A 111,537-nucleotide genomic window follows, 5' to 3' on the forward strand; every position below is an offset into this window, starting at 1 on the left:
TCACAATATAAGAAATATTTCAAACAAAATGTAGTTCACAAACAATTTTTTTTTTTTTTTTTTTTACCTTAACAGTGCAATAAAAATGACACTAAAATAATATGTTGCAGCTTCAGCTTCACACACTAACTCAAATTGTATACTCAACTAACTGCCCGAACGAAACCGTTGGGTAACCGGGCTGCTGGCGTTGTTGCCTAGGTGATCTTGAAGCACCACGATCCGGGTCACGGCACCAAAGATGTAACCCTTTAAGTGTGGGATGAGACCTCGCTGTTCCTTAGACTCTGCGTTGTGTTTTTCTTTAATTGTTGTTGTCGGAAGGAAACTTGAGGCAGGAATCGGACACACACGGGTTGCGATCGTGGTTCAGATCGTTTATTCGGCCACCCGACAGCGCAGCGGCTTCGCCTTCAGAATTCACAGCAAATACTTCAGAATTCACAGCAAATACTGCCGTGTCAACATAAAAAGAAGAAAAAGACAAAACGATACAAAACTAACTATTTGGACATTAAAAGTAACATTTGGCTACATTGAGGAGCTGGCGGTCAGTATTGCTTACCTTCAGAATTCACAGCAAATACTGACCGTTGTACTGCCAGCGCACCGTAACAGACGCCAAGTACGGCGTTCTTTAACGGACACACTTTACCAATTTCCATAACTCAAAGAACAAATCTAACATTTTGGTGACATCCACTGATATATTTAAGCTACTGCCCTACATACGTAATTATGAGATTAAATTAAGCACCTCCAGTTTTCATTGACTGATTATGAAATAAGGATTTACACAACATGCTTTATTCTCCTGCTCAATCAAAACATCGCGAAATTTACAGTAGATTTCCCTAGTCCAAGATTTAACTTAACTTCTATTCAGTCAGTTATTATTTAACAGTGTAAGAAAGCCCCACTTTCGCAGGGCGCTCAAAAATTGAGACAAACTCTTATTGTTCCTCTCCACGGAAATCTTTAGTAAAAGGCGAAAGATTTATACGATCTGAAGAGAAACAAGAGTGTACTGACTTAGAAAAGGCTGGTAAGCCCTTATATTCACGGGTATGTAGCTTTCAGTGACGGTCTCAGATTGTAAAAAAGAGAAGATGCATAAAGCAACGTAAATTATCTGTAAAAAGTGTAAACACATTATAGAATATGTTTCCATCTCAGTTTAATGAAGAAATTATTTTACTCTATTTGTCTTTGAAAGCCTTTTTAAAGATTTTCACGCAATGCATGATGGGATTTAACTGCTTTCCCCGCCCACCCTCGTTTTAGTTGAGCGGTAAGGCATAACAGACAAACACAAAGCTGTGTTTATTGACCCAAATTTAGAATATAATACAAAATGAGTGCCCATAATCGAAATATGAATATTTGTTCTTGATTTTGTAATTAATATTCCAGATTTTCAGTGGGTTTTGGAAAGATATATGGCAAGAACTGCCTGCTCATTAACCAGATAGTGCTATTTCTTCTAATCGCATTTCTCTTGCCATTCAGTCCACAATTGTAATCAATTTATCGTCTGGAAGAATTTGAAAAAATGATAAATAAATTTTCAAATGAAAGAAAAAAGTAAATGAGAACAATCTCTGTCTCAAATGATTTTTTCTCTTCTTATTATGATCACAAACAACCTTATAAATTATGATACTCAAAAAATACCTCACCACAAAGTGATTGTCTGTGAGCCTCTATATGCAATAAAATTTGTAAAAAACAAAAAAACAAAACAAAAAACAACCTTGTTTCTCGCTCTCTGTATTGACCAAGCAGACCCGTTGCCATAGCAACTGACAACAACGCCACTGTAAGTTTCAGGATTCGATAAAAAAAAAACAAAAAAAAAAACACTCAAATATTTCCCACACAACGAACAAACCCCCGGTTTGTTGCAGTAGTGTGTTTTTAGCCTTAATGTTTATTTTGCGATTATTAATAAGTGATCGCTGTGGAAGAAACAAACCTTTCAGCTCCGGTGTCGGTCTTCCGTTAGTTAAAAAATGTAGCCATCCATGTTGACGTCGGAAGAGGGGGAAATTAACAAATATATCGCTGCATTTATTGAGTTATAGTCGTGGAGTCATAAAACCAATGCTTGGGATCACGAGCGCCCCCTGCCATGAGGCAAGAAAATTGCCTGCTTCATCTCGAATCTGTTCTCTGGCGTTTACGATCGCTCCTCCGCACACGAAACTCGTTACACACAACACAGCTGGTGACAAAAAAACACTGTACATTGTATACATAAGCTCAATTATGGAAAATCAGTTCATATATTAAAGTTTTCAACCATTTTATTGTACAGACAGGAGGAACATCATGCTCTCATCGAATGGCACCCAGAAAGTTAGTCGCACGTCACTGATCTATGGACTGAACGTTTTGCACGTTCTTCTTTGCTAAATACCTCAAATTCAGTCAAAGTGGATAAAAATTCTCAATTAGATTAATTCCTGGCCTTTGAATAGTTCATTTCAAACATAAATATGGTTTAATCTAGACCATCCCTTTGCACCTGTGCCTGCATTTTACATAATCTCTGAACATTTTATGTAACACTGCTCAGAGCATGATGCTACTACCGTAATGTGTCATCATTCAAAATTCAAAATTTAAATGACTTGTTTAGTTAAAATGTAACTTTAAGCACGTAACTGTAGTTACTCCAAAAATACAACAGGTGGTGCTGTCAGTTTGGTCTTTCTGCAGAGAAACAGCGTTATGTCAGATGGTTGCTACTAACCTTTACTGGCTTCAAGAGTGGCAATTAACAATGGTGATAAGGCAAGTAAATAAATAAGGAAGGAAGTAATTAGTTATGAATAAATATAATTCTAATCAGATTGTTTTTCAAATAAAAGTTACACATCTACACAACAGAACATGAAGCGGTAATTTAAAACACTAAGCAGCCATTCTTTAGTTACAATACAAAAACAGAACCTTACAAGGAAGAATTCAAAGACACTTCTGATATATAAACGGTTTTGTTTTCTCTAAAATAAGATCAAGAAAGCCCCAATTCAAACAATTTTTATTCTGGTTCAACGTATCACCATGCGAACATGTCAAACATGAAGGAATTGACACAAAAATCCCTAGATGTTTCCTCTGTTAATCTTTTGGGAAAAGTTGCATATTAAACTTGTTATTTTGCCTTTGCCATCTAAAGGGAAATTTACACATTTTATGGGGTAGAGACAACAATAGAAAACCTCTCTGGGCTGCAAATGGCAGTTAATCTTTTACTTGCCCCACCCAAAAATAACAGTGGTAAAGTTATTGTTTGACATGGAAGAGGATTGTTGCACGTTATGTACCAAAGGAGCAGAAACAGGATAATTAGTGAGCGACAACCGGACACAGTCAGATCTGCAGCTGTTTCTGTAATATCACATGCATCCCAGTCGCTTTTTTTATTTTATTTTTTTTTTGTTTTTTCAGCTCAAACCCCCTACGATCTTAATAATATATTAATAATTAATAATATTTAAAGACATAAACGACAATGATTTCAGCTCTACTCCAATCAAACGCAGCTCACACAGTTTTAACCAATCAGTTGTCATTCTGTACCACCCTAAAGGTTGCTGCTGATGTTCAGTTCCCAACATCTTCCTCATAGCCCGCTATCACGGCGCTGTTCACCCTGTTACACAAACAACAAAACATTTACTTCTTACATTTTTTACTGAGATATTTATAATTATAAACATGTCTTATTTGGTTTGAGGCACAGTGGAGGGATCAAAAAGTGACATGGGAGTTTGGAGACATCTGGTTTAGTCTGAATAAAGAAATAAATCTAAAAGAAAATTTGACAGGAGTGACAAAAGACGTCCTTAACATCTGAGGCGCTTTGAAAAATTTTGCCAGGGAGGCTGGGATATTCCCAAGACAAGATGTGGCATGTTGACAAAAGACAGAATGTTGCAATTTATCTAAAAGGCATCCCACAAGGTATTAGCTTAGGGATGTGCACACTTATTAAAACAAATCATTGCAGCCAGATTATGTTTTAAATCCCTTGTAGTTTGTGTTGATTTCTTCCAGGACACATGCCTCATTGAAATGTCTTCATAGGATTTATGTTTGTCTTATTTTTTGTATCAGTGATTTCAATATTTTTTATATCTGTAGCACCATGTTACACTCAACCTGTCCTATCAAGGTAGCAAACCCTGCCACATGTTAAGAACCATTGAGCTAAGTCAACCTCCAACTTGCATTCTCCTGCACTATTTTTTAGACTTTATCACATTAAGCAAGTACATCTATACATTTATATTGCAGTTTGCACTTACAAGTCTGTCAGAAAGTGAAGTAAACTGAAAATATTTACATAAAAACAAAGGTTAAGAGCAAAGAAATCAATAAAAGAAGATTAAAACTATATCAGACTAAAAGGTTGTTTAAAAAGAAATGTCTCCAACTGAGTCTTGCCATGATGTAAAGCTGTGAATGTGTAAATCAGGATCTTAAAACTGATGCTTGGCTTCACAGATAACCAAACAGGCATCATCAGGTTTTTGAGCTCCAGTTAAATCCTTACAGTGGCGTTTTGAGCCACTAGGAGGCAGTCAAGCTCCTTCCTATTAAAACAATTAACCGACTGCAGCAATAATCAAGTCCCGAGGACATGAAATTATGACGGCTAATCTTAAAATTACAACTTGAAACGAGGATTTTTCAGGTTTGAAACGCTTCAGGTATAAAGTATAACAATCAGGGTTTATGTTTGATCTGAATACAATTGTAAATAGTTATTTAATGAATGGTTGACTGCAGATGAGAAGCTGGTTAAAGGAGAAAATTTTGACATTAAAGCTGATGATATTATAATAATATATAATTTAAATTCTTGTTTCAAATTGCATGACCAAATTTTCTCATCGGAAAATAAATTTTATTAAACATCAATGAATTTTGCTCAAACACATTTAGTGTGAACAGAACATTAAAATAAACATTTACCTTAATAATGCAGTCAGATCAACGTAACGCATTTTCATCTCAGGATACAAAAACATGCCGCTAAGCATTCTGGGAAATAGTTTCCTCTCCTATCTTTTCTTTGTCCAGTTTTTATTTCAATGTGAACCTAAAAGCTCTAGTTTATTCAACTCTTTTAGGTTTGACAAAATTAATGAAAAGTTAACACAACTTACTGCTGCAAGTTTATCTTTCACAAACTCACACGTTTAGGTTCAAAATCTAAATCTTGATAAATGTATTTGACTTAAAGAATAGAAGACAGTAGACAACTAAACGTGGCTTGTAGCTCGCTTGTGTTTTATTAAAGTAAATGTTTATTCATACTAAATAAGTAGTTATTTTAATTTGATATTGAGATTAAAAATAAAAGACAAATGTGTGCTCTTTAACTTGGTGAGGAAATTTTTTTTCTATTAATTCTATTAAATAATTTAAGATTATTGAACTTACAAAACAATCCTTATGCAACTTGGCTCTTATTAAATCAACTTTATGAACTTTAATTTCTGAGTTAAAACCAAAACAAAATTGTTTTGGTTAAAAGTCAACAATTTTCTTGTTGACTATAACCTGCTGCCTTGACGATGCACTTTCAAGGCAGCAGATGGACTTTTATTTTCAAGTTAAACGTCCTTCAAATGTTTTACATCTAAAGGATCTGCAAGTGGATCTGTACAAAAAGCTCTCAAGAAAAGAAAATCTGAGCATCAAGGGTTCCCAGTACATAAGCGGTCTCACCTCTTAAAAATTACAAACCTTAAAAAGCCGATGATTAGATGATGTACTTGCAGGCAGAATGTTTTGAAATTCTATTGTCCGACCAACGCAGCAAGCAAAACAGGATTGGCCTCTTTGTTTTTTTGTCTTACCTTCAGACCACCTAAGGTTATTTACACACTGAATTCTTCATCATCTTCACGTTAGAAGACGAACCAACATGTTAGTGTGAAGTTCAGAGACCTCTGGAGCAAGTTTTCTTATTAAATCTGCCTGCAGTTTGGTTTCCTAATTCCTGCTGCAGAAAAACATCCCACTAGCACGTTGCTGCCGCCGCCACCATCCTTTACATTAGAGATGGTGTTAGTAAGGCCTCCGTTTTTCTCCAGACTTGGTAAAAACGAAGGTTTAGAGCTAAAGGTTCAGGGCACGAAGCTCTATTTTGGTTTCATCAGCTCATTTAATTTTGCTTCTCCTGATCTGTAAAGTTTGAACAGGACAGGACAAGTTTATGTGAGTATTCTACCACAGTCATGAGCATCAATCTCTGCTAACTGACTGGTCGTTTCTATCCAAGCTCTAGCTTTATTGTTTTAGTTATGTGGTGTTTGCATTTTTCACTTCCTTGTTTATTCAGCAACTGCCTTAGTTTTTGACTTCATGTTTGTTCTGTCTGTTCTTAGTTTCTGTTTATTTAATAGTCAACAGAGGAATTTTCTCAAAGTGACCCAAAGGGCTTGCGAAAGAACACACGGTTTACTATGAAACCAACTGTTGCATGACTCATAGCCGAGTCATGCAACAGTTAGATCTGTTGTTGCTTATTATTAGACCAGTTGTTCATTTTTCATGGTTAGATTTAGCGTTTACTCCTTCTCTGCTCCTCCTGGGCCGTTGCTCTCCCTCAGTCTGCCTACACGGTCCTCTCTCTCAGCTGCATCCTGCAACTATTTGCTCCTCTGTATTTAAGATTCTGTAAAGGAGATTTTCCATTAAAGAGAAAAATGTTTTATTTGCATGACACATTGTTCCTTTTATGTACTTACAGCATTAGTTAATGTATCACAGTCAAGAGGAGTCAGGATGTTTTTCTGTTAGAACAGTTTTCAGTTTTCAGAACAATTTTTTGATCCCATCTTGTGATCAAGTTCTTTGGTAAAGCTTTATTATCTTTTTGTCGTGGAGCCTCTTCCATAAATTCTTCTCCATGATGTAGTCGTGGTTGCTGTAGAAAATCACATTGGTTTTCAGGTGTCTCTCAGCGTAGTAGCAGGAGTATTTCTTGTAGTCTTCTGTGATGAATCCGTAGGCACTCACCTGAAAAAGAATGTGGAGGAAAATGGGAAGCGTAACAAATTAAATAAAAGCAACAAAATGGCATTAAGTAAATGCTGCATTCATAAATAAAGTGCAGTTTGATGTACTTACAGTGTCACAAGCGTGCAGAGCTGTAAAGACAGTGAATGCCCCGTTGGTTGGACGAACGATTGCCCAGTATCCTCGATTAAGATTGTTTGATTTTAAAAACCTGTGAGTTAAAGAAAAAGTTGTTTTTAAGGGTATGTTTTAAAATATTTTATTAATATATATGCATCAATCGGAACATTATGACTGATTTCTAATCTCCATTTTTGTGAAAGTTCGACCTTATTATACCAATGTTTGACTCATTACTGGTAAACTTATACCATAAGAAATTATAGGTGAAACAGGGTTTTATTTTAACAATATTATTGATGTGAGGTTTGATAAAACTGGATTATTTATTCATCAGATTTATTTTATTTAGTCAAAAAGTTATTTCTCCTGACAGATGGATATGTAAGTTATGTTATTTAAGATATTTTATGCATTTACTAAAAGTAAAACTGATTATTTTTAATCTTACATATAATTTTGTAATTTTGTTTTAGATGTTAACTTTTATTACGATGAACAAGTTGTGTGTTCACTTCTCTGCACATTCAGGAAACTATTTTACATATTGATTTCTATTAAAGTTAAACAAACAACAAAAGAGACAAAAAAAACCCCCTAAAAAATGACATTTGAAATAGTTGTCACTTTGCATAAACCAGCTGCAGCCTAAACTGTAGACATTTGAATATGATTACGATCAAAGACTGGCCTGTTTCGTACGTATCGCAGGAAATCCTGGTGCAGAACATAAAACCGGCTCTCATTGTACTGGCCTGAATAGTAAGTTCTGGGGCTGCAGAGTAAAAACACAAAGAAAACATCATGAAAAAATGAAACGGTGAATAGAAAGCTGCTTACACTTTCTTTTGACAATGTGAGAAACTGTTTTAGTAAATCAAGTTGAAAGTAGAAAACCTTGTTCTGTGACTTTGGTGCCTTTGTGTGTATTTGGCAAATGAACTGGTCTGATTTAAACTTAGTAGAAAATTTCTGGAGTTTTTTTTTCAACAGGAAGACAAAAAGACACCAGAACTAGCAACAGAGACAAGGTGACAATTTGAACAGATTGCCTCAATGAAACAAAAACCTTTCTGCATCAATTCAAGCTAACGAAGCCTCGACTAAATGTTGAGTAAATATACCGTACAGATTTTCTGTAATAATCAGATTTAGCAGATAATTTGAAGCTTTTTCATCTGTTATCACTTGTTTAGTGCGGAGTATTTTGAGGTTCATCTGCATCCTTTACAGATAGAGAATAAATAAACGAAACGAGATGATAGTCACTTCATTTTAGACTCCTTATCTTCTCTTATCAGAGCCTTGAGCCACTTGTAATCCCTCATCCCCTCAGGAATCATGACGTACTTTATACCCTGTAAAAAAGAGCAGAATATCAGCTGGGATCTTAATGTTTCATGAACACAATAACGAACGCTTTGTGTTGATGTTGTAGCTTCTGTACCTCATCATGTGGAGCCGATTTGTATCCATACTTTTTGAATAAGTAAAGGGACGAAGAGATGGAGAAAGATGTGTGAACATACACTGATGTTCTGTTCCCCACGTCTTCCTCGTAGCCTTCGATCACCGCGCCGTTCATCCTGTCACAAAAACACCTCACAGCTTTCAGGTGTTTGTTGTTACACCAAAAGAGCCATAGTTTTATTTTAAAGTATATTGTTTAGTCAAAATGTGAAGTTGGCAGAGCTAAATCAACTCTTAAAGAAGTATTTCAACAAAAGATTGAGGAATTCAAATGTTACAATTACTAAATAACTGAATGAGTTAAATTAACACCAATTCTGAAAAGGAAAATGCCATTAAAATAAGATGCATTTTACCAAAGTCAGAACTAATGTGTTGTTCTGTGGTATTCAACTCTGTAAATTAATGCCAACTAACGCAACATTACATAATAGAAAAATTTCTAAGGGCAGATAAAATAACATTTTAGTACAATGCAAGTAATGTAAGCCCAGAGTTAATTATGTATTTAACCTAAAATGACTTGCATTCTGCCATATCTTTCTTTTTTGTTTTTATTTAATTTCTAAACCTTGTTTATTGGTGTAATGAAGTGACATGTGGACCAACGTACGAATAGCAGCTGTTGCACTGCTGCAGCTAAATGTGGTTTCTAAACAAACTAAATCCTCTAAGGCTGATGTCTTTGTAGAGGAATCAATAGCCACGTATTCAGAAACACTCATCTGCCTCGGTTGAGTCCAAATGAAAAGGCCTCCATTGTCATTGAAGAAGAGACATTGCATATACTTGTTTAAATAAGCCAGGGGTGTCAAACTCCAGTCCTCGAGGGCTGCAGTCCTGCAACTTTTAGATGTGCCTCTGCTGCAGCACACCTGAATAGAATAATTAAGGCTCTGGAGAACTGATCTACACAAGGTGGAGGTAATTAAGCCGTTTCATTCCAGCGTTTTTTTGTACCTGTGGCACATCTAAAAACTGCAGGACTGCGGCCCTCGAGGACTGGAGTTTGACAACCCTGAAATAAGCAAACCACAATGCTGCTGCATTCCTTTTTGTCAAGAGGTATGAAATACCTCTTGACAAAATAAAGCTGCTTTTTATAGAACGACTGGTTCTTTTTACAGTTTTTATTTACTTTTTTGGGACACACATTTAGTGGAACGAATACTCTGCACTTTAGATTTTACCTAAAGTAAGTTGAGATGTTAGGTTACATAAAAATTAAAAAAACAAAACAAAACAGTAACACTTAATTAAGGCACAAACGTCACATTCTTGTGTTGTTTAAGTTTTGGTTTTCATTTGTGTTTGTTCTTCAATCATTTCCTTCTTCTTTATATTTGTGTTCCTCATCTGTAGCTTTGTTTACAAGCACACATCTGAAATGCATTCAAATAAAAATAATCCAAATTTATTCAGAATAGAAGCACCGACACAGTTTTTATGTTCAGCGCAGATGAAAGCTGTGTTTTTATGTTAAGTCTGCGCTGAACATAAAACAACTGCAGCAGTCTGTTTTGAGATGTTACTGAACTCTACCATTAAGCTACAGGCAAACCAGTAAGCGGCTGATTTTCCTGAATGAGAAATTAACAGATCTCTCTTGATTCCCTGCCATATTTTCTTGCCACTGAAGTCGTTAATATGTCATTCTGACAAAAGACACACATTCCTGGTCAGGCCAGTTTGCCAGAGACACAATGGTACAACCACATGATCAGAACAAGTATTTACATGAGAACTGTCAGGATTATTAATCGGCATAAACCATCCCTCTCATTACGACTGCAAATTTACTCCAGTTGAGGTGTTTAAATTACACATTTCTATTCTGATCGTCCATTTAGTATTTATTCCAATTACATTTGTCCATATAAACGCGGCTATTGCTCAACAGGCCTTGCCATATTTAGTTTCAGTATCATTTATGCTGCACCTTGAATTGATAAAAACCATTTAACCTTTTTTTTTTTTTTTCCAAACTCTGGGTATTACTGGGTTAAGATCAACTTTATTGTCCTCAGCAGTCATTTTGATCTGCAGCCAGCAAAGAAGAATTGCAAATAAAGGTACAAACACAATGGAATAATGACAATAATAACCACATCACTGATGCATTGCACACAATACAAACATAGATTACCACAATTTCTATTTGGGCTTATTATCGTCTAAAATTATTGATGAGAAAGACACTTTTAAGGATAAATTAGCATTTTCAACTTTTAGAGTTGCATTTTATCACCATCAATTGCAATGGCAATAATAAAGGGGATTTGGGTCCACAAGAATAACTTTAGCTGTTCTGATTCTGCAGAACTGGGGAAGCTCTGCCAAGCTATTGCTGCACATCCTTTCAATGATGAGCTTATTTTTCAGGGCGAGCGACTCCAATAAATATCTCAAAATCAGTAGATAAAATGTTTAAAATACCTAGTGCACAATTACCTAAAGCAGCCTGTTTGGTCTGCCCTCTTCTTACCTAAAGACGTAGTCGTGAGCATCGATCTCAGCGCCCATTTTGGAGCCGTTCAGGATGCCGGCTGTTCCCACCACGGCACAGTGAATGCAGCCGTCCCCGCCTGGTTTTGGGCGGAGCAGCGGCTCTTTGGGCTTTGAGATCAGCTTCAACACTGGCATTACATCTGCAGACAAAAGCGAACATAACTCAGTTTGTTTGGTGGTGATTTTTAAAGATACACTCAGTGGCAGCATGTGGGGGTGACGTGCCAATAGATTTCCTTTACTATTCCAGTAAAAAAAACGTCAAATGAAAGATAAGAAAATGAATGAAATTCTGCAATAGTAGAACATACTTCACACAGCAAAATGAAGGTTTAGATTAGCTAAAAGTAAAAGGTTTGTTCAAACTCATTCCAATAGTCTTTGCAAAATTACTTACCTATTTTATACAATTCAAACTATCTGACAAACTCACAAAGTTTATCGTCTTTCATCTTCTTGAAAAATCAGTTTTAAATGATTGTAATAAGTTGACTAGCCACGTAAAAAGTCACTGCCGAGGAAATAATCAACTTGTCGATTAGTTGGTGCAACCCCTTTAACTAATACCTTGAAATCAAGAGGAAGTGTGAAGAAAATGTTTCTCTTACAATCTAAGCAAACCTTTACCTTCATACGCCATATCCATGAAGCCAAAGGGATTGTTGAAATGTGAGAGCCGGTTCCACTCTCTCATGTTGATGTTATCTTTATGCAGAAACATGCGAATGTTGGGAAGGAAAGCTTTCTGAAAGTCCTCGTCCTTGGAGTTGCGCAGAGAATGGGCACATTTCTGGAGGTGAGACAGTAGTCCTATTTTTATTTATCGATGAGAAAATGCTAAAAAAAATGTTTTATTTTATTTTTTTGTAATTTTAGGGAGCATTCATACCAATTCTGTTTAGTCAACTTGAATAAAACTCTAGTTCATTTGCCTACAAAGTCTGGTTTGTTTGGGGAGGTGTGATTGTGAAATCGAATCTCATGTGGACCAAAAAACAAAGTCTGGTCCGCCCAGAAACCCAGTTATCAGTTCAGGTGAACTCTAGTGCGGTTTAACTGGATATGTGAATGCGGTTCCTGTTTTTGGAGAGACTTCTCCAAAAACAGGTAGCAAACTAAAGTGCAGGGCATTCTGGGTAAATAAAACACAAGAAAAACACAAGACTCTAAACGTTAGAGGGAGAAATAGCTTGTGGTCTGTTGCCAAATACAAAAGACAAATTCTACAACCTGAAAACCATTTTCGTTTACATTTTGTGAAGAGGGAAGTTGAGTTCATGTCTTCTTCTGAGGTTTTTCTGCCATTCCCTTCAGTAGTTCTTGGAGCAGTCAACAGGGCCACACCAAAAGCTAATAAGTAAACAAAAGACTTACCAGCCCTGTAAGTGTAAGTCTATAATTCTGCACTTTAATTTTTTTCCTCCTTTTGTGTCTCTCCAGACTCACCGTAGATCTTGGAGGAGCATCCAAGTTATAAATATCCTCAAAAGTCCACTGAGGAAGCTGCTTGAAGTATCTTTTGTGCATCATTGGAATGGGATATTCTTTATTAATTTGATCCATCTCTAACATTGTCAGTGAATCCCTCGTACCATTCAATAAGGTCACATTTCCTTCATTTTGCCACAATCTTTCATTTTTATAAAAGCTGTCCAGTCCTTTGAAATGTTTTACTGCCGACATGGCTATCCATCTATATCTGGGTTTGGATAAAATAACAAAAACATAAATAATGATGATCACACAGCACAACACAAAACATATTAATATATATACATTAAGTAAGAAATCACAAAAGCACTTACCTGATGTTGCTTGGTAAATTTCTCTGAGACATTATGAAAAGAAAAATACTGAATAAAATCACTAACACAAAAGAAAACAGCTTGACTGCTTGACCTGCCATTCCCGAGAAATATAGGCGTGAAAAAGGTGGACAAGGATGTGCCTGAAGAGCAAATGTTTTATCAAGGAGGTCTCACACGTCTTTAAACAGGTCAGGAATGAAAACACGCCTTGTAGATACATCAGACGAGAACTGCCTGTAAGGTCAGGTGAGGAGTTTGCTCAAAGATGGTGAATCCACACGCAAAAGTAACTGGGTAGGGCTGAAATACTTGAACTTGAGTTTACTGCACAGCAGCAGTAAGACAAAACTGAAACATCTGCTTTTTATTAGCATTTGGTATTTTAAGTCTCAACAGAAACAATCGTAATCTGATGCATTACGGCCGTCTTTTATTATTTTAATGGTGCAGAATAACCAGATTCCTTCAGGTATGTGCTTGGATGAAACATGAATGTTGGATTTAAAGGAATAGGAACCTGTTGCTGTGAGGGCGAGGATGGTCAAACGTAGTTTTGCCACAATATTTGTAATGGGGGAACTTAGTACAATTCAGTTTTACTTAGATGGCTCTTTTAATGTAACCCAAAGTGCTCAGCAAAAAATAAAAAAGATCAGATGGTAAACCTGATTGTAAATCTGGTAAAAGAGATTTGCTTTTGGATAAGTCAAGTTTAGTTGTACTGCACATTTCAGCAACAAGGAAACGTTGTAAACAAACCATATTTATTTAAATATCGAAGTATAAAAAGATCACAACAGAACATTTAGTCATTCTGTCCTGTTTCAACAAACATTTCCAGTTTGAATTTCTAATAAAACTTTTGTTCTAGCTGGCAGGTTTGCAAACACTCCATTTTATTTTTATTTGTTCTTCTCACAAACTATTTGGTTGAATAGAGAGAAAGAAGGAGAGGCTTTTTAATTTTATGATCAGGTTGTTCATCTGTTGTTAAACTATCCAATAAAACACTTAATCATCTCTTATTTAAACACAAAACACTAAATGACTCTGGATTATAAAATTACAACTCCCACAAAGCTAGACTACTGAAGTGCATTAAAAGTTGTTTTACAAGCTACTGTAGTGCTTGTTATATAAACCTGAAAGTCCATAGAAAATAAACTTCATAACCATGGTTAAATAAAAATGAAACAATAGTAATAAATGCTTAAACACATTAAAGTAATTGTACCAAACACGTAAATACAGAGATATAGCTAACAGAGGAAAAGATATTGCTTTAAAAGTTTCAAACTAGAAAAAGGAGAAACAATTCAGAACAATCGGATGGATGGATGGATGGATGGATGGATGGATGGATGGATGGATGGATGGAAGTTGTCTTTGTTTTTTCAACTGAATTAGGACTATTTTTATGCCAGTGAATTGAAAAATGACATCCATTTTTGTCAATCAGGTTGGCTTTTTATTCCAATTTGATTCAGAGAAATTCAATCTTCTGATTAAATTGATACAATTTTTGAGGCATTATCAGTTCATTTCCATGAATATTTCTCATCCCAAAATGTTTTAGGAAAAGAAAAGTCATTTTCTAACAGAGCGTATTAATTAAATGTTACAAACTGATTTTTGTAAATTGAATAATAAACACTGATGCTCGTGTTGCACCTTTAGTTCAGAAAGTTGGCCTGATTGAGCAAAACCAATGTGAGTTTTGGATTCAGCACATCAAAATTACCCTAAAACTGTTGAAAAACTGCAGACAATTCTTTGGCTGTTGACCAGTTTTATTGAAGGAATAAAAGACATCAAAGCTAAAAAAGAAATATTTCAATAAATGGCTACATTTAGCCGGATGCATACAAAAACACATCCTTCATCTAATTACACAGTGTGTGTTCCTTTATAGCAAGTCTGCTCTGTCTTCAGATTTATTTTAAATATTACATTATGACTGCTCAAGTGCAGCAGTATAAGTAACTAAATGTTGCAAAAATTATTATCCAAGTTCATTTAAATTATGAGTTTATATGTTTTCAAATTATTACTCTTTTGTGTCTTTTCTTTTATGGTACATTACTAACATATCGATGAAGCAATGTCTGCCTTGAAAAACCTGCAACAGGCCACGTTAAAGGACTCAGTTCCCTCACTAGAAGACTTTCTTTCTTGGATTATATCTGGACCATGGTGGCATCTTCTGTTGAAAATAATGATGCCTCTTATTGTTATTCTTTTATTGTTTGGTATTTTTACTGCCTGCATAATCCCATGTTTAAAATCAATGATAGCTAGAATTGTTGGAAACGTTATGCATCAGTACCAACTTGTTGCCTCCGTCTCCAAAGGAGATTCCAATGTCTAACGTTGTGAAGGATGCATTGAAAATGCGACAGCAAGAAATGTATTCCTGATGTTTGTGTTAGACTCTGTAAATAATAATACGAAAAACAGGAGGGAGAATGTTGGAAAAAGTATTATCCAAGTTCATTTAAATTATGAGTTTATATGTTTTAAAATTATTATTCTTTTGTGTTTTTTTTTTTCTTTAGCCCCTTTTCTTTTACGGTACATTATTAACTGTTCTTTGGATGTTTGCTTGAAGATTAGAAACGCTACACACTCTTCTTCTTCTATCAATATTTGCTTGGAGATTAGAAATGCTTATTTACTCTTCTGGTTTTATCAAACTGAGCATCCTAGAACATCCTGTGGCAGATTTCTCAGGAGAAACTTTCTGTGTGACTATGTGAACAAACCCAACCCTCTGTTCCTTGTTATGAAAATAAAAAGCAACTGTCTGGGATCAACTGTGAGTTGATCCCAGACAGTTGTTTGACTGCGGTTCTCCGTGTCTGGCTCCTCTCCCCTCTTCTGCAGAAGAGCAACTCGTGTCTCTAGTTGACACAAGTTGTCAACCAGACAGCTTGTGTTGTTGACAACACAAGTTGTCAACAACACAAGTTGTTGTTGTAGTCAACCAACAACTCAAAGTTTGACAGATTCCTCAGAAATGATCATGAATGATGTGCATTACACTCTACGCTCCACAACAACAAGAGTTCCCAAGGAGTTGGGAACTCCTTGCAGGTTGGGAACTAAAACAGACCCAACACTAAGACGTCCTTAAAGTGCTCATCCTGCAGCAGAGTTAACCTGTTTTTAATATTGCTGATCAGGACAGTAAATGGTTTGACTCGTTTTCAGGGTGTCAGGGCGGTGGAGGCTTTTCTGTCTTTTCCTGTGGTTTAGTTTTTTGAAACAGCTTAATTATTTTTCTTTCATGGAGGCTCTTCCACAAATTCTTCTCCATAATGTAGTCATGGTTGGCGAAGAAAATGACGTTGGTTTTCAGGTACTTTTGAAAGTAGTAGTTGGAGTATTTACTGTAGTCATCAGTCATGAATCCGTACGCACTCACCTGGGGATGACAGAACAGGGAGAAAACAAATAAAAAATAAACTACTTCCTGTATCAATACTGCAAAATAACCTTAGCAAAATTATTTAATGTGATGATAAAAAGGGTGCAAATTTGGTTGTTTTGCAAAATGTAAAAACAAAATCACTACTTTATTAAATATTTAGGGAGGTATATGGAACTCAAAGATGCAGGTTCACCCTGACAAGGTCAAAGTGAACCAGTGAGAGCAACAGTTTCTCAGAAGTACACATCTATAATGACTGCACTTCTTTTCCAAATACGGGTACAATGTGTATTATGATAAAAATAAACCTACTATGTCACAAACATGTAGAGCCGTGAAAATAGCAAATGCCCCATTAGTTGGTCGGACAATGGCCCAGTAACCTTGATTCAAATTGCCTGATTTTAAAAACCTGTGGGCAAAGAAAAAAGGTTGAGAAACAACACTATAAACTACATCCTAGGAATGATGACATCAAATTGGATACATTTTGATTTAACGCAGCTAACACTCAAAAAAATCTTTATATGTTGTTTGTTATGTTGAATATTGACTCCATATCCAACAAAACAGTTCTAGTTCATCTTAATGAATCTTCATGTTTACTGTAGAAAAGAGAAGTTAATTTACAGGATGTTTGTTTGGAAACACTGACCTGTTTCGTACATATCGCAGAAAGTCCTGGTGCAGGACATAAAATTGGCTCTCATTGTACTGGCCTGAATAGTAGGTCCTGGCGCTGAAGAGCAAAACAATAAAAGACAACATAAAACAAAGATAAATATTTTCTTTTCAAACTTCTCTGGGTTGAAATGGTTTCTAAAGTGACACGATTATGAAAGAACTCCTTTTTTGCTGCCTTCAATCCCCAGTATGGCATCACATTCCTGCCAAATACCCTGAGTAGTGTACAAAAAACATTCACAACAGTACCTTTCTTTTTTCCACAGAGTTACACAACATGGCATTAAGACACTACCTCCACCCATCTACTCACTCCTGCCAGAAACTGGAGCTCGCTCTGTTTTGTGGGTGTGTTTATCAATGGGGGAGACACATATTTCATCCTTTGTGTCATATAAAGTGATTATCAGTCAATGTCACACTACGTCGGCACCCGCTGGAGTGCAGATGTCGCCTGCAGAAGGCAAGCAAGAATACGTTCTTATAACTATTTAAGCCTTTTACAGTTAGGCTGATGAAGTCATTTATGACTCGCAGCCAGTGCAGATCACCTTTCTTCACCCGAGGACGCAGCTCTGCATTAGAGGTTTTATTTGTAGTACAGCATCTCTGTATCTCACTCTGCCTCCCGTTCAAACCTGTTGCACTTTGAATTTCTGATGGCTTAGTTTACCAACTGCCTTAGTGGCTACAGCTACATGTGAATTTTTACGTTAAATTTGACCAAAATAGGAAGAAATTATCATATTTCACTTGTCCTTTGTGCGATAAATATGAATTTGGGGTTTTTTTTAACAAAAATTTTAAGTTTTAGAAAAAATTATTTCTCACCATGGATCGAGCTTATGTTTGTACCGTGAATAAAATTGCTTTAATTTTCCAAGCAAGTGATACCTGGCGGCCATTGAGGTTTTGGTCATTTTTTCTCCACTCAGATGCTTATGACTCGTTTGGGTCATTAAAACATATCCCATTCACTAAAGTCAATTTTGTCGCACAACTTAGTTTATTATGCTGTGATAAACAGTTGTAGGAGCCGACAACATGCAGGGTAATGTTAAAACAGGAAGACAAATGTGAGTAACCATGGCAACTGGTAACAACCGGCTCTTTTTGCAGTCAACTTGCACGCATCCGTTGTGTTTACAATCAAATAATACTTTTTGAGGTAATTTATGGTAAAGTATATCGCTGAATTATAAAGAAAAAAAAAGTCAAAATGATAATATATTATGAACATTATAAATTAATTGTGTATTTTCCATTAAAACTATGATCCATCCATGATTGGGTCAATTGACCTATGACCCCTGATCAAACCACGGTTCTTGAAGCAAGAATACACACTACAGCCTGAAATGACCCAATTCCAATTCCCAATTTTTTGTCAAATCTGATTTTTTTGTCAAATCTGATTTTTTCCGTCGTTGCCGTTCACACTTCCAAAACATATGCGACCTGTATGTGTTCTGCAGTGTGAACGGGAAACGACCTGAAAGTGTCTCGCATGCGCAGTAGAGGGCGCAATAACGTCAGCGTGCTCAGTGTTTTGCTAATCACCATAAAGAAGAAGAAGTGCTCAGTGTTTGCGGAAGTAAACATGGATGCTAACGGTACACATTTGAAGTTGTTATCCGACCGGAGCAGTACTTTAACAACTTAATCCTCATTGTAGTTCGCCATGGTTGTTGTTTTTCTTCCCGCTTTAGCGTATCAGGACGCAGAATAGTGACGTTTGTCGAGTATCAGTGACGTTCAGGTCAGATGAACGCCACCTGGACGTTCGGTCACATCTGAATCGGATACGTATCGGATACCCAAGTTTTTTACTCCTAGATATTGGTCCTTTGACCTCTGGAGACATTCAGAAAATTTCACTAATAATAATAATAATAATGTGTAGAATCTGACGCTTACTTCCTGTTACGATACTCCCCTTCAGAGACTCTTTCTCCTTTGATGACGGCGTTGAGCCACTGGAAGTCCCTCAAGCCCTCAGGAATCAGGACGTATTTTATACCCTGTCAGAAGAAAAGTCATTTTTACTTTTTTATAGAATATAAACAAGATATTACATAAATTGTTGGTTTAATACCTCATCATGCGGAGCAGCCTTGTATCCAAACTTGCGGTAAAAACTAGGGGACGCTGTAATGGAGTGAGCAGTGTGAATATAAACGGATGTTCTGTTTCCGACGTCTTCCTCATAACCTTCAACCACCGCGGCGTTCATCCTGTCACATAAATTATAATTTGAAATTAAATCTGGCTAAGAAATTAAATCTACAGCTTTCCACTGGAATACTGTCAGGGTGTCCAAGTCTGACAAATTTCCAGGTGTTACTGAAAACAGCTTATGGATTGGTTTAAACCAGTAATTTTATTTGTTCATTTTGGTAAGTTGCATTTGAAAAATGTGAGATTTGTTCCTGTTCTATTTTGTGAACAGGAACAAAATAGTCTTGTTTCTTGTACGAGAAACAAGACTAAAGTATGTAATGGAAACCATTCTTTCTTAGATAAATTTAAATAAAAAAGTCTGCTACTGCAGTGTTTTTTTAATATAATGCAAGACAGAAAAATAAAAAGATACTGCTTCTGGTTTGAGAAAATAAAATGTGTGCAAGTATTAATGGCTTGATATAAATGTGCCACCTTGCTGAAGGATAACTACCAGAGCAGCTGAGGAGGCGGCTGCTGGTTACATGCTTCAGTTTCAGATTTATTTCACAATCCTGATGTAAGAGTTCATGCTGAAATTTAATGACGGAACTTGACTTAATGTTGTGTTTTGATTGTTGATTCTATGTTGCATTGTGTTTTTGTGTCTTATATGATGTAAAGCACTTTGAAATGCCTTGTTGCTGAAATGTGCTACACAAATAAAATTTGATTGATCAATTGCAAAAGTGACTTTGTGTTACCGGCTGCTATGCAGTTATATAACTGTAATAGATTCAGTAATTCTGACTGCTTCAACAAATGTTAAATCTTTTTATGTTTTTCCATGTTTTTTTGTAAGTTTTCAACTGTTGTCAAAGATTTTACTAAGTGCTTTGTTAAAGTATTCATAGCCTCTTAAATATTTAAGCTTTTTGTAGCTTTAAAGGATTAAGTGGCATAAATACTTTTGCATATATTTGTTATACAGTCTATGTTTTCTTTGCTTATGTTTGATGAAAAAAAATACACTGACATCCACAGAGTGCTGCATAGTTAATAATGGATTTAAATAATCTTTGTAAAACTAAACTTTTACAAAGACTTTAGGACTGATACTAGGATGGGACAGTTTCAGTCCCATCCTAAGACTGAAACTGTGTTTTCATTTTGCAGATAAAAGGTGTTTGAGTTCCCACGGTAAGATGAGTGCAGAACAGCTTCCTTCTTAAAACTAACAGTGAAAAGTAAATACTTTGCTAAATTATTATTTAACATGTGGTCTGCTGTCTACCCTGCCGTGTCCACCCAGTTTAACCAGCCTGTAATTTGCTTAGTCACTGAGCTGCTCCGCTGAATCAAACAACAGGTTTGTTTTCTTTTGTTTTCCTACCGAAACACGTAGTCGTGAGCATCAATCTCGGCGCCCATCTTTGAGCCGTTCAGGATGCCGCCCGTTCCCACCACGGCGCAGCGGATGCAGCCGTCCCCGCCTGGTTTAGGGAGGAGCAGCGGCTCTTTGGGCTTTGCGATCAGCTTCACAACAGGCATTACATCTGCAAGCAAAAAAATGTAACCAATTTCAGTTACAACTTGAACAGTTACCAGCATACTTTTTTTGTTGTAAATATTAAAATATTTTAATAGATTGTAACTTAAGACTTTGAGATTCTGGATATTTACACTTATTTTCAGTTTTCTTTTACACAAATATTGGTTTCTACATTGTAAAGATACAATAATCCATTTGAAAGATGAAACATCTATTTTGATTAGTCTTTTCTGAGAAACCAAATTTTGAGTTTTCTTTATCTGAAAGCCTTTATCATTAAAATCGCAAAACATAAAAGCTTGAAATATACTCATTATTTGACGAATCTCCAGAAAATGACAATATATTGAACCTTTACGCAACATTCCCTTTTTTTGAGATATACTAATATCCTAGTAGAAAGATTATAAATAGCTTTCAGTTGTAATTTGTGAGAAAATACGTACCATCATGCTTCATTTGCATAAAGCCAAACGGATTATTAAAATGTGAGAGCCGGTTCCACTCTCTCATGTTGAAGTTGTCTTTGTGCAGAAACATGCGAATGTTGGGAAGGAAAGCTTTCCGGAAGTCCTCGTCCTGGGAGTTACGCAGAGACTGCGGACAAGTCTGAGCAGAGAAAAAGTCGAGATAAAGCAAAACTAAAACTGGAAATTCACACAGGTGTGATGATGTGATATTCTGGCACAAGATTTAACAACACTGCAATTGCATGTTTTGTGCCAAAGTGAAGTGTGACCCGGTTGCCACAAAAATAATCTTTACAAGATCTGGATGCGAAAGCTTCCGACAATTATTTTGATGTAAGACAGGTAGTAGATGTTTTAAGTGATAGTCACCAAATGTTTTAAGGGCTGGAAGTTGAAAATGGGAGAGACAAAAATTCAAAAGAGCTTGGAAACTTTCCACTTGGAAACTTTCCATTGGAAAGTTTCCAATTCAGGTGTAACAATAGCAAAGTGACAGGGAAGTCAAAGGATGTAGATTTACACAAAACAGAACCAACAATAACAAACTGTACAATAGGGTCAAATCAACAGCACAATAAAATACTGTGTTATTAAAAACAGCATCATTTGAGTCAAAGAAATATTCAAATTAGTAGGTGAAATAACTTTAGAGTTCTAGAAGGTTGATACAACAGCAGCAAATCTTTAATGTACTGTGGTGCTAAACCATTCAGTGATTTATAAACTAACAACAGTATTTTAAAGTTAATTCTTTGAGCTACAGGGACTACATTTACTACATTTTCAGAGACTCATGTCTTATTTAAAGTCAGAAGTAATTTAATAAAATTTTATAAAACGTCCTTGAAATCTAAATCTGCCAGGGATATAAATAATTTTGGGTTAAATCGTACATGTGATATTTGGACACTAAGTATTACTTTTTCATGAATATATTCACCCAATGATCTATTGCAAAATTCCTTTGCCTTCTGTTTTCCTTGGAAAACAATAAAACGCAATAAATCCAGTTCCTAGAAATCTTCTACTCAGGTGATGGTGAAGATTCCCAACCTTTTTACGACTGCATTCAATCCTCTCTGGCGCAAAATAAAATAATCTTACACTGATCAGATCTGAGGTAAATAATCTGTCATTAACCTGAGATTTTCTAAAATAAGTTTGAGATTTACAACATTTTTGGTATATTATAATAAATTCAAAAGGGGAAAGTGTTAAATGCACTAAAATAAGTCAAACCCCAAAAAAGTATAGTTTGCTTGAATCAATGAAAAGATACTTCAAAAAAGCATTTGTAAAACCTTGAATCTGTTTGTTACTAGATGCAAGGATTCTTAATTTTCATTTTAAAAAATTTGCTAGCAAAGCAATAATAAATCTATCTAAAAGATTTATGACAAGACTGCAGGATTCTGCAGATGACAGCTAAGCACACAAAGAACATATCAGACTAAGTGATAAATCCACACCAAAGGCAAACAAGTAAAAACAAGCCCAAGCTGTTCTGTTGGCAACCACAAATGAACACTTATTAGTGATTTTACCGTAAAATGCTTACCATAGGTCTAGGCAGAGCATCCAAGTTGTAAATATCCTCAAAGCTCCACTGAGGAAGCTTCTTGAAAAACTTTTTCAAAATCATAGGAATAGGAGTTTCAGAAGAAGAGGTAATAACTGGATCAGATGTCAGCGCTGTTGTATTTGTTTCAGTCAATTCTCCCTTCTTTTGTAATAATTCACCAGTGTGCTGCAGCTTGTCTTCTCCGCTCGCTTTGTAAGTTCTTGACATGGCCATCAAGCTGTAATTTAAACTTCATGAAATTGAAAAAGATATTAATTATCAAAACGGTGAGCTAATTAAACATAAAACAGTTTTAATCTCCCGTTGTAGAAACTTCAAAAACACTTACGTTTTTTCTCTTGCTGAGTTTTCCAAGAACAGAATAAAAAAGATAATATTGGCCGATATCACCAGCACCAAAGACCAAAATTTAAATGATTGACCATTCATCATCGCTGAAAAGTGGAGGATTTCTTTCTTTGTTTATTTTTGCTGCTCAGCTAAACACCAAAGTCGACTGCTGGGAGGCGCTGTGCAGAGTCCTTGTTGAAGCTGACATGATACGCTGCAGCTTATTGCTGGAAAAAAAACACAATCATGACTTTTAGCTACGCCTGAACAGTGCAAGAAAAGTCACTCGGACTTGCTTAGGCACCCAGTGACTAGTGTGTATATTACACAGAGAGAGAGAGAGAGAGAGAGAGAGAGAGAGAGAGAGAGAGAGAGAGAGAGAGAGAGACAGGCCTGGGCAGGGCAGGGCTATAGCAGGGTGTAGTGACTAAAGGCCATTTGCAATAAAATCACTGCCAGTAAAATGTTATAATTTCACAAAGACGAACCTCAAGGAAAAGAGCAAGAAATAAAAAAAATCCTTCTTTCATGTCAGTTTTGAAAAGCCACCTTGCAAAAAGTTCTTTGTGCAGGTGTGAAATACAAAATTCAAATAGGGTTCTTGAGAGAGCAGGAATGTGAATGTAAACTAAGGCAAATAGGCAAAAGTACCAATGGATTGGTCCTGTAGTCAATTATTAATCTCTCTCCATTTGATCATCTACTTCTGATCCTGCAGCCATGCGGTTCGTGTTTATGATACGGCAACACTTAGAATTTTGCATTTTAATGTTTGCATTTGCAGGACTGCTGATTTATTTTTCCTTTTAAACAACACGTGGCATTATTTCCAAAGCAGCCATACTAAAAGCTACTAATTACGGTTTAATGGGTGGCATACGGACAAATGAGGAATTAAACTAGCAACCCATCCCACCGTTGGCAGCAAATGAAGCCATTAAACAAGAAGCAGAGTTGTGCATGTAATATATATATATATATAAGAATAACTGTATAGTAAGTAGCTACAAATAAAATTTAATTTAAATAGAAACCTGAAGATCTGGGAGATTTTACATACATGACTACAGAACATGTTCGTTTGTGTGTTCATGCACAGCTTCACAAAGGCACGAACAAACAGTTTGTTTGGATTTCTAACTGGCGGAGTGGCCACCTGGAGGCTGCTGTGGTCATTGAGACTTAATCATCAACCTTTAGACTTTTGCTGCATGAGCTTCATTCTTTCTGTCTGTTTCCTGTCTTTCAGCTGTGAGAGACAAATAAAACAAATCTCCAAATGAAAAGTAAAGTCATGGATTTGGTGGAAAAGTTAATCCTGAGTGACAATGAATACCTGCAGACTCCTACTTTCTGAATTTCTTCCCAAATCTTTACAGACGTTATCTCCATGATATTTGAATCTCATCGATGCATATTATTGCGACTATGCGTTGAAAAGGCTTTCATTTTCTGTCGTGTAGAGTTCTTCAACGTGGGATAGGTGGCGTGAGATTTCTGATAAATTGGACATTTTTTGTATATTATTTAAAAATTCAAAGTTATGTCTTGAATCCAGCAAGTAACAACATCAAAGAAGGCATAAAATAATGAAATTCAGTCAGAAATAATAATACCATTTTATTTATATTGCACTTTACATGCAAACGTCACAGTGTAATAAGATAAAAATAAAACTCATTTAAAATACTAATCATAAATAAACACATTATTATGAGCAGAAATCTGCTCATAATAATGTGTCTATAAATAAATGTAAAAATATTCTTCATTTTAACACCTCAGAGGCCTTAATACAGTCCATTTGTAGGACATTATTTTATTATTATCTTACAATAAATATTTGTACAATTCTTTCTGTGTACATAAAACTAATTTAAATAAGCTTAAGGTTAAAGTACAGTCATAAAAATAATAAACACCACCATATTTTTTCAGGTCTTCTTGACTCCTGACGCTGAATCAGGGACCGGTTTGCTTTTCTGACCCAGTTCTTTGATACAGCTTCAGTATTTTTTTGTCGTGAAGGCTTTTCCACAGATTTTTCTCCAGAATGAGATCATGGTTGATGTAGAAAACTATTTCGGTCAAATGCTTGTCCACATAATAGTTTGGGTATTTACTGTAGTCTTCTGTCATGAATCCATATGCACTCACCTGTGGAGACCAAAAATAGTATATAATATGAGTTTTAAGTAAAAACAAAAAACCTGCTGAATATTAATTTTAATGCACTTTTAGAGCTTAAGAAAGAGATCAGCTTAATGTAGAGTCAAATAAATTATAATTAAGTTTGTTGATTTAGAAATACTATTATTGTTATGGATGCTCATGATTCAGTACATTTGACTATATAAAAAGTGAATTTATTTCAGTAACTCATTTAATTTGTAGTGAATGATTTCAACGCTGAAGACAAAATTATTTCAACATAATTTACAAATACAAATCTGAAAAGTGTGGCATGAGTTTCTTATTCCGCACAAACGAGCCACCAGTTCGTAGAACCACGTTTTGCTGCTTCAATGATAATGAGATTGAGTCAAGATAATATAAGATTAGATTTTTTCCCAGACATTGTTGGCCAAATACTAATTGTTGGTTCTAAATCATTAAAAGTATTTAAAAAAACTTTTATTGTGTAAAGCAGCTTGAACAGCATTGCTGTTGAAATGTTCAGGGAAACCTGATTGATTGATTGATTGGTAAAGCCCATAGAACATGAACAGGAAACTGTAACCACTTGTTATGGCAAGAGATTCATTATCTTGAAGCACTCTTAGAAAATTAAAACACACGTGCAAACCCCTGAATTTAACTAAGCAATCTTTATTAAGAAATAATGCAAATCCTAAACTGAAGATTCAAAATCACTTGTTAGTGTTTTCTTTTCTTCTTTTCAATAAAACATGACACACACGGTCAAAAGCTGCGTTGATCCATGTTTCTGCGGTGTTTCCAAAGTTTTCTACTGCGGCTCAAACAGGAAGTGAGCTTTTCAAAATAAAAACTGAATTTCAAGATAAAGTTAACCTAAACTAATATCACTTCTTCATACGGAGAATGACAAAAACATAAAGACAAAAAGCATTGCACAAAATACACAGTCTAAATATTCCTTACTTATGACTAACTTACCATGTCGCACGTGTGCAGAGCCATAAAGAGAGTAAACGCCCCGTTGGTTGGTCGGACAACCGCCCAGTACTCTCCACTGAGGTCACTTGAACTCAAAAACCTGTTGGCAGTGAAAATGTTAGCCTGATGTGCTACACAATCTATGCAATTAATTACTATATGGAACCAATTCACAATACAAGTGTCACTTTACAAAACAGAATGACTAAAGTTGATTGAACAGATTCAAAGTCAGTTATATATTATTCAGATTTAATTTATCTAATTACAGCTACTTAATGTTCTTCATTGAAATGCATCCTCGTTTGAAACGGGGAAAGTTGTTTTTTTTCTTTTTGACCCCTAAAGTTATAATTCAAAAATACTTACTGATTTAATTTGACTGAAAGTGGACTCGCTATTTTAGAGGTAAAAAGAACCAGTAGCATTCAACCAGCTTTTAACACAGATTTTTAGCAGGATAGTATCAGACCTTGGTTCAAACACTGACCTGTTTCGAACGTATCTCAGGAAATCCTGGTGCAGAACGTAGAACCGATCCTCACTGAACTGTCCTGAGTAATAAGATCTGGGACTGGAGGAAGAAAGACAGACTTTGGTTATTTTGGAAGAAGATGATGAACTCTCTCAAAATGTTTGCTCACAAAGACAACAAAACCATAAACTACTCCACATGTTTCTTCAAATGTTTTGTTTGTCGTTTAAACAGTTTAGACTTTTAGCATAAATGCACCAGCTCAGTGTTAACTTTAACCTTTCCAGAATCATTTCTGATGTTTGTTTGGGATCATAATCCTCCTGGAACTATCAATCCAGTTCAAGTTTTAATCACATATGATTTTAGTAGTACTTTTGCAGATAATTGTCGTCACAGAAATGCAAAATTTAAAGCCTGTAGCCAAAAAATACAGCTGTGGAACAAATTAAGAGCCCACTGCAATGAACCCCATTTAAAACCCCCTGGTTATTGCACCAAATATTGATTTCTGAAATCTTCCTGAGTAAAAACATTAGTTTTAGTTTAGTTTAAATGAATATTAACTTGCTTTCTTTGCATTATTTGAGGTCTGAAAGCATTTCTTTTTTGTTATTCTGACCGGTTCTCATTTTCTGCTTATAAGTACAAAATTTTTGCTTGGATTCAGATATGTTGTCAGTAGTACATAGAATAAAAAACAATGTTCAATTTACTCAAATACAAAAAAGGAAAATCAGAGAAACTGATAATTGAAAGTGGTCGTTTTAAGTGGTCTCTTCATTTTTTACAGCGCTGTATATGTTGTTGAAGAAAAGACGTGATCATAAAAATCCCTTGTTCCATTTCGACTAGAATTAGATTGCAATTAGTACAGAAATAATAAACTTCAACATTAAACACACAAACTGTACTCACTCTTCACCTGTGTATTCACCAGAGGGAACCTTTTCTCCTTTGAGAAGACTCTGGAGCCACTGGAAATCCCTCAAACCCTCAGGAATCAAGACATACTTTATTCCCTGTAGGGAAGAAACACCCTGTGAGAAAAGTGTTCCTAATCTACATCTTATATTATTGTGGTTTCTGTGTCATTTTAATACTTGGTCATGCGGGGCAGATTTGTATCCGTACTCCTGGAATATTTTTCGGGATGTTGTGATTGAATGAGCGGTGTGAACATAAACCGACGTTTTTTTCCCAACGTCTTCCTCGTAGCCGTTGATCACTGCACCATTCATCCTGTCACGCAAAGGAAACACAGAAACAGCTTCAACATTTACTATGCAAACAGGAACAATCAAGGTTGCCATAATTGGTAACTGAATCCTTCTAAAAAATTGTTCAAATGAAAACAAAAATGACAAAACACTTCTAGATGTATTTATTTTTACCACATCTCCTATTTTTAGTCTACACTGCTAATCAAATTAAATAAACCTTTTAGTGTTTCTGTTTGAATATTTAATTAACATAATGCAGAACTTTTATACAACATGTTATGCAGAGGCTTTAGCTCCAGATAAATTTCTTTAGTAGTATGATAAAGTACAGCTTACTGTATGGAAGCCCTGAATGGCAAATTGCTCCACAAAGAAAAACAAACAAAACCAAACTTTCAAATATTTTAATATAGGTTGTTTCTTACTCGCACATTTCTTTTAAAGTCAAGAGAAAAATAAAATGTAGTCAACTTTAAAAAACGGATCTTAAAAAAGTTTCTTTCAAAATAATTTAATTTATTTCTTGCCTTTCAGGGCTTCCATATAAAGAAGCATTCAGTTAAAGGTCCTATAAACAAGACACAACATTGTTTTATGTCTTGTTGCTGATTAAATAACATAAAAGAGTCAGTATTATATTACTTGTAAATGTTCTTTCATACTGAGATGTTGTCAGCACAGTTAATGTTGACTAAATTAGAGAGATGTAATGATTTTAACAGAGTAAAATCTATTTTTATTGGTCACACATTTAAAATTGTAGACAGTGTAAATCACACAGTCCACCCTTAAAGAAAATCCCATGAAAATCCCATGTGACCACATAAAAACCAAACATGTGGTTCACACAACTTTGTACATATGAATGTTGTGTGAAAGATGTGACAAAGATGTGACATATACATGTGAAAACACATGTATATGTGTTATTTTGGAACGTTTCGTGGTAAAATCACACGTGATTCACATGTGATTCTCATGAGATACACACATTTCCACATGTGTGTATATATATATATATATATATATATATATATATATATATATATATATATATATATATATATATATATATATATATATATATATATATATATATATATATATATATATATATATATATAATTATCTCACATGTGGAAAATCACATGTGAATTTCATGGGAGTTTTTATTTGTAAGGGCAACACTGTCTTTTAACTATAATCCATCTAATCCTTTGGTATTTTGTGGTTGCTTTTTAAAAATGACTCTAAAGAAAACTCCATCAACAGGTTTGTTTTCTTTTGTTCTCCTACCGAAACACGTAGTCGTGAGCATCAATCTCGGCGCCCATCTTTGAGCCGTTCAGGATGCCGGCCGTTCCCACCACGGCGCAGCGGACGCAGCCGTCCCCGCCTGGTTTAGGGAGGAGCAGCGGCTCTTTGGGCTTTGGGATCAGCTTCATGACAGGCATTACATCTGCAAGCAAATATTTACCATGGATGGTTAGAGCTGGTTGATTTGCTCCAGTTGAGTCTAACTTTGTAGAGTTATGTCAGTGAATATCCTTGCTGCTAAATTTCCTCAGTGTTCCAACTATTTGGTTATGAGTACCCTGTCTACAAAAAACAGAAGTGAGAACAAAAGTCTGTCTTTTTTTATTTTCTACCTTTTGAAATGGAATAATATGCAAAAACAATCCCCGGAAAACCCACCTATTTTAAATTCTGGCTTGCAATGAATCAAGATACATTTACAGAAGAGGAAAAAAATTAATTAATCCTCTCAGGAGTAGATGTATAGATAAACTCAGCCGAAGTTCAGATTGAGCAAGATAATAAAAGATTGTGGCAGAATGGCAGGTTTGACTACAGCCTTGTAGTTTGCAATATCTGAATGATCTTTTACTTGTGACCCAAAAAGCCACCTACCACCGTATTTCATTCCCATAAAACCAAAAGGATTGTTGAAGTGCGAGAGCCGGTTCCACTCTCTGATGCTGAAGTTGTCTTTGTGCAGAAACCTTCGAATGTTGGGAAGGAAAGCTTTCTGGAAGTCCTCGTCCTTGGAGTAACGCAGAGACTGCGGACAAGTCTGAGTATGAAAAGCAAAGAGTTACATTTAAAGATGACTCCAAAATTGCTGTTTTTGTCTAGACCGCTGGAAAGGATTTGATTTTAGGTACTGACTCAGGAGTTAGCAACTTAGTCAGCTAGTGGCAACGCATTCAAAGAGAAAAGCAGAGAACGGATTTACCCGAAAAATAAACATGTAGAGACACAGCCAGCAGCAGTGTTAACTCATTAGGTTCCTGTTCAGTCTCACAAAAATACTCACTGTCGGTCTCGGTGGAGCATCCAGATTGTATACATCCTCAAAACTCCACTGAGGAAGTTTTTTGAAGGAGTTTAAATTTATGATGGGCCCAGGAGTCTCAGGGGTTCTGCTTTGAGTTTTAACGTTTCCCAGGGAGCAAATGTTGGTGTTATTCATTTTCCTTCCAGATAATCGACTCAGGTTTCTTATCCTTTGCACAACATTAATCCATGTATCTTCACCTGTAGGAAGTTTATTTCTTGAGAAGACTTTCCAACTTTAAGTGAAAAAGAAAAAGGGAATAGTGAGAGAAAGTAATTAGAATAAATAAATAGTTAAAAGGCATCAGAGGAATCTAGTGAAAGAACTTACCTTGATTCTCCTTCATAATTTTCCCAAGAAAGAATAAAAAGAAAAATGCTCACTCCCATCACCAGTGCAAAAGAGAAAAAAGCTATTTTTTTCATCCTGAACTGGCTCTGCGCTTCAGAAAATATGTTTCCCATGAAAAGTCGCCCGCTTTTAAGGAGAGAACTCAGTCTGTCCTTTGCAGGTGAACCAGAAAAGTAACGTCAGTCACTGGGCAGGTAATTTACTGAAACCTACAGAGGTGAGCTAGACCGTGAGCTGTAGCACATGATACAGGGAAACAGAAGTGACAGAACAGGACTGCACCTGTTTTCTGAGAAAAGGAGAGGAAATCCAAAAACAAACCCTGAGCTCACACTCAGCATTGGAGTTCTCCAACTGAAAGCAGGAAAAGGAAGCGTATCTGTTCATTGATAGGTCAGCTTTACACGTTCACCTGCTCTGCGTAGATAGGTGGGATGTGTTCATGTAAATAAGACAGTAGAATGTGAGAACTCAAGTGACACTGCCTGCATTTAACAGGCATGTGACACGATTTGAATGTGTTGTCCAGGAGAAACAAACAAAACATTGCACCATGTAAATCCAATGGTTTGAACTATGGAGAGAATTATTCTAATGCCAATTATACATTAAGTCTTTTTGCATTTTGCTATGTTACAAACAACAAATTTCATTGTATTTAATGGGGGTTTTAAATGAGCATACTGTGAATATGCATCTGGAACCTTGGAATCAATATTTTATAAAACTACCAGTTATTTCGGGTGTATATCTACAATTTGCACATGTACAGACTGATTTTACTTTGCGAAATAGTTCAATAGTTCAGTCATATAATCAATATAGAGGTGTATTGATCAATCAAAGTCTTACCTCTTTTCTGAATTATTGCATCTGAGGGAGGACTAAACTGTGTTGCCTCATCTGAAGGTTTATAAATCATGTGGTTATCAGGCAGAGCATGTCTGTTTACTGCATAATAAACTTTTCTGGGTTTCAGGTTTGGAAAATCAGAGTTACTATATGAATCATGCTTCTATCATGAGACTATGAAATATAATGAAGGCTTAGAGACAATGCAATGTTGCTACATAATGTGGTGGAATCAAGTCGTAATAATGACGTTAAGCACTATAATCATCCAACAGAGACCATTGTTACCAAAGAGGCAGGAAGGGAATTTCCCAAAGACTAAGTTCAACTACTCTAAACAGAAATTTAATGATAAAGAATAAATGTGACTTTTATCTACTGAGAACAATAACCTCTCCAAATTACCATAACATAATACGTAATCATCATACAAGTTCAGAAGTTGGTGTTAGGTTCACATGGAGGAAAGGAATTGTGGATGTTGTTTTTAGTGGATTTCTTTTCATTTTTTATTACAGAATAAAGTTTAAATGTTGAGAATAAAGTGACAATTTGATTTTAAAAATTACGTTGAAAAGGGAAAAAATATTGAGGAAAAAATGAAACTATGTTGAAGACTGGAGGCTGAAACTGTTGTGGTTTTTTAGGCAGGCGTGGGCTCACCTGTATGTGCTGACTAAGAGAATACGTCCAGACAATGTTTATAGGCTAAATCCTATTCTAAAGCATAACATTACTATCTTTTTTAGAGAAGACTTGGTTATGACAGATAATTTTGTCTAATGTCAGCATTTCAACTGTATTTGTTGATGTTTTTCTGATCTTATAAGGGGTTCGTTAGTACGGCTATCTGCTCTGGTAGCCAGCCTGCAGTCTGCTGCTTTACAGATATGATCCTAACAAAGTAGCCTACAAGCTAGTTTATTAGCAGTAGTTCTTGGCGCTCATGTTTTGACTCCAGAAAACTTCCAGAACGTCGTCTATACCCGCTTCTTCTCACAGACTTGGGGTTAGGCTTGTGTAAGTTTCCACCATCAATCTTTGAAGATGGAAGCAATTCCGTTCTAAATAAGTGTTGAAGTGACCTTTCAGCCAGCTGACAGGCATTGCTGGGTAACTAACAACTGGAGACACTAGTCTCCATTCAGACTGTTCACTTCAGCTCTCCCTGTGGGATCTAATTAATTTTTCTATGGTCTTAAAACCTTTTGAACATTCAGGATACTGTGATACCAATAACAAGTCCAAGAATGGAAAGTTATTTATTTTAGTTGCATGCCCTGTAAGTAGTTGAACAAAACTGTTTTATAATTTCTTTCTGACATATTTGTTCACAAGTTTATTACAGTTTATTTTAAGGGCTGTGCTCTGTAAGCAGAAATTATTAAGGGGTTGGTTTTGAGAAGTCACGCCACACTGTAGAAGGAAACTAAGCTGCTAAATATTCTGACCAGACTGTTCTGTGTCAAAGAAATAGATAAAATCTTTTACTTAGAGCAGAAGCCAGTTTAAAAATTTTTTTTTTTCTCCCCCCCACCAGGGGGTCCTTTTTTTGTGGGCTCTAGTGACCCTTTTATCATAGTAGGCTGACAGGAAAGGGAGAAGGAGAGGGGGGAAGACATGCAGCAAATGTCGTCGGGTCCGGGAATCGAACCCGCGACGGCTGCGTCGAGGGCTGAGGGCCTCCAAACGTGGGGCGTGCTAACCTCTACGTCACCGGAGCACGCCCCAGTTTAAAATATTTTTAACCTGCCCAGCAAGTCTGACAGAAGCAACAAAAACAAAGAATTTGGTCAAATGAAAAGAAAGTCAACTGTAGCAGTTTTCCGAGAAATGGGTTGGACTGACACTGAATACACACACGCACACACAAATGTACACAACATTCTGGTTTATTATGCAACACTTTGAAAGTTATATTCATAGACCTAATAGAAACAATGCTCCATTGTGATTTTCAGAATTATTTTATCAGTGCAGGTGTGTGAGTGTGTTTAATACAGGTTAAAAACAAAAACAATAAGCCGTTGTTGGAATGGACAGCCATGTTGAATACTGCAAGGAAATTAAATGAAATATTTGAAGTCCTGAATAAGTCTTTGGAGCAGATCAGGTTGTAGAAGAGTCTCAGATGGAGTAGAGTCTGAGCTGCTCCTCCAGGTCTCCTTCAGACATGTCCCCGAACGTCTCCTTGTTGTCCTTCAGCAGCTGGAAAATGGCGGCCAGCTGCTCCCGCTGCACCCTGGGGGAACAGACAGAATAAAATGTTAGAGTTAAAGTTTTCTCCAGGCACATAGTAAATGCTCTTTCTTATTAACAGGAGACTCTGCACAAGGATTTCTTTGTATCTGGTCTGGAAAATTTGGGCCTAGAGCTCCAATGCAGAAAAAAATATCAGAATCCATATTTGAAGAAAACATGTGCTACTGCGATGTACAGTGTCTTGCAAAAGCACATTCACATTTTGTTGCATTATAGTCGCAAATCTCCATTTATTTTATTGAGGTTTTTTGTGATACACCAACACATAGATGCACGTAATGTTGATTTAGAAGAAAAGTGATAAATGGTTTTAAGATGCTATTACAAATTAATAACCTAAATTACAATCTTGATAAATAAAATAAAATAAAGCAGCTATTTTCAGAGCCTTTGCTACAATGAAAGGCTGATCAGGCAGAGCATTAATCAGAGAGGAATCATTTTAGCTCTGGAGGAGTCATGAAATAAAATAATTGCAACAAACAATGATGTTGTTATTTTGATTTTCAAGTAATATCATATATTGGCATAGTCATATAAGTACATCCTCTCAATAAACTTTAAATTTTAATGAACATTAACACCAGAACTGGAAGACATTTTAAATATCCGAAATAAATAAACAAAACACCTAAAGCAACAAATAAAATGGACACTTTAGTCTCTGTAAACAAAACTGTCCTTCAAAAAAGAGACTATTGAGTGCAACGAGCCAGACTTTTGTCATCTAGTCTAAAGAGACAGAGATGGAAGAAAACCAAATCAACATGCAAATGGAAATTATCAGACTCATTTTAATTTATGTGATTCATTGATATATTGCTTATTGCGATACTGATTGGGTTAGAAAACATGTTCATTGGACAGAAAGCTCCAGCTTTGGAGCTGGTACAGAGAGAACCCAACAGGCTTGCAGCTGTAATTGCAGTAAATTATGTCCTCCAAAGTCTTAACTCAAGAGTTGCTGAATAAAAAAAGCACTCCACACTTTTCTGATTTTTTATTCCAATAGGATTTTGATGTAGGATTTGGTCCCGTGTAACACTGGGAATATTTCGGCTGTTCTAAATGTGTGTGAATGTTATCTTTACCTGCTGAAGTGAAGTTTGATACTGCTCTGGGTGAATGTTGATTTTGGAGTATCACTCTGTTCATATTGACATACTGGCTTCTCAGAGGTGAATTTAAGTTTACAACTGACTATGAGAGATGAGTGATAAGCCTTTACGCAGATTTAGTTGCAGACAAGCTTGATTTCAAATGTATACCATTAAAATTCTATACTCAAGTAAAAGTAAATGTTCAGGTTTCACTAACTACTTAAAAAAGTACAAAGTACAGACACATCAAACTCAATTATAGTAACACAAGTAAATGTCTCAAGTTACTTTCTGGTTTTATATATGAACAGTCTTTAAAAGAAAACACTGAATTTTTAAAGGAAATGTACAGAAATAACTCCTTGTTTGGAAATTTTGTGATTGCCCATTGAGAATTGATGTAATTAAACTAAATCCTATCAACATTTTAAATGGGTGGTGCAAACTGTGCACCACCCATTACATTTACTGGCATATTTCAACATATTTTCAGAGCAGTGTTACTGGATCAAACTCCTCCCAATTCAAGCAGATGGGAAATGGGCTGGGTGGAAAACGGTTGTATGGGATTTGAGGAAAAGCAGCCTGACTAAATGAAGCCGACTCGTCTAGCTGCTTGGCCAATCAGTGAAAATTAGTCAACTGAAATGAGTGGTAATTCATATTAATTATTCACTAGTACATTCTGCTTTCAGCTGGTCAGGGCAAGATGCAAGAAGATCAGTAAAAAGCTAATTCATTAGAAAAAAATCAACTCAGAAAGTAAAACTCGGATTGCAGACATGTAATGTATTGTATTGTACACTTCACTGTATACAAAGTGATTTTATTCAGGGGTTTATTTCTGTTAAATTTATAGCTTATGACTAGTAAAAACCCAAAACTCAGTTTCTCAAAAAAAATAAAACTAAAAATAATAATAATAATTACGCAATTAAGAAATGTTATGGCCTACACTTTTGGTGAACAAGCAGACTGCCATTGACAAGCTTCACAAGAAGTTTATGCCAAAAAAGGTTGTTAAAGAAGCTGGCTGCTCAGAGAGTGCTGAATATTAACCAGTGACGTGCGGTGAGGTTCATAGCTGGTGAGGCACTGACGTCATCAGAATCAGATTTGCAAATAGATGCATAGATTGACAGCAGTTTACAGGTTATGTTTCACTTCTGCATCCTTACACATACAAACTGTAGCTCACAAAACACACATATTATCTCCTGCTTCGATTGAAAGTCCACTTGAGAAAACTTTTTTAGTGTTGTAATGTAGTCATCCATGTCGAAAGTCGGGATAAGCGAGAGGAAAAAAATCACTATCTCTATTATAATCTATCGCTGCACTTGACTTGCTTCCCGAATCGTTTAGCCTAGCTCGCTGTCACTTACTCGGCAGTTGAGGAGTGAACAAGACGAACGTCTGGGATCTTGAGCGCCCCCTGCCATGAGGCAAGAGAACTGCCTGCCTCACCTCGAACCTGTTCTCTGCCGTTTATAATCGCTCATTACACGAAACACGTTACACAAACACAGTTGGTGACAAAAAGCACTGTACATTATATACATAAGCTAAATTATTGGAAATAAGTTCGCATATTAAATTTGTTTAAACCATTTTATTGACGCCGTACAGCAACATGCTCTCTCCGCTTAGCAGCCAGCGCAGAGCCAGGGGTTGCGCAATCCAAGGTGAGGCAGAGCTCGCTGCTGCCTCACCGGCATCGCTTCCAAGCATTTGAATGGGAAAATAAGAAAATTCAGCGATTTTGAACAAATAAAAATCGAAATTGGTGAAGCTACATGAAAAATAAATATTTTTTAGTACAATCCACCGGATGAATATAACAATTTAAATTACTTTATGATTATATATTTTCTTTCTTTCCATGATGGCTGGTGAGGCACTGCCTCACCTGCCTCCCCTGACCGCACGTCACTGATATTAACAGAAAGTTGAGTAGAAGGTAGAACTGTGGTGGAAAGAAGTTTATATGCAATAGAAATGACTTTTATTTTAAGAGTTTGAATAATGTCTCTAATATAACTCCTTCCAAAGGGGCTTAATGTGAGGAATCTAACAGATTCAGCTAAAGTTCTAGATATGTCTGTAAGTTATAACTCTTAAAGCACAGACTCCAGCTCTTTCCTAAACTCTTCGACATTTTTTTACTGCAGTTCTTCCTTCCACTAACCTCTCCAATATAAATATTTATTTACAAATTAATTTTCTGGGGAAAATTCACTTTAGGTTCATTATAAAAAATTATCATCAAAATTAAGAGATACATGCGTGCAATGTGTATAACACTATTTGGAATTAATTTTTATTTACTTTATGAATTACTGAAATAAAAAGGAACTTTCCAATGATATTCTATTTTTTAAAACGCTTCTGCATTTGACTGGGCGGCTCCAAAAAGCCAAAGTGTTGTGACACTCTAGCCCCCTCTGGTGGCAGAACAAAGAAAAACGCCAACAAGGGATACAATCAACACCAGCTGAGGCACACTTGTGGACCGCACTTCTAATGGAGGAAAACAGGAGGAAGAAGTGGGATCAGATAAGCAACACTGCACTGTCACATCAGTCGCTTCATGGCCACAGGAGGATAAAGAGCCGTTGAGGTAAACATCACTGCTGAGGTCAAGATTGGCTAATTGCTAATTGGCTGGGAATAGTTTTCACCCACTGGCCAGAAAGGGACTCTTTTAGGACAATTAGGTAAGGATAACTCATACTTTACCCCAAATCTGCTCCTTTTTCAGCTTAACAGACACTTAATGTCTGCGTTGCATTTACTCCTGCAATGATAAGAGCAGGATATGCAGAAATGCTTCAGAAAAAGAAAAAATCCCAACAACTTTGGCGTTTTTTTTTTTTTTCAGGCAGCGCTTTGGATTTGTTTCTTTTAATCTCCTCTTATTCGTCCGTCAGACAGCTAATGGTGCTTAGCAGAGGCTCAGTCTCACCTTTACTCTCGCCGCTCTAAAGCTGAGCCCTGGTACAGCAGACAAACGTGCACCGTCCAGAGTCACACGTGAAGCAGCGAAATGGAAGATGGCTGCAGTATTGATGTTAGCGATAATAATAGATCTGAATATATGGACTTTTAATGAAAAGTTTTATTGCACATTTTTTAAAACTTTCTGTTTGTTTCAGTGTATTTGAGTAGGCTGGGATTATTATTTCTTAACTCTTTTTACAGATCAGTTATCGGAACTAGTGATGGCCTGTCGAGTCGTACACACATTAATACAAAACTCAGCAGAAAGAAAACATCTTACAGATCAAATATTTACAACTTTTGGTCTCTTTATCCACCTTGATCTTCTCAAATGTTGCTATGGGACTGATTGTAGGGGAAACTTTTGGTGAGAGAGCACAAGTTGCAATGAAGCAATTTAGCTTTATATAAGAACAAAGCTGATCATATTTTTCTCCCTCCCCCCAACTTTTCAGTTTTGTACAGGGCTAACTTACAGGTTAACTTGTGGCCACAGCAGATGTGTGTTGAATCAGAATCAACTTTATTTTTAGCAATTTGACTTTGTTCACAGTTTCTATCCATCCATTATCTTGTTTTTCTTAGGTATCCCAAGGCGTTCCCAGGCCAGATGGGGAATTATACAAACAAGGATAGAAAATATTAAGTTGGTAGTTACTATTAAAACTTGCATGTTTGCCTCCATCACTTTGTCAACAAATGGTGCAGGGAGGATTATTTTTTTTGGTTGGTACAAGAAGAATTGCCTTCTGAAAAAGAATGTGAGCTATGATGTTAAGTATCAGAAATAAAGAGTAAAGCAGTGTTTTTCTTTTATGATACACAACTTTTATAAATGCATCACATCCAACAGTTGTTCACTAAACCTATAAGACAATGGTTCTCAATCCTCAGGGTCCACTGGCCTCAACTGCATGACTGAAAAGACCAACCTGGTCTTACAAAGAGCCAGAGTATGTGTCTCTCCAGACAATAACACCAGAACACAACACCGGTGTGAGGCGAATGGAAATATGCGCAACCTACGGTGGCCGACGGGTGCAAATGCGCAGCAAAAGAGAAAACATGCAAACAAAAAAAAAAGACATGCGCACAAATTAAATGCGGCAAACAAAAAGCAAATAAAATGCAGCAAACAAAAAAGACGACACCCCCGAATGAAATGCAGCAAACAAAAACGAAAACACCATCGAATGAAATGCAGCAAACAAAAACGAAAACACCCTCGAATGAAATGCAGCAAACAAAAACGAAAACACCCCCGAATGAAATGCAGCAAACAAAAACGAAAACACCCCCGAATGAAATGCAGCAAACAAAAACGAAAACACTTCGAATGAAATGCAGCAAAGTAAAAGATTACTATATTTCTTTTCAGATACGGCGTCTTTTATAATATTTATAATAATAAAATATGTCTTCTTTTATAATATTTATATTATTATAATAATATAATATGTTTTTTATAATATTTATAATATTAATAAATAAACTAAAAATAATATAATAATATATATATAATATTTATATAAATATTATAAAAGACGGCGTATCTGAAAAGAAATATAGTAATACGTACCTTTACTTTCTTTCAAATTTCTTTCTCTGAATCTTGCATCTGGTCCCATAGAAATGAATACTATTTTCTTTGACTCCCCCTAGTGGTCTGGAGCACTTCCGTTTTCAACACTTTTTGTTTGCTGCATTTCATTCGGGGGTGTCTTCTTTTTTGTTTGCCGCATTTAATTTGTGCGCGTGTCTTTTTTTTGTTTGCATGTTTTCTCTTTTGCTGCGCATTTGCACCTGTTGGCCACCGTACCAACCTCTCTAAAGAAAACATGACAAACTATATAACCGTATCAGAAAAAGTTCTGCTGCGCCGCAGGAGTTTTAAGTATCTTCATAGCTGATTGATATTGACAGAGTTGGAGAAGTTGCTAAAAATGAGAGTATGCTTAGATGCTAATATTCATAATAAAACACCCTTTCTTCAGCTTAACCTTCCAATCTTTCAAATATAAAAGGTACAGCTGTGATCATTTATCCTGTTTAAGTTGTAGAAGTTCAGATTCCCACGTGTCTTATCTGTATTTGATCTGTTTACTTAAATCAAGAGCAAACAACGCCAGTCCTCGACTGCCGCTGTCCTGCTACTTTTGGTAGCATCCCAGGTCCAACATAACGCAATGAAAAGCCTAAAATACATCTTTAACATGTCGGCCAGCTTTGCAAAGACCTGCTCATTAACTATTTATTTGATTCAGATGTTTTGGAGCAAGAATGAATCCAAAAGTTGCAGGACAATAGTACTTGAGAAGTGGAGTTGCAGACCTCTGGTTTACATGTAATTAGGCGGTTTATCCACAAAGCATCATGGGTCATATAAGAAAAGTGAACAAACGGTGTAAATTCTTCTAAAAGTTTTTCCGGTTTGTGTTTTTCACTGACCTCTGCTCCTCTGCCAACTCTTCTTTGGACATCATCACCTCTAAATGGTGCGATCGTGCCTTTCCAGGAACATATTTCAAGGAATTATTTGCATCCGATTCCACTTTTGCTGTTCAAACAGAAAACAAGAGTACATGCTGATGAAACAGAAATTAAACCTGCCTGCCTGTTTGGTAACATTAAAATGAGAATGGAGATGCTTACTGTTGTCCCCTGGGCTCTCTGTGGCTCCTTCAGTCTGGGGATAAGAGAAAGCACACTTTAGGAGCTCCGTATCAGAGAGCCCAATGAAAGACCTGCGGCCCATTGCTGACGAGACCTCGGACGACGAGTCTACCTCTAAACTGGGAACAGAAAGGCTCGATGTGGAGGAAGAGGACTCGACTGCTGCACCGCCTTCTGCGTGAAAGTGAGGGTGTCCCTGTTCCTGTCAGAGAATTATTAAGTCAGAAATGACCTACCTCTTAAATTCATCAGCTAGTGACGTTTGCTTGTTTTTTTTACATCTGATCCAAGTGACTAAGTTTGCAAAGGCTCTTAAAGTATGCAAGTTGTTTCACTGAGAGCTTCAAGTGACATTTTGTGACTATTTATTTATTGTCTCTGTGGAAATTAAGTTATCTCCACAGGTGTTACCTTACTAAACAAAGACAAAACTAAACAATTAAAAAAACATCAGACTATAAATCTGACAGATATGTTAATACTGTAATGTTGAACAGTTCTTTCCACAACTTGCAGGTTCAATACCGTCTGTTCTCTACATCCATATTAATCATTTGTTTTTACCAAGTGAAACTAACAGTTTTTAATTGAGATGCTTGGAACTGTAGCTTTTTTCTGCAAAAATGATATAAAATTAAAATGTTTTCCATGTAGTTCCTGTGGATGCTGTAGATGACAGAAAATAACACTTAAACTGATATTATTACTTCAGCCTGATAGAAATAATCAGGAGGGTGGTTTGTTCAAATCCAGCTTCCTTCCTTGTTGCACATGAGTTTATGACTGGGACTGACTGAATACAGTTTTAGTGTAGAGCACTTTGGCCAGCACAACTAGAAAACATGAATTCAGTTCACATATTTATCAATGTTAAGTCTTCTGTGAATATTTGTACATTAATAAAAACATGTCACCCTTCTGGAAAGTGTGTCCATACTGTATATCCACTCAGTACTTGGTCAGGGCTCCTTTTGGATGAATGAATGCATCTTTGCAGTGAAGCAGCATGGAGGTTATAAGAGTCTTCTGATGTGCTAAAGAGCCAGGTTGCTTTTATAGCAATCTTCGGCTTGTCTGCATTGGTGGCTCTGGTGCCCATCATCCCTCTCAACAGATTATCTGAGGAGTTTAGGTCAGGGAGTTTGTTGACCCATCAACCACGGTTATAACATGGTCATTGTGGTACTTTTTTCACTGTGGGCAGGTGCCAAGCTCTGCTGGAAAACAAAATCAGCGTCTTCATAAAGCTTGCCAGCAGAGGGAACGACAGTAGCACTGACTTTGGTCTTGATAAAGCACAGTGGACCAACACCAACAGATGAAATGGTTCTGCAAATCATCACAGACTGTGGAAGCTTCACACTGGACCTCAAGCAACTAGGATGCTAACTCTCCACTCTTCCTCCAGTCTCTGAAGTCTTGATGTCCAAATGATGCGCTGAACAGAGGACTTTAGTCCACTTAGCAACATTTAGAACAGCTAAGATCCTTCTGACGACTTCCCTGGTCCGCTTGACACAAAAACTCTGGCAACTGCAGAACATAACCTGGATACGTCTGTGTGTGGTGGCTCTTGACGCCCCGACTCCAGCTGCAGTTCACACCTAGTAAATCTCCTCAATACTCTTGAATAGGCTTGGCTTCATATTCCTCTCACGCAACTTTTTTCTTCCACACAATGTCCCATGAAATCTAAAAAATTACTTCTTTATAATTTTGCTTTAGCTTAGTCTCCGACCATAGTGTTATATCACCTGTCTTCATTCATGATTGTGTATGCCACTGACTTATTAGATGCTAGATTTCATTATGAAAATAAGCAGAAATTAAGGCACGGATTTACAAAAATGTGGACTGCTGGAGCCAGTTTGGGTGTCCTTTCCATTACAAAACAATTATTCAAATCCAAATTACAATAAATTAACAGATAAATGACAACAACTTACTATGCACCAACACCTATTGGTGCATGGTAAGTTGTTCGCCAAAAATTACTATAACTTCTTAATTTTCAAAAATGTCAATATTGCTTATATTCATAAAAAATGTTCTACACACATTCATAAAAAGAAAAAAGTCCTTGGGGCTCTAGCTTAATTACTCTGTAAGCCTTTTCTAAAGTCTGGCCCTATACTACACTGTGTGTGTGTGTGTGTGTGTGTGTGTGTGTGTGTGTGTGTGTGTGTGTGTGTGTGTGTGTGTGTGTGTAAAATAAATATCCCACATTTAGTCACAAAAAATCCTCTTTCAATAATATTCTAATGTACTAATTTGCATATATACATGGTACTTTGGTTAACCTTTATTTGTGGCTCTTTTAAAGCATCCCAGAGTTCCTCCGGGCTGTTGTGCATCCAGACACTATCTGATTACTTAAAACAGATTAAGGGGGAATTACACAAAAACACCAAAGCAAACAAAACACTTTCAGCATGCCAGACCTACTCACAGATTTCACTACATCCCAGTGGTCGTGTGAGCTCCCACTGATCTCACTCCAGTTGTCGGCTTCCTTCTTCCTCCCCTGCCCGGCTACATGGCCGTTCAGCTTCGCCTCGGACTTCGCTGATCCTCCGTCTCCTCTCTGGCCGAAGTAACTGCGCGCATTCGCGAAGTCCGCCGCGGGTGATGAGCCTTTGAGCAGCGACGTCGCGACCACCATGGCGAGCAGCGTGAAAATGACAGCGGCCAACACGAGAGTCGCTTCCATTCTTGTGATTCTTGTAGCGTCCCCGCCCCGGCGTCCACTCAGTCGGCCATCCCGCTTGCTTGCGATAATCCCCCACCGTCAAACATCAACGCCAACTGCCGCAGTTTATCGGATACGGGACAATCTCCCAATCTTCTCTCGACCAGAACGTCACATCCTCTGGTTACAGCCCCCACTCCTAACCCCGCCCTCTCCGTCGGCGGACTACCGGCGGTTGGACCGGGCCGTTGGGCTGGCACGAAGCACTGCAACGTGCTCGGCTCTGCGTCTGCAGATAATCCCATCAGCAGGACAAACTGGCGGACCCAAATGGTTTCTGACAGAACTCGTGTACTGGAGGCGTAGGCTGATAAAGTAAAGCTGTCAGCTGAAGGGAAAACACTCTTACCTTCTAGTCAACACCTGAAGTTAAAGGAGAATACCGGGAAATACACTATCAGGGTTGATATCATGACTAGGCTACGAGCCTAAATGTGCTGCTGAAACAGCTTTTACCCATTGACATTTTGAGGTGTGCTGCAACTTTTAAATCTTGTGAGTTGTATTCTTGCAGCTCGATGGAACGGATTTGATTGCCCAGTACATCCCACAGAGGCTTTGATTGGATTGAGATGTGGGAGGAGTTGGAGGTCAAGTCAACACCTTGTACCTGTTGTGCTTCCTCACAAAAAAGAAAACCAATGCAAAAAAAAACCTTACAACCTTACTTCATTGTGGAGTACACTGTCTGGATGCAAGAGGCAACAGTCCTTAGGCCTAATCCACAGGTAGACGGAAATCTGAGAAAACAAATACATTTTGTCCATTGTTTTCACGACAACGCATCTTTTTAAGTAGGTAAATTTATCTTTTTATAAGCTTTGGAGACTTTTTTTAAGCAAGCAACCCAAAAGTTCACATCAACAGGTGTATAAAGAGAGGTGCTGTGTCACCTTGCTCTCCAGGAAAAGAAAACACCTCTTATTGTTTAAATAGACTTTAAACATCAGGAACAATATAATGGAACATTTTAGTTGATTTTAAAAAACCCTAACTTTTATTAGGGGAAGTCTTAGTCCTGCATTTACCTTTCTGTTTATCTGGATTTTATTTTTTTTTGTCTCACAAACCAGAGAGTTGAAGATTACAGGAGTGTTTTATGTTTGTTTTTAAATCCTGGCTGTTCTCTTCAGAAAATACTTTTTATTGCTTTTAAATTGTAGCTAAATTTACAAGCTACAATTGCACCAAATCTAACCTAAATTTCACTAGGCTAGATTTGATGCAGCTTTTGTTAAAATTATCAAACCTGAAAGCATTAAGCCAAAAATGAAGCAATTTTTGGCAGTAATGCCTCACCACTTGAATTGGCGAGGCATTACTGGTGTCCACAATTTTCATTGTCAATTAAAAAATACTAAAGTTACAACAAAAATTTAATTTTATAGAAAACAAATCACAAAAAATATGTTGCGGTGTGTAGACACATTCAATAAATCAATTAAAACCATAAGTGGGTGCTCCAAAGTCTACTCTTGAGTAAAAGTCAATAGATATGTAGATGTAGTCTTGCTACAATAACATTATGGACAATGTGAATACTCTGGTTTTTAAATGCAAGTTCTTTGTGTTGCAACATTTTCCACTGTAAGAAAATGTTAATTTGTCTGCAATCATTTTTCAAAAATGCAAGAGCCTAGATGTAGAAATTGATATATATGGTCTCGGTGTGTAGCATTGTAAAATATGACTGTCCTGGATGTAAACTGTGTTCAACGAGGTTGAAATCATAATGTCATTGAGCTGTAATTGCATTAAAGTAGAATTAATTGGCCTAAACTGGAGTACATGTAAATCTGATTTTATTGGAATCAACTGTAGTTGGCTTAAACTTGAAACAATTCAGCATTTTCCAACCTGAATACAATTTTTAAAGATTGAGTATGAATTTGCCTGAACCAGAATGCAGACTTTATTTGAATCCGATGGTGTTGGCCCAAACTAGGTACAGGGTGGTTATTAGAAGTTTTAAAAGTTAGACTTTCTTAGCACCTCAGCAGAAACAGACTGGAGGTCTCGGTGCTTCTGTGTTGCAGCAATTCAGGATTTCTAAACAAATTGTCAATGCATACTGAATACATAAAAAAAAAAAAAGTTTTAAGTGATATCCTAACTTGTTGAGAAATGCACTTGTATTTCAGAGCTGGAATTTAAAGTCAGGGAAAGTACATCCAACTGGTAAACATCATCACTGACGTCCTCAGGAAAACTACACACTTGAACACTTTCTGCATGTTCAACTGTCAATCAGTAATGAACACCACTGTTGCCAACTGTTTGTTCATGAAAGGAAGCTGAGTATCACTGCCTTACTGTTAAGAGTTCACTGAGCTGCTGTAAAATATTTCTTTATTGCAGCCTATCATGGACAATAAACAGCACCCGCTCCACCACATAGTGGACAGACAGCGGAGCACCTTCTCACATAGACTGCTCCAGCTCTGCTGTCGTAGGGACAGATACAGGAAATCCTTCCTGCCACATGTCATCTCACTGTACAATAAATGCTAAATCATTGTTCTGCACTAATCAGCCCAATTATGCACAACTGCACTGTGGCACACTTGCTGTACGTATATTTACATATACATATCTGCATTTTTTTAATCTCTGCAAGGACTGCTTTTAAGTTGCATTTTATATTTTACAGCGCTTTACAATTTTAAAATTTATAGCATTTTATATTTTAACTACAACTACTACTCTGTGGTTGTTGTTACCGTGTCGTGTCTCTATGCTGCAACTGCGAAGTAATTTTCCTGCTGGGATGAATAAAGTACTTCTATTCTATTCTATTAAGCAGAGTTGGGTTTGGTGTCTCATTTTTTTGTGACGGTGAGTTTGGATGTGGTGTTAAAATCCGGCGTTTACATAAAACTCGTCAGCAGAGGACAGCATGTAGTGTTTCAAAACTTTCAGATGGATGTAGACTCAAAAGTAATAAAGTTTTGTAGATCTGCACTGATTTTGGGCTTCAGAAAACACAAATGAGCAACACAGACATTCAACCATCTTGGATCCAAAGCCTCCCCCACTCTTCCTCAAGACTCTAGGAAACTAATTTCAAAATGAAATGTTGGGGGGTGGGGGGGGGAAATTACTGTTCAATTGCAGTCTTATGGACATTCCAGATCACATGTAAATAGTACTTTGTACAAGCTAAAAGATGCTCAGAATCATTCATATTTAACATGCTACGCTTACAAAGACATTGAACAGTCAAGACATATTCAATTCCAACAAAAACCTTTATTAGCAGTCATTTGATGCAGTTACAAGACATTTGAGGTACACAGAAGAATGCGATTCAAAAGATTTCTTAAGAAGCCATTAACTGCCCCTTACCCTTCTCTTATTGTCCCACTGGGCTAGTTTTTCAAAGCAAGCAAGACCAATTCAGTGGATAAACCACAGAAGGAAGGTTGATGCTGGGACACAGAAGAGAAGGAAGGGTAAAGAGGATAGAAGACAATATGTACAGCACATGTAGGGAAGTAGAGGTCACAGACAGGAGAGGATGGATGATCTGCCACACCTGTGAGCTTACAAACCGGCAAACGGCAGCGAAGGGTCGAGCCCCGGAACTGCACCGGGCACTCTGCACCGCAACACGCCACACCATGTCACCACCGCACTGCATCGCATCTTAACAGCTAACCAGCATTACTCAACTGCTACACAACTGCGCCTAGTGCACAAAAGATACACAAGAAAGAGGGTTAGAGTCATAGGAAAGCAACTTGAACTAGACAGAAAAAAGCAGAAACAAAATTTTGCTGGATTAAGCAAATCACAAATTTAAATGGCTTTTATGTCACTGTACACTAAGCCATTTCCCTCCCCCAGTATGAGTGGCAATACAGCTGTAAATACTGCAAACAAAGAGACATCATTTCCTACATCAACTTTCAAATAAGTTTCATATTCAAAAAATGAACAGAGCCTGCTGAAAATTATATTTTGTTTCAGAGGAATTTATTACTTACAAATTCAATGAAAAAGCCCACCCAAAAACGGTAAATTAAGAAATACCCCATAAATCCCTTTCAATATACTCGGCTTTACAAATGATGTCAAAGTTACAGAATTTGTCTCAACAGATTACAAAGGAACTTAAACATTTAAAACATTTTAGACCAATATCCAATTAACCTTTCAGTCTGCATTCGGTGGCAATAGTGGAGTATTCTTGCCAAAAAGTGAGGCTGTTCCGGATGTCCTCAAAGGCTCAATGCAAGATCTGGAAGGAAAAACAGAACTTAAGTCACCAAGAGCAAAAACAGACGCTGGTATCAATTCCTACAGCTGATCTGAATATTTATTGCATGATCTCTGTCCTGACAGTTAAGAAATCTGAGGTAAACATGTTACTCAATAACTCACTTCCTTATTTTACATGTTTCCTGGCCCCAATTCTTCCCACACTAGCTTTAACAAGGGTCTGGCACCCGGGCATATTGGGAAAAACAAACCTCGGGGTCGGCTCCCTTTATGTGAGGCGGCGGAAACCACAGGCACAGGTGGGTAAACTGCTCAGTGCATCTGCCTGTGTGCCCCGCGAGAACGTACCTCACCACACCACCTCATACACCAATTGACAGCCCGAACCACCGCCATGACGACCTGCTTCATAGCAACCACCGTTGCCTCGGTGACCTGCTCCTTAGCAACTGCAATGGCTCTCAGCAACAGGCAGGTCACATGGGCGGGTCACACACTAACTGCTCTCACACTGCAACACCCCCATCTCCTCCTCCTCTCTTTGCAAACAGGACTCAGCAGCTTGGAGGAAAGAATTCCACATTTAGGTGAACGGTTTGAGTTAGCATCCCACATCCCAACCACCCGCCTCCCACCCCAAACACATCAATACAAATGTGAGCACCCCATTTTTATCATGATGCTTTTTAAACTAAATCTCCTACTGCCTGTGTGCGCTTTAAATTGGCTGGAAAAAAGTTTCAAAATAAAGCACACACAAAGCTAATACTAGACATTTAACAAAGTTCTAACAGCATTCTGCAGACTTTGTCACTTGCATGAAGTGTAAAGACTGCAGAACACAAAGAAATAAACAACATTTCAATAGATAAAAATAAAATAAATCAACCCTTCCCCTGAATACCGTCATATTGCGTCCACATTTGGGTTAAGGCTCTGCTTCGTTGTTTCCTGGTGATTTAGGTCCACTCTTGGACTTAGACCTGGATCGGGACTTTGACCCCCTGTTGGAACCCGGGGTTCGACTCCTCGACTTGGACTTGGACTTGGACCTGGAACGGGATTTGGATCTGGAGCGAGATCGCGATCTGGAAGGAGACTTCGACTTGCTCCGCCTCGGCGTTCTGGACTTGGATTTGGACTTTGACTTGGACCTGGATCTTGATCTGGACCTGGAGTAGGAACGAGACCTGGAGCGGCTGTAACGGTTACGGCTCCTGGATCGGGAATGGCTTCTGCTCCTGGAGCGGCTGCGTCTGCGACGGCGGGGACTGGTTGAGCGACTGTAGACACACACAAAACCACAAGGCATAAAAAAGTGAAACCAAACAGCAACAGAAAAGCAGCAATGTTTTGTTTTATATTACAATTATACATCTCCTAGCTTTGGGTGTACATTTTTATTCTGTGTCCTGAGAGGAATGACTTAAGCATTGTTTATTTATTAAGATTTCAACATTCTCAACTAGAGACTTGATCAGACTTTAATATGTCTTAAAAATATAAAATTAATTAAATTAATTTGATCTGGAAACCATGCCTTTATATATAAGCATATCAATGTATTTGTTGAATTATATATATTTAAATTAAAGCCTAGAACTTCAATATAATGTACATTAATTTAAAATGCTTTGAAGCATATTATATTCATTTTATATGCTCTTGATATAATTGTTTTTATGAACCTACTGAAAAAACAAAAACTTGGAACCACGCTGCTTTGGGCTCTGTGACCACGTGCCCATTCGAGCACATGTTCAAAAACATCATACTACACCTATATTCAACTTTACCTCCTGCTTCTTCGTCCATAACCTCCGTATCTGCGCGGTGGAGCCCCTCTCCGGCTATACATCGAGTCCGGTGGCCGTCCGTATCGGGCCATCTGAACCCGCAGCTCGCGCCCGTCGAGCAGCGCGCCATCCATGGCGTCCATTGCGTCTTCAGCGTCGCGCTTGTCGAGGAAACGCACGAAGGCGAAACCGCGGCTCTCTTTGGTGTACCGGTCCCGGGGAATGTACACGTCCCCCACCCGACCATACTTCTCAAAAACTCGTCGGAGAGTCTCGGGAGAAGTTCTGTAAGTCAAGTTGTCCACTTTGAGGGAGGTCATCCCTTCGACGTCTGGCGGCGGCCTACCGTAACTCATTTTTTCTTGGTCGTTTCCAAGCAACGGAGCGAGGCTGCTAGGACTGAAACTGTGAGGCCTCTATAGCCTAATAAAAATATCTGACTTCAAAATGGCAAAAAAGGTCAACCTCCGCCAATTCAATCTAAGTTATGAAAATACAACCACTCCGCGTTAATCTAACCGCGCTGCTTTTCACGTGAAATGGCGGCAGCACAGCTTCCTTTTCCTTTTTTCTTTGCGCTCGTGTTGGCCTCCTCTGATTGGCTATTTAGCTATCCGCCTCTTTATGTGTAATTATTGCACTGCCCTCTGTTGACTAGGAGTGCAATAACATCAACCGTAGAAGTGTACCACTTTTTAGCCCTTTTTCTATTTTCTTGTGTATCCTTTCTTATCCTGTTACTTTACTATTTTTTAGTTTTAATGACTACACAACTACAGTGATATTTCCTTCCCTATGCTTCCCATTTTACATTTAAAAAAAAATAACTCAAGCTTTTTACTAACACCTGCCATTTGTTTTAAAGTAGGTTTAAATGGGGTGAATGCTGAATGATGTTTCAATGAATGTTTATAAGTTTAGATGTCCTCCATCCATCCATTTTCTAACACTCTTGTCCCTAGTGGGATTGGGAGGGGTGCTGATGCCTGTCTCCAGCTAACGTTTCGGGCGAGAGGCGGGGTGTTTAGATGTCCTACTTACATATAATTAATTACTTTTAGGATTACATTTGTCTGATCTTACCAGGTTTACCTAAAAGGTTCCCGTATAGAAGAAATGACCAAATGAGTTTTGGTTTTTATTGATTTTTGTGAACTTACACTAATAGACCACTAGGTGACAGTGTAGTAATTAGTATGCTAGATTCCAATGAAGTGCTTTACATGCAAAGAAATTATCTACCAACTCAGATCCAAGATAACGGTTATCTGTCCACTGTAGCGACCTCTAGTCATTAAGGAGTTAATTATCGAGTACTTCTGAATAACTCAATATGATTTTGTTAAAGTGTTATAAAATCACAGTATAAAATCCTTTTAAACTTTGCCTATGTGATATAGGAAGCTGTATCCAGGTCTTTGGGGTGTTACTGTTGCACCCATATCATTAAGCCAAAATGGCCATCAGCTTCTTTTCTTTTGATTGACACCCATTTCAATCAATTGTGCTGGCCTATGCTCTTTCCATATCCAATTAAATTCACCTCCATATCCAAATAAATTCACCTTGTACCACTTAAAATGTTAAATATTCAGTGTGTTACCTTCACACAGAGAGATCAAGCTTCTGCATATGCTCCAAAGAATTGAGAAACTGCATCTAATTTAATTTGGGTATGCATTTTACAGGGGTCGGCGGGGGGATGTCAGGAGGTTGGCCACTCCAGAATTAGAGCTCTCAGAAGCATTCTCAGAAGCTCCTTTTTTTGCTTGTTTGTTTTGTTTTTTTAGCTCATGTAAAATGCTGTCAGAAGCTGGACAGTTACTCAGTGGTCCTAGGCCTGAATAGAACCCCAAAGTGTACTGTGTAAAGGAAGTTGACACCAGACCCAACAATGCTGACAAGCTGAAGGTCACTGCGAAAGCACCCAGGGATAATCACCTCCATGCAATGCCCTATAGATGCTGCAGTTCTAGCATTGTGTATTACATGGAAATGTCCATGTTTCATTCATCTATAATGATAACACTATGTTATATTTAACATTTTCAGTAAACACCTTCATATCTTTAACAGTGTTCAGATCATAAACTACATGTAATGTCCTAAAATAAAAGTAATGCCTAACTCTAGAGAGCTATGATCTAACACCAGTTTTAAAGTCTCTCCACTGCTGTTATTCTGCTTTTATATCTGCTGTTATTGTATCAACCTTCCAGACTTCTCAGGTCTTCTGGTTCTGGTCTGCTCTGCATCCCCAGAACCAGAACCAAACGAGGAGAAGCGGCATTTAGCATCTATGCACCAAAAATCTGGAACAAACTCCCAGAAAACTGTAAAACGGCTGAAACACTGACTTCCTTTAAATCTCAACTAAAAACCCACTTGTTTAGAGTTGTATTCAAAACGTAATCAATTGCAAATTTATTGACGGAATCTGACTATGTTGTGTTTTTATTGTTGATTCTATGTTGCATTGTATTTTTGTGTTTGATTTTATGTAAAGCACTTTGAAATGCCTTGCTGCTGAAATGTGCTATACAAATAAAGTTTGATTGAGTTTGATTGATGATCCTGCAACCTTAAGATGCATCCCTTATTATCCCTTACACAGCTAATTCAAATAAATTGTTCATTACTTAGTCTCAGTGGAGCTTACTGGAGCTTGGAGCTTTTGGATTGACTTAAAAGTTTCAACAACCAGTCAGTAATTAATTTGAATTAATTTTAATCTTTGGTATTTTTTTCAATTGAGAATTATTTTCTTTTTTGCTATCTCTGAAAGCGAAGTTGCCACTCACAACATGGTGGACGCGCTGACGTATCTTTACTAACCAGCAACGACGCTCCTCCCTCCCGTGTTAGCCTCTTCTGATTGGCTATTCAGCTAACCCGCTCCGCTTCCCTCTGGTGTTTTACTGCTTGTAGCCGTTACATTGCCCTCTGTTGAACAGGAGTCCATCATAAACCACAGCCGTAGATCTCTATTTCTGTCTTTGTTTTACTTAGCCAGATAAAAGCGATCGAGTCCATCGTCCACCTGCAGCTCAGGAGTTTTTCTTTTTTATAAACTACATCTATTTTAGCGACTTTTATTTCATTGTTTGACAAAACTAAGCGCTTTGAATTATCTGATTGTCCTCGTTTTAAGATCAGATGGCTTAAATTAGAGAGCTTTAAATGTCTCTCATCTGGTTTTAGGCACGGAGCCACCTACTGCAGTGCAGCAGCCGTTAGCCGCTAGCTGCTGCTAGAGCGAAAGGGGGGGACTGCGCAAAAAAAAAAAAAAAAAAAAAACACGGTCAGGATTTGTGCCTGCGTGACGTCATGGGGATCCACAAGGCTCTCTGACAGGATCTAGCAACGCCAAGCACCGATGAAAGAAGTGTGTGTTGGGGGGGAAGATACATGATCATCATCGTTCAGCCGGGCCGGAGGTGTCGAAGAGCGACTCTTTGCCACACACTGTCCGGTGAAGAAGCGATCTAGGCTCGGAGATTTTGGCTTTGGTCCACCACGAGAGCGCTTCCCATCTGTTAAAGCGACTGCTACCTCTATTTTTTATTTTTTTTTGGTTAGAGAGAGAGGAAAAAAATCACTCATACACTGGGAGCGAGAGAGAAAGAGAGAGAGAGAGGACGGATAAGCCAGACAACAACTATACTAATCCCCGGGACGGTCACATTCACGGCGGAGGCTCGGAGCCGACAGAAATGTACAGGGGCCGCACGAACTGGATTAAATGATAGCGAATAAAGAGCCGCAGCGCACAAAGCGACCCTGAAGTGTTATGCCCGTTCGGCCGTGTGGTCTTTATTTGACTGGAAATGGGAGCTTTAACAAGCAGACAGAACATAGGCGTGGAAGAAGTGGACATTCCGTCCAATTCGGTGTATCGTTATCCGCCGAAATCTGGTAAGTCAACAACAGGTCGGCCTGGGGTGGGTTGCTGCTCCAAAGATCACTGCAGACGCTTTATTCTGAGCTCCATCAATAAACCTGGTTAACTAACGGGCCTGCAGAACACCTCCTAAACCATCTCCTCTCACCATTAATGCTGAAGTTTTAGTTAAAATTATTTGTAGGACTTAAATAGATTATTCTAGTTTATTTCTTGAAGATTAAGATTAAGATATCGGCTAGACAAAAAAAAAAAAAAAAACTATCCTTTTCCACTTTTTTTCTAGCAGTGGCGTCACCATGGGGTGGGCAAATGGGGGTAATGGCTGCTCATATAAATTGGATTCCACCCTTGTCACATAACGGCACACGCATAAATGTTATTTATACATTTATGAGAATCTTTGATAAGTTGCAACATTAATTATTTCACTTATTCATTCTATTTGTGTCTTTTTTGAATCACTCCTTCCTGGCTCTGCTCTTTAATTACACCATAATTGCTTATTTTGAATAAATAAAATAAATAAAAAGAGAACATTTACTGTCTTTTAAAATATGGGACATCACATTTTGTGAAGGCTGACAAGAAGAAAAAACACAAAAAACACAAACATAATATTTAGACACTTGAAGCCTGAACCTACTGGGAGGTTCTTTAACTTCTAAAGAGGATCAATAATTTTTAATGAGACCTAAATTTCTACCAAAGCGGCATACCTTACTAAAAATTGTGAAATTTATACAATACTTTCTGATGGCACTTTTCAGGTCACTGGTGAATGACAAGCTCTACTAAATATGGAATAACAGACTTAAAATGCATGATTTTGCTGGTATTTTTTTAATAGTAATTTTGTTCAATCTTTTGATTTATGATTGCTGGTGTAAAGCACTTTGATCAAGTGTTGTTTTTAAATGTACTGTGTAAATAAATATGATATTGACATTACACAAGTTCTCCCAAATCAACCCCCCTGTGACTGTGAAAACAGCATGGGGAGCATCATGCTTCCAGTTCACAATTCTGGACTTCTTTGCGCTTGTCCATCAGAACAAATATCAATGGTTAAAATAATGCAAATATCAATGAATTGATGACATTGAACTTTGTGTTTCTAATGTGAACAATAAAGTTTAATGAATACTTTTGAAAGGAATTATGTGATTAAAAAAAAAACAAAACAGCATAGCAGTTTAAATGCCATGTGGCTTTTTTTTTCTTTGCCACATCATGCTTAGCTTCTCCATCCTGATTTAGGTTTAATCCTATTTTAGCCTCAAAAACAAGATTGTGTCTGAACACGTCAAGATATTATTACTCTTTGAAGCTAAAGCTACATCAGGCATGAAGTAACGTGACATTTTTCCCAAATAGAGTTCTGAAACCTCAAGAGATAAATGTTGAGTGCTATTTGTTTGTAAACCTGATTGCATAATTGTGTTCTCAAAAAAAAAAAAAAAAAAAAAAAAAAAAAGGAGAGAGAAATGTTGATTTGTGGATGCCACTGTTGCCACGGCAGCTGTGTGAATTGGTAGCCTGAAGCAGAAGGTGATGGTGGCTGCAGCCAGTGAAACCGATCTGTCAGCCCCAGTTCCTGTCTGTGGGATCTGGTGACAAGGCCACTTTTCCCACCTGGTGCAAATAAAAATGTGACGAAGAGCAGAGACAGGCAGCTTCGTCAATGAGCCTTTTTTCCCCTCCACTGTGGAAATGGCTGTCATTGTGTGGCAAAAATATCATTGAGAGAAGCTATGACTTCGTTCCCATGTGGAAACATGGCTGCTTGTCATGAGTTGAGACGATGAACCACCATTACAGTCTTATGGTATTAACCTGGCCTGTCATTAGAAAGCAACATGTCCATTAAAGTTTCTTGTTGTCCACCTTGAGTTTCTAAGCATCTGAAAGGCTGCTTACTGACTGTTTTCTAAATTTTCTACATCAAAGACTTATTTGATTTCCCCAGCAATTCATTTTCTTTTTTTTTTAATCAATTTTATAATTTAATTAATGGACTAAAATATGAATTTGTATTTTAGGCCTTTTAGACTCATTGGATCGGCTTTTTCAACTGAACCATGTCTTTCATTTCTTTTAAAATTTTTCTCGCACATCAAATAAATTTTTCATTAGAAGGGGACCAACTCTATAAAACAAAGGTACACCTCCCTTTAGATGTGAAGGTTTTATTGTTTTAACAAACTCTGTCATTTTGCCTTCATCTTGTGGTTGGTAAACTATAGCAGTATGGGATTTCTGATCATGGTGCCAGTTCAACAAAAGAGAAAACAAAATTAGTTGCCAAAGATTAATGAATGAAAAGTAATACATGCAAAGTCTACAGTCTTAATTTGGATTAATTAAGAAAAAACAATCCTGCTGCACCTAGTTATCATTAAAAGGAAGGATTTCCTGAATAATAAAATTTTTACACTCAAAAAGCCTTTATAGTTTCCTCGGTGGTCTGGCTGTTGACTCTGCTTTAGCTGTTGGTCACAGATAATACAACTGTGTTGTAGCCTCATGCTGCAGCTTTGTGCTTTTCCTCTTAGTAAATTCAGGATTTCAGTTCATAATCACGTGGACAGAAATAATTTCTTCCAGTTAAAGATAACCTATGTTTTCTGAGGAAGTCGCCTGCATTTCCTGTATAGACTATCTTTAAAGCAAATGTTACCACCCCCTCCTATTTTCTATGTTTAATATTCACTTGACACATTCACTTTCAAAAGATTATTTAAAAAAAAAAATGTTAAAGAAAAAAACTGTCTGTTTTGGGATTTCTGTTACTTTCTTGTGTTAGTAGGTATGACTAAACAGGCTCTATTGATGTCAGAAAGAAATTTTGTGACAGAAATATCACCTGTTTTGTAGGCAAATATAACATTATATACCTGCTTTGAAAACCAAATGAAAGGTGTGTTTCTTGTGATTGTCATACTTTAAAATTTTTTGGCTTTTCTGTCTCTAGGATATGATAATCTATTCACAAAATACTTTCAATATGGTGCCAAATAGAGCAGGATTCAGAAATAATCCCTCCAACAGAGTTATTTGTACAGTCAATACAAAGTTATACAGCAATTTGTTATTATATATCTGAACACTGCAGTTTTAGCTTTAGTGACTAAAAGATTCTTGCTAAAAGCAAAAGCATCTTACTTTTAGGAACTTTAAGTAATATGTGCTGTTGTAGTTATTTCAAACACTTCAGCTGTTTTTGTACACTTTAAATTCTAAGTTACTGTAGGTCCTGGTGAAGACTTATGCAGAGTCATTTCAGCCAAAATTAAATAAATAAATTCATAGATCTAGAATTGAATAAATATAAATAGTAGTAAAGAAGCCAATTACTTATTTTTTTATTTCCCTATTTATTTAATTTTAGCAGAAATGGCTCCCCAATACTGACCAACTGAGATCATTTTTTTATTTTTAGTTTTTACCATGGCTATAGTTTCTCCTTGAATTTAAGTTCAGAGTTATTCCTTAAGGTATATGGGTTTGAATTTTATGGTTTCTTAAAGAACTGCAACTCCACATCCTATTTAAACAAGGTTAAAGTACCACAAAAACTAACATTAACCAAACAATAGGGACATTCTCACCCTCTCTAACTGAGGCACTTATGTTCTTATCATGTTTTTTTTTAACTTGTATTGTTTCAGATTGGTCTAAAAGTGATTCTCTCATTCTCTTTTTGCAGGGAGTTACTTCGCCAACCACTTCATCATGGGAGGGGAGAAGTTTGATTCCACGCATCCGGAGGGGTACCTGTTCGGGGAAAACACAGATCTCAACTTCCTGGGGAGCAGACCAGTAGCAGTAAGTTTCTTCACACTGCCGATTAATTTTAAAGTCTACTTTGAGTGAGATCTTCCAGTGGAAAATAGTTTAACTTTGTCTTGATTTGTGGTTTGTTAGTACCACCTCCCCACGTTTACTATTAATGACCATTTTTGCTCCATTTAAGCACATTTGTTTCTAATAATATCAAGCGATGCTGTTTCTTAAGATGTTCCTTGAAAGCTTGGGAACCACTATGTTAGCCCTGTTAGCTAATGTACTCAGATATAGTTGAATACATTATCATGTATATACATCTATTTTTACCCTCTGTCTGAAATTAAATCCAACCAAACTTCTTTTGATTTCAGGTCAATTAGAATCACCACATTTATTCCTATTGGTTAAATTCCACATTAATGAGAGAATATGTCAGGATTATGTATTAATATCTACAAAATCATTGTACTGACTAGCATATTGACTTTTTTCCTGCTGTGATGTGAAAGGGAGTTGCTGACTTTTTGGCTTCTTCAAAGTCAATTAGCAGCCTGTCAAACCATCACTGATTGAAATTTATTTCATCTCAATAAACTAATTAGACAGGATAATCATTATCTGCCGACTCCACATGCAGCGAGACTGACAAGCGACACATTCTCTGGAGAGCTTGTTCAAACTCAATCAAGAGCCTGAAGGTCAAACTGAAGAGAGCTGCACTGTCAAAGTGCTGCTGCCTGCAGAGGAGAAGCAGAATTTGACACAGACGAGCGGAAGCTGATATAAAAATGCTTTCCTCCGTCTCTCCCTGCACCAATTTCTCAGCTTCTGCTGTTTCTCACTGCGGGGGCTAAAATTAGGCGAACAGTCTTCCCTTGATTTTCTGAGTGTATAATCCTCCTGTGGGCACAGGATTCAGTGTTGTTTTTTTTTTTTTTTTAATAAAATTTTATTTTTTGCCTATGTGTTTTTTGTTGTTGTTGTTTTTTTTTTTAATGCTTTACCAGCATTGTATAACAGTGTTTGGTTTCACAGACTTTAGCCGCTGTTTTGCTTTCTGTCTGCCGCACCACACTGGCGCCACAAGTATGACAATGGCTCAGGCTGTATTTATGGGTTTCTCAGAAAGTAATTCTTACACCACGCAAAAAGAAGATGGATTTTACGCCACAACAAATGAAATTGCAGGGTGGTTGATAAAAAGTAAACTCCTAGACATTTCAAGAAGGAATGGCAATAATTTTAGGGAAGAAATTGTCAAGGTATATTCTACAGTGAGAAAGATGTTTCATAACATTCACAACAATTTTACAAACTGCTGCCATTGACATCCTCTGCATACCAACATATTCTGTACACCAGGAAATCTACTGCAGAAGATCTGAAAATATCAATAAATGAAGTTTTTTTTTTCTTTTTATGTCCTTGTCAGTGTGAATGGGTTTACTTCCTCAATGTTGACTAAAAAACATTAGAACAATTGCAAAAACTGCCAATAATTTCTCAATGGACTCATTGTACTCACAGAATGGATTTTACCATCCACTGCTGATATTTTTGGCTTTATATGCCAGGTCAGCAAGGTCAGCCTGTTTGGAAAATGGTCAGTGTCAAATGACCTGAGAGTAAATGTTCAAGTGAGCATTACATGAAGACTTGTCCAAAAGCTGCCTGTTACCAGTTATTTAAAATGTATCCCGTTTAGTGACTGTTTTCACAATGAGAACATGTACAGAAACTCATGATGCATTACATAATCTGTAACTGCAGGGCAAAAGGAGATGTGGAAAAACCCAAATCAAAAGGGTTCCTGCTAAAAAATAAAAATGATTTAAGACGTGTTTGTGTTGCCATATAAAACTAACAAGACAAGTCTGTAAATTTTATCTTAGTGTGAAAAAGTACTTAACATCTCACAAGACCAGATGACTATTTTAGTTTAGATCTCACAAGAAAAAAACTAATGCATTTTTATAACATTTTGCCCAAGTTCCAACAACGTAATCTTAGTTTCACAAATCAAGTTTAATTAGAAAAACAAGAGGTGTAACTATTCACAAATCATGTTTGTATTGTTCTAATTCAAAGGTATTTGTAATTCTTGTGTTTTCACAAGTAAGTTTGTCTAAACATTTAGATTAGCACCAATAGCTGAAGATCTCTAACAGAGAACTTGTGCCATAAGATCCTGTTATTCTAAAAAAAAAATTTAACCTGTTCAACTGTGGTAACTTATGGTTAGGATAAGTTATTTTTTATTCGCTTGTAATGTTGGGAGCTTTATTTTCTTTTTACCATCAAAACTACTGCAGACATTCTTGTTCTCCCCACCAGTATGTTTGGATGTTTACTTCAAATGCCACAATGTTAGTTATTGCAATAATTTGGTCAAATTGAGTTAAAAACAAAAACACAGCTGTAGGTTGTTGTACCGTGAGTTTTGTGACGTACACGGTTGCTAGTGAGGTTTCAGTGAATGCCCCGTTTCAGCACCAGCTCCTGTGTGTGTGTATGCGTGTGTGTGTGTGTGTTTGTTTGTGTGGTTTGCAGGCGTGACTCCCGCTGAGCCCAGATGTGTAATAGTGCTGAATATGGTGTTATTCTCAGCCACACAAACACCGTTAAACACACGGGAGCTCAGATGAGGGGTTGTACTGTCGAGGTATCGCGACCACATCCTGCACGTTTCTTCTCCAGAGATCCTCAAACGACCCCAGCTTCCCCCTTGCGCTTATTCAGCAGCTTTTGGCTTCAAACACACAGAGAAAGAGTTGCTGGGAAATAAACCAGAGACCAGAATTCAAAATAAACGACGTGTGGAGTTTTACGGCAAGCCGTTTGAGTTAATATTTTATATCTTTGAAGTTTTGCCTGCTGTTTCTTAACTTCTTAGCCCTACGGCAGTTTGAAATTTGTTCACACTTATTCCAATACTTTGTTGCAAAAGTTAAAGAAAGCTATTACTAGTAACTTAACATCACATCCCTGGGCAAATATTGAATTCTGAAATATAAACTGTATAGGAACTTTGACCAGCGCAGCTAAAAAGTGTCAATAATTTAATTAGCGCATATTATGGGATTTTCTAGTTATGCAACAGGCCAAAATTAGCTTTTAGTGAACTAGCAGGCTGTTCTAGCCATTGGGGATGGGCAAGTATCATATTATTCATCATTTATTGTGGTGAATTTCTTATCATAAGAATTTTGATTCATAGTTGTCAGGATAAATACCAATTAATAATGTTTTAAGAAAAACAAAACTGTCCGTATTGTCAGAATTGCTATTTTTACTGTTTTCTCCAGTTTTTTCAATGAGAAAATCAATAAATATCAATAAATGTAAAAATATAACTTAATGCATTTCAGTGCTTCTTCATGTGACTTGTGTCCTAAAGAAGAATATTACAACTGGACTTGTGCAATATTTGTGATTGCTATATTATGCTGACATAGCAATACAGCAGGCTAAAAAAGAAATGAAACAGTTCTTTTTGTCAATTTTATTGTTATCACAATAGTAGAACAAAATATTGATAAATTTTATTGTGATAAAAAATATCACACATCGCCCACCCCTATTAGTAACTTGGTATTCTTCAGGTTTACCAATAACTAGTAAGAGTATAAAACTAGTTGACTAGTTTACATTTTGTTGAAACAATTGTAATTACTTAGTAAGTTTTGCCATTGTGGTTTGGGGTAAATTTTCTGGTTGATATCAAGACTATCAAGACTATGTATGCAAATGACTTGCCATAGTATTTAGACTAGTTTTACGTTTTGTTAGTAGCTAAAGTCAATAAGTGGAGCCAATTGGAAAAGGAGTTTTTACATTCTTATCAAAGACCAATTTAGTGCTGTAAGAAACTCTGTTTGACCCTGGAAGGTTTTTCTGTACTTTGTTTAGTACAGAAATAAAAGGGAGAAAAAAAGGAAAAGCTGATTTGAAGTGTCAGCTTTGTCCCTGAAAAGACTCAATCTGAGCTTTTTTTTTAGCCCAGACTCAGCACTTGTCAGCACCAACTGCATCTTTGCTGACCACCCAAAGCCCTTTGGCGTTAAGGTTAAGTCGGATAGAGGTCATTGTGCAACCCTGAATTTGCTGCGGTCAAGAGGAAGAATTCTGGTCTGGCTTAGGAGAAAACAAAGTTCTCACCCTCCTCTGTCTCATAACATGTATTTTACATCTAAAATTTGTTTTCTGCTTTGTGTTCAGTTCCCGTATGCAGCTCCTCCACCCCAGGAACCAGTAAAGACGCTACGAAGCCTTATAAACATTCGAAAGGATACGCTGCGGCTCGTGAGGTACGCGCATGTCATTAACTTGTTCAGGGTTTGGTCAACCTTGCTATTTTTAGCAGGGTTGACCAAAGTAAAACTGATATTTTTAGAGGCTGTGTTGAATCATTCATGCTTTTTTGTCTTGCTGACATGTCAGAGGTAAACACAAGCTGTTAAATTTTAGAACAGAACTTATAATGAAGAAAATACACATTAATGACAAAATGTTCTTCATCTCAATGGATTTTTTGTTAGTTTCTTTTTCATGACTATATATTGCAAATTAAATCCCAGTATTCACACCCTTTGATTTTTTATTCTTTTTACAAACACCCACATTTTTAGAGTGGTTTAAATCAAATTAAGCCCCTACAATGACCCCCTGTTGCTGAGGCACTTCTTACTTACACTGTCACAATGCAAATTCTGCTGGACGATAAATAGTCCCAGAAATTATTGTGATGAACGATAATTGGTACCATCTTCAAATAATATATTGACAAAGGCATAATAATGCAAATATACCCTCTCAAATATGAATGAACTATAATTTTGAAAGAAGACTTAACACTGGAACTGGAAGACATTTTAAATATCCCAAATAAATAAACAAAACAAGAAATAAAATTGATTATGAAGTGCAAATTAGCTGCTTTGTACTATGTGTCAAATTTAAATAGCAGCTCCTCAGTAATATTAAAAAGCAGCATCTCTTTCAAGATCAAACAAACTAAACAAGCATGCAAATGAAAATGGTCACATGTTAATTTAAAATGCGATTAATTGATTTATTGCTTATTGTGACAAGCTTAGTCTTGACATTCGTAACTTTTACTTTTGCATTTTTCCCACCTTTGTCCAGGTGTAGTGAGGACCTGAAGTTGCCAGGCGACGAGGCGGCGGGAAAGAACAGGGCGTGCTACAACGTCGAGTTCACCTTCGACGCCGACACACAGGTTGCCATCACCATTTACTACCAGGCCATTGAGGAGTTTCACAACGGAGTGCCAGTGTAAGTAACAGTGTGTGAGTTTCAGGGAGGCTGATGATGATGCTCTGCAACAGACTTGCTTCAGCTTTTCTTTTTTACAAAGCTATTAAATATTTTTAGCTTTGTGTGTTCAACTGAAAAAATCCAAAAGACAAACAGGCCTATGATTTGGACTGTTTTGACACGTTCAGCTCACAAAACAAGACACTTAAGAGTGAGTTTTCAGTGGAGAATTATCCAGTCCAAGCTTGATTTGTTCTTATGTTGATGTTTTTATGATTGTCTAATTCTAAATGCTTCAAAAACATCTCAGTTGTTAATTTTTAATAAATTTTTCACAAACAGTTTTGTGTAGAATTATCTAAATTAATCTAAATCTAAATTTTTTTTTACTCTGCGCTAGAAAGGGCCAAAAGTAGTAGATTCATTAATAAACTGTGAAACATACATTTAGTTTAACAGAACGCTGCCATCTTCAGATTTTCATATTCATGCATGTTCTGCCAACCAGGTCCAGCTTTACTTAAGAATGTTATCCCTCATGTTCTGAGTGTAGGCGTTTGCATATTTTGCATAAAGAGCCATCTTTATGCAAAACAAAAATGTTTGGACGATATTCGTCCAAACGTAGGCGGGTGTTTCCTAATCTCCTCTTGACATATAGAAGTAAAATCCCTTAAATGCCTCTTTCCCTCCTTTGATGGAAATGTATTTATGCAGAGTTTCTAGGACATTTTTGCAACCCGATGGCTTATTTAGCAGCTTCAGTGTACAGAAGCAGTGAGTTTTTTTTCTCCTGCTGACCCGTTGGTCCTGCTCTTTCTGCCCCTGTGCAGTTATTTGCCACAGGACAGCTCGCTGCAGTCGGAAACGGTGCATTTTAAGAGGGGAGTTTGCCAACAGTTCTGCCTGCCCTCGCACACCGTCAACCTCAGCGAATGGGCGGACGAGGAGGTAAGCCGCCTCATACTGAAAACAGGCCCGTGTGAATCTGCAGGAGGGGGAAGGCAGCCTGTGCAGAATAACAAATGCTCCCTCTCCTCAGCTGCTGTTTGATATGGACAAGGAGATCTTCCCTATGGTCGTCCAGGCTGTCGTAGACGAGGGAGAAGGTAAGACGCTCTATCAAGCTTCTTACATTGGTGCTTGATAGATGGCGTGAAAGCACTGCAGCAGAATTTGAAGCTAAGGCGATCCACTGTGTTTTATCTTTCCAGAACATTTGGGCCACTCTCACATCCTACTGGCGACATTTGAAAAGGTAAAGCCAGACTGTTTTATGAGTCAGAACCAGTGAGGCTGCAGGAACATAATGCTCTTACAGCTAAAAATAGGCTTTTGGTTTTCAGTTTTTTTAATGTCTGGGTGCTTGAAATCCTTGAAAATAATTTCAGTCAGTTGTTTTCAAGGTTTGGAAAGTCCTTAAAATTCAAAACTGCACAGTTTTGTAACAAAGTGCAATCAAACATTTGATTTGTAAAAAGTTATTTGCAGCTGAAACCAGATATTTTAACACACCTAGTAAAGAGACACAGACATATTTTTGCCTCACTGTCTGAAGTTAAATCAGAGTAAGCTTTTCTTGTTTTAGGTCTGTTAGAATTACTAAAATTATTTCTGTTTGCAGAGACTTTTTTGTGTGGCTTCTTTTGTATATTGTATTTAAACATTCAGAGTAGGAAGGTCATTTACCTTAACACAATCTGTTTGGATTGTTTCGGTGTGATGAATATTTATTATTCCTAATGGCTCAGTGACTTATATTTTACATGTTATTTCAGGACTTTTTGTTAAATTAGTGTGTTGCTGTTGGGCCAGCCAGCTGTAAATTTTCTGTTAGAGAGACATTTCTAAACGTATAATTTTGTATAATCACAATATGTTATAAATAACAGTAATAAATGATATTTTTAACTCCAAAGTGTGGTGCTGGAAAAGTTTGGCATCTTACCTTGAAAATGTTTGAAAAGTGCTTGTATTTTACTGAAGGGAAAATGTAGGAACCCTGCACTGTAACAGTAATAAACTCTTAAATTAACACAATTCTTTGCCATTTTTTCAGCATATGGATGGGAGTTACTGTGTAAAACCTCTGAAGCAGAAGCAAGTGGTGAATATACTTGTTTTTTTCCTCTTCCCTTCCTTCCCCTTATTGTGTTGCTGTTTTTTAATACAAAATATAAGTTCCTGTTTATGCTTGACCCCTGAGACCATCTGACTTTATTGTGTTTCTTTTCCCAGGTGGATGGAGTTAGCTACCTGCTGCAGGAGATCTATGGGATCGAGAACAAATACAACAGTCAGGAATCAAAGGTAGAAATAAAAAACAGAAAGAATTAAGCCGTCTCTCATCTGAAATGACGCGGCAGAAAAATACAACAAATTGACGCAGCTGTCTCCTTTGTTAGGACGGCTCTTTTAAAAGTCTTTCTTTCTTGCCTGCAGGTGGCCGACGACGAGATCAGCGACAACAGTGCCGAGTGCGTCGTGTGCTTGTCTGATGTGCGAGACACCCTCATCCTCCCGTGCAGGCACTTGTGTCTCTGCAACGCCTGCGCAGACACGTTGCGCTACCAAGCAAACTGCTGCCCCATCTGCAGGCTGCGTGAGTTCACCTCGCTAAATGCTTTTTCAGAAAGTGGCTTCAACCGGCACCCTTACAATCAGCTTTTTATTTTTTTTATTCTATCAATAGACAGACTGATTGATAGATCTTTAGATATATATTGATAGGCAGACAGATATTTAAAGATATATAAGCGTTGTGTTCATTTCTGACAAAATCTTTGTGGGAGACTATTTGAACAACTCTACAGAAACGCAGTTTAGTTGCTTAGTTTACATAAATCTTTGATGTTATTGTTGTATTGCTTTTATCTTCCTGTTAGCCTTTAGAGCTCTGCTGCAAATTCGAGCAATGAGGAAGAAGCTCAGTCCTCTGTCACCCACCAGCTTTAACCCCGTCATCACCTCCCAGACGTCGGACTCAGAGGAACATTCGGTGAAGCGTCGCTGAAACTGGAAGAAGGAAATAATATCCCTGTCCTCCACTTCTAGCTAACCTTCCTGGTGTTCTTGCAGCAGGCGTCCGAGCATATCCCGCCTGGCTATGAGGCCGTTTCTCTCCTGGAGGCGCTGAACGGCCCTCTGAGCACGTCCTCGGTGGTTCCTCCTCCTCTCCATTCGGGTCCCAGCCACGTCACCGGGGCGTTGCCACCGTATAGCAGCGAGCCCCACCCAGCACCGACCCGTTCCCTTTCGCCTCTCGACCAGTCCAACTCCAGTCAGGGATTAAAACTGAAAAAGAGCGGCTCAAAGTGAGTCCATTAAAAACGTAAATCTTTATTGTTCAGATCTTTAAGACATCTTCAGTCAAATTCGTCAGAAGACGCAGTTCAATGTTGCCTGAAAACAAACCTTGTTGCAGAGTTGTCGAACTCCAGACCATCAAGAATATCATTAAAAAGAAAAATTGTGAAAATTTATGCAGGGGAATAACTAATACACATCAATTTAACATATGTTTCCAAAAACAGTGTATGACAGTATTCCTATGCAGACTGACAAAGTCTGGATTTTGATTTAAGTGTTTTTCATGTCTGGATAAATATGGAAAAGGAATAAATAACGATGGAGAAATCTGTCAACTTCAGCCCATATCACATATGAATCTTTTCTCCCTTATTTTTTTCCCTTTTTCGTCTATCTTTTCTTTCTTTAATTGTTCCTCTCTTGCTTATCCCCTTCATCATTTGTCTCCTACATCCATTCCTTTAGTTGATTTTTCTTTCTTTCCTAAAACAAGTGTGAATATCAAAGTCCAGGAGAAAAAGTGTTGCACAAAAAGGGCAAAGCTTGTACTACCAGTTTAGGTCATCACATATATCTCATGTAATGAAAGGAAAATATTCAGAAACTGATGCAACCTTGTTTATTATAGATCACTTTCCCAGAATTCCTCTGTGCTTCCGGAAGAGGAGGACGAGAAATCCTGCAGTGAATCAGATGCATGTCGTCCCAAACTGACAGTGGACCAGCAGGAGGTGCGTTTCTGTGTCTGCATGTTTTATAAAGAATGTGAGAGGAACATGAGTTTGCACTTCTACTTTTGTGTGTCTTTAAATATTGGATCGTGCAGCACTGTAAGCTCACTGCTGTGTCTTGCAGTGCGGAGTGACTCCAGACAGCGAGAACCTGACTCTCTCCTCATCGGGAGCCATCGATCAGTCGCCCTGCACCGGCACCCCTCTCTCCTCCACCATCACCTCCCCTGAAGGTCCGCAAACACACAGACACGACTCCAGCTTTATCTAAAGCTGAACCAACAAACAGAAACACTCAAATTATTACCTTTAGTTGATAACAACGAAACAGCTGTTGTTCATCAGAGTAATTCACATTTTAGAGGTTGTTGCTGCTTTGCACCAAATATTATGTAAAAATCATTTACCAATTAATCTATTATTTGATTAATCTGGTAAAAAAAAAATATATATATAGGCACATTCTGCAGAATTTTCATTTAAGCTTATTATATACATTATTAGAAATGCATTAAAAAATGCAAATAAATAATTGAATTTATTTTTTTAAATAAGAAAATAAATGTTTTATTACCTGATAGCCAATAAGGTAATTCCTTCAGTCTGTGCATCATCATTTGTAGAATAGGACACATCTGCATCTAAAAAACACTTCTAACAGCAACATGTAAAAAGCTTTCTGCTTGACTAAACATCAATTTAATTGAATCAATTATCAATTAAGGCAATAATTTCATAAAACATTGCATTGCAAAAGGTGCTTAATAGGAGATTTAACAGGATAATTTCAACCATGTTAAGCTAAAACTGCCACTTGAGGAGTTCTGGGTAGAACATATTTGCAGACAAAATCCTTTAACTTCTTCCTAAATGCAAAATGTATGTTTTTTTGTCTGGTTTTGGCTTAATTACCGTTCTGACTGTGTTGTTTCTTTCAGCAAATGGCTCCTATCAAATAGTGCATTAAGCTCAGTTCATTATCCAAATTATTTCTCTCTGGCAGATTTCATCGTGTTATTACCTTGCAGCATTCACTTCTCCTGGATGTAGCGGCAGTAGAGAATCGCTTGTGTTGTTGACTTTACAGCAATTCCTCATACAGAGCATGCAAGTAGGAACAGAGACGGAAAAACTCCTCTTAGAACCTGGCTCATCAGAATCGACTGGGGGTTTGAGAAGACTGAGCAGAAAGACAAAAAGAAACAGAAGAACTGATGTAAAAGTACTTTTAATGAAAAGTGAAAAGCTTTAGCAGGAAAGGAAGAAGGTTTAGATTTTTACCAGCCTTATCTCAGCCGATACTCTCCATCAAGAAAGCACCACATCCAAACAGAACGCCAAACCTGGTGTAGCTTCCTTGGAAAGAAAAAAATAAAGAGAAAACATACACTTATCAGTTGAAATGACATAAAAATAATGCAAATTGGAAAGTAAAAAAAAATGGTAAAGAACAGTTATTAGAGATTTCTCAGGGTAATCTTATAATGAGGCGTGAGAGAGGCAGAGCAGATTTGATAGAAAATTAAAGATGTGATGTCCTGGAATGATCCTGCCCTTAACTTATTTAAAATACTGCGATGGGACCTTAAGAAATACCCACAAACCCCAATTATCTGAAGTAACATTGCAAAGAGGAGCGAGTCAAAATTCCTTCACACCGATGAGAGAGGCTGTTAAAGTCAGACGGGAAATGAGAGGTCGTTTGCTAAAGGTGGTTTTACAAGCTGCTGAATCATGTGGTGTACCAACGTTCCCCCATGACTGCATTCAAATCTCAGCTGGTTTTGTGGCAGACGTTAAAAATATCACAGCAGGACAATACAGTAATGAAAGGTGACATTGGCAGAAAAAGGTCATGAGCAACAAAGTTTGAATATTTCAATCTTTTGACCTGTGCTGTACAAGCAGATCGAAAAGGCTCCCTCTGAACTCAGCCTGATGGTGCTTTCACACCAGCCCTGTCTAGTCCGCTTTAACCCAACTCTAGTTCGTTTGCCTAGAAAGTCTGTGTTCGTTTGGGGAGTTGTGAATGTGCAATCGAACTCTACGAACTCTAGTCCGCTTGTGAACTCTTGTGTCGTTCTTAAGCGACTGCGTATATGAATGCAAGCAGACTGGAGACTGATCCAAAAGCAGGAAGCAAACCATTGCACAGTGCATTCTGGGTAAATCCAGTCAAAACAAATGCAAGGGTTTAACTCTAGTGGGAAAAAATAACCAAAGATAAAAGAGAAATTCTTCCACCGCAAAAATTTGATGCCACTTCATTTTTGTTAACATTTTGTGAAGAACGAAGGTGCACTCAGTGTCTTCTTTGGAGGTTTTTGGGTTGTTTTCTTCAGTGGTTCTTGGTGCAGCGCCACCACAGGCGAGGAGGTAAACAAGTGTTTCAATTGGTTTGGATACTCTGTCACAGCGCAGTGTGAAAGTGAACTGCATCAACTGAAAATGTAACAAACAATGCAGTTTTGGTTCCTAGTTGGATAGAACCTACGGGACTATCAGGTGAGAAAATATTATTAGAGAGAGGGTGAGTGCCTTCATGATCCAGGGGAGCTCAAAGTGGAGCCGCTGCTTCTCTGCATCAAAAGGAGTCTGTTAAGGTGGTCCAAGCATCTGATCTGGATGGTTATCCAGGCACGTCCCTCTAGGTTCAGGACAAAGGCATTTTTTTGTATTTGCTGTTCAGAGGAAGAATAGAACCTTATTTTTGTTGAGGTTAAACGAAATATACATTGGATATAAAACAGAAAATCATCCAAATCTTGAGCTGGTCCATCACTTGTATCTCCTTCTGTCCATCAGACCCGGTGAGCAGCAGCCTGGCCCAGTCAGTAATGTCCATGGCCTCGTCCCACTCGCAGCACTCTCACATCAGTGCTGACACCATGTCCTCCATGTCAGGGTCCTACCTGGCCGGGGCCGAAGCAGAGCCTGTGGGGGCCGACGAGGTGGGCGAGGTGGACGGCGAGGAGGACCGGGACGCTCCCATGGAGAGCCGAGCTGCACCGCACCAGGATGGGGTGAGTATGAAAAGAGGACGGAAATGGCTGCATGATGATCTTGCTTATTTCTTGAGAAATCTTGAGATTTTCCTTTTTCCTTTATTCAGGAGTTTTCTAGGGAGTCAAAGGGACACAGTTACTCTATGGATGTAGAGGAACAGGATTCAGAGGTCATTATAACACAAATACAGGCAGAGTCACTTGAGCTCATTTTCAATTTCATGTTTTACAGAATTTTGCTTTTTCGGTTTCTTTCAGGGAAATGATGTAACAGAAGAGGATTGCCCCTCTCCATCAAATGGGAAAGGTAAATATGAGACTAATCCCTCACCTTTTGCCCAAAAGTGGGTCACCTCCCTCTGCATTTGTTACTCTTCGGTCATGAAGAAAGTGTACGTTCCTTCTGATTAAAAATTTGTGTATCTCTAAAAATAATGAGAAAAAGAACGATACACATGCAATGGCATCGTTTGTCCTGTAGATGGTGCTATCTATGTTTTAATGCATTCGGTTTTGTCTGAATAGGTCTAAATCATCTGAGCTAGGGTGAATATTTAGGTATTATAATCACAATAAGCTCTTTCTTTGATCGTGGTATTCATGTTGAAAACAACAATCAGTTTTAAACCCTGATTATATTTAAATCAAATTGATTCTAACAGGGTTAATAAGGGACAAAAGGGCTGCTTTAGGTTTTCCTAATAACTCATGGTTATCATTAAGTCTGCTGTCTTGCTTTTTTTCTTTGTTTTGCATCTTCATGATTATGGAGGGACAAAAGTGCCATCACTTTTGTTTAAAAATTAAAATAAACACTCAGATAAACTAGGGTGTTTTCGCACCTGTTTGATTGGGAACCAAAATTGAAACATTGGTTACATTTTCAGCTGGTGCGGTTTTCTTTCACAATGCACAGTGTCAAATGATCCAAACCCTTTGAAAAATGTGTTCCTCCCCTCACCTGTGGAGGCGCTTCACCAAGAACCATTGAAGGAAACAACAAGAAAACCTCTGAAGAAGACACTAAGGGCAACTTCCTTCTTCACAAAATGTTAACAAAAATGGAATGAGATTAGATTTTAGCGGTTGTAGGATTTCTTTTTTGTCTTTGGCAAATGACCAAGAGCAATTTTTTCACTAGCGCTAGATACAGAGGTTTCTTTGGTTGTATTTACCCAGAAGGCACTGCACTAGAGTCTGTTTCCTGCTTTTGGAGTGTTTTCTGGTCCACTTGCTGTTCACATATGCATTCGAACCACGTAAGACTTCACTTTAACCACATGAGATCTGGGTTTTTAGGCAGATTAGAGTTGGATTGCACTTCCACTCTTCTCCAAACGAACCGGACTTCCAGGCAAATTAACTAGAGTTCAATAAAGTGGACCGAACCTTACTGGTGTGAATGCTTCCTCTTTTTTTTTTTTCTTTACAGATTGTTTTCTTTTAGTCATTGCACTTAAAAAAAGTATGTATATTAATTTCATTATTGATTAAATAAATGAATAATGGTTAATTTATTTAATGGTGGGCAGCAGATGTTCTATTGTATCCATCCGACTTTCACTCCAAAGTCAGTGTGCGGGTCCAACCCTGCTCCAGTCAAGTTGATTGGTCTGAAGTGAGCTCGCTGTATGTCTAATGTTGAACCAGTAATAATTTGAATTATTTTATGGTGAATTGTTGCAGAAGAAGTATGTAATGAATTAAATCAATTCTGAAATAACATGAATATCAGATTTATTATTTGTTTTGCAAATTACTGACACATATGAAGAACTTAGAATTATTTCAAAATTTCTTCCAAATTATATGTATAAAATGTAAAGATTCACTCATCCATTGGATTCTTCTTCTTCTGGCTGTCTGTGCTACATAGAATTTTTTATGTTTAACAAAGGTGAAATTTGTTTCAGTGGTTAATCAGAAAGCTTCTCCATGAGCACTGCTCCTTGTTTGTGTGTGTTTGTGCGTGAGGACAGTGAGCGATTGAAGGTTAATCAAACGGTTGGTGTGATGCAAACATAACGAGGTTAGCTGTCAAACCGACAGCATAAAACATGTTTATGTAAATTAGTTTCTCTGTGAATGGTGTTTTTGTGGGTGTCTGTTAGGACCTAAAGACCTTCTAGGTTGAGAGCACCTGTGCAGCCTGTAACAGAACGTGTGGGTTTGAAATCACATGTGTGTGTGTGTGTGCATCTATGTGAGCTCTTGCAGATAAACCCTGAATGCTCCCCATTGGTTTTGAAAAATGGACAGAAACACTGTAAACTTAGTCAACTTATGGAGGACTTATGGAAATCCAGTAAGCATTAGTTTAAAGAGAGACAATAAACTGAGGATGTGTTTTAAAGGCAGTGAATTCAGGCTCAGTTTCATATTCGTAGGTGTATTCATGGTCACCATTCAGGATGAGAACAAATTGAGTTTTTGTTTGTTTTTTTTTCCCACCAGGGGGTCTTTTGAGGGCTTTAGTGTCCCTTATATGACAGTAAGCTGACAGGAAAGCGGGAGGGAGAGGGGGGAAGACATGCGGCAAATGTCGCCGGGTCCGGGAATCGAACCCGCGACCGCCAAGTCGAGGACTCAAGGCCTCCAAATGTGGGTTGCGCTACCCCCTACGCCACCACAGCACGTCCAAATTGAGTTTTTTAAACCACAAATATCCACTGACTTTTAGTCAAAAGCAGACTTGGGTTCTGCAGCTGTTTTTTTTTTTTTAAAAAAAGACTAATCTGTCATTTTTCTAGACCAGAAGCCTTTACATGTTGTAGGTCTAAAGTCCTACAACAGTCCTTATGACTTCTCTGAGAAAATCTGACCAGTTTGTTTCATTAAAATATTAAGTGTTTAATAGCGAAGATAAGAAAAAAACAAATAAAATCTTCTGGTTCTTTTTTTCTCTCACATCCCCGATGAACCCCAACTATGACTCAGCATGTTGTGGAAAATACATTTTAAATAGCTGCTTACATCTAGTTATTATTATTAAAAATTGCTGATATTTGGTCCTCACTTAGTAACACCATCCACTCTGAAGAGTTTAGTGCTTAAAAAAAACATAGGTTTCCAGTCTTCCCAATAATCAAGTTGTGAATTGATTAACTCTGGTCTACAGACTATCTCTCACACATGTCTTGTTTTGTTCAAATAATTTTAAACCCCTTCAATGTAAAACCTCTGAAAAAAGGGAATCGGTTTTATCTTTACAGGAGGGGAAAATTACACATTATTTTATTGAACCAATGTAATATTTCAAGCCCAGGCTTGTATGTTAAAACTCTCTGACCAGAGAGAAATAAAGTAGAAGGAAATTGTGTTTAAAACTTTCAATCTAATTTGAATGTTTAGTCAGAAAACAGTCATCTGCTGCAGTATGATGTCTGTTCTGTCAGTAATGTGTTTTCATATTGCATCTTATTCATACATTTTATTGTTCTAATTAAATCTGACACCCACTATGAGATCCATTTTAAAGTGTAAAGGCTTTGTTTTCCCTGTCGTAGAGGAAAGTTGCTGATATATGATGTCGTGTGTGAAGCAGAAGGCCAAACTTAAAACACGTTTGGTCTAAATTGAGTCCACACTCTGTGATCATTTAGCAGAAAACCTAAAGATGGCTTTTAGAGACGTAGTTTATCTCCAGTCTCCGTATTCACCAGATATTCCTCTGATTGTTGTTTAATCATTCTCCACTCCAGCATGGCCTCCTTCCTCCTCCTCCTCCTCCTCCTTCTCCCTGCTCGACTCACCCCTCTTCCTTCCCGCCTCCACCCCCTCACGCTGTGCCTGGCTGCTCTTGTTTGACCTTTGCCCTCGCTTGCAGGTGGGCGGACCAGGTGTCCAGAGTTGGCCAATAACAATCAGGGCGTCGCCCACTGTGACACGCCCTCTTTGGGGTTGGATAATGAGCAGGCTCCCGACAGCCGATTCGCCGGTGAGTGGCAACCTGTCGAACATGGACCAATGAGAGCTTGAGGAGAGAGGAAAGGAAAAGTGAGAAGTGCATGACTCGGCAGTCAAAAGTGTGAACTTTAAATGAAAAAGAAAGTTACTAAGAGGGTTTTTATAGCAAAGCATGAAGATTTGGTGCCTTCTTTCTTCTCTTCATGCCTATCCGTTGGTGTTGTGGTACTGCAGTGCTTCATTTTGCCAGGACTGATTAGCTGTGCACCGTTTCCTTCCTCTTCCTTTGAGCCCTGCGTGTTTGTGAGTGAGAGCCTCTGTCGGGTGTCCGATGAGTGATTTCTGCATGCAATCATAAACCCCCCTCCCCCCCAAAAACCCCGTATGTATTTGTGTGGGTGTATGTGTGTGAGTGAAACTGGTATTTCTCAATGATTCAAGTTCATGTTCGGTGTCTGCCAGCTCCAAGCCGCTTTGCAAAAAACATCTGCACATCCCGTTGTCATCCATCATTCTGACCCCTCCATTCTTTCCCCCAACCCTCCCTGTTGGTTCACGGCGAGAAGAGCTGAGGGTTCTTGGTCGGAGTCTGACTTAATTTACAAGTGCTTATGCCTTACAGCCAATGATCAGAAATCACAATAACAAATAAAAAATGCACACAAATGTTGGTTTTCTGAAAATGTTTAGTTTAAGGATGAAACACTCCCTTGGGGCTCCTTTTGCATAAATTACTGCATCAGTGCAGCGTGCCATGAAGGCATTGAGTTTGATTTTCCAGTGAAATGTAAAAAAGACACTACGGTACTTTCAAAAGGTTAGGTCAGTTCAGACTCTTCTGACGTTGCGTAAGTGGCCTCATATGTACTAAGTAACGTGACAATTGTTGCCCAGTTCCTAGATACTTTGGGGTGTTATGACTCCAACTCAGCCTTTTAAATCTCCAGTAAACCTTTAAAAAGGTTTTGATCTACTTTCAACTAAAAGCTCTACTTTTTGCTGTTGCTTGCACACCTTTTTACAGAGCAGTTTTTCCTTCCACTGAACCTTCCTTCATTATAATGGGTTGCAGTACTCTATGTAGAGCCTGCTTGATTAAAAATCAGTCTCATAACCTTTCAACTTATGAGTCGTCCTTATGATTGTCTAGGCCAATATAATATGAAATGACAGCATTTCTGTAGGCTCTGTGTCAGCTGCTATATGGATTAAATATGTTTGTTTCCTTAAACATAAATTTTGATTTGCGCTGTACAAGTTCAAACTTCCCCAAAACCTTCAGCTTTGCATCTTTCTTGATTTTTAACCCGTCCGCTCTCAAGCTCCCAGATCCCCCTCATCCCAACGATGATGTTTTATGCTGAACGTTGTTACATGTTTCCTACTCGTGTGTCGTAAAAGTTCTGTTATTTCTCTGTTTCTCTCCTTCTCGATCCTGCCATCATTGTTCTCATCCTCTTCTGTTTTTTTCCCTGAACATTGTTTCCTTTCCTGCCTCCCTCCCCCCCATCTCTCTGTCTTTTCTTCGCCATCTTTATTTCCTCTTTGCCTCTCTTTCGGATGGACAGATGAGGAGTCGTGCCCAGTGCACATTGAGGACTAGGTATGGAGTCATGGTTAGATGAAGGATTAAACATCAGGGACACTAATTTTATTTTTCCTATTTGTACATAGAAACAAAATTGTAGTAGGATTAATGATCACAACCCTGGAACTTCTTCACATTTTAACCGGATTTTGGCTCTTCAAAATAGTTTTCAGGTCTCCATCATCCAATTCAACTGCAAAAGGTGGTTTTATAAAATAATGAAAGCATCTTTTAGGTTTTTTTTTATCTATTTAAAATCTAAACATACTTACTTTTCTATCCTTACTGGGTAAAGAAATTAAAGAATATGCCGTACGTTGTTTCCAACTGATTAAAGTGATTTTAACAAACAAATTGCACAGTGTGGGTCTAAATGTCGATGAAACATGCATCTCTGATGGTATAATATGTAGCATGTGTTTAATAGGGTGGAAAATTTAAAATTCACAGTTTTCTGCTGCATCCTGATGCAAACGCCACGCTTTATGTAGATAAAGTGGAAGTAATGCGACCATTTAAGTAGCTTGCATTGATTTTGTAGCAATTTGGTCACATGACTGATCAAATTAGTCGTGATAAATCAAGTATTGAAATTATTGTCATCTAATATAGTAAATGATTAATTGTTAATTGGAGTATATAAGCTAAAAAAAAGTGCTAAAACGTCTACAAAGCAGGTTTTGCTGTACAGTTATTGATCAGAAATCCCAACAAATAATCAATAGATCAGTCCCACACTGTGTAGATGTGAAGTCAAGCACTTCTAGCATGATGATGTGAAAAGTATTTTTAGCTGCAGATGCATCCCTTGGTACAAATGATCAAGCAAACATTAAAGGAATGCTATGTTAGGTGATGCAATGCTTATTTTATTATTTTAAAAATAACACATAAGATGTTTATTTGCATTTTTTATATTATATCTAATTCTGTAAAAAAAAAAAAAGGTTTCAAGTGGCTAAATCTAAAATCTGCAGAATATTTCAGGCGTTTTATCTGATTAATTGATTAATCATTACAGTAATTGATTACTAAAATAATCTTTCAATGCATCCATAAACATGGTTTAATACTTGCGTCTTCTTGCAAGGTTCATGTAATGGTGCTGGAGGGAACGATAGGGTGAGTGTTCAGGTTAAAAAGAACTATACCGCTTTAAATTATGCAGTAGACTCAAACCTGTGAGAAATCAGTTAACTTTAAAATTAAAATAGTTTTTTCTTTAACAATCTTCAATCTGTCCTGTCTGCATTGATTATTTAATGTAGAAATTTAAGGGAAATTCAACACAATATGAGCAGGTGATGGAGTAATGGTTCTGTTTCTCTCTTTGTCAGACTTCATGTATCTCGGGGGCTTCAGGCCTGCTCTGGATCCGCTCTCACACCACATCTCCACCAGCAACATTAACCTGGCGGAGCAGGGGGCGGAGAACAGGGACGGCCAGAGTCCCAAACATCCCCGCCGCGGACCGCTCATCGTGTAACCAGTCTAAACCGCCCCGCCCCGCCCCGCCCATAGGACCCTGGGTCCCGACCATCCGTCTCAAGATTTCTGTCGCCGCTGGAAACCGGCTGGAGTAAAAGGAGGAAGGAAGAGGAATGACATTTTATATTGTTGGTGCACTTTTATCACGCGTTTTCCTTGTTTTATCGTCAGTGACTATTTCTGGGAATGATTATCCTTCTGCTATTTTATTATTTATTATCTGTAGGGTTATATGAGAGCTCTGTATTGTGTTAGTGTCTTTAGAGAAATACATGCTGCTCCTCTTTCTCTACTTTCTTCCTTCCTTCCTACTGATCTACCAGCCAAACAGTCAGGGGCTACTGTGATCGGCAATCTGATTTATTACTACTAACTTCTTCCTCTGTGTTAGAAACTGTGCTGTGAGTGAGTGTTGGGACACTTTGACGCTAAACATCCGCTCTCACTGGACTACCTTACCGAGGTCAAACAACGCTGACCCCTCGCTTCGGACCAGGGAGCTTCATTCTCAACCTTCGCATGCAGCTTTTCACGTTTTTCCTTCCATTCCCGCCACGCTTTAGAAACTCCTGAATGTAAGTTTAGAAGAAGAAAAAGAAGAAACTCTTTGATGGCTGAGCCAAGAAACGGTGGCCAAAATAACCTGGAAAAATAGACATATAAGGTAGAATGTAGAACAGCGACGGTGGATTTCATTGAAAGGGGAATATTCACACCTTAAATCTTCACTTAAACTGGAAATAAATCCAAACTTTGATACACAACCTCCCATCTCCATCCTCTCCTTCATTTTAGCATGTCAGTATTAATGTGGTGCAACAGCAAGTACGACCAAGCAATAAAAAAACCTGCACCTCCATCTTTTCACCTCCTGCACCAGTTCTTAGGGCGGACTGTGTTTGCACTGGCCTATTACACTTCAGACCTTTCGGTATGTTCTGATTGTCTTCTCCTACTTTGATGTTGCCATTATGAAGGGAATCGTGGCGAGGAAAACCTCCTGCAGGGCATTTGAAAATGATGTAGCGAGGATTTTCCTCCACCCTCATCCTCCCGATCCGCCCGCCTCCTCTCGTTTGTGAGCCTTTAGTTGTTTTTGGTTTTGTAAAACTTTTGATGTATATCTCACCTGTTGTCAAATCGTTTGTGTTTTTAATTTGTTGCAGAACACTGTGCTGTTTCTTAGAATGTGGATGAAAACATGTGAAAATTTGGTAAAGAGGTTTACATAATCGTGCAAACGTAACGGATAACTCAAGAGGAACAATATCTACAATTAATGCACTATTAGCTGACTCCTAGACGACACTTTTCGGTGCATGAGGTGATGATAGAAGTAAGCATGTTAGTCTAGGTCAGCCTGCACCCTCCTGTAGACTTGATAATGGACCACTGCACAAATTTGAGGCGGTACCATGACTTTCTGTAGTGTTACATTTCGATTGCTGGCGCCCTGTTTCTATTGGCCTGCTCAGGTCAAGACTTCTGCACTACTATAATAACCCAGCTGCAAACAGTCATGTGATCACAGTCTGAATGTGCAGACAGAGCTGCTTTCTGGCACCGGTCTCAGTATATCACAGGAAATTCACAAAACCCCACTTTTCTAGAGTGAAAATGAGAAATTGACTTAAACAGATAATAAAAATTTTGCAACTAAACGACCCGAGTGGTTTTCTGTTTCCTTTTCTTTTCTTCTGAAACATCTCTGACCTTGCACATGGAAATGCATGTCAATAAACTAAAATTGAGAAGTTAATTTACTAAATGAAAACTACATACATAGATTCATCATACATATAGATTTTTATTGTTGGTTTCTGTTAATTTGAAGTCAATGACTAAATTTGTTTCTTGGAAATCAGAATAAATCAAGTTTATTTGTATAGGACATTTCAGCAACAAGGCAACTCAAAGTGTTTTACATTATAAAAACACAAAAATCAACAACTGAAACCTTTGCCGTCGTTACACATTCGACAAAAAGTGTAATTTATGTTTAACACATAAATGTAATATTATGGCACACAGTGACTGCAGATTTAACTAGCTCTATGAGTAGTGGTGGTGTACACTACATAAAATGATCAGTGTTGCTTGTTCGTATTGAAGCATATTATTGGAAAATTGAGTGGAAGAAAAAGCTTGTTCAAGAAAAGTGCAGAAGCAAGGTAATACTGGAGCTCTGCTGGGGTTGCTGTGCAGACAGTCCACGGGTTTTTCTACCTCAGTTTTTCCTTTTGCATATCTTCCCACTAATATCCTTAAAAACATTTTTTACCATTTAGCTCTCATTCTGTAGACTTTGGCATTGTCATAACATAAACTTTCTGCATCATAAACCTTATTAGTGACTTGTCTGCACCTGCTGACTGTTGTTAAGGTGTGGGTGGCGCCGCAGGGACATTGAGGGTCGTTGACAAGCTAAAGTAAAGACAGAGGAATTAAGCTGAACCTTCACGCTTCCTGTCATTTCTAATTTTCCTCTGACGTGTTCAAAACCAATCAGGATGAATCAGAAAGTTACCCTTGGAATTCCTCAGGCTGCAAATAAGAACATTGTTCGCCATAATTAGACCCTTTTTTTTAATTGAAACTCATTGTCTCATTTACAAGAGAGACATGTAACATACGTCAACAACAAACAGCATTAAACAGTAATTAGACAATCTACTTAACACTTAAAATCAATATCATATTATCATCTGAAGGGTCTTAACTAACAACAAATACAAGTGCCTTCAACGTACTGAGTACTTATACTGCATAGTATGCACACACACTTATCAATTAGCTAATTTAAAAATAATTTTTTACTCCTATTATATAAAATCCACATTTTCTGAAAGATTAAACTTTGGTTTTTAATAAGGTGTAAAACATCGTGTTCATAAATGAAATTGTCTGTGTAATAAATCTGTATGGCATATAACTTTTTCATTCAATTTATTGACAATTTTATACATAATTAAGTTCGTTGAGTTGCTCCGGTGTAATGCTTTACTTGCAGATTATTTTTGTGGTTATTAATAAGTTCACGTTGATTATTAGGAGAGATGTGGTCTTTAAAGTTAATTGGTCATTAAGGCCATTAGGAACCCTCCTAAAGACGATGACGACATAAGTGGGTTTAATTGGGGAAAATGTTCTTAATCTTGTTGCCTGGGTGATCAAGTTCTGTTCAAATCAAATTCCTCCTTCTGTCTTGCGGTCGGTCGCTGTCCAAGCTTTGCGTCATCTGTCCCGTAACTGCACTCACATTCCGCGTACAGAGCCCAAATTTGCCATATTCCTCTTCTCAGTGACAGGAAGCTGTAAAATCATATTATCTCTGCCTCTGAGCACCACAACCTACCTTTCTACTGAGTTTGGATTTTTGCCACTTTCCACCCAAAACAATCACAGCCGTCATTCGCTGTCAGGAGGATCCAAGTTAAACCTGATATATATCAAATTGTCTACTTCTCCTCCCTCTGTAAGCTAATTATGCGCCATATATGTTTACAGATAAAGTTTTTTTCCATTTCAGGCAGGAGAGGAATCGTTTTGTGCGAGCAGCCTCCAGCTGAGAATAAAAGACCCTCAGCTCAAACAGCAGAGACGTGCAAAAAGCTGCAGAGATGACCGGCGCTGCCTTCCTCCTGCTGCTCATCTTGACAGGCAAGTTTCTTAAACCTGCACACCTTAAAAATAATCACATTATGTTCCTTCCATTTTGTCTGGGGATTTTAGTTTTTAAAATTTCAGTAGGAGATCTTCTGAAACTTTAGAAAATATTTACTGAATCTGGAACAGAATGTGATCAAAGGTTTCAAATTACTTCTGGACAAAGTTTAAACTCAGAATGTGAATGAAGTAATTTGCCAGAAACCTTTAATCTCTGCATGATTTTCTGAAAAAACAAAAAATAAAAACACCCTCAAAAAATGGTAGTTGTAGATGAAATTATAGTTTTCTAATTTAATTTTAAATTGGGTTTTCAACTAATCTTATTTAAGTAAAAATTGATTTTATCTTTCTAAATTAATACTCCTTAATGTCTAGTTGGTGTAATTTTTTTAGAATATAATTCAAATTGTGTAATAACCAAAAGACACTTCTAACCTTTTAATTAATGGGATAATAAAATGTTAATAAACAATAAACTAAACTAAATGTACTTTTATTAATTTCTTGAGCGGATACCTGCATTATATTGATTTCTAGCTAAACTCTATAAAATCAAATTGTATCTTTCTTTTAAACAAAGTGTAAACCCTTTATAATTTCAATAATATATGTTTTTAAAAACTGCAGAAATCTTTTGACTGTTTCTCTGCAGGAATATATGTATTCAAATAAATACATATATTCCTGCAGCATATATGTAGTCAGCTGTAGCTTACAGTTGTAAACTGTAAAATGTAGGAAAACAAATGAAAACAAATAGAGTACTAAAATCATGTATATAATTAAAACTTAAAATTTACTTTAAAGAAAATGTTATCTTCCAAACAACGTATACACGTCATTGTATATATTGATCATGTGCTATTTCTAGTATTTCTATAGAATTTAAAACCTCCTAAAAACCAAAGCACAGCTAATATGACAATGCAATGTAGGGAATAAAATGTTTGTTGAAACAGACAACATATACAATATTTTGACAAATTTGTCTTATTTTAAGTTTAACATGCATGTAATAACTAGTTTTTACAGAACAGTCTTGTTTCTCATTGAAATCTGGATTAAGAGTAAATTTTTAAAATAAAAACTACTTTAATAAACATACAATGCTTAGCAGCAACTTTTAACAGTAAGACTGCAGTGTGATACTGACCTTTAGTTTGTGCACAAGATTTCCAAATGAAATCCTGCAGGATATCTGCTGCTCTGTAGATGGCGGGTCCTGCAAAGTGTGCAGCTATCAGGACGTTCTGGACTACCTGAACCTGACGGCGGACAACAGCGTGTTTAAACTGACCCGGCCCGTTCGGGACCACACACACATCACTGTGGTGAAGCTGGACATCATCGTCTATGCCATCCTGGCGGTGGTACGGGCTGCACTGCAGCTTAGAGGATGCGTGACTTAACAGTTACCTGAAAGGTGTTTCACATGTTTTTGTCTTTATTCTCAGGTTGAAAAAACACAAACCTTTGTTCCTCTTGTCTGGGCATCAATGGTCAGTCAAAACCGAGATCTGGAAACGTCTAAACTGCATAACTTGTATCGTTATTCGGCTTCTTGTATAATGTTTGACTGCGTTGTTTAATTGATTTACTGCAGCAGTGGAACAACGAGTTCATCTCATGGGACCCGGCTCAGTTTTGTGGAATCACTCAGGTTTCGGTTCCTAAAGATCTGCTCTGGAAACCAGATCTCTTCATCTACGAGATGTAAGCCCACATCACACACACAGACATTTACCTACATTTACACCAAAAGGAAACCAAGCGGATTATTTAATTTAGACACATAAACATTAAGGTTTTAATGCATTTTCTTTGTTTTTTATGTGACAAACAAAAAGGAGTGTATGATTTCAAAATGGAAGGAAAATGATACCGGTTCACTTTTTTTTTTTTTTTACAGTTGAAAAAAGCGTAATGTGTACTCCTAAATAACATTCAGTGTCATGAATTTGCCTTCAAAACATTGCACCATCTCCACAGTAAAATATTAGTGGTGGTAGCATCATGCTGTGGGAATGTGAAGTTAAATATAAGCTAACCCTGAAAGAAAATATGTTAGAGGTTGTAAAATGCTTGAGAAAGAGGTTGAAAGTTCGACTTCCAGCAGGAAAATGACCCTAAACACACCCAGAACTACAGCAAAATGGTTTAGATCAATGCAAATTCATGTGTTAGAATGGCCCAGTCAAAGTCTAGACCTAAATTAAACTGGAAATCTGTGTCAACACATGAAAAGTTATGTTCTCAGATGATGGCTGAATACGAGTCTATGTGAGACTTTCCAGATATTTTTATTCAAACCAACGCATTGAAAAACATGTTGGGGTTTTTCACTTTACAAATATACAGTACTTTATTTGAAATGAGCATTTAAGAATAACAATGTCAAGACACCACATAAAAAGACATTTCACATTTAATCATACTTTTTATCCATGTAAGTTGAAAACCAGTTTACGAAGACTTCATAAAAATACCAAAAAGATTCAACAGAACTTAAAAAATACCAAACAGTTCCCAGCAAAGTGTTATATGTTGAGTGGAGACTCTAAATTTCCCTTAGATTTGAATATTTCTGTTGCCCTTTGATGGACTGGCAACCAGCTCTTCCACGATATTATGAGGAAAACCCCTCAATGTTTATATGCCTGGAGTATATGTGAAGTTAAAACCACTTTTTTTAAAAAAAGAAAGAAGCTAAAAGAACCAGCCTTAAACAGGAAATGTCAACATATGCAACAGATTATTAAATTACACAAGTTGTGCTTTCCTTATTGTGCATTATTTATCTCCTCTGTTTGACAAGTAGGTCAATTAGTTTACTCTGTTTTCATTTTTACTAAAGTATGCACCGCTGTTTCCAGAATAATGATAACCAAACACAGTTATCCTGCAGCTATAAGAAGAAAACCAATCCTCTGTTGGTTCAGTTTATTTCAGATTTTATGTAAATGCTCCCAAATCACCCCATAAAAAGAAACATACTGTACATGTGTGTTTTGCACCAGGATAGAGAAGGACGACTCGCCTCAGTACCCGAACATAATGGTGAATTTTGATGGCACCATCACTGCTGGTGACGACATTCGTGTTGTCAGCACCTGCAAGATGGACGTCCACAAGTTTCCCTTCGACACTCAAGAATGCAGCATATCGATTGGTTCTGCAGTTTACTGCGGTGCGTTTCTGTCAATGTTATAACTGCCACATGGCTTTTATGAATTGCCTTTCATTTATTGCCTGGTGTTTATCCGCCAGCAGAGAAGGAAATGCGAATTCTTCCCTCTTCGAACTCATCTCGGGTTACCCAGTTTTCACAGCAGATCATGAAGACGCAGGGAGAGTGGGAGTTCCTGCGTCTGTCTGTCAACAACTCCCTTCTTACCTTCGAGAATAGAAGCTGGGACACACTCATATATACAGTATGTAACACACACTTAACTCCAGGTCTGTCACAATAACTAATTTTGCTGGACGATAAATTATCCCAGAAAATATTTTGATAATCAATAATTTTTTAAACTAATAACATGATAATGGTATAATATTGCAAGTTCACCCCATTAAGGACTAATACATTTTCATTTTGTACAAAATTCTCTACACTGGAAGACATTTTAAATATCCAAAATAAAGTACAACAATCCAAAACAAAAAATAAAAAGGAAATAAAAACTAAACATAACTAAAAACACAAATAACATGACTTATGAAGTTTCTGTGCATAAAATTCCCCTTCAAAAATAATTAATCATAAGAGTGAAATTTATCTAGCTCATCTTAATTGAATAATTGCTATTGGCTTATTTAAAACCTGCAAAAGCAACAAAGTGAAATTATTATAAAGCTGTTTCTGGAAGTATGTCTCTGCCTGATAAAAATGTCTGGCCAATTTTAGATGCTCAAAATCCAGTAACATATTTTTCTATAGCAATAGTCTTGGAAAAATACTCTAAAATTAATAAAGCCAAGTAAAACAATCTCAGTGAAATATTATGTTAAACAGTTCATATGTGTTTCCTCAGGTCACCATAAAGAGAAGGCCCCTCCTTCATGTCATAAACTTCCTGTTGCCCATCCTGTTCTTCCTCTCGCTGGATCTCGCCTCCTTCTTCATCTCGGACCATCGAGGGGAGAAGCTGGGCTTCAAAGTCACGGTTCTGCTGGCCATCTCTGTCCTCCTGGTCATCCTTAATGACATCCTGCCTGCCATGTCCAACCAGACTCCACTCATAGGTACAAACTGTGGACTAAACGCAAATCTGTTAAACTTCTCAAACAAATGATACTAATACGGTTTCCCGCTCCACTCAGCAACCTACTGCATTGTGATTTTCGCTCTGATGCTGCTGAGTCTTTTGGAGACGATCCTGGTCACGTATCTGATTGAGAAAGATGAGTTCAGCCCACAGGAAAACCAGGAGAGCAAGCAAAAAAATACCAAAACTAAGAATTGTGACAGAGGTGAGAAGCATCAGATCAGTAAGTCTCACATTAATGCACTGGTGCCCAACTTGCAGCAGCACAACAATAGTGTCAAAGTTTATTCTTTCACATCTTCTCTTTCTTCCATTATGTCCATTAGTTTTTGACTCCCACTGCCTTAAATAAGAAGTTATAAAAATCTTGGTCATAGTATTACTTCTCCTTTTGGATTTCATGAAAGGAAAGTTGCAAAGTTTGTTGTTTTATTCCTTCAGTTAGAAGAACAGTCCAAATAATAAATGTAGGCTATGTCACCAATACATAAATATTTTAATCATTTACATGCTAAATTCAAGTTTTTAAAATGTCCATAAAGCTGATTGTTTCTATAAAGTCCAGGACAAGATGCTTACTGATTTTGTGCTTGTGCATACCTTTTTATTATACTTAATGTCTGCAGACTAATTCCTGAAAATAATTATTTTGCTTTTAGAAGATGAGGAGCATACCATCTGTAAAAGCATCTGCAGAGATGCAGAAAAGGAAAGGCAGCATGAGATTCTTCCTGTACTCGAAGAGGTATGACATAATATGTATGTAGAAACTCATATTTTGCATTAATTTTGGCCCTGCAAACTGTTTGCATGTTCCAGAAACAAATTTCTACCCAGATGCAAAATTATAATAGGACAAACAGTGGCCTGATAATTATCATACAAATCTGGAATATAAACAAATTAATATCCATAGCCAGTTTTTACATTTCATTTAAAAATAAATTGAGGTGCGTTATGGTGTGACTTCATTTATTTGTTGATATCTCACTCTTCTTTGTACTATTTTTTACTCTAATGCCACTTTAGTAGTACTAAATGCAACCAGAAGTTTTGAGATTAATCTCAAAATGTCTGAGTTTGTTTTGGCAGAAATTTACTTCTGTTTTTTTCTATCTACAACAACCCTAATATGCTGTCGTATAGTCTGCTTCAAAGAATCTGAGCCAGGTTATTTATGCGTTCTCACAGCCCAGCATGGTGATAGCCAGCTACTCTTGTTCATGAGTGAAGTCTCAGCAGTCTTGCAAATTTGTGTCAAATAGTGTCCAACGCAACAAGAACAATACTAGCATCTGATTATCTCCAGGTGAACAGCACTCTTCTGTCAGGAGAATCTCATGTGCTGCTGTTGATCCTGGATGAGCTGAAGATGCTGCAGAAAGCTGTTCACGTCCATCTTGGCTGCAGAGAAGAAAAAGTAAAGTTGGTGTCTTGGGCAAAAAGAATCAACAGATCTTTCTTCATTTGCTACGCCGTCACAGTTTTCCTCTTTCTCTACCTTATCTTCAGAGAATGGAAGTTGTAGAAACAAAAGCTAATGTGTTCAAGCATAGTTGAATTATTTAGTAGATCGAACTCGTTAATATTAACACGTGAAAGTTGTCCAGTTTTCCCTCATTTTTGGCAGCTGGTTGGCTCATGCAGTCTGCTTTGTGTCGGCCGGAAGTCACAAAGCAGACTTCAAAAAATACATGCACAGAGGCACCTTTAATTCAGCAGATGTCAGTGGATGTAAAAGTGATGAAAGAGAAAGAAAAAATGTTTTCCCAGAGAAAGCTCCAGCTCCTTGAAGATCACGGGACCCTTGATATAAAGGGAAGCATGTGATTGTATCAAGGAGAATTTACATTTTAAGTGTGCGTTTTTAAAATGCAGCTGCACATTGTAAAAGACAAAGTAAATAATTTACTCACAGTTTAAAGGTTACATATGTACCTGATCATAAAGATATCCCAGTAGAGTTAATACAGGTATAACACAGGAATATGTGGAAGAGTATTAAAATGGGGTTTATTGTCAGAAAAAAAATCTAATCTGCTTTCTTGACTGAGTTAACATGTTATCTGCAATAAATACATGAAAAAGGAGTCTTGCTTGCATTAGTGCTGCTTTGCGTACTTGACATAAAGCCATAGTCCAGATCCACATTTCCTTTTTACTTATTTCTCTTTGGGTTCACACTATTAACTACCTTTTAAATATAAACGTTCACTCTAGTATTCTGACTTTGATGTTGATGTGCCCCAAACACAAAGGAAAGCATGAATGCACATGAAAATAGAGGAAAAGACAAAAGAGGAATTATTACCTGTTTGCTAATACATTTGTGGACTAAATCACAGGATTTGCATATTCTTCTATGCAACATGATCTTATTCCAATTTCTAGTTGAAAAATTAATTTTAGCAAACAAATGATTGCTTAAAATTCCTAATAGGACATAAATTGTCCAATTAATGTTGGCACATTTTTCAGAAAGACGATGTTTGTGAATTACAAATTCTTTGTTTTATGATCTGGGTGTAAATGGATTATTATCTTTTGATGTAAGTATTCAAATTAATTGAAGTTAATGCTTGAAATACATCACTTTGACTAATGAATCTATATACATGTGTTGAATTTAATTAGTTTCAAATTGTATTTTTTTTGACAAACCTCCTTTTGGCATCTTTACAGTTCTCTGCATGGTAACAGATGACAGGAGAAAACCATCCGATGTTAATCCCCGGCTTTTAGCAAACTTTGTTGTGAAGATAGATCTCCTGTTGGGAAAATTGGGTTTCAGTGCTCAGCCGCCCACAGTGATGGCTTAAATGGCTTTAATGGCTTTAATTGGGGACAGAGCTCATAATATTGCTCTCACATTGTCTCGGTTCCAGTCTAATCAAATTGTACATGTTGCATCATCTTCTCCTCTAACTGTGTGCTCAAGTCACAAGTTCAGAGCTAAATTGGTCCCATTACTCTTCTTGTTGACAGCGAGCTGTAAAGTCACATTATTTCTGGCTTTAAGCTGATGAATGTCTTCCACCTGCCTTTTATATTCAGTTATTTTAAGCCATCTGTTGCAGAAATCTCAGCTGTCAGAAGTATCACAGCCAGATAAATAGCAGGCAATGAATGTCCACTCCCTCTGTAAGCTAATTATCTGTCACACATGTGTACAATGGAGGGATCGCTCATTTGAACGTGTTTGGTCGGACTTCGCTGATGAGAATAAAGGACTGTCTCAGCAACACTAGACTGCAAAAAGCTCCTGAGATGATGCACATTTCCTTTTTTCTGCTTGTTATCATCACAGGTAAGTTTTTTTAAATATGTATTTTTGTTTTAGGAATTTAATTTGATAACAGTTGTTTTTGTCAACAACATTTCAAATCCTTGTTGCCTATAAGTATTCTATGGAGAGATATAAACTAACTTTATGCACATTCAAAATGTACATATTGTTTATATAATTTCATTCAAGTACTTTAAATTTACAACTGAAGTAATTTTGAAGTACAAATGTATCTATCTCTCAAACTACAAAGGTTTTATAAATAATCAGATTTCAACTTAAAGATTCACCTTAGCAGCAGGACATAGGCTTCACAGCAAATCAAATTGAATTCATAAATGTTGCCATGGGGATTGGCTAAAAAAAACATAAAACCAGCAGTCTATTACTTACAGGTGCATCTTTTGTGTACATATTTTCAGTTAGATACCTTTTGTGACAAATAAATAAAAACTAAAGTGAATGAATGATATAACATTTCAAAGTGATAGTGTTCTTAATGACCCCATTTGTTATGGCTCTATTAATGTTATTGTCGTGATGTTAACTTATAAGCTTGTTACTTCTAAATACTCTCAGAACTGAAGAAGCGTTTCGGATGAAAAGTGACAATCAAGAAACAAGAGAAATCCAGTGGTTTTCATATTTAGCATGAACTGGATGACAGAGAATCTAAATCAATGCGGTTCATTCTCAAAGTAATTATCTGTGTAGAAACCAAAAAATAAATAAATAAATCATTGAAAATTTCCATTCAGCAAGAAGTTTGAGCAGTTAATTAAGGTATGTTTATAGGATTTAGTAAACCTATTCCAAAAGTGCTGTATTTACATTAAATCCTTCAGTAACTCTTGTTATGGATTGTTTTTCTGTAGGTGGGGTGTCCTGTAAAGTTTGCAGTTATCAGGATGTTCTGGATTATTTAAACCTGACAGTGGACACCAGCATGTTTAAATTGACCCGACCCGTTCTGGACCACACACACACCACAGTGGTGAAGACGGACCTGATCCTCTATGCTATTCTGTCGGTGGTACTGTATGCTTTCTGATGTGAGGCTTATCAGTATGGATGTCCTGATTCTGATATTTTAATGGACAAAGGAATAAAGCCATATGCAAAACTATTTACGAGTTTTTACATTGAAAATGGGTTGATTTTAAAATCTATCTATGCAACGGGGAGCTGCAGAGTACATTGTGGGAAAGCTGATAAAATTTCTAAGAAAACAACAACAACGAAGATCAGTAGGTAATTTCAGCCACTGACTTCGAAAAAGAACACTGTAGAACCCAAACCAATACTTAGGATCAGATTGGGGCATCCCTACACATCAGATAATTAATATTGGTCAATTTTCTGAAAATGTTTATGTCCTTATTCTTAGGTTGAGAAAACCCAAACCTTTGTACCTTTTGTCTGGGTGTCAGTGGTGAGTCAATTAAATTCAGTTTGACAACATTTTACCTAATTTTTATTAATATCTCAACAAATATTACCATTACAAGTGTTGCCCTCCTTTTTTGGGCAGATTTTTTGGTTACTTTTTGCTATCTGCTTTTATGTAGCAATGGAAAGACGAACGCATCTCTTGGGATCCAGCTCAGTTTTGTGGGATCACTGAGATGTCAGTTCCTAAAAGCCTTCTTTGGAAACCTGACCTCTTCATCTATGAGATGTAAGCCTTCAGCATACAGATATTGACTTTAATACCTGCACAAATTTAGAAAATCACATACATAATGGCTGAATATTCCAATAGCATTATTGTTAAAAACTAACATAGACTTTATAGATTCTCTTCTAGTTTTCATTCATCACAATGTCTCAACACTGTTAGTAAATTTCTCCATCTGAGGCATTGAAAATGTATATACCCAATGTGGCCATTGGCAGCAGTCGAAATAGGCCAAGCACGTAATTGGCATACAAATTGTAAATGAATTGTACTTCGACTTTAACTGAAACTTTATTGTACCAAATAATGTTTCAAGTTGCAGACAAAAAAGAATAAACAGCACATTTGACCTAAGCATCAAAATTAAGGTTGGAAAGAGAGAAATATTCTGAGCAGGTTGGGTGTTACATGAGATATTTACAAACCAACAAGAACGAAAAAATATGGTAAATAACTTAAAAGATGTAAAATTTTCTTTCACTTTTAGAAATGAAAGATAAAAAAATTATTTATCAGACTCACTATGCAGGTTTGAATTTATTTATTTTTTAACATTTATATTAAAGAAGTTTACTGGACTCTCTATTAAGGTATATTTTTGCTACTGTGTTGAAATTCAACTTGACAAAGTTAATCTAGAGTTGAAAAGTGAAAACATAAAATGAATAAATCTAATTTTTAAATCTAAGTTTAACTAAGAAACTGTAGAAAGATCATGAGTAAATTGCACATTTAGATTTGTGGCTTTATAAAAAGCTACAATTTAATATTTGCACATTCAGTTTTGTGGCTTTATAAAAGCTTTAATTTAATATTTGCTGTTACTGCATTTGTAGAGGTAAGCAACTTTATTGTGTATTAATTTTTATTCAAATACACACAACCATATGGATATAACTTTCAGTATAATACTTGGTAAACACAGTTCTATGACAGTTAAAAGTTTAACATCTGTTGATCAGTTCATTGTGAGCATGAAATGTGTCATCTCAATGTTCAGCATATATAAGATATACATATATTACATATAATATATGTATATATTTGGGGGGACTAGCCTGATTTTGTTCATAGTTTTAGGCCCTCTAGAAAGGGTCGGCCCCACAACCCACTGAGCTACTTTCAGGCCTCCTGTAAGACATTAACAAGGATCTGTGTGTGTGGGCGTGTGTGTGGGTGTGTGTGTGTGTGTGTGTTCCTGAGTAATGTTTTAGGGTAGAGAAGGATGACTCTCCTCAAAATCCATACGTCCTGGTGACTCATGATGGGACTGTCTTTTATGACGAGGACATGCGGGTGATTAGCACCTGCAAGATGAACGTCCACAAGTTTCCTTTTGACACGCAGGAGTGCAGCCTGTCCATTGGTTCTGCAATACACTGTGGTGAGTATCTGTGAGTCGCCCCCATATTTATACAGTAAGCACTTTTAAAACAATGATACTAATGAGGAATTAGTACCATTGTTCCTAAACTAGGCAAATAAATTTGATTGATTGATTAATGCATGTTGAAAAACAATAATTAACTGTTTGGAACTATAGTTATGCATCTTCAACAAATATAGCTTACAGAACTAAGTTACTTGTACTGATCTTAGTTTGAGCAGTCAGGAGTTTATTTTATTTTGAGTATATCAAATAAATACCATGCAAAGAAAACCAAACAGTAATACATGTAATTTTTCTAACGATAAAGTTATTCAAGTTTTTTTAGCAGTCAGTTACTGTCCAAAACTGGTTACCTAGCAACTGTTGCTAAGGCAATTACTTCTGAAGTTGATAGATATCTGATAGAGAGCAAATGTGAGAAGTTTTATGCTTACATCATCATCCGAGTGATTATTCCACCAATCACTCAGACTACTTAGCAGCTTGGACCCTCATTTAATTTTCTTTTATCTCCCAACAGTAAAAGAAATGCAAATTTTTCCTTTCTCAAATTCCTCGCGGGCCACGCAGTTTTCCAGAGAGATAATGAAGACACAAGGAGAGTGGGAGTTCCTGAAAATGTCCGTCGAAAGCTCCAACATCAGCTTGCATGATAGGGGTTGGGAACTGCTAATTTACAAGGTAAACAACACTGAAAACAAAAATAAGTCAAGAAAGGGCTGCAATGATAAAATAAACTAACTAGATAAGGCAATATCTAGTAAGTTAGATTTAGATTTTCAACCATTAAAAATACCAAGTGTCACTCTGGCTTATTAAAAACTGTGAAATATTTCTTTGATTTAGTGCAAAACAATCTCCTCAGTAGATGTCCAATTTAGCAAGATTACAGCTAACACTTAGCCAGTGACCTGTAGAAACATCGCTTACAAATTGTCCATATTTTGCAGGACATTAGGTTACACTTTCTTTCTTTACCCACACCGTTGGCAGATTTAAAAGAAGGTGAGTTTTTTTTTGTGACTCAGCAGGTTGACAGCAAATCATCATTGTACCTGTTTTATGCTAGGCTACATCACTTTCTGTGTTTTATAAGTCCATTGAGTCTATTTGATCAGTGATGTCAATTCTCACATTTTTGGAGCCAAAAACTATATTTACATTTTGTCATCATAAATATGGAGGCAATTTTGATCCAGAACTACTTCCTCTCATACTCCAAAAGAAGAGTCTCAAACATAGACACCTTATGTAATATTAATAGCTCATAATATCTTATTTACTTCAAAGGTATGTTTTTGTTTTGCTCTATACATCTAGTATTTATGAGTACAATTCAGAAAATGATTTGGGCAAACATCTGCATTATAAATACCAAATGACAGTTGTCTTCGCCAAAAATACAAAAATAAATTTCAGAGGTAATAATTATTTGTACCAAAGAACATAAAAAATACTGTTTTGTGGTTTGAATGTCTTACTAACCTCATTTGTTTAAAAAGCTCCTCAAGAAGTTCAGAAAAATAAAAACTTTTCCTTGTTTTTAAATGTTGTCAGGTCACCATAAAGAGGAGACCTCTACACCACGTCATAAACTTCCTGTTGCCCATCCTGTTTTTCCTCATCCTGGACCTCGCATCCTTCTTCATTGCTGACCATCGAGGGGAGAAGCTGGGCTTCAAAGTCACAGTGCTGCTGGCCATCTCTGTCCTCCTGCTCATCCTTCATGACATCCTGCCCGCCATGTCCAACAAGACTCCACTCATAGGTAAAAAGTTGGAAACTGAAGGGTTTCCATTTGACTTGAGATACTCAAACGAATGTCACTAATCACCTGTTTCTGTCTCTAAGCGACCTACTGCATTGTGATCTTTGCTCTGATGCTGCTCAGTCTCCTGGAGACAATCCTGGTAACGTATCTGATAGATAAAGACTCTAAAGATGAACTCAGCTTGTGTGACAGTGGGGAGGATAAAAACAATCAAATGAAAACAAAAAATTGCAGCACAGGTGAGACACACCTTATATTATTGTTTGTGTATTTCCACTTGTATAAAATGTGCAGTTTTTTTAGTTCGTTATTTATCTACAATAAATAAATCCCACGGAAAGTTTTGAAAAAGAAAAAGAAAAATTTAGCAAAGTTGGTATGTTTAAATAATAAGATGCATCCATGCTCCTTTTTCTAACAAATGTGTTCTTATAGAAATTAAAAAACAAACTGGCTCCAGCTGCAGCTACAGAGTCTGTGAAAGTGAGAAGCAGCATGAGCTCCTTACTGTGGATGACGAGGTAAGCATCATGTGCATGATCTATACAAATTATTAGGCTATTTTACACTTGTTACACTTGGTTTGCGAAAAATTAATTGAATGCAGTTTAGAATAAACACATTTCTAATTTAGGAATAATTCATGGTTTATTTTTTTCTGATTATTTTTTATACTATCTGGTGTCTTTCTTCGAAGTTGAAACTGAGTTCATCTACAAATCAGCACAGACATCTGGTGCCCACTGCCAAACACGCCGGGAGAGGGTTAATGAAAAACCAACAAATATTTTTAAATTGATGTAGCAAATACAAGTCTTACAAATTAAGGTAAACAAAATAAAATCTATTTAGCCTCCTTGTTTGTTTGTCTTAGTTTCAAAAACTAAAAATAGAAATAAAATGTTTTTAAAAATTATAATACATTTCCTAAAGCAGACATTTATCAAAAATTAAAAGTCGTATTTATTCAAACAATCAGGTGACTTTTGCAGCTCCAAACAAGTTTTATTCAGCTGGACTGTGAACAAGAATGGCTCTGGATTGTAAAGGTTGTAGACCACTGGGTCCAAACCAAACTCCAGAACTCAACCTAATTAGTCTCACATTATTTTATTAGTTTAATCTTTGTTCAGTATAGACTGTGTGAAATCTGTGGTCATTTAAATAATCTTAGATTTAAATAATCTTAGAACAGGATAAAGTCACGATCAGAGCAAAGTTTATTTTGTTGCTATATATGAAGCCACTTCACTTCTCACTATTCACAGCCCTCTACACATTAACATATAGAAAGACAACACTAGCATTTGAGTTTCGTGTGTTTCGTACCACTCGGATTCCTCAGCATAAGAATCAAGGTAGAGATGAGTAGAACAAAGTTGTAAAATGCTGATTCAGAAAGTAAAATCCAGGGAACTGACTGCCTCTTTGTGCAGGTGAACTACAGCAGCCACTCGAGGGACACAAACACTTTGCAGTTGATCCTGGATGAGCTGAAGAAGCTGCAGAACATGATGCGTCAATATTTTGGCCCCAGAGACGAGAGAGTGAAGTCTGTATTTTGGGCAAAGAGAATCGACCGACTTTTCTTTATTTTTTATGTTTTAACTGTTTTACTCTTCCTGTCCTTCATCTGTATGGAGTGGTACTCTTAAAAAAAAAAAGGAAAATCATTCCTGATATCACTGTATTGTACAATGCCGATCAGTTTGTAGTGTGCTATTGAAAGCTGACGTTTTGACTAAGGATAATGACTGGAGTGGAAATGTTACTGTAAATATTATCTGTGCTTTTAGAAGCATCCTATTTTGTATTATAAACAAAGTTTATCCAGATTTGAAATTGAAGCAAAGTTTGAGAGTTGGGATATTCCATGTGGGTCTCCGTAAACTCAGAAACAGAAAATTAATACATTCATGTTAGCACGTGGAGACAACACAGCATAATAAAATTTCCCTCATTCTTAACATCTAGACTCACTTCGTGCAAGTTTTTAAACATGTAACATTTCCTTCCATTTGTATGCAGATGCATGCCCGGTGTATTTTATGAAGCAACACAGTCGGTGTTTTGTCCAATCTGTCCTTGACAATCTGGCTGACTTCAGAGTTTAGAGCAGGCCTAAAATATCTAATATCCAAGGGCTTTGTAAAAAAAAATTTAGGATTTATGTATCAGAAATTGTCACATGGACTGAGATAATAAAAATTTAAGAGATTGTATATTATGTATGAAAAAGGAAAAAGCTACAGTAATAAAACATGTTTTTTGCTTCAGTCTGACCCTCTTGTCTTATATCATCCTTCTTTCACCTTGCAGCTCATTTTACATAATAAATGAATCATATTTATTGTCGCCAGCCTGCTATTTTGTGCACCATAATCATATCACACAGGATGATGGACATTCATTTTACTCATTTCAGCGAGGATCTGATCTACTTGTGCTACACTCCTGCTTCATAGATCCAGGACTTTTAGAGTGTAGTCGACAGATTTGTTGTGTTTCCTACAAAAGTGAAAATATGTGAAGGGCGTTGAGCTTCTAGTGCACGACTAACCAAACATTTATGGATATTGAACTTTTATTTTATCAAATTAAATCAAATGGTTTTGCTTCATTTTGTATTTTATAAATATTACATGAGTATACCCCATAAGACATTTTTAAATGAGTAAATATATTTGAATATCTTATTCAGTTTTCACATTTGAAAAGGAAAGAGTTCATACATTTCAAGATAAGAACATTTAAAAGAGGCTGTGTGAATTATTTTGCAGCGACTCTGTCATATTGATCTACATTCATTAAGAAACTTTTAAACTAGTTCACAAATCACCCTTTATGTAACATTTGCTTATAGCAAAAGCTTGGGGAAAGTGATTCAATTACAATCTTGCCCTGCAGAATCTTAAATGTTTTGCTTTGGGAATTTTTCACCAAAACAAAGAAAACAATCCAGACTGAATATCTAATATACCGTTGGGGCACGTTTCCATTTCCTTTGTAACTTGATATGCAAGTAAATTTATACATTCATGCGGGACATGTGGGTGTGGCCTCTGTCTGAGAATGGATGTCAGAGTCATGGTAACATGAAAAACCAGCAAAAAAAAAAAAAACACCAGACCTCCAGCTTCCGTTGTGACTTGAACCGCCCCTTTCCAGTAATACACCATGCGGTCATCAGCTCCAAAGAGACACTGAAAGGACAAATACGCATGAGGGAGTCAAGATGCTGGTTGGTTTCCTTTTTCTGCTCCTTATCTCTGGTAAGTCTCAGGAATATTCAGCTTAATGAGTTTTAAATTATTGTTAAAAAGCAGAGAAATGTGAATTTAAAACCTTTTCAGGAATTGCTTTATTAACAATTTTTATATGTTGTCTGCTTGGTAGTGCTGCTGAAATAATTAATTAGCTGACAGCATTTTTGCTTGTAGATATTTATTCATTTATAAAACTACAAAATAATCCATTGCTTCAAATAAGTTTTCTCACAAACATCCTTGACAGAGACATAACTTTTCCTGGGACACACATTGACATTACTAAATGATTAGTGAATTGGTTTTATAAAGCTCTGTAATGGTGTCAGCGACAGTCTCATAATGGCCACTTAATGCCCACAATCAATTCTAATAATTACTAGATGTATCTGTGAACCAGTGTTTTTGATGTCCTCATCATAAATTCAGTAGCAATGAATACAAACCACACAGGCGCTAATGCATTTTGTAGTCAAAATGAAATCAATCTCATTAAAAATTGACAAAAGTGTGATGGTTGTTTTTGAAAAATGTTTCCCTGTGTTTATCGTCTGCAGATGAGATTAATTCTGAGCAGAACTGCAGTTATCAGGATGTTTTGAACTATTTAAACCTGTCAAGTAACAATGAGCTGTACTCCATGACCAGGCCCGTCAAAAACTATAAAAATCCCACACTAGTGTCACTGGAGGTTCTGCTCTATGCCATCCTAGATGTGGTAAGTAATCAATTATTTAGGTATTACAGATTTTCTTTTCAAAACTGTTTGCGATTCATCTACATGTGAAAAATATAGAAATATGCAAAATAAAGAAATGCAGTGGAAAGAAAAAAAAGGGAAGACACAAGGCAGCAGAGAATGGAGCCAAAAACTATGATTTTATCTCCAGAGAAGAGTAATGATGAGGTCATTAGCTCATGAGATAATGAGTTGTAGGCTGCAATAAGGATACCTAGTAGACCGGCACCATACACAGGGATTCTTTATTCCCTAGATTGTAAACCCAGTCTGAATAATAAATGCTGGTGACAAAACTACTGACACTACTTTGGATTTAAACAATAAAAGAAAAGAAAAAAGAAATAACATATGTATGTGTGTGTATATATATATATATATATATATATATATATATATATATATATATATATATATATATATAAAATTTTTATTTTTTGATTTTCTCCACAAACCAGTTTATGCTTCATTTCTGATAACTGCAGCATGATGCCCTCTCCTTCATTTAGCTCAGGTACAGAATAAAAATGAGCCACAGGGACAGCAAATGATGGTGTAAATTTTTTTTAAAAGTTGACTTCTTTGAAACAACATGTCAGGAAATTTTCAGACATTTTATGACAGAATAAATAAAAAAAACTCTAAATAAAAACATGTTCTTAACTGAGAAACTTTATGCTCACAAACAACACCTGGCCATTCCTTCCAGTAAAGCTTAATTTTTAAGTGTTTTGAAATCCTTGTTTATTTATCTACTTATTCTAAAATCAAGAATGTTATTTTTAAAATTGCACCTAAATTTTGACAGACCGTTAAAATGTAGGTGCAATTGACAGACTGCTTTTAAAGGTTTCTTTCTCCAACATTTTCTAGAAAACTGCAATAGCCTGCAGTTCTCCACAAGTGCATAACAACTTTCCTCATAAGGATTCTTGTGCATGAGCCATACATTAATATCAACTGTGATAATGCAGAAGAAGACAATTTAGAGTTCATTAGAAGAACTGAGTGGAAATGCTTCCTGTTTGTGCCCGTGACAATACCCAGTAATGTTATCACACTTTGTGTTGACGGACTTTGCATTACGTTGTGATTTTGCCTCATGTTTTATTCTCTGCAGGTTGAAAAAGACCAGAAATTTATTCCTTATGTGTGGACTGTCACAGTGAGTTCTTCTGAACAAATCAACCATCTGTTAGAATGGAGACTCTAAGATCTACTGAGAAATTTGTCTTTAACACTGTGTTCTTTCTTTATTTTTCTTTTCAGAGGTGGAACAATGAATATATTTCTTGGGATCCCGATCAGTTTTGTGGAATTGATAATGTTTCTCTACCTAATAACATTTTATGGAAACCAGATCTTACGATTGAAGAAATGTAAGTGTTTGTATGTGAATTAGTGTGATCCTGCATGTGGCGTAGAGACATCAAAAGGCCCTCACACTTTGCCATGTTTAATCTTCAGGCTAGTTAAAAAAAACAACAACTTGTAAATAAATATTACATGCCTTTCTGAATGCCTCAGAAGGATTCTGCTAAATGCTAAATGTTTGTCTCTTAAGATTTAAACATAAGGTGGTTTCTGCAACTTGAGAGCAACTATAAACATTTGGTGGAATATTGTGAACTTCTAGTTTTCAAGGAAGTGCAGTTTTGTATTCTTACAGGACAGAATAATTGGCTAGGCTAACCAGCTAACCCATTTATTCACAGGAAACTGATAAAAAGATAAAAGGGGTAAATACACTGATTGGCTGGTAAAGCTCACAGTCATTGTTGGTCTGTCTTACCTACAGAGTATGAAACAGAGGATTATTTCTTTTGCTCCACTCCAAGAAGTGTTTTACTTTACAATCTATCTTGGATCAGAGGCACTGGACAAATAATTTGCAGAAAAAGTTTGATCTGAGGATGAAGGAGACTCATGTTCTGATAATGGCGCTGCTCACAAAATTCTGGAAAAATTAATGATAGTGCTGGAGAAAAAGGCTGTTCCAGAGACAATGAGGGCTGCTGTACCGGAGGCTCAGCAAGCGGGGATAAATGAGATGCTGGAGGTGACAGGAATTAAGAAAATGGAGGTGTCGAGGGTGCACCCTGTGGAGAAAATAACAATTAAGACAAAGAGAGGATGACAGCTATAGTGAAATGACGTATCCAGACATGGTGCAGGAAACCACAATGCTTGTGACAGTGCAGGATAAGCAGAGTCTTCAATAACTTTACTGGAAAGAACAGTGCCAAAATCCTCTGTAAAGGTTTTGTTTCTGTTTAGATTTTTTAATCTCTGCAAAATCACAAATTAAATTAGGGTACTTATGGCTTATTATAAAGCTTAGAACCTGTGAATGTTAGTGGCAATATGGCGCAATATTTATTATCCATTGCTCTGTCATGTGTGAATCCCAAGCTTTTCAAACCTCCATAATCACTTCATTTGTTCGTGTCTTCTTAATTTATGCAGGACAGAGAAAGACAAAGCCCCTCCCAGTCCTTACCTCACAATCAACAACAAAGGAGACGTTGAAGTTCAGAACGACCAGGTGTTAGTGAGCACCTGCAGGATGCATATATACAGGTTTCCTTTTGACACTCAGAGCTGCAACCTCACCTTCAAGTCCATTATACACACGGGTGAGAACACGTTTCCAATTCTATCTATGAACATTTTCCACATGTGAAATGTTAAGCTGTAATGGGATTGATCAAGTTAAGGACAGTCCTGACAGAAAACAACTGTTGACTGGCATCAACGCTACCTGATTGCAGTAATTGACGGCTTCTTTGTATGTTTATCTTCCCTCTTTTCTAATTTCCTCATGTTAAATGTGAAATCAGGAGGGTAAATGAAATGAACGAGCAAGCTGACGTGGGAAACAAATAAATAGCCAAGGAAGCTTAACAAGAAATTCTGATAAGAAATATTCAGGTGGCTGAAACTAATCATCAATTCGTTTTACTTTTGTTAGCTTTGCTATAAAATGCATAATGATGTAAAAAAATGGAATAAAAACAAGTATATTTCCCAAAAGGAAGCACGAGAGAGACATTTAAAGGTTTTTCTGGGAAAAATCCAGGACAGCTTTTACAGCATTTCCCCTCTTTTTCAGCCAGAGAGATCCGTCTGCAGCCGAGTGACAACTCTTCAGAGGCCACAGAGTGGTCTCGGGAAGTGATGCGGACTCAGTACGAGTGGCTGTTCATCAACATGATCGTCACTGCAAACAACGCTACCATTTTAACTGATCAAGATGTCGTCATTTACACTGTAGGCATCATTAGTTTTAGATGTGCACATCTGATTACTTCCTTTCCTCTTTCTGCTTTAGCAATGAATGGCCTTTTTCATGTTCTATATTTAAACTACGCAGAAAATTACATTTTCACTGAAGTTTGATGTGTTTATATTTTTCACACTTTTAAAGCTGCATGACCCTTATAAAGGGAAGTAACTAATCTTAAATCACACTAAATGGCAGAAAGTTGAAATTTCTTTTAAAAAAGTTCAAAGTTCTATAATAAATACTTAAAAAAAATTTGTATTGCATTTCAAGAAGCCAAATTTTGATAAAACTGTGTCTCAAAAGATCCATTTTCTGCTTTTGCTGAATATTAATCTTAATCTTGTTTCCCAGATCACGATGGAGAGGAGGTCTCTGCTGTACATTGTCAACTTCCTGCTGCCGGTTCTCTTCTTCTTGTGTTTGGACTTGGCCTCCTTCATGATCTCAGACTACGGTGGAGAGAAGCTCAGCTTTAAAGTCACCGTGCTGCTGGCCATTACAGTGTTGCAGCTCATTCTCAATGAAATTCTGCCTTCCTCCTCTAACAGAGTCCCACTCATAGGTAGGATAAATCTGCTACTTTTGTGCAGGAAACATGACCTGACTTCATAAATTTTGTTCTGTCTGATCCTTTTCAGCCGGTTACTGCATCGGGATTTTTGCTCTGATGATGCTCAGCCTCCTGGAGACGATTTTTGTGATGTATCTGAGACAGAAAAGCTCCCAAGATACAGAGAGAGACGGATGCATGATCCAGGAATCTATCAAGTCCAACAAAGGCAACTTTCACAGCTGCTACACAGATAGGAGATTAAATTTGTCCAGATATCTTTTTTGAAGTTATTAGTTGTTTGTCTGCATCTTAACATTTCAAGCTTCTTCTCTGAAAGCCTGAAACAGTATTAAACTCCGTTTCTCAACCTCAAAATTTAAAATGTGATGCTGAGAGAAATGGATGAAAACTCTCCTCTACATCACATAGTTTCTGGCCATTATTGGTCTAAATGTTAAAATATTATCTCTTTTATGAGCAATTATTAATGACAGGTGTCTAATAAACAGCTGTTACATATTAAACATCTTTATGGGTTTATCAATAAAACAAATAAAATTCCATTAATGAATGCTTCCACATTATTTATAACATTATTATTATTTTTAAAACAACAAAAAATACCTTCTAGATGTCTTATGGAACAGACTGAACACAAGAAAATAATCAACATTAAAATTACAGATTCAAAGCTTTGCATGTCTTGCTGGTGAAACAATTAAGATTTTGTTTTCTTTTTGTTATTTCAGCCAATTTCTCAATTTTAGATAAGGAAAGATAAGCAACCTCATTTGGAAATTTTCTGTGAATTTATTTATTCTTTCTAATAGAATAGAATCTTTTAGAATAAAATATTTTTCTAGTGAAAAAGATAAACAAACAGGTTAGAATGAAAGTAATGAAAATATCCAACATTGCAATAAAAACAGCTGCTTTGAAAAATGGTGTATCTGCTGCCCTCCTCAGGAAATCTGCTGTAATAGCACTCAGGAAGATCAAACGCCATAAAGTTCAATTTATTACAGTCTGTTTTAATTATTATAAATGACACCTAATTTAAAAACAGCTCCAAATTATATGCTATCATATGATAAAAACAGTCCAGGCCTAATTATAGCCAATTAGTTTAGTTACAGTCAATGTGACCCTGATTATGTTACAATAATTTTGTTTACACTCAGTTGGTAAAAGTTTTTCTTATTTAAAAATATTTCACTGCAAAAAACAAACAAAAACAACAAGAAAAATCTTACCAAGTAATTTTGGTCTAGACAAAATTTGTCTTGAAAGACAAACTAACTTTCAAGACAAAGTTAGTTTGTCTTAAAATAAGACAAACTAACTTACAAGTAACTTTTTAGCAAGATATAGAAGCTTGCTTTAAGTCAATATTGATAAAAAAAAGGTCCACTGGAAGAGTATTTTAAATAAGATAAGATATTTTTCTCTTGTTATAAGTTAAATAATCTGCCAGTGGAACTAGTTTTTTAATCAATAATAAGGAATTATGCCTTAAAACAAGCTTCTATATCTTGCTGAAAAGTTCCTTGAAAGTTGCTTTTGGATATTTGCACAAGAAACTAAAGAAAAACAGTTGGTGAGATTTTGTGTTTTTGCAGTGAATGAAATTATACGCAAAGTATAATACACTGTCATTTAGTGTTAATTTTAAGGATTTATTTAGAAACTCTTTCAGAATCACACGACTGGAGTCCAGGTGGATTTATCTACAACAAGTCTTCTAGTGAAACCGGTGAGATCCTGCCTGGTGCCAAAGCGGTCAGTAGTCAGTCATCGTCGGTGCACAAAAACCAAAAGTGCAAAAGACATCCGTCCTTCTGTAAACTGTTTTATTAAATCACCTTTTCAGGACAGAAGCAGCAAACTGCTGGGGGAGTCCTACACCCTGGAGAGGATTTCCGATGAGCTGAGGGCGATGGAGAAGATGTTAACTCTGCTCTTCAAGTCCAACAAAGACGAGGAGAGGAGCAGCTACTGGAACAGAGTGGCTACAAGAGTTGACAAAGCTTTCTTTTTTTTCTACATCCTTGTGGTTATCCTTTTCCTGGTTTTCATTTTCTTAGAGTGGCAAAGTGATTCCATTGATACTGCATAAAACATTTCAGGTTGACATTTATGTAGCCGTGATCCAAGTCAGCATTCATCTGAATAATTTTGTTGTACTTATTATAACCTGATTAATATATCTGTTCCATATTAAAGCACAGTAGCATATATGTAAAACTATTCTTCAGATGTTTTTCAGCTGAAAAAAACATTTAATTTAGTAGCGGAAAAGAACGAGGAAACGGTCTTGATAATTATCAAATGCTCACTTTTCCCTTTTATGTCATTAATTCATTTTGAAACTATAGTTTGCTGAAAGTGCAGAAGCCAACACAGTAAGATAACATGTTGTGGAATAAAGCTGTTAAAATTAATGAACACTGCAAGTTAAAAGACAAATTTACTTTATAGAGTTATGCAAAAATCAAATACTTTCTGCTGCACAATAGATCCCATTAGGATCCATCGTAACTTTAACTTTATTAGATTATTAGCATGATTTATGGGTGTTTTTTCAGTAAACTAAAGCAATTCAGTCACATCAGTAATATGTGCTTCTGAAATATTTATCTAAAAGTAGAATTTTTTATATATTTGTTGGTTCTGCTGCCTGCTTAAACTGGATGGAGAACATCTACACTAAAAATGTGACTAAGTTCAACAATTCACCAGATCTGTTAGGATTTTCAGAAAACAAAATTGTTGGCATAAAATAATTTGATCTGATTAAATTTTTTAAGGTTTCGGTGACAAATGAACACCAGTCTTCTTTGGTATTGTGTAATAGTTTAAAGTGAAAATAGAGCCAGAATGCTGGTTTCTTGGCAATGTGAAATGGAAATCTTACTCTGTGGGTTTTTCCTGAATTGGATGTGCATCCTCAGGTAGAAAAGTGTATATAAAACTTGCATAGTTGTCCATTATTGTCAAAATAAATGATGTTCTGCACCCATAGATCTGCCCTGCTGGTTCTGGTGATCATTTAGTCCCACAGGCTTTCAAAGGGTTGTTCTGTTTCTGGCATTTAACATCTTATGTAAAAGCCCAGTTTGCCCACATCCTGGTTGAAGCTAATGAGCTCATCAGTGGTTTCACATATCCACTCAGCATTCCAGTGAAAGTGCTGCTTTATGTCATTAATATTTAAATCATGAACTGAGACAGGTGGATGCATTCATGTCAAGCATTTAAGCATAACAAACAAAGAAGCAATAGATTTGTTTCTGATAACTTTGTCAACTCTCAGAGTTGCATCTTTTTCTAAAGTGTCTTTTTTGCATCATCTACTACCACTGCTCCATTTTCTGTTTTGTCTCTTACTCATGATGAGAAATATGGAGGACCAAAACTGACATAATAAGACATAAAAGCATAAATATATATTTAGTTTTTCCTTGTCCTTACACATGAGTTTCCGTCAAGAAATGTATTTATTTTCTATTTCATTTCCTCTAAACGTGTTTTTGTCAAGAAAAGTAGATATTTTGTCTTGTCTTTTCCTTATAAAAGCTCTCCTTTTTCTATTTGTGTATGGAATAAAAATGCGTGTGCCTGATATACACAGTTTAGTACAACAATTACACTCTGATTTCTAGATGAGGCACACGATATGGAAGCTATTGAATAAAACATTATATTATTTAATCTTAAATTATTTAAAATATTGAATATGACCTGACATTTTAATAGAGGGTAGTGTGTCTCATATAAAAGCATGAACTACCACTTTTTTGTATCAGTTGGTCACAAGGCAATGCATTTATTAACATTTGTTTGACAGGAGTGTTTGGTTTGGAAATTTGTTGACAGTCCCTAAGTGAACCTCTGAGAGCTTGAGGAGGGAGCTTGAGAACGGCTGGCAAAAATTAGCGTTCATAAATCGGATCAACCGTTAGCTAAATGCCGCTTGCTCGGCGGATATTGGAAAGTCCAATATATAACTCAAAACGGTAACAATAAAAACACTGGGATAAAGTTTGCTTTGGCCTGTGAAGATGGTACCGAGCAACTGCACGAAACCTAAACGCCCCACAACGCCTTATGCAGTGACGTTGGTTCCTAAGCTCTATTGTTCAACAGTAGGAGCTGGACATAGAAGGCAGCTCTCCTCATTAACATAAAGATGCACACGGAGAAGCAGCAAAAGGACAAACAGAAAAAGGAGAGGAGGCAATGACAAAAGGAGAGCTTGTATAAAAAAAAAGACAAAACAAAATGTCTACTTTTCTTGACAAAAACGCGTTTAGGGGAAATGAGAAAGAAAATAAATACATTTCATGACGGAAATTTGTGTGTAAGGACAAGGAAAAACTAAATATATATTTATGCTTTTATATCTTATGTCAGTTTTGGTCCTTCATAGAGAAATAGCGCCAGGGTTGAATTATTAATATATTTCCTGTAACAGTTGACATGATTTTTATTGACCCTGGATGCTTATTTACGTGTTTTTTGGATGTTAGCAGAATGTAGACAAACATTTCTAATGGAAACGAAACTTCTGAGATCAGAGAAATGAATATTATATTACTACAGTCACAACTTTAGTTACAATTTTAATTTCTTCCAAAGAATGTTTGAGTATTTAAAAGTTATTTTAATGGGGGTTCAAGCATGAAGAAAAATAAAGATAAAGTTTTGTTGTGTGTTTCTACAAACAATTTAAAAAAATCAGAGCATGAAATGGTACAGATTCCACTTAAGTGGTTTTAGAAATCTGTCCAGATAAGATCAATGCCACGCAGATACTGAGAGAAAGTATAATATATTTTTTATTAAGCAAAGCCAGGCATTAATCAGAGTCACAGTGCGCCACCCTCCCTCCAGTGCAGGCAGGGCAGCGACATAAAATCATGAGAGCGCAGAAAGAGTCAGCAGAGACGCTCACCAATCTCACAGCGATGATGCTTTTAGGTTTCTTTCCTCTTCTTCTCTTTACAGGTAAGATGAAGAAAATGCACGGAGCTGTAACATGACATTTAAGCTAAATTTAGCATTTCATGAAAAGAACAAATGTTTTGTAATTAAGTTATGATCTGTTGTTAAAAATAAATGTATTATATAGTTCAGCAATGAAAAGTAATAAAATATTCTTTCCATGTATGAAAGAATACATGGAAAGGATGTTTCCATGTATTCTTCCATGGAGATTTTCTTTAGGAACACTTTTTGTTTTCCTAAAGATTTTATTTGTCTGTTTCTCTTTTGTAAGCTTTTATTTGGCCAACAATAAGAGTAAAAGATTTGGATGCATTTACAGTAGGGGAGAGATAAGTTTGATTTAGAACAAAAAAATGTAATCCTTATGATTTAGATGGATCTAGAAATTTGACAAAGTGATAGGAGTATCTTCAGTTAAAGAGTCCATTACATCAGTGATGGACAAACCCTCCTACACAGGCAGGAAATCCTTGGATGTTGAGAGAAAAATGTCTGAATGTCTTTTACTTGATATGATTTGAGCTCAATCATATGGGGAAAATGATCTGTTGTTATCTTACCTAAATAATCTATGCTGTGTATTTGCACGCCAACATGAGAAACAGGTTGGGGAAGAAAATGCTGATGCACCAAATGGGATTATGCAGTTACTAAGAATTGTCTCAGCAGTGAAAGGACGTCTTTCATAATATACATAAAAACCAAAAGACCATGGTACTTTAGTAGATGTATATTTTGCTGTGTTTTGTTTAATTATTTACTATATATGTTAATAGATTCCTTTGCTTTCTTTTTGCTCCCCCAGATGCATTTGCTGAGAGGCTCCAGCAGAACCGAGAGCACAAAAACTTTGTTGAGATCTTTGAGCAAATTCGAGGTGGAAAACTCTTTTTTTGTCATGTCCTTCATTAACATTGTGCTTGGTGTTTTTTGGAATATGATTCCAGCACATAATTTTTAGTTCTGCATATTAAAAGTAGAATAAATACAGTCCTGGATTAACAGCACATTAAACAAATTTATGAGCCAGAATCCCTCAGTAAACATTGTAAATGTGCATCTATACTTTGACTGTTATCACGTAACAAATTTGATAAGATTCTTGATTTTCATGGGTGTCATTTTTTTCTTATTGATTTTCACACACTGTGTGTGTTGATCCATTTTCAGAAAATGAAGTGCCAGCTCAGGAGGAATGCAGTTTTCAAGCTGTCTTAAACTACCTGAACATGACCAAAAACAATGAGAAGTACACTTTGACCCGACCCGTGAAACACCACAGGCACTCAACATGGATCTTCCTGGAGATGAAAGTTTATGCAATTCTTGATGTGGTAAGTTGTCTGCAAATTTTCACATATATTTCTGCTCCAGAACCACTTTATTGATTAAAACAAACACAGAATATTTGAGTCAGGTGATGTACTTTATTGCTTCTTTGTGGACAGCATTGATTTTTGTTTTGTTGCTATTTAACAGTTTGTCTTTGCCCACAGAGGGAGACTGAGCAGTCTTTCATTTCATATATTTGGATTTATTTGGTAAGTGTTTTGGTTGTGCCTAGAAATACATAATATAACATAAACCCTACAAAATCTGTTTACAGTGCTGGGACAAAGTTTTGCCAATTTCTTTGCCACACATTGGTTACTCATCCAGGAGATCTCAAAAAACCCAGTCACAAAACATCTAAAATCCAGCATAATATTTGGCTGCACTGCAAAAAGACAAATCTTACCAAGTAATTTTGGTCTAATTTCTAGTTAAAATACCTTAGCACACTTGAAATAAGACAAAACTATCTTGTAGGTAGCTTTTTAAAGTAAATAATTCCTTAATTTTGATAAAAATGTACCATTGGCAGATTAATTCACTTATAATAAGACATTTTTCTATGTAAATAAAATTATCTGCTAATTGAACAAGAACATTTTCATCAAAATTAAGGAATTATTGACTTAAAACAAGTTTTTATATCTTTCTAAAAACTTACTTGTGAGCTAACTTTGTCTTATTTCAAATGCTATAAGATAATTTAACTAGAAATTTGATTAAAATTACTTGGTTAGATTTTGTGTTTTTGCAGTGTGGCGTCTCCACAGAGACATAACAATTATCAGCTATTAGAAATGATTAATGGCATCTGCTGTCGCTAAGAGCTGCAACTACTTACTCATTAGGTTTAGGATCAAATTACTTTTACAAATTATCATTGTAGTTAGAAAGCCTTTTTGCTCAATATGTGAATTCATCACCTGAAAACTGAAGTTTTGTATTTACTCAGATTATATATGAATGTAAAAAAAAAACAAAAAACCCTGAAACATTTACGTATGACACAAATACGCTTATCTACAGTAGTATGTTTTTTTCAAATGGCTCTTTCTTTTAATTTTGTAAATCTCCTTGTTTGTATTCATCCGACTCATTTTGAACTCCCCTGCTAATTTGTTTTCTTGTTTAGAGATGGGACAATGAACATATTTGGTGGGATCCAGAGCAATTCTGTGGGCTTGATCACATCTTAGTTCCCACTCAACTTTTGTGGATTCCTGATCTGACCATTGAGGAGATGTAAGTTTAGATTCACCCAATAATTTGTCCTTTTCAAACAACTCGAGTGTCATAATTACGTCATCTAGATGTGTAAAAGGACAGCGTTTTGGTCTATCTTATTTAGATTTTAAAGTAATGAAATTTATACTAAGCCAATTGAAAACTAAAACTGAGAGTAGATATATATTATCCAAATCTTAAAGGGAGTATTTGTTGCGATTTGCCATTCAGGACAGAGCAGGACAAAGCCTCTCCAAGTCCTTATCTCAACATAAGAAGTCACGGCTGGGTCGAATTTAGAAATGACCAGGTGGTGATCAGCTTCTGCAAGATGAAGGTTTACAGATTCCCTTTTGACATTCAGAGCTGCAACATTTCCTTCATGTCTATCATGCACCCCAGTGAGCCTCCAATCTGTTTTTCTACCTATAATGATTAAATACCATCAGGTATGTACTGTAGGAATTAGAGAAACCAGATTAAATAAGTCAACTGTTTTTCTCTAACATTTTACAGGTGAAGAAATAACATTATTCTACAACAGCAATGACACAGAGATCACAAAGTGGTCTCGTGAAGCCATGCAAACGCAGTTAGAGTGGCTGTTTGTCAGCATGACGGTCACAAACGAAACCGTCAACCAATTTGGCTTCAACCAAACAATGATTATCTACACTGTAAGTATTTATCCACAGGTGTTGAGCATAAACTTCTTCATATTTATCTGTGACAAATCACTGATCACTAGTTTTCACTGCAATGTCAGTTGTGCTTCACTGCCAACACTGGAAAAAAACAAAACAACAAAGTCTGACTAAGTACTTTTTGGTCTAGTTTCTACTCCAAACACCCTACTTGAAATAAGACAAAACTAACTAAAAAGACAAAACTAACTAAAAAGTAACTTTCCAGCAAGCTATAGATGCTTGTTTTAAGTAAATAATTTCTTAATACTGATTAAAAAAAGTACTTTTTCGATTAGCGTGTAATTTAACTTATGGGGAAAATGTATTTTTACAAGTTAAATAATCTGTTAATGATATTTATTCATCAATATTAAGGAATTATTTACATAAAACCAGCATCTATATCTTACTAAAAGGTTACTTAGGAGATGGTTTAGTCTTTTTATTTGATAAGATATTTGCACTAGAAACTAGACCAAAGGTAGTTGTTAAGATTTTGTGTTTTTGTGTAAAGCACTTGAAAAACCGTTACAAATCAGGCTCTTAATTGAGATTTTACTTGACAAACAATTTGATGCAAACTGCCTGTGATTTGTTCCCTTTTATCGAGACTTTCTTGCATTTTCTGGGCAATCTGGCATGGTTTTAACCTATAATATTACTTCCAGTCAGAAGAAAAATGTTAGTAAATCTAAAAGAATACTTTAAACAGAAATCTACCAGGGTATTAATAATTTGCGGTTTCATTATCTGTCAGCCATAATCCATAAGTATCACTTCTGAAATTAAAAATAAATCCTAAACTTTTTTACAAAATGTAAAATTTCTTTGACAGATAAACATGAAGAGGAGGGCTGTCCTCTATATTGCAAACTTCTTGCTGCCTGTTTTCTTTTTCTTGTGCCTGGACTTCGGCTCCTTCCTGATGTCAGACACCGGTGGAGAAAAAGTTGGCTTTAAGATCACATTGCTGCTTTCAGTCACAGTGATGCAGCTCATCCTCAACGACATCCTGCCCTGTTCATCAGACCGGATTCCCCTCACAGGTAAAGAAGATTTTAGTTCCCATCTTTGATAAGCAGCTCCATCACATGCTGATGAAGATGCTTTTCTTTCACCAGTGGCGTACTGCATTGGAATTTTCTTTCTTATATTGGTAAGTCTCTTGGAGACAATTTTGGTGATTCATCTGATTGGTAAAGATGAACAGGAGGAAGAGAAGCAAAGAGAGAATGATAGTCAGGAGGAGAAAGGCTGTTTCACAGGTGAGACTAAACTTTCTACAAAAATATGGATTTAAAATCAATCTGTCATGAAGCAGAATTAAATTCGTTGTTTCAGTGGTAAAGAAACAGAGCCGCTTACCATCGCTTGAAAACATGTCAGCTCCGAACAAAGAGGTAGGAACTACTCGTTTTCCAATTCAGCACTTTTACAATCTCTACTTTCCAGTTTGGCTCTAATCTGTGTTTTGAACCACATCTGCAGGGCAGCACAAGCAGAAATGCAGATGTGTTCCACGCAATAGAGAAGATTTCAGATGAGCTTGGAGAAAGCAGGAAAAAAATAACTCTCCTCTGCAGCAGAAGTCAAGATAAGAAACCAGGCTACTGGACAGGAGTGGCTCAAAAAATCAACAAGGTGTTTGCTTTTATTTACATCATATCAGCCGTCTTGTTTTTGTTAACTATCGCTATAATGTGGTATCCTCCTCATGTGCAGACATAAAACATGGTCAGATAAGTTAGCATTTCGACTTGATATTTAATGTACGTTTGGTGTCCTTCAGAACATAATCTCTGGTTAATACTGGATGTGTTTTTGACACCAGTCAAAAATCTTCAGCATGTAAGATGTAACTACAGATCATGTGTACAATAAAAATCCTGAGAACTTGCTTATTTTACTGTTGTTACATTGCACACAAATGCACACATACACAATTTCATGTTACAAGGACCATAAGGCTGGTGATGCACAGCTGTTATATTCTTTACCCCCCAAAAGACATTTGGTCTTATCTGTAATTACAAGTAAACTTTTTCCTTTGAAAACAGTTAAATATTTATCACATTGTATCCTCTGCTTACATATTAAGTAGTAAAATACTTACTGAAATACTTAGAAAGTCCAGAGGAAAATAAACTTATTTAGCAACCCAGATGAGGAGTATCTAATTTATATACTTTTAGATCAACATTAGATTTTATTTTCATTTTTCTTTGGTTTCTCATTTTGTTTGGATTTCCTTTTAATTTATGTAAAGTACTTTGAATAGCCTTGTTGCTGAAAATGTGCTATACAAATAAAATGACCAAACCTTACCTAACTTTATTTTTAAAGTTAGGTAAGTTTCACATAAGTTACACCTTGAAAGCAAAACATCTTTACTGCTGTAAAATTCAAGTGATCCTTATTTTATTATCTAATAAACATGCTTAAGCTGAGTGTTATAATTCATGCAAACACTTTTGGTGTATTTTATATGTATGACCTTAACAACATGCAACAACAATAACAGTAATTTGGCTTTAACCTTTAAACATTTAGCCATGAATTACAATCACAAATTTTAAGTTATATCTTCTAGATTATATGGAAAGCATAAGAAATGTTGATGCTTAAGTCTTAACCAAAATTCTTAAGTCCAGTCCAGACCAGTTTTTGGTCTGGACTGTTAATCTAAACATGCTTTTTATTTAGATACTATTCCACAGTAACTCCATCTGTACATTTTCAGTAGTTGTCCTGCAAGAGGGAAAACCTCCATCCAAGGTCAAAAGGTCCAAGTCTTTAGAAAACCTGCTCTGTATTTATCACTACTTCTTTTCATTTCACCGTCTCTGCTGAATAAAAAGCATCCCAATCCAACTGCATAATCCTGCCACCAATCTTCAGTGTGTGAATGAAGCATCCAGGACGCAGCTTCTGCATAGTTATCATTAATGTCTTGGATGCTTCGTAAAGACCAGTTGTATTTATGCTGAGGTTACATTAAACACAGGTTAATTATTTACAGATTAGGTGACCCAGAAAGGCAACAGCTACAGAGGGG

The 111,537-nt window shown here is 36.7% G+C and overlaps 10 protein-coding genes and 1 non-coding gene across 25 annotated transcripts; 5 read left to right on the forward strand and 6 right to left on the reverse strand.

Moving 5' to 3' along the window:
- Positions 1-912: 912 nt before the first annotated feature.
- On the reverse strand, positions 913-1,026 carry LOC122823832. Its single transcript, XR_006369402.1, has one exon. It is a non-coding gene; the product is annotated as a U5 spliceosomal RNA (small nuclear RNA).
- Positions 1,027-6,716: 5,690 nt separating this feature from the next.
- On the reverse strand, positions 6,717-13,273 carry LOC122823307 (alpha-N-acetylgalactosaminide alpha-2,6-sialyltransferase 1-like). Of its 3 annotated transcripts, none has more exons than XM_044102781.1 (9): positions 12,945-13,265; positions 12,586-12,838; positions 11,767-11,929; positions 11,117-11,279; positions 8,609-8,747; positions 8,431-8,519; positions 7,853-7,936; positions 7,153-7,252; positions 6,717-7,041 (listed from the first exon to the last, which is right to left on the reverse strand). In XM_044102781.1, exons 1-9 carry the CDS (start codon positions 13,043-13,045, stop codon positions 6,868-6,870), a joined length of 1,266 nt encoding a protein of 421 aa, XP_043958716.1. In that variant the 5' UTR covers positions 13,046-13,265; the 3' UTR covers positions 6,717-6,867. The 3 variants fall into 3 exon arrangements, 2 of the variants coding, with proteins under 2 accessions (XP_043958716.1, XP_043958717.1); XM_044102782.1 differs by lacking the exon at positions 12,945-13,265 and adding an exon at positions 12,391-12,489 and having other exon boundaries at positions 12,586-12,722; XR_006369317.1 differs by having other exon boundaries at positions 6,904-7,041; positions 7,864-7,936; positions 12,945-13,273.
- Positions 13,274-13,720: 447 nt separating this feature from the next.
- On the reverse strand, positions 13,721-23,469 carry LOC122823308 (alpha-N-acetylgalactosaminide alpha-2,6-sialyltransferase 1-like). The gene is made up of 9 exons (XM_044102783.1): positions 23,154-23,469; positions 22,802-23,054; positions 21,220-21,382; positions 20,615-20,777; positions 19,157-19,295; positions 18,979-19,082; positions 17,033-17,116; positions 16,690-16,789; positions 13,721-16,371 (listed from the first exon to the last, which is right to left on the reverse strand). Exons 1-9 carry the CDS (start codon positions 23,255-23,257, stop codon positions 16,162-16,164), a joined length of 1,320 nt encoding a protein of 439 aa, XP_043958718.1. The 5' UTR covers positions 23,258-23,469; the 3' UTR covers positions 13,721-16,161.
- Positions 23,470-24,762: 1,293 nt separating this feature from the next.
- On the reverse strand, positions 24,763-30,932 carry LOC122823388 (alpha-N-acetylgalactosaminide alpha-2,6-sialyltransferase 1-like). Its single transcript, XM_044102964.1, has 9 exons — positions 30,660-30,932; positions 30,309-30,564; positions 29,903-30,065; positions 29,288-29,450; positions 27,872-28,010; positions 27,687-27,790; positions 26,784-26,867; positions 26,294-26,393; positions 24,763-25,312 (listed from the first exon to the last, which is right to left on the reverse strand). Exons 1-9 carry the CDS (start codon positions 30,791-30,793, stop codon positions 25,118-25,120), a joined length of 1,338 nt encoding a protein of 445 aa, XP_043958899.1. The 5' UTR covers positions 30,794-30,932; the 3' UTR covers positions 24,763-25,117.
- Positions 30,933-33,408: 2,476 nt separating this feature from the next.
- LOC122823235 (matrix-remodeling-associated protein 7-like) lies at positions 33,409-43,679 on the reverse strand. Of its 3 annotated transcripts, XM_044102647.1 has the most exons (5): positions 43,017-43,671; positions 40,680-40,769; positions 40,547-40,580; positions 40,343-40,451; positions 33,409-33,774 (listed from the first exon to the last, which is right to left on the reverse strand). In XM_044102647.1, exons 1-5 carry the CDS (start codon positions 43,275-43,277, stop codon positions 33,660-33,662), a joined length of 609 nt encoding a protein of 202 aa, XP_043958582.1. In that variant the 5' UTR covers positions 43,278-43,671; the 3' UTR covers positions 33,409-33,659. The 3 variants fall into 3 exon arrangements, with proteins under 3 accessions (XP_043958582.1, XP_043958583.1, XP_043958581.1); XM_044102648.1 differs by lacking the exon at positions 40,680-40,769 and having other exon boundaries at positions 43,017-43,679; XM_044102646.1 differs by having other exon boundaries at positions 40,547-40,769; positions 43,017-43,679.
- A 2,866-nt stretch (positions 43,680-46,545) lies between these two features.
- On the reverse strand, positions 46,546-49,924 carry srsf2a (serine and arginine rich splicing factor 2a). Of its 4 annotated transcripts, none has more exons than XR_006369212.1 (4): positions 49,334-49,914; positions 48,442-48,820; positions 47,469-47,556; positions 46,546-47,004 (listed from the first exon to the last, which is right to left on the reverse strand). XR_006369212.1 is itself a non-coding variant. In XM_044101575.1 (3 exons), the coding sequence occupies exons 1-2, from the start codon at positions 49,687-49,689 to the stop codon at positions 48,466-48,468; spliced, it is 711 nt and encodes a 236-aa protein (XP_043957510.1). In that variant the 5' UTR covers positions 49,690-49,924; the 3' UTR covers positions 46,546-47,556; positions 48,442-48,465. The 4 variants fall into 4 exon arrangements, 2 of the variants coding, with proteins under 2 accessions (XP_043957510.1, XP_043957511.1); XR_006369213.1 differs by having other exon boundaries at positions 47,469-48,098; positions 49,334-49,909; XM_044101575.1 differs by having other exon boundaries at positions 46,546-47,556; positions 49,334-49,924.
- A 2,323-nt stretch (positions 49,925-52,247) lies between these two features.
- rnf157 (ring finger protein 157) lies at positions 52,248-77,991 on the forward strand. 8 transcript variants are annotated; one of them, XM_044102422.1, is made up of 20 exons: positions 52,274-53,248; positions 56,944-57,062; positions 61,242-61,330; positions 62,169-62,318; positions 63,134-63,251; positions 63,343-63,409; positions 63,515-63,558; positions 64,360-64,407; positions 64,539-64,610; positions 64,743-64,902; positions 65,186-65,298; positions 65,379-65,614; positions 66,238-66,340; positions 66,465-66,573; positions 69,146-69,363; positions 69,453-69,515; positions 69,604-69,652; positions 73,172-73,282; positions 74,820-74,854; positions 76,177-76,313. In XM_044102422.1, exons 1-19 carry the CDS (start codon positions 53,161-53,163, stop codon positions 74,852-74,854), a joined length of 1,992 nt encoding a protein of 663 aa, XP_043958357.1. In that variant the 5' UTR covers positions 52,274-53,160; the 3' UTR covers positions 76,177-76,313. The 8 variants fall into 8 exon arrangements, 6 of the variants coding, with proteins under 6 accessions (XP_043958352.1, XP_043958357.1, XP_043958354.1 ...); XM_044102417.1 differs by lacking the exon at positions 74,820-74,854 and having other exon boundaries at positions 52,248-53,248; positions 76,177-77,991; XR_006369291.1 differs by lacking the exons at positions 73,172-73,282; positions 74,820-74,854 and having other exon boundaries at positions 69,146-69,150; positions 69,245-69,363; positions 76,177-76,265.
- A 1,956-nt stretch (positions 77,992-79,947) lies between these two features.
- On the forward strand, positions 79,948-85,792 carry LOC122823482 (5-hydroxytryptamine receptor 3A-like). Its single transcript, XM_044103147.1, has 10 exons — positions 79,948-79,987; positions 81,209-81,366; positions 81,451-81,495; positions 81,600-81,709; positions 83,014-83,183; positions 83,267-83,427; positions 84,031-84,241; positions 84,320-84,469; positions 84,924-85,009; positions 85,574-85,792. The coding sequence occupies exons 1-10, from the start codon at positions 79,948-79,950 to the stop codon at positions 85,790-85,792; spliced, it is 1,350 nt and encodes a 449-aa protein (XP_043959082.1).
- Positions 85,793-87,508: 1,716 nt separating this feature from the next.
- Positions 87,509-94,630, forward strand: LOC122823132 (5-hydroxytryptamine receptor 3A-like). Its single transcript, XM_044102423.1, has 10 exons — positions 87,509-87,571; positions 88,426-88,583; positions 88,938-88,982; positions 89,119-89,228; positions 90,443-90,612; positions 91,139-91,299; positions 92,176-92,386; positions 92,470-92,628; positions 92,825-92,910; positions 93,826-94,630. The coding sequence occupies exons 1-10, from the start codon at positions 87,532-87,534 to the stop codon at positions 94,042-94,044; spliced, it is 1,359 nt and encodes a 452-aa protein (XP_043958358.1). The 5' UTR covers positions 87,509-87,531; the 3' UTR covers positions 94,045-94,630.
- Positions 94,631-95,597: 967 nt separating this feature from the next.
- LOC122823133 (5-hydroxytryptamine receptor 3A-like) lies at positions 95,598-102,871 on the forward strand. The gene is made up of 10 exons (XM_044102425.1): positions 95,598-95,661; positions 96,213-96,373; positions 97,515-97,559; positions 97,664-97,773; positions 98,861-99,030; positions 99,507-99,664; positions 100,032-100,242; positions 100,319-100,459; positions 101,930-102,012; positions 102,104-102,871. The coding sequence occupies exons 1-10, from the start codon at positions 95,625-95,627 to the stop codon at positions 102,347-102,349; spliced, it is 1,362 nt and encodes a 453-aa protein (XP_043958360.1). The 5' UTR covers positions 95,598-95,624; the 3' UTR covers positions 102,350-102,871.
- Positions 102,872-105,152: 2,281 nt separating this feature from the next.
- Positions 105,153-110,210, forward strand: LOC122823483 (5-hydroxytryptamine receptor 3A-like). The gene is made up of 12 exons (XM_044103148.1): positions 105,153-105,240; positions 106,046-106,117; positions 106,411-106,574; positions 106,737-106,781; positions 107,705-107,814; positions 108,028-108,197; positions 108,313-108,473; positions 109,318-109,528; positions 109,604-109,747; positions 109,824-109,882; positions 109,971-110,123; positions 110,205-110,210. The coding sequence occupies exons 1-12, from the start codon at positions 105,153-105,155 to the stop codon at positions 110,208-110,210; spliced, it is 1,383 nt and encodes a 460-aa protein (XP_043959083.1).
- Positions 110,211-111,537: the final 1,327 nt, after the last annotated feature.

Source organism: Gambusia affinis, linkage group LG20, assembly GCF_019740435.1.
Source record: "Gambusia affinis linkage group LG20, SWU_Gaff_1.0, whole genome shotgun sequence".
Classification (NCBI taxonomy): Eukaryota; Metazoa; Chordata; class Actinopteri; order Cyprinodontiformes; family Poeciliidae; genus Gambusia; species Gambusia affinis.

Excerpts from the sequence above, each read along its gene's own strand:
- LOC122823307 (XM_044102781.1), bottom strand. The coding sequence starts at position 13,045 with ATGGCAGGTCAAGCAGTCAAGCTGTTTTCTTTTGTGTTAGTGATTTTA. Across the intron at positions 8,748-11,116 it reads GCTCACGACTACGTCTTTAG|GATGAACGGCGCGGTGATCG; the intron begins GTAAGAAGAGGG and ends TTTTTGTGACAG. Across the intron at positions 8,520-8,608 it reads AATCGGCTCCACATGATGAG|GGTATAAAGTACGTCATGAT; the intron begins GTACAGAAGCTA and ends TCTTTTTTACAG.
- LOC122823308 (XM_044102783.1), bottom strand. The coding sequence starts at position 23,257 with ATGATGAATGGTCAATCATTTAAATTTTGGTCTTTGGTGCTGGTGATA. Across the intron at positions 16,790-17,032 it reads CTGCGATATGTACGAAACAG|GTTTTTAAAATCAGGCAATT; the intron begins GTCAGTGTTTCC and ends CTTTGCCCACAG. Across the intron at positions 16,372-16,689 it reads CTCTACATGTTTGTGACATA|GTGAGTGCGTACGGATTCAT; the intron begins GTAGGTTTATTT and ends TGTCATCCCCAG.
- LOC122823388 (XM_044102964.1), bottom strand. The coding sequence starts at position 30,793 with ATGGGAAACATATTTTCTGAAGCGCAGAGCCAGTTCAGGATGAAAAAA. Across the intron at positions 30,066-30,308 it reads ATGCTCCACCGAGACCGACA|ACTTGTCCGCAGTCTCTGCG; the intron begins GTGAGTATTTTT and ends TTTCATACTCAG. Across the intron at positions 26,868-27,686 it reads GGTGAATACACAGGTGAAGA|TCCCAGATCTTATTACTCAG; the intron begins GTGAGTACAGTT and ends TTCTTCCTCCAG.
- LOC122823235 (XM_044102646.1), bottom strand. The coding sequence starts at position 43,277 with ATGGAAGCGACTCTCGTGTTGGCCGCTGTCATTTTCACGCTGCTCGCC. Across the intron at positions 40,770-43,016 it reads ACTGGGATGTAGTGAAATCT|GAACAGGGACACCCTCACTT; the intron begins GTGAGTAGGTCT and ends ATTCTCTGACAG. Across the intron at positions 33,775-40,342 it reads GAGTTGGCAGAGGAGCAGAG|GGTGCAGCGGGAGCAGCTGG; the intron begins GTCAGTGAAAAA and ends CTGTTCCCCCAG.
- srsf2a (XM_044101575.1), bottom strand. The coding sequence starts at position 49,689 with ATGAGTTACGGTAGGCCGCCGCCAGACGTCGAAGGGATGACCTCCCTC. Across the intron at positions 48,821-49,333 it reads TATGGACGAAGAAGCAGGAG|TCGCTCAACCAGTCCCCGCC; the intron begins GTAAAGTTGAAT and ends GTGTGTCTACAG.
- rnf157 (XM_044102417.1), top strand. The coding sequence starts at position 53,161 with ATGGGAGCTTTAACAAGCAGACAGAACATAGGCGTGGAAGAAGTGGAC. Across the intron at positions 57,063-61,241 it reads TGGGGAGCAGACCAGTAGCA|TTCCCGTATGCAGCTCCTCC; the intron begins GTAAGTTTCTTC and ends CTTTGTGTTCAG. Across the intron at positions 64,903-65,185 it reads CTGCCCCATCTGCAGGCTGC|CCTTTAGAGCTCTGCTGCAA; the intron begins GTGAGTTCACCT and ends TCTTCCTGTTAG.
- LOC122823482 (XM_044103147.1), top strand. The coding sequence starts at position 79,948 with ATGACCGGCGCTGCCTTCCTCCTGCTGCTCATCTTGACAG. Across the intron at positions 83,184-83,266 it reads TGGTTCTGCAGTTTACTGCG|AGAAGGAAATGCGAATTCTT; the intron begins GTGCGTTTCTGT and ends ATCCGCCAGCAG. Across the intron at positions 84,242-84,319 it reads CAACCAGACTCCACTCATAG|CAACCTACTGCATTGTGATT; the intron begins GTACAAACTGTG and ends CGCTCCACTCAG.
- LOC122823132 (XM_044102423.1), top strand. The coding sequence starts at position 87,532 with ATGATGCACATTTCCTTTTTTCTGCTTGTTATCATCACAG. Across the intron at positions 88,584-88,937 it reads TCTATGCTATTCTGTCGGTG|GTTGAGAAAACCCAAACCTT; the intron begins GTACTGTATGCT and ends CCTTATTCTTAG. Across the intron at positions 92,911-93,825 it reads TCCTTACTGTGGATGACGAG|GTGAACTACAGCAGCCACTC; the intron begins GTAAGCATCATG and ends CTCTTTGTGCAG.
- LOC122823133 (XM_044102425.1), top strand. The coding sequence starts at position 95,625 with ATGCTGGTTGGTTTCCTTTTTCTGCTCCTTATCTCTG. Across the intron at positions 97,774-98,860 it reads GATCTTACGATTGAAGAAAT|GACAGAGAAAGACAAAGCCC; the intron begins GTAAGTGTTTGT and ends TAATTTATGCAG. Across the intron at positions 99,031-99,506 it reads CAAGTCCATTATACACACGG|CCAGAGAGATCCGTCTGCAG; the intron begins GTGAGAACACGT and ends CCTCTTTTTCAG.
- LOC122823483 (XM_044103148.1), top strand. The coding sequence starts at position 105,153 with ATGAGAGCGCAGAAAGAGTCAGCAGAGACGCTCACCAATCTCACAGCG. Across the intron at positions 105,241-106,045 it reads TCCTCTTCTTCTCTTTACAG|ATGCATTTGCTGAGAGGCTC; the intron begins GTAAGATGAAGA and ends TTGCTCCCCCAG. Across the intron at positions 108,474-109,317 it reads AAACAATGATTATCTACACT|ATAAACATGAAGAGGAGGGC; the intron begins GTAAGTATTTAT and ends TTTCTTTGACAG.